Source organism: Mytilus edulis, chromosome 2, assembly GCF_963676685.1.
Source record: "Mytilus edulis chromosome 2, xbMytEdul2.2, whole genome shotgun sequence".
Classification (NCBI taxonomy): Eukaryota; Metazoa; Mollusca; class Bivalvia; order Mytilida; family Mytilidae; genus Mytilus; species Mytilus edulis.
The window spans coordinates 89,047,631-89,182,974 of NC_092345.1; the positions used below are offsets into that span (position 1 = coordinate 89,047,631).

A 135,344-nucleotide genomic window follows, 5' to 3' on the forward strand; every position below is an offset into this window, starting at 1 on the left:
TATTTGGCCTAACCAAGAAGAATATTTGACTTGCTTACAAATACTCTACATTTGAGAATGCCTGTACCAAGTCAGGAATATGACAGTTGTTGTATGTATTGTAGGTGTGTCGTATAGTTTTATATGTTAGTATATCAATGAAAGGTCTTTTATGTCAATGTTGAATGCTTATTTTGTGTATGTTATGCATTTTTAAGAACAGTCGTATGCTTGAATTTAACAGAATGATTATCTTATCCTATCTTTTCTGTTGTCATAAGTATGGATTGTGTATAAAATTCATCTGGTAAACCAGTTAATCAAAATAAAAAAAAACTGTGCGTATTTGACACAATGCTTTGGAATTGTTGGTCCTCAATGCATTTTTGTACTTGTTTTGCTTAATAACTATTTTGATCTGAGCGTCACTGATGAGTCTTAATGTAGACGAAACGGGCGTCTGGTGTATTAAATTAAAATTCTGGTACCTTTGATAACTAATTGACCAAAATAAAAATAAAATGATAATAATTCGTGACATCCAAAGTTAAGTGAGCTTAAACGAAATACAGCTTTGTTTTTTTCTTACATTCTTGAATATGCAAGGATATGTCGGCTTTCAAAACATTCGACTGAATAAACATATTTATGATAGATTTTTTTCATTTGATGCTTTTAAAATTTGACAATACGCCGTTTATAATTTGGTCCACTAGTTTTATAAAAATCCGGTGTATAGCATTCTTGATGACTTTTGTGTAAGAAATATATATTTTAGACGTTTCTAGCTGGTTTGACAAGTGGGTGTTTAGCTAGCTGTAGAACCAGGTTAAGTCCTCTATTATGCCTATACAAATTCAAAAATATAACAGTTGACCGTTTAGTCCACTATTTTTGTCTGAAGATGCTATACAAATTTTGAAATATGGCAGTTGATTTCCATTCATTCCGTTGGTTGATAATGGCTAACGTCTGATTTTTTCTGTTTTTATAGAATTATAAACATCAAAATGTGCCCATTTGAATTGACCTTGAAGTTTGTGTTCTTGTTATTACTTTTTCATTAACTAACTTTCGGCGTAGATGTATGTGTTTTAGTTTACATGTTAACTAAAGCATAAAGTTAATAGTTTCCGTAAAAACGTGTCTAAAATCACTGGCCCTATACATAAACGAAAAAGTAATAATAAGGAACAAAAAAAAGGCCGACTAAAGTAAAATATCATCAACTGTTACATGTAAGTTTGTTAACACAAATCTTCACCATTTATAAAACTAAGTTTGGCCTAAAAACTGTGAAATACAACTGTACAGGAACGATTATGTCATACAAATTTGATATTGCTTTTTCTATGTTTTTGCTGCATAAAGTTTTAGATAAACCTTGATGTTTTATACATTTTTTCTGCTATGTTGTTCCTGTTTAAATTCAATGAGTAATAAACACGTACATTTTATTGTTTCTTGTGAAGATATATTGTAGATTATTGTTAACGGAATCAGTGTGATATATATGTTCCAGACCATATGAGTATTTGGACCGTACGCGTACGGTCCGGACCGTATACGTATACTCATACGGTCCGACCGTACGCGTATGGTCGGACCGTACGAGTATACGCGTACGGTCCAGTACGAGCTGACCATAAATGTTATTTGATCATATGGGTTAAATTGAAACAATCTTTATTTTTAGTTTTACTAATTGTTATTGATAATTTATTATAATTAGATAGATAAAATGAACAAACGAACAATTGAAATTAGATATTTGTTTAATTGTATATCTGAATCCTATTTCGGTACTCTCGCCCAAGGTGACACAATTCAAGTAACGTAATATTTTTAGCATTTTTATTTGTGCAGTTCGTGCATGTTCTTTTGCATTTGATTTTTTTTTGGTAAGGTTGCTTAATATTCTAAAACAATTGAACTCCCACATTATGTTTACTTCCGATATTTTCAATTTCAGTGTTCATAATTCAATTAATGTATTACTGATCAACATGCTTATTACAGATTCAGATTCAATATTTTATTAAATATTTGCTTAATACAAGAGATTAAAATATTTAATTAGCGTGAATTAAAAAAGTTAAAATATAAAGTTTTTGTTTCAATTACAATTGAACTTTTTTATATTAATTTGATAGTTAAGTAATGTTGATCTGCTATATGCATTTGTATCTAATAAACTTTACCATATTTTAAATATTAGTCAGACCAAGGATTTGTATACAAATCCTTGGTCAGACCGTACGCGTACGGTCCGACCGTATGAGTATTTTGAAAAAGTACGCATACGGTCCAGACCGTACGCGTACGGTCCAAATACTCATACGGTCTGGAACATATATAAGGGTGAGATGTGTAATGATAGAAACAACCATACATGTTGTGCATAGACTGTGTCCTAATCTTATAGTTTTATATGTATTTGAATTAAAGGTCTCTTTTTGTCAATGTTACTTGCTTGTAATGTTTATTTTTTGCTTCTTATTAACATTCATATACTTAGATTTCACATTAATAAAATTATTATCCTACCCCAGTTTTTCTTTTGTTAGTCATTTGGTCTAGAGTGTAAAACACAATTTGATAGATTAACAATAAGTATGGATTGTGTAAAACTCAACTGGTAAGTCATATAACACAAGTTAACCAATTAGAAAACTATGATAATTTATGCCATCGAACATTAATTGAGCCTACAAGAAAGACCGCTTACAATCTCAAGTTGGCAAAAAGCTGTCGGATCTTAAAACATTCGACTGAATGAACATGTTTATGATTTATCTTATCATTTGATGCTTTTAAATTTGAGCATACACCGTTTTTAATTTGGTTTGCTAGTTTATAAAAATCCGCTGTATATCATTATGGATGTGTATGAAAGATAAAAAAAACAATTTACAAAAAACAAGAATGTGCCCATAGTACACGGATGCCCCACTGGCACTATAATTTTCTTTGTTCAGTAGACCGTGAAATTGGGATGAAAATTCTTATTTGGCATAAAAATTAGAAGGATAATATCATAGTGAACATGTTTACTAGGTTTCAAGTTGTTCGGACTTCAACTTCATGAAAAACTACCTTCACCTAAAATGTTAACCTGAAACGGGAAAGACGGACGAACGAAAGGAAGCACAGACCAAAAAAAATGCCCCTCTACTATCGTAGGTGGGACATAAAAATATGACAGATATGACCCAACGACAACCACTGAACTTCAGGCTAAGAACAAATTACAAAAGTTAATAAACTCTTTAATTCTGATAAGGGGATAAAGTTTAAAGCATTTAAACACTTACTTAAAGCTGGGGTTAAATTATATTTGATGGTTAATGTAGCAAATTCAAAGAAGGAACATTAAAATGTTCAGAGACGGCATTTTAGCTGAGATGTGGTAGTGACATGATTGTTTACTATTGAGTGCTCAGCACAAGAAAAAAGCCATGTAACCTTCTCTGCTGTCGATGTCCTCTACTGCAACCCAGAGGAGAGTAGAAATTACCAGACATCCCTGTACTATTGAAAGCGCTGTCACACAAACAATTATTGACAGATTTTTATGGAATTGGTATTAAAGTTTATTTGATCATTTTTTGGGACGGGTTTGAAAAAATGTGCCGAAACACTGTCTTTAAAGTAGTAAATTTCATGGAAATATTTTCTAATGAAAATTGAATTGTAAGCTCTAACGAGCATACGTTTTTTGAAGTTTTTATGAAATTCATATTAAAGATATTATCAGCATTATATATCTATAAACATTTACGAAAATCAGTGCCGATCAATTATTTTTACAGGAGATATATATGTCTTTTGGAAAATTGCATTGTGATTCATTTCAAGCCTTACGTTTTGTCAAGTTTTTATCAAATATCAAGGTTTATAATCTCAACTATAATCCCTCAAATTTTCGAAGTCAGTGCTGATTAATATTTTGACAGGAGTTATGTACCTCGGATTTTTTTTTTTGACAAAAAACACAAAAAGCTTTAAAAAATATCAATTAAGGCAATCATTCCTATAAAGAATAAACCAAACACACATATATAAGAGTAATTGTCTTCTGACAGATAAAATATGTTTATTGCCATTGGATATTACAAAGCTTTTCATTATAAAAAATAAAGAATGTGTCCCCCATGAACACAGATGATGCCCCTACTTGCATACATCATTATAAAAGGACATAACTCAAGAAAGATAAAAGTGACGGAACCCAAATGTGTACTTGATTTGAGTTTTGTGGTAATCATCATTGTGTATAGGTTTAATAATGTTTGGCTGAGGCAAACTTAAACTAGAACAGAAACTAAAATTTTGCATTTTTTTCATTTATAACAGGGCAGAACTCCAGAATGGTTAAAGTGACGCCACCAAAATTCAAACTTGATCTGTGTTTTGTGGTAATAAGCATTGTGTATAAGTTTCATAATAATTGGTTGAGGTAAACTCAAGTTGAAGAACTGAAACCATATTTGGGATGTACGGACTAATGGTAAAACTTAATGTCCCCTCTGTTACGGCATAGGCATAAAAAAAAATTGAATGGAAATGGGGAATGTGTCAAAGAGACAAAAACTGACTAAAGATCAGAAAATAGCGGAAGGCCACCAATAGGTCTTCAACATAGTGAGAAATCCCACAGCCGGATGATGGCTTCTCTTTTTATGTTTGTTTGATAGTGTTGGTGCTTTGCTATTCCTGTCCTTATATTTGTCTTGTAAAATTTGAGTATTGAGAGTTATTTCATATTTTTGATTTCTAGTTATTCTAATGTTACTCCTTTTATTGATTTTTTTCTGTTGATGATATATATTTGTACATACAGAAATAAAACTGCTAAAGTAACAAATTTAAATAAGAGTGCATATTCTGAAAAGGTTGGCCAATTTCAATGATCACAATTGATTTTTTGTTGTTTCTTCAAGTATACTTTATACTTAGCATTATCAAAGAACCATGGAATTATATTAATGGTGCCAATTGTACTGACCCAGACGGCATTTCAACAATATATGTCTTTTCTGTTATGCTCAATGAAATCAAAATTGAGAGTCCAAATATAAAAAGAAGGTATGGTATGAATACCAATGAGACAACTCTCCACAAAATATAAAATGACAAAGAAATTAACAACCACAGGTTACTGTACGGCCCTCAAAATGAGAAAACTCTATTACAAATGTTGAAAGGCTGACTAATTAGGTTGTTAGTTTTCTCGTTTGAATTGTTTTACATTTGTCATCTCAGGGCCTTTTATAGCGGACTATGCGGTATGAGCTTTGCTCATTGTTGAAGGCTGTACGGTGACCTATAATTGTTCATTTCTTTGTCATTTTGATCTCTTGTGGAGAGTTGTCTCATTGGCGATCATACCACATCTTCTTTTTTATTTATATAAACCACAATGAACTAAACAATGAAATCCAAACCAGACAATGAATCAGATATGCATTAGGGAGATATATTCCTCATTTTTTAAATATCTTGTAAGTAAGCTATGTCAACATTAGAACTACTCTGCCGAACCGACAACAAATATGTTGTCTTACTGTTTATAGTATATGTGATAGGAAGAAAATAAAGAAATATTCTACATTGGCCAATGAACAATTCAAATGAGGTCAAGGTAAGATGAAATCTGTCAGACAGGCCTAACAATCAATCTATGCACAAAATATAATTGACATAATGCTTACAGTAAACAGACAAAAAAACTTACAAACCAATAAATCATGAACTTGAGGTCCAACACCACTGATCATTGCTTAAAATCAGATCTTTGGCCAAGAATGATGGATTAATAGTGACACACTAGAAATGGATGGAGTAATATTGACACTCTATTAATTCATCACTCTACATTTGGAGAAGGTCTATGAATTATCATCACCAGGTGTTGTTAATCATGTGACATTTCTTACTATTATTTGTCATCCATTTTTTGGCTGATACACATATATTATATGGCTTCCACTAAAAAAAAAAGCTCCATTGAAGCTATTGTACTAAGAGACCTCTTTGTGTTTCAAACTGCAGCTGTTTCAAATATATAAACAAAAGGTTAATGCTTAAATTAATTTATTTTTTTCCATATTTTAGGTCTGTTTGTTTACATCTATAGAACACATAAGTGACCATGCATTCTGGTCATGTAAACAACAATATTACAAAATTCATATGTATAAACTTACACAAAAATATCCTAATAAACAAATATTGCTATCATACAAATAGATAAATTAATTCTGACAACATTGTTTTAAATTAGATGATAGACTATATATAACTTTGGCTTCTGTACATATAAAACAACTTATACATGATTATTAATGATAAATGAATGAAGGTTGAAATACATATAAAAAATCATGAGAGCTTTAAAGCCTTACAACAAATGCATTAAACTGTTAACTAAAACGTTAACCTAAATTATATTGATTAACTGTTTAGCTAGTGGAAAAATTTGTTACTTCACCATTTGTACATTCCCAGCTAAAAATACTAGTTATTCAGAGTCTATACTGTTCACAAGTATAACTGTAGAAATGTCAATCTCATTAAAATCGGCTGTTGTTTTATGCTACAGTACTCTCTACACTAGAAAAAATAATGAATAGCTGTCCTGTTAAAAATAAGACAGCTACAAAGAGTTAACAGCTGGACAAGGAGAGAAGAGAAGTTGCTGAAAAAAAGACAGATGTGGGAGAACGACTGGACATTAAAAGTTTTAAAGTTTACAGGGGTGTTTCAGAGTTAGAAAAAAATATGAGAGAAGGGTAAGAAGGAGTGTAGCATATCAAAACATTAGATTTTAATCAGATTGTAGAAATGAAAACATTAATAAAACTCCAATATCAAGTTACAGATTAAAACATGTTATACTTTGTGTTAGTAGAAATAAATTGGTACATCTTGGAGAACAAGCACTGTTTATATGTCTTTAACTAACAGCCATCTACAGTCTCTCTCAACAAATAGGTATATACAAACACCAGTATATCTTTACTTTATTAGAGATTAATCCACATGTTGGCTAAACAAGTAATACATACAATGATTATGTATAAATATATTTATCAGGCTCCTAACCTCCATTTCAAAAAAAGGTAAATAGATTTACCAGTAAATCTGGAACAAAATGTTCAAACATTAATGTTTGTAAAACAGACAACCTTTTGAGAAATGCCTGTTCTATTACCCAAACTTATGTAGATTTGAGTTAAACGTTAAAAGAAATTGTTCTTTTCTTTGGCTTATAAAAAATTATATAAATACAATAGTTGTAGATACTTCTATAATCCCCAATATACAATTAGATTTGAATCAGATTGCAATGTAAAAAGACATTCTTTCTTTGGCCTATACATAATTTTATTAATTAAGCTTGCATTGTTTTTCATTTCAAAATACACATAGAGCAAAATAAATATCACAACTCATCATATCTAAATAATATCAATGCCCAAAAAAAGTTTCTCAAAAAAATTATGGTATGCATCAATTCAAATATTTCCAATTTATTTTTGCCAAATAGGGACTACAGTTACTGTGTATTCATTATTATTCATTGGATAGCAATTTTGGTGGGTTTCGTGGGTGACAGTTGAACCAACAAATTAGTAATTTCTATAGGCTTTGTATGCAGAAATTGGCAAAACCATGAAATCAAATATCCAGGAAAATGCAAGTTTTCTTCAATCCACGAAAAATTGATACCCACGAAAAGAAATGAATCCACAGTAAAACTCATCATAATTTCAACCAATTTTCAGAGTTATATGTGCGATCTATGTACAATAAATCGATGTTGTTTGTCTAATGCAATCCATTTAACAGTCATGTCATAACAATAAATACAGTCAAATGTCAAAAGTATATAAAAGTCTGAACTTTTGAATCCCTAAATTTGAAAAACAATAAAAAATTCAATGCTCAATTCTTACGAGATTTTGAGTTTACCTACTTGTTTGTAGAAGAGTATTTAGGGCAAAGTTTTTACTCTTAATTTTCCCTAATATCTTATTGTATTAAGATTGTTTTCTAAAATCAGCAAATTAACCTTATTGTGTCTCTATAATAATATCACAAATAAATTGTTTTAACTAGCCTGACTATTATGTTTTCTCATGTAAGCAAAAGTCTTATTTTGGGAAGTCATACCTAAATAGCAGTAATTTTTTTATTTTAAAAAATGAAGTACCAGATAAAAGAGAGAGCATACAGATCAACTTGAGAGAAAAAGAAAGAATAAAAATGCTATAAAAATGTGTCTTATGCCTTTGTGCATTTTGACATTTTACTTACAAATAATTCCTAAATAGATTGTAATCCTATGTTTCATATGTAAATGTATAATATTGTATTTATCTATCTTAGAAAATTTACATATGTGGAAATAATATTTTTAAATGTATTTAAAGTTACATGCATAGAGTATTACTTATAATTCCTTGGGGATTCCTTACTTCCAGTGGTGAATATTCAGACAAAGTCAATTAAAAGTAAAATGACATTCAAATTTTGTAAGTCTCAAATAACTTTGTTAAATTTGTTCATGATTTTTTCAACTAACAAAATTTAAACATGATTTAACTTTAATTGACATGTGTGTAACCCTGGCTATGTTAGGTTAATAATGTGAAGACAGATTTATCTATATCTGATGCCACATATTGCAGAATTTTAAAGACAATTATTTGTGCAGCAATAATCTTGATATGATTACTGAAGTCCACCACTTTCTATATTGCACTAGATGATTAACAGTTTATATTGGTAGATGTCTTCTTCACGCTATCCTGAAGATGCTCGTTTCTTGCTCTAGATGATTAAGTTTACATGCCTTTACTCTATCCCGAAGGTGCTTGTTTCTTCCACTGCGGTCACCAGTTTCTCATATAACATATCAAATGAAGTGTAAGGGGGAAGATCCACTCTATTGAAGCAAGTATGAGCTCTGCAAAAAAAAAATAACAAATGAGGAACTTTAAAATCACAGTTACAGAAGTTCACCTTTTAAATCCAGGCAAATTTTATTGAAGATCTTTAAACTGGTTTAAAATTCTTCTGTGTGTGCATTTAAATAACTGAAAAAATTGGTTTTACAATTGTTTAAGCATTATCATTTACTTATTATGAATAATGCATTCAAAATAAAGATTTGTATCAATAAAAAAGAAAAAAAATGAAATACGTAGATTTAAGTGCCATTTCTGAATAGTGATTAAAGATCTACCACTTATAAACTTCTTTGTCTAGAAAGTACTCTATATATTTTCCTTTATCCAGAATAAAATCTATTTCAAATATTATTCATGGTATTTAATTCTGTGTTTCTTCATATTTGAATTCTTTCAGGTAATTATTCTATTTCAGGTGTCAATTGTGCACTGTGGACAAAAGGTTGCTGTATTATATTTTGTACACTTGAAATTGATGGTTATTTTTTAAATTATGTTGTCTAGTAATCTTACTGAACAAGTACTTATAAAATTGATTTGTCTTAAAGTAAAGGTACACCTAAAATAATAGTAACGATATAACTAACAGTTATGGTTTATATAGTTGTAACACCTTACCTTGGAAGACTTGTGGTACGACCCCATTTCTCTATGCAAAACTTTCTAGGTCCATTACTACCTCTTAAAGCAGAAAATCCCTCATATGGTATGCTAGATGTCCCAGTTACAAACTGCAAAATAAAATAAATAATATTGATTATCTAAAAATATCTGTCAATCTGTAAAATATTCTACCAAATATTTGTATTGTGTGAAGATGTGAATATTTTCAGTAATACATTTTTTTTTATTAAATAAGGCTATGTGAATTCATACAATTTGAAAAAGAAAGGTGATCTACATGACGGCAGTAAGTTCCATATTAACAGTAGTCTTACACTTAATCCATTGGATGTTGGATGTGTACTGATTGATAATTAGTCTTAGACGCACAATTTTTTTTTATTAGTTGTTAGTGGCTTTCAACTAGCTGTCAGTAACGAGTTCTCTCAGATCTGTACTTTTTGTTGTAGGGATGTACAAGTACCCGGCCACGGCCACTTGTATTTGTATTATTTGTATTTTTATTCATCTGATCGATGAGTTAAGCCTTTTTCAACTGATTTTTATAGTTCGTTCTTATGTTGTACTGTTACACCACTGTCCTAGGTTAGGGGAGGGTTGAGATCCTGCTAAGATGTTTCATACCCGACACATTCTCTTTATATATATGTATGTGCCTGTCCCAAGTCAGGAGCATATAATTCAGTGGTTGTCGTTTGTTACATATTTGTGTATCGTTCATTTTTTTGTACATAAATTAGGCCATTAGTTTTCTTGTTTGAATTATTTTAAATTGTATTTTCAGGGCCTTTTATAGCAGACTATGAGGTATGGGCTTTGCTCATTGTTGAAGGCTGTACAGTGAGTACGGTGACCTATAGTTGTTAATTTCTGTGTCATTTGGTCTCTTTTTTATATTGTAATGGTACAGACTCATAGCTAGTAACTCAATATTTCATATTTGTATTTTCTGGCATATGAAACCTATTTTGTTAAGAGTAAGGATTATCATTGTAGCAGAACAAAGTGAATTAATATAAGGATATAAAACTTAACAAACCATGTCAAATCAGCTAATACATTACTGTGTTGAATAGTTCTTAATATTTTTTTTAAATTTCAAATGATCTAAACTTGAATTAGAAAATCTGCCAATATAAAACTCAATGTTTTCTGGACTTTTCTACTCCATACTGTATTTTGACTGGTTTGGCTGATAGTTTCCTTTCACAATAATAGTTTTTCTAGCATTTGATATTTTTTTCGAATTCTATGGTTAATTTCGGATGTCTCTGATTCATGTTTTAGCTTAGTTTACTGTCAATCCAATTCAGATCAAATAAGACAAACCTGTAGTAGACGAAGTCTGCGCTCATTGTCAAACTTTTCTATAGCCTGCCAGAACCACTGTATAACTGGATGTTGGTCATGGTAGCCTACAAGTTGAAAAGTTTTAATTTTACATATTATTCTGTATCTTTTTGCTGCTTTGATTGAAAAAGAATCATAACGAGAATAAATTGTAAATAAGCTTCTACAATATTGACCTGCCAGTTCACAAATGCATGGAATTTTAGATTGAGAATAAGGTATGAGGCAGAATAATGCACACCTCAGGACATACTAATAGATCCTTGATAGATAACAAAATATTTTACAGAATAACTTGAATATTAAAACATATTCAAGTAGTGACTAAGCATACAGTAACTCAGTAAGGAGTGAACAAAAGTAAATTATCAGTGTTCTTCAGCCACCAGTTGAATATCTTTAAATATTTGAAATCTTGAATCAGTTGCTTTTATTTGTTACATTGACTTTCAATATAAATAATGTAAAATTCTGAGGAACTTTTTTCCCCTATGTATTCCTACTTCATTTTGATGCAACTTTGTTGACATTATATCGCCACCACTTATGATGTCAGAGGAGTGAAAATGTAGGATGTGTTTCACATTTGAGAAGAGTGTTTCTGTTTACTAGGAAACCATGTTTTTTTTTTATTAAAATCAATATAATAAAACCCCTGCTCATTTGTTAAACATAATACATAAATCAATTACAAACGAAAGTGAACCAACTCCTGGTGAGTCTGTAGTACGGTAGAGTCCATAAAGTGGATACCCGGGGGTATGCAGGGTTGTTATGTTAAAAAACATAAAATGTAGAGAGTCTTATAACAACAACACTTTAAATTTTAACAACCCGATTTTGTACTTCAGCATGATTTTATGTATTGTTTTTATCCTGATGACGGTGCCCTAGGCACTGAAACATGCCGATCAATAAATTTCTGCAGCAGTCCCTAAAGTGTTGTTGTTATAAGACTCTCTACATAATACATAAATGTTATGTTAACATAATATCGCTGTTTTGGCAAAATCAATAAGACAAAATCTATTACACTGCCTTCCATTATGATGCCTGAATATGGAAGTTGATATAATTTACAAGTTACTTCTTACACTCTACTGGTCAGAAAACAACAATGCAATTAATTTCAATTCATTGGAATATAGGTTACATGATATTCTTTTTTAGAATGAGCATTCTAAATATCAATGTTTTTCATAAATTAACTCATCAGAATCCAATTGAAAGAAATTAAAATTCTAAAATTCCCTGAAGTATGACAAGGGAAAGATCCTTTTATACTGTGAGTTACTTAGATGCAAGAATGCAAATGAAGTGACATGACAAATATCAATGGCATATTATGTGTTGTCACCAGTATTCCATCACAACTGTTTCTGTCATATATATAGATTATCGTTATTCATCTCAACGAGACTGATTTTCTAGCTTGAGCCGGTACAGCGAAAGTGAGAAAAGCAATCAAATTGAAATGACCAATGATAATCTGATTATCGTTTTTTACCTATGAGGACGTTGTTAATTTCATTGACATCATATGTGCACATAATTTAAAGCGATAATTTTTCATATTACTCTACTGTGGTGAGAAAGTAAATTTTCAGTCAGTAAGATCGAAGGACAATTTTGTAAAATAGCAATAATATACTTTCTCCAACTACCACTCCCTAACATTTAACTTAATTGATATATATTGAGCCACCTGTTGTACAATATTTATACCTACCAGATCTATATTCTGTGTTTCTCCGCCAGTCTTTTACATCTATTTCAACAGTTCCAGCTATTACAAGTTCTAGTTCTCTAGCATCATACATAGCTACCATACGACTGTCTAAAACCTGATAAAAGAAGTTTAAAAAATTAGACCTATGAAAGACTTTGTCAATTTAACTAGTTCTTAACTTGCCTAATTAAGTTAGTGTCACAGTTAAAAGTGGATTTGTATTACCAACTTATACTAAACTACAGAGATGAAAAGTTAAAAAAAAACTTCTATTCAACTTGGATAAAAAAATATCATAAATATATTGAAAATCCTGTCTTTTTTCAATTTTGTTGAGTATAAATGTATACTTTATTGTTAGAATTATAAGATTATTATGTGAAAATGTCAATGACAAAAAGTACATTATCATATAATACAAGTGTAGGAGATCTTATAAGTAAAGTTATTCCTAATGTATATGATAACTGATTTATTTAATTTTTAAATTGGTAAAATAACCTTTTATATAGTATTTCTATATATCATTTTCTAGTCTCATTTAATTCTAACATTACCCTGTAACTTTTGAATGTTCTATTGAAGTATTATCTACAAAATGAAGACATTTTATAGCTGAATGTGTGGTATGGGCTTTGCTCATTGTTGAAGGCCATATGGTGACCTATAGCTGTTAATTTCTGGGTCATTTGATCTCTTGTAGAGAGATGTCTCATTGGCAATCATGACACATCTCCTTTTTTCCATTAGACTGACCTCATTGAATCCTCTAACTACACTTTCTGTCTGTTCTGTAACACCTCTTTCTAACCTCCATTTTACCATCTTTTCTATGTATTCCTTTTTATTTCTTTCTGTTACAGCCAATGTTTTTCCATTTGGTTTTAATTCCCTCTCTGTAACCTGTTAATAAAAAATATATAAATTATGTTTATTGAGACTAGAATGGAGGTTAAACAAATAGTTGTGTGAAGTTGTAAATGGAAACTACATATATGCCAAATGTAAACCAATAAAAGAACAAACAAGCTACTGCTCACTGATGATACCCCCGCCGCAAGTGGATAATATTAATAGTGTAAAAATATGCAAGTGTTCGGTAAACAGGAAGTTGTCGAGTGATGAATCTGAAAACGCATCACACGGTATAGCTGACTTATAAAAATCCTGAAACCAAATTTCAGAAATCCTTGTATTGTAGTTCCTGAGAAAAATGTGACGAAAATTTTTAACTTGGTTATCATGTGTAAAATCATACAAGTGTTCGGTAAACAGGAAGAAGTTGAGTGATGAATCTGAAAACGCATCACACGGTATAGCTGACTTATATAAATCCTGAAACCAAATTTCAGAAATCCTTGTATTGTAGTTCCTGAGAAAAATGTGACGAAAATTTTCAACTTGGCTATCATGTGTAAAATCAGACAAGTATACCGTATATCGTCAGATTATCGGAATTCCAATGGGGACTAACTGTGCACCACTTATTGCGGACCTGTTTTTGTATTGTTATGAGTTACAATTTATGACAAAAATAAGCAAAGACCCATCAAAACAACATCTGATAAACAAATTTAATAATACTTTTAGATATTTGGATGATATTTTGGCTCTCAATAATGACGACTTCAGTATGTATATTAATGAAATTTATCCTGTTGAACTTACTTTAAATAAAGCTAATACTAACAATGACCACTGCCCTTTTCTCGATCTTGATATCTATATCACTAATGGAAAGCTGAATACTAAAATTTATGATAAAAGAGATGATTTTTCATTTCCTATCGTTAATTATCCGTTTTTAGATGGTGACGTTCCCTTGTCACCATCTTACGGTGTTTATATATCTCAACTTGTACGATTCGCTCGTGTATGTAACACTGTTTTAGATTTTAACGAGAGAAATTTATGTATTACTGAAAAATTATTACACCAGGGTTTTCGATATCACAAACTAGTCAAAACATTTACTAAATTTTATCATCGGTATAAAGACATCATTCGTAAATATAGCTCAACATGCAGACTTCTAATACGTTCAGGTATTTCACATCCAATTTTTTATGGTAATATTCTTTATAAAGCACAAAGGTGTCAGTATTCACCTCAGAAACTTACAAAACCTTTGAATAGACTTATTAAGAAGGGATATAATTACGATACTGTTGTCAAGTCATTAAAGATTGCATATTTTGGCGTTAATATTGAGTCACTGATAAGGTCTTTGCATCGGAACTAAACACATTTATTCTAAAAACAGTTGTTGGCATGACACGGGTTATGTTCTTTTCATATATGTTATGATGGTATGATACTAAACCCCTAACGGGAAGGATTGTGCCTGATGTTCATATGATGAAATCATAATCTTTCAGTCAGTTTAATTGAAGTCTGGAGCTGGCATGTCAGTTAACTGCTAGTAGTCTGTTGTTATTTATGTATTATTGTCATTTTGTTTATTTTCTTTGGTTACATCTCCTGACATCAGACTCGGATTTCTCTTGAACTGAATTTTAATGTGCGTTTTGTTATGCGTTTACTTTACTACATTGGTTAGAGGTATAGAGGGAGGGCTGAGATCTCACAAACATGTTTAACCCCGCCGCATTTATGCGCCTGTCCCTAGTCAGGACCCTCTGGCCTTTGTTAGTCTTGTATTATTTTAATTTTAGTTTCTTGTGTACAATTTGGAAATTAGTATGGCGTTCATTATCACTGGACTAGTATATATTTGTTTATGGGCCAGCTGAGGGAAGCCTCCGGGTGCGGGAATTTCTCGCTACATTGAAGACCTGTTGGTGACCCTCTGCTGTTGTTTTTTATTTGGTCGGGTTGTTGTCTCTTTGACACATTCCCCATTTCCATTCTCAATTTTAAGTGTTCGGTAAACAGGAAGTTGTCAAGTGATGAATTTGAAAACGCATCACACGGTGTGGCTGACATATATAAATGTTGATACCAAATTACAGAAAGGGTGGATGTGTAGTTCCTGAGAAAAATGTGACGAAAGTTTCATGGGACGGACTGACTGATGGACGGACTGATGGACGGACGGACTGACAGACAGAGGTAAAACAGTATACCCCCCTTTTTTTAAAGCGGGGGTATAATAAATATAGGTAGAGGTCACAAATAAAAATAATTTATTTTATCAATCTTTAAGTCAAATAAATTATTAAAAGCCATATACAGGTATTTTCTTTATTTTTTTTCTTAAATTGTTCTATTTAACAGAAATTGTTAAAACAAAGTTTGGGAAACTTAAACTTTAATGTATTATTTTTGACAGGGATATTTTTTTGGTTTTTTTTAGGTAAAAGAAATATTTGATTCTATTACAGAACTAGATATAATGGCTATTTCCAGGATTGCTGATGGAATCCAAATTTTTTTTTTGCCTACCTACCCACTCCATTTTATTCTTCAGCAGGTGACAGTTTTTATAATGCTTTTCAGGGTCTAAACAAAATATCTATACAAATTGATTATCTATTCATTTAATGAAATGATATACCTGTCCAAAAACTTCTTCATTAACAGAAAATGTCAGATCCATATCCAGGTCAGTAATATCATTCTCTTTAATCCATAGTAAACTCTGGTGAAACTCTGCATCTAACGTTTCAACATCACCCAGTGACCATTGTCTGAAAATTGTCATATCCTTCATACATTGTACATGTGATACCAAAAATAATATACATTTTTGAGATATCAAGAAACAAACTTTACACCAGAAAATAAGAACTCTTTTTTTTTTTTTTTCTTTTTTTTTTTACAACTTCAGATACTTTATTTCACTAAAAGTTGTTAACAAACCCTCCTAATGTTACAACAATGGCACTAAGGTTCTTCCCTGTATTGTTAATTACCAATAAAACCAGGGGATTTCATAATTAAGAACTCAAACAACATGAATTTCTTTTTTCTTTTTGTTTATTATTTTCAGCAAAATTAGTTGTTTAAATGTTATAATAACAGAGGAATTATGTGTCCAAATGTATCCACACTTGGGACTCATGCCTTTTTGATACCTATTGTTTTTGTGTGTGTATTTGTTTATCGTCAGTTTACTTGAATATGCTATGGCTATTGACCTTAAACATAAAGGAAAAACCTGTTTTTGATCTTCTTATCACACATTTGAAAAGGCTTAAAATATCAAGTTACCTTTCAAAATGAAAATTTTGCCTTATTGTTAAAAAACTCATTAAAAGGTGTTATTTCAAACTCTATGTTAACCTAGGGATGTGGAGGCAACCTCTAAATATATGGAGCCTGAGATCTTATACTTATATTGTGTTTATTCTATACTTACATTCTCAATAAAGCTTTGTAGAAAGGTCTGGTAAAGAAAGCATCCAGTAAATATTGATGCACCACAGCTAGTCCAAGTACCCTTCCAGCAAATCGAAACCTAAACAGTAAATAAAAAATGTCTCAGCTTTGCTACCATACTTTGAAGATGCAAACAAATGATTCATAAAATTGAATCTTTATACAGGATGAAGAAATTATTGTTTGTTTACAACAGCCAAGAGGAGGAACGGACTGCTTTTAAAGCAGTATAGAGGACCCATTTCTAGTGTAAATAATTAAGAAAACCTGATATACAAAGAAAACAAGTGAAACTGCAAGCTACTGCTCACTGATGATACCCCCGCCGCAAGTGGATAATATTAATAGTGTAAAAATATGCAAGTGTTCGGTAAACAGGAAGTTGTCGAGTGATGAATCTCCTGAAAACGCATCACACGGTATAGCTGACTTAGATAAACCCTGAAACCAAATTTCAGAAATCCTTGTATTGTAGTTCCTGAGAAAATTGTGACGAAAATTTTCAACTTGGCTATCATGTGTAAAATCATACAAGTGTTCGGTAAACAGGAAGATGTCGAGTGATCAATCTGAAAACGCATCACACGGTATAGCTGACTTAGATAAACCCTGAAACCAAATTTCAGAAATCCTTGTATTGTAGTTCCTGAGAAAAATGCGACGAAAAATATTCATGGGACGGACGGACTGACTGACAGACGGACTGACAGAAGGACAGACAGAGGTAAAACAGTATACCCCCCCTTTTTTTAAAGCAGGGGTATAATAATTAAGAGAACAATATATAACATAACAAATACAGAACTGCTATTATATTAACTGAGCGTATGAGTTGTTAAATTGCAATAATTTAGCAAAATTTTGTTAAAATATTTTTTGAAACAGTATCTTACCAGCTATTATATTTACTTTGTGTGTATGTATTGTTCAATTGCAACAATTAAGCAAAATGCTGTTATAAATTTTCAACCACAGTATCTTACCATTCATGATGGTTTTCTACAATAGTAGACATAGGACTGACTTGTACAGTGTAGGTATCATTAGCTGAGTAAGTATCTTACCATTCATGATGGTTTTCTACAATAGTAGACATAGGACTGACTTGTACAGTGTAGGTATCATTAGCTGAGTAAATATCTTACCATTCATGGTGATTTTCTACAATAGTAGACATAGGACTGACTTGTACAGTGTAGGTATCATTAGCTGAGTAAGTATCTTACCATTCATGATGGTTTTCTACAATAGTAGACATAGGACTGACTTGTACAGTGTAGGTATCATTAGCTGAGTAAGTATCTTACCATTCATGATGGTTTTCTACAATAGTAGACATAGGACTGACTTGTACAGTGTAGGTATCATTAGCTGAGTAAATATCTTACCATTCATGATGGTTTTCTACAATAGTAGACATAGGACTGACTTGTACAGTGTAGGTATCATTAGCTGAGTAAATATCTTACCATTCATGATGGTTTTCTACAATAGTAGACATAGGACTGACTTGTACAGTGTAGGTATCATTAGCTGAGTAAGTATCTTACCATTCATGATGGTTTTCTACAATAGTAGACATAGGACTGACTTGTACAGTGTAGGTATCATTAGCTGAGTAAATATCTTACCATTCATGATGGTTTTCTACAATAGTAGACATAGGACTGACTTGTACAGTGTAGGTATCATTAGCTGAGTATTCAAACAGGCCATAATAGGGATTAAATAATTCTCGAGATAACAGGAAGAAAAATTCTCTAGCAGGACCACCATAATCCAACCTGAAAACATAAAACGATTCACCTCATGAGTAATTAAAATCAACAAAATGTGAACAGAATAGGGTGTAAAATAAATATACTCTTTTTTGGAAGTAGCTCTTACATTTATATATGTGTTTCAAGGTTTTGGAAGAATGTTCTATTGTGTGTATTGTTGTGCGTTTACTTTTCTACATTGGCTAGAAGTATAGGGGGAAGGTTGAGATCTCATAAACATGTTTAACCCAGCCGCATTTTTGTGTCTGTCCTAAGTCAGGAGCCTCTGGCCTTTGTTAGTCTTGTATTATTTTAGTTTTAGTCTTGTGTACAATTTGGAGTTGAGTATGGCGTTCTTCATTATCACTGAACTAGTATATAAATTTGTTTAGGGGCCAGCTGAAGGACGCCTCTGGGTGCGGGAATTTCTCGCTGCATTGAAGACCTGTTGGTGACCTTCTGCTGTTGTCTGTTCTATGGCCGGGTTGTTGTCTCTTTGACACATTCCCCATTTCCATTCTCAATTTTATCTATATATGCATGAAGTCTAAAAGGAATTCCAATAAATTTACACAAGGTATAGCGGATCAAACTTTAGTCAGGTCATGCTTGTACTTCTACTTAAATCAAGTACTCTGTTAAAACAACACATCTTTATGAATCATGTCATCTATGTTTCAAACATTTGCCCCGTCAAAATTGATCTGTTTTATCCCAAAGATGTTATTGTCACAATTAATCATATAAGACAAACATTTTTAGTTTAGAATTATCATTATATCATAAATTTCTTACCCTTCTTCTCCAACAAAAGTAATGTAAAGTTTACTTTTCATCAGATCTTTCTTTGGTGTGGACATTATTTTATTAAAAGCATCCTCTAAAACATGATCTCTTCTCACCATTAATCTAAAACACAAAATCCACAAGATGTATGTAAATTCAGAATTGATAAGGTTGTTGGATAAATATTCATATGTTACAAAATTGCTTTGTCTGTGGAAGTATCTTGTTTGTGTTGATGAATGATATTGTTATTATTTTTTTCAATAGGGACATCATGATAGTCATTCACTTCTTGTATAAATCAGGAAATTCAATGATCTATACATTAGAAAGTAACTCCAATGATAGTTCTACAAGTAATATCTACAAAATGTTACTGATCTAACTTGTTTTTTCCAATCTTTGTTGAATTATTTTACAATCATGATTGCAAGTTTTGTGTTCAAAATATTTGAATTATGAACTATTTTATTATTTATTTTCTCTGGCACAATACTTACTTTAATTTGGATGGGCCTTGTCCATAGCCTTTGGTTTCTAATTGTTTGTAGAATTTGCGTAACTTTGCTTGAAAATCTCTCTTCTGTGGAGCATGTACTCGAACTCTTTGAATATCTAAAAGAACAAATATATACATATATAGGTTTGCAGAAGTAGTAATTTTACTATTCCTGTGTATCAGTTTAAAACAAAAGTCTTATAATTTTTTAACATAAGTAAATGACATCACTATGTGAGTTCAAGCTGCTGGTTGAAAATCTGGAAAATGTGTTTTTTTTTTTATCATATTTATATGCTATTTCTAATCTTAAATGTAGCAGTATAATGATTACTTTTCCCTTTTTGAGGAAACTTGGACACACAACTGTACGTAGTCTTGCCTCATACAGTTAACTGATAAACAAGAATGTGTCCACTACAAAGACTTTTAAACTTATGGTCAGGAACTTAGTACTTTAATCTTAAACAAACAGTCTGGCTTCTTACAAATATTTCAATTATTTTGTACTAAATTCATTTTTCATTAGTGAAATTGCTAATAGGAAATAACTACCAAATAATAGAAATTCTGGATTGTTGTAATTTTCATTAATTTGAATGACATATCCAGGCCTGAAAAACTGAAATAAATTTCCAGGATTTTTTCAGTTTTCAAACTGCTTTAATGTGAAGCAATTTATAAAAAACTTACTTGGGGATCCTTGACTGGCTTCCACTGGAGAATCAGGCCTTGGAGGTTGTAACAGCTGGGAGGGTATGTAAGACATAATATCATTCTCAAAAACACTGAAATATAACGAAATCAATTGTCAGTGGTGATCTCAATGGTTCAAAATATATATATGCAAATATCATTGACTTAATGTTGAATACAAACTCAATAAATTGATGAGATGCATTATTTTTTTTGTCGTGTGGAATATTTTTCAGCCTCGAGCTGATAATTTTGAAATTTAAAATAACTACCCATACATGATTCTGATATAAATTCTGTTCAATACTATTCAATAGCGCTAGTTTCATCTTCTTGTTATTTGTTTGTCGTGATTTGTATATACCACATGAATTGTATATCAACTATTATCATATACTTAGACTAAATATCATATGACTTTTACTGTATGATAATAGAATTAAAATTATCGTAAATTCTATATTTTTCGAATTGGTGCTTAGCGGGCTGATACAAAAAGTTTATCACATGCTTCGACTGTTATCACATGCCATTCTGTAACGTTATCGCATGGCATTCCAGTGATACTCGGCAAATTCCGGAAAATACACCTCAATGCTACGTTTTCAGTGAAAAACATTACAAAGTAGTGTACAAAACAAATTATTTGGATACGGGAAAGTATATTTTGTAAAACAATAAACAAAACAAAAACACAAAAAAACAAACAAATTATTATGCATTTTTTTAAAGTTTCAAACATAATTTAGAAAGTTATTTAAAAAAAAAGTTGACCTTTCCAAACAGTGTTCATTATGTATATTGTTGAATTATCTTTTCTGTTGTACGTCCATATTAAAATGTTTTTCTTCTCTGTTGAGGCATATGATAGAAAGATTTCATATCGAATGTTCTAAATCTGGGGTCCGACTTCCGTGAACTTTTCACTCTTTAAACTTCTATTTGGGAACCACGTAAAAGGATCAATATATGAATCTGTTATTTTTTTTCCATTGTTGAAGCCTATGATAAAAAGATCATAACATGCCATTTTTCATATCGCATGTATTATCAGCCCTTGGTCAATATCAGCCCTCGAGCCATGCGGCTCTTGGGCTGATATTGAACCTAGGGCTGATAATACATGCGATATGAAAAATGCCATGTAATAATCTGATAATATAAAAATGAAAAAACAAATAAGTACAGATATCAACAAACTACAAATTAGTAACTAGCTGAATTGTAATCATGTAAAAGTTTCTACATGTATATATTAAAGCATTGCAATACCTTAACAATAAGATAAGATCCAAGTCATTGCACATTCTCTCCAATGCTTCAGTACCACCAGACTGGATTTTATTCACTTTGTCTCTTAATTTAGAAGTTGATGCATAGGTTGGGTATTTTTCTTTTAAAATGTCACTTGCATTTGGCTGCCTCAGAAAAGATACTACTTTTTCATTGTAAGCTGAAAAAAATATGCAAAATAAATCTTACATACTGATGTTAATTACACATCTGTACTATCAAAAATGTAAACTTCTTTTCTCAATTATAAAGACAGCTATGCTTTTAAGGAAACCTTGTACTTATCCTAAGCTTTTTATTTAAAATTTTACATTAGAACAAAAATGTCAGCTTATCTCTATTTTTTTCCCTTCAGTATCAATACATAATATTTGATCAATTTACCTAACTATATTATCTATCTTTTGTGAACATACAAGTATATAGCTTTAAAACAGATATTCATATATACTTGTCTAGTCTAAAATAGAATTTCAACTTACTTGTAGGAACATCTGGTTCTTGTACAGGAGGTCGGGCTTGTGAAGATCCCTATAATAAAAAAAAAGTTCAAAATTATACTTTATAAAATTTCACCAAATCACGAAAGGGGAGATTTCACTGATTAAAACATCTTATATTCAGTAAAAATATATGTGAAATAATAATATGTTGTAAATAAGTTTCCATGGGGAGATAACCTAAAACATTATTCTATTGAATAAAGACTTTTTCAAAGAAAAATTGATTATCTCCCCATGGAAACTTTCTGAAAATGTATTGTAATTTCACACTTATGTTACTGAATATGAAATGTATTTAAGACTTTTGGAAAGAAAAACTATACGACAGCATAGTTTCAAAATTACTACCGATCACCTTTAGCCTGACATTGACTATAAAATTTCTATACAAACTGTGACTGAATTTTCACTACAACATTAAAGTGTACTAAAATTTTATAGGATTGTAAGTATGTTTTATTTTATCACCTTGCACTTTCACATTTTGACTGAACAGTTAGTTCAAATTTCTGACCAGATGAACAGTTTGGTTTTATAAAAACAAATTGCAATTTGTTCAGAATTTTGAATAAGTTGCAATAGGTGGAGGGCAACACTAACAGTCAAGTGACAGCTACTATTCATTAATTTGTACATGTTGTAAGGTCAGACAAAACAATTCAGTTACTGTAACTTCAGAAATTATTATGTAAATTTTTTATTGCAACTGTGTCAATTTAGACTAAAACAAGTTTAAATTATTGCGGTTAGAACCCATGTCACATTTTTCGCAATAATAAAAACATCACAATATTTTCTGATTGAACAGTACTGTTAGATGAGGTTCAACCAAAAATTACTCCACAAAAGACTTTGATTGTTTTAACCCACTAGTGGACCACGAACTGGTGATTCTTACAGAGCATCAGAATTCATCTGGTTTTTCCTAGGTTCATGAAGCACTATTTCTTATGAGTAATGTCTTATAGCATGCTGTATCTGTTCTTTTCTGGTCATAAAATTTATTCTTTTAAGTGGAAAACTTTTAAAGACTTATAACTTTAAGAGGAATCATTCAAGAATTGTGAATAAATATACATGTAGGTAACTGTAAAACTTACTGAACTATGATTTCTTGGTGAATCATCAACAACCCTTACTCCCCGATTTCTGCCGGTAAAAAGATTTGAATGTAGGAAATCTGTATTTATAGGAGGGACATCTGTAGGTAATCTGGGATCTAGGAATGTTGTTAATCTTTTATTGTGATCTATGAAAAACATCTGAAAAAAAATAATATCAAGAGCTATTACTATGGTGTTTTACTTATAATATCAATGTAAATTATATTTGTCTATTTCATTTGTGCATAAGTACTTTAGACAGAACTACTAAAAGATGACATGTTATTGTGAAGAAAGATGAGATGAAAGTATGTTAAGTCAAATGAACCAAACACATAATCATTTTAACCAACTTCTAACCAATAGAATAAAAGATTATCTTCCTTTTTTAAATCTGAACTTATCATGTAATTATGACACTTGAAATCAGTAAGTAATACTGCATTGAAAGGGGGGATAGAGTTTACTATTGACATTTATAAATCTTTTTTAATTCTTTTGAAACAACTTTGTATACTAAAGCATAAATATCATTTAGTCTAAAAATGATAAGTTTCCAAAGTTAAGGAAGTCATAAAGGCATGATGTCATGTTGCCACATGTGTTTCTTCTCACAAGATCTGTTTCAGCACTTCCTTGACTTATTTAGATCAAACTTCAGAAATTTTACAAATGAAGTAAAAGTATATATCTTATGATATTGACAGTTTCTAGTTCTACACCAGTATTGTAAATTAACTACACCAAACAGTGAAATGAATTAAAAAAAAATGTTCAATATTTCTGTAGACTTCTATGTGAGGAAGTAGTATACATCACATCAATAAGTGGTGAAGAGTAATTTCTAGATTTGACAATTCAGTATTTTACTTCCTGTTTCAATGATGACTACTACCATAACTACAGTCAATACCTTGCCTCCTCTGTCAAACTTCATTTCCCAATTAGGAGGCATTTCTTTACTGCTATCAGAAAACAGGTTAATAAAAGCTACCAAATCACGATTATGTTGATACCTGTAAAGATAAGACATGCTTGATACAAAATATAATAGATTTGTTTGTATTGCTATTCCTTTACTGTTTTGTATACTTGTCTATATTTCATTTTTTATTGTCTGTGCTAATAAGTGTCTCGTCAATTCTTCGTTCTAAAAAAAGTCCATACCAACACTTCACATAATCCAGATTAGCTTATCTATCATCATAAAACCATCTAATCATGATTCAGGCTGAGTGTGCAGTTGCTATAATTATCAGCCGTAAACTTATATTATTCTGGAAATATTTTTGTTAAAGACCCATATTAGTAATATTGAGTCATATAGCATTCATCATTCAAATTTTTTTCTCAAATTTCTTTTGTCATGAAAATTGTCAATAAGCATTGTAAAATATCTTCAAGGTTCAAGAAATAATAAAATAACATATTTACAGTAATAAACCTACCTGTAGAAATTTTTGGAGTCTCTACGAGTTTTATGTATCATGTGCTTCAAAGTGCCATTTCTATTGTATTCAGCCATTGCCCTCTGTAATGTTGTAAAAAGTTGTATTTAGTTTAAACATATTTATTTATAGTGGATTAAGAAACAAGTTTTGCAACTTATATTAATCCCTTTCCACTTTGCGGGTGAGAATGCTGCCTTGTAGCGGCATTAGCCTGCTCTTTTTCGAAATCTACAAGGGAATCTTTAACGTGCAAGAGATATCGCTCTTTTTAACATGGGTCAGCAATTTATTGTCCCCTCCCGACGGACTATCATAAATTTCCTCCAGACCATACTCGCAAATGGTGTCAAGTGAGAGGCGAAAATTCAGTCCCTGAAATTTCCATCCCAGAACGGGAATCGAACCAGGAACCTTTGTGCAAGTAGTCCGATTCACTAACCACTACACCACTGCTCTGTATGTACATGTATTAACTACTCTTAGGTATAACAATATTTAAAAAAATGAAGGTCTAACAATCGAGAACAACAACAATGTGCATACAACTAGTGTATTAAGAAAGTATACATTGTCATTATCAAATTTAGTTTTTAAATTCTACCTTCATATAACATTGTTGGTTGAATAAAATGCTTTGGTAAATACAATGCAACAAACAACACACTTCAATGAAACTGAGATAGATACCACATGAAACCAAATCTCCTAATGAATTTCTGGATTTTTTTTTTAAAGTAAAAATATGCAATACAAAATTTTTGATGAATTCCTATATTTGAGGTTTTCTGGCATTACAAAGAATATGTTAAGACAATCATCTGACCCAAACACTTACATCATTTTGCTGTAAAAGAGGAAAGAAATCTGTCCTGAGTAAAAACTTGATCGCTGGTGGCCGTGCATCATCTGGTTCCGGCACCACAGGTGTGGGGATTGGGGGAACAGGCATGGTGGGTGGAGGAGGTACCCTAGCCTGGGCTGACGTCTGGGGACTCCCATCACTACCACCAGATGATGTGTTCTCAGCACTTGGTGGTTCAGGTTCAGGTCGTTGATTGATTGTCCTTCTTATACTCTGATATCTGTATAACATCAAGTTCAATAGAAATTAATCAAAGATAAAAAAACAACATTAAAAGACTCAATCTAAAAAAAAAAAAAAAAACATACTTAAAGGCCCTATTTCATACAAAGAAAAATTTCTCTTGTTTCTTTATTAGGTATGCATAACCAATTCAGATAGATCACATGTTAAGAATAGTTGTTTCAATTGCTTGAATACTTTCTGTCTTTTAGGACCATTACAAATTTTAATACTTAAAGAATTGTATAAAGGTCGACTATATATTCTACAAATGTTGTAATAATGTATATTTATGTACATTTGTATGTGTATGTACACACACAATAATATTTCTGTTTGTCAAATAAGGATTTGGTTCAAATATTTTTTGACCACATGGAGAACTGTCAGTGGTGGATCCATAACTTTTCATAAGGGGGCCCGCTGACTGACCTAAGGGGGGCTGCTTCAGTCATGCTTCAGTCATGCTTCAGTGATTCCCTATATAATCAACCAAACTTTTCCCACGACTGTGTTATTAAGTTTTTTGGTGTCTACATTATAGTGTTTTACCGTCTGTCAAGTTGTTGTCTTTGTTCTGAGCTGATTGTAGGACGTCTTTGTATTGTGTTCTGCCCACTAGATGGTTTCTGCCATGTAGTTGTTCTGTTGATATGATCTATATAGAATATTCTCCCATGACTATCTACTCTTGCCTCCCAACCTGATATAATACAACAATCATGGTATAAATATAGGCAAGTTTAATCTACTGTTAGGCAGCTGAATATAACTGAAACAAGAACTCTGACATGACCTAGTGTAATCTAAAACTCCTCTAGTTCACTTGGAATATGTAATTAAACAAATTTCTAAACTTTATCTCCCTTATAAATTTCAGGAAGCTCTAATTTGTTGGTTTTTTTTGTTTCTAAGAAAATGTGCCTGAGTGGAGGTATAATGACAATTTTTCATGTAAAATGTTTCTATCTTTGGTTATAATTAGGGTTCAAAATATAAGAAACAGTTAGAAAAATTTGTAAATCAGGTTGTATGATAAACTTTTATTTTATTTTTGGTTGAACCATTAGTCATCAGTGGTATATATCATGTATATGATAATGATTGTACATCATCTCTCACATGCATAAAATTATTTTCGATTTTTTTTTCTGTGACAAACTTCTCTTTGTATTTCTGAATTATTGTTTTTTTTATAAAGGTGTCTAAATCAAATTGCCCAGTATTACCCATTTCTGAGGGTATTTCATAACCTGTGTTATTCCAATATAGTTTTTTCTGCCTAGGTAAGAATTTACCATTATTGCCAAACCTGTACTATTTTCCTAATTGATAACATTGGAGTATGATTACCTGGAGGTAAAGGGTCATCCCCATGTGTAGGGTCTACCTTCTGGAACTTTTTCCTGGCTGGTAATTTAGGAAGAGGTGACTGTGGCTCTGTAATATAATAGTATATATTGTTATTTTCATTCATGCATATATTGCAACTGTTAATAATCATGATAATACACATAGAGTTTCTTATTATGATCACACTAGAGATGAGTTTGAAATCCTTTTTTTCCAATATTGTGAATTCGGTTTTTTAGTTTAGTTTGATTTGTTTTGTTTTGTTTTGTTTTTGTCTTCCATGAAATACTTGTAAGCATTGATCAAATTGATGGATAGGATTTTCTATTAGAACCATCTGTTGTCACAGATTTTAAAACATCTTAAATATCACTATGAAATCAAAGCCTTTGTTTTGAATGTAATTTAAACAATTGTCAATATTCATGATCAATAATTGTTTCCGATTGATATAACATGCCGACTATTTACTGGGTAATTCATATATCTTTTAACACATGATCAAACAACAAATTTTTATTTACAGTTAGAAAATAAACATGTATAGACATGATAGATCACATATTTCTATAACTCTATCATCACAGTCAACATGGTCAACTCTACAACTCCTTTTGCCATTTAACTTGTCATGCTAGTAAAAGAAATAAAATATTATGTAGGAAATAAAAAATTATGCAATGCAAAGACAGCTAATAATAAGATTTCAAGTTACTGTCCAACAACCAGAAAAATGTTTCTTCATTGTTATCGTCAGTCAGGGGTACTACTTGTATAAGCATGACAAGTAATTTTCATTAACCTAAAAAGTAAATATCAATATACTTATCATTTTTGCTTATATAAGTAAATTTGTAAAGATGTACTTGTACAAGTATAGGCGGATCCAGGGGGGGCCCAAGGGGGCCCCGGCCCCCCTTACCTGTGAAAAATTTGGTTGCTTATATAGGGAATCACTGAAGCGTGACTGGAGCGGCCCCCCTTAGGTCAGTCAGCGGGCCCCCCCTTACAAGAAGTTATAGATCCGCCACTGACAAGTGTATTTATTTACATTTTTTGTACTTGTATAGGCAAACTATTTTATTGGCTTAGTTGTGTCCCTTAGACATTCAGATTTTTATTACCAGTAAAAAAGTCATATTATCTTTTTTTTCTTTATTCATGTTAATATCTTAAAACTTCTTTGCTCTAATAGAATTTTTAATTGTATGTCCTTTTACAGATGTCTTTACTAACATGACTAATCATTTAAGTGTAGTTTCATGGACAATAAAAATTCATCTGTCTGTTATCTTCACTGCTCAACTTACAAGCCCCAGAAAACATAATGTCCATAAATGGGGCATAAAAATTGTGACCTAACCTGAGAAAAATTGTTCAAAACTAAATTTTAACATGCTGATGTACTCTCTATGTCATGTATTTACAAATGATGTATAAATTTTACCTGGGATTTGTGCTGAAGTTGATGCTTGTGGCTGAGATTGCGGCTGTCGTAACTGCCACACAACTGAATTAGATTGTGTATCTTCTGAGGTACCATTTACTGGGCTTGCTGTTGCACTTGGACTATCAGTCTGATCATGCAAAGAAGGAGATACTGAGTCTAACGATGACATCCCAGATACATTTTCCAACGTTTCATTACTAACACTAGAATTCTCACAACCTGAAAAACTACTATCCTGCCCACTATTAGATTCTGCTTTTGATTTGTGTTTTTGTTTTTCTGTCCATTGCTGAAGTTGTTGCACAATATGTTGTCTATTTTGTTGCTTTTCCTCCTCACTAAGCATTCGTGTTCTTGGCACTATCCTGGGAGGAGAAGCGGACACTGATGACCTATCACAAGCTGGCCGAATTGGTGTTGCATGTACTGAATCACTTTGTTTATAAGTCCTATCACTATGTTTATGTTTGTGACGTGTTTTATCTGTGACTGAGTCTGAATATGATGTAATGACTGACACAGGACTTGATCGTGGGCTACATTCTACAGAATGACTGTTTCTTTTACACTGACTGACAGAAACAACAGAATCTATAGAAGGCAAGGAAGATAACTGAGCAAATAAATTTCTACTAGAATCTGACAAATTAATATCACTTGTTGATGACGTGTCATTTTTTGTTGGATCACTATGTGTTTTTCTTGTTTTTTGTTTCACAACTAAATCACAGTTAGAATTATCAATGGTTGAAGCTCTGGCTATTTCTACTTTATGAGTAGATCCACCACCCTTTAGTGAACCATGTTTTGTCCGTATAATATTATGTGGAGATTCATTTTTTACCTTGACCGGACCTCCTACAGCCCCTTCTGACCCACAACTGTCATTTGAACCCAAGAATGCCTCAGTACTATCAAAACTGTCTTTTGTTTCCTCCTCTACTGCAGCCTCAGCCAATGCTGGAAGAGATAACTCATCAGAATTAGAGGTCAAACTAATAGGACTATATGTCCTTGGTGGCAAAGGAGGGGGAGGTAACTCTAATGAATGGCCATCAGATATTCCCACTGGACTCACAGAAGATTTGGGAAAGGTTGGTTTCTCTAGTGTCCTTTCTGGGGTCCTTGGGGGTAAAGGTGGGGCATCACTATTCCTACTCCGAGGGGGAAGCGGTGGAGCTTTGTAAGTTCTTGGGGGTAACGTAGGAGGGGGTCCAGGAACAGTCTCATCAGTTCCCCCTTCTACCCCCATTAATGTTAGCTGTACTTCTACATCACACGAACTAGCTGTGCTCATTATGTCATCACGATCCAACACGGATTCTGATGTTTCTATTCTTTCCGCTGAAGAATTTCCACTTGAACTATCAAATGCATGAATTAATGTCAAGCCATTTAAAGCTTCGCTATTTCCTAAAGAAGATCCTATCTCCATTCCTCCTGAATTATCACTATTAGGTGCTGTACTTATCTCATCACTTCGTAAACTTTGTGAATCTATATGACTATTGTAACCACAAACTATGCTAGGCACAGAAGCAAGATTAGGAGGACTACAGCTTAATATTTCTGCTTCATTTTCTGCTAGTTCTATATCCACATCATCAGGAATTCTCTCATGAGGTAAAGATATGCCAGAATCTTCCTGATCATTATCAATATTTATGTCACAGTTGCCATTAGTTACAGATTCAGGATCCGTGTTGTGTCGTTGAATTTGAGGTGATTTTTTAAAACTAAAACTTTCTTCTGGAAGAGACACCTGACGTTTGTTTGGAGCTTTTTGTCTAACTGCTGGAAATGTAAAGTGTTCTGAAAAAAAGAAGAATAGTATTTAATAAATCATGCTAAAACACTAAACAACTATATAATTCTTTCTTAGGTAAACTCAAACAAGAATTTGCGTCCATCAAACATAATGCTAAGCTGTTGCTATGACATATCCATGTTTAGTAAACTGAGATGTTTCAAGGTGATGTGACTATAACTTCACAGTAAACTCTAAATTATTGAAAATCTGTCAATTACTGCTGCCTAAATTTATACCAACAGTTTAACATATCGTATACCTAATTTTCAGCCTGATAAGGGTCTTTTTCAACATGAGCATTATCATACTCTAGGAATAATCTCTTTAACAACAAAGTTTAAAGTTTTATCCCTTGTACAAGATAATGTGTTCAGGAAGAGAAATGTTCCTCTGAGATGAAAACATATATCCATATCCTACATTCACAACTATGCTTCCTTCCTGTACAATATTTTCAATAATTTTTATAAACTTCTTTATCATTTTTATAAGAAATAGTCAACAACTATACCTCCATCATACATCTCCGCTTCAGCCATGAATCTGAGTGAGCCAGACACACTGTCTGATGGGTTACGTCTGGTTAAATCTAAGTCAAATTCAGCAGCCCTGAAATTAAGATTGTAAGGTAATTAGACATATTGAATGTATAGTATTTATATTTAAAGGCGTCTTTAGTACTTTTATTTTGTGTCCGTAGTTGTTGTTTTTCCTTCTGTCCCTTGAAGACATGTATTTATGGGATTAATTTTGCTTTTAAACAAAAAGTTATAAACTGTGCATTGTCATTGGTTCATCTATCTAAACAATTTTCTTTTTAAGAATTGATATACATGTTCCACAATTTTGAAAGCTTCATTTCCCTTAATTCAAGGTTAAACAATGTTCAGCATATATAAATATTACTCAGCACTGACATTATTCAATCATGGTATTAACAATATTTGTAAATTCTCATAATCATATACAAGAATGCACTTCTGTGTTAAATCTTCATTATATTTACATCTGTCATCAGCTAATAACATAACTTATTTTAGCCAAATATGTCAATTATCTAAGTAGTATAAGTGGGATAACACTTGTCTCTATTAATAAATTATCTAAATTTACCATGTAAATATAATACTTTAACTAATCTACATAACATGTTTCAATGTTTCTCACAACATATGTATTTTCATATATATATTTATATCTATGATTATTGCACTAATTGCATGTTGATGTTTTTTCTTCATTTTTTCTCATATTAAAGCGAGGATTATTTGTAAATGACAAAGCAATATGTCACAGCCATTTCAAGGTTACACAGAATCATTTGCTGTTGTTTGCAAATTTTCATTCTTCCATTTACTGAAATTTTTAGCCTAAACAATGATTCAATAAACAAATTTAATAATTTTAATTTACAACAAGCTACATTGATATACGGTATATATGTTACAGTGAATTTGTATAATCAGGGATTATGTAGAATCCCTGATTTTTCAGGGAATATGTAGAATCACTAAAATCATTAGTAATTATATATAATCCCTGAAAATGACCAGTGATTTTACATAATCACTGAACATTTGATTAATTATTCTACAAATTCCCTAATATAATTTCAGGGATTATGAATAATTTAAGGATTCGTTGTTTGATAAAATAAAAAATATATAGACAGAACAAATTAATTCGTTGATAGTGTGTTAATTTTCCATTTATTTTATTGAGTTAAGCCTTCCAATTGATATTTAATCGTGTGTTTTTCTATGTTGTGATGTTATACTATTGTTTCAGAAAAGGGGAGAAGGTTTGGTACCATTAAAACGTTTAATCCCGCTGCAAATGTTTGTACCTGTCCTAAGTCAGGAATCTGATGTACAGTAGTTGTCATTTGTTTATGTAATTTATACATGTTTCTCGTTTTTTTTTAATATAAAATGTAGATTAGACCGTTGGTTTTCCCGTTTGAATGGTTTTACACGTCTAGTAATTTTGGAGCCCTTTATAGCTTGTTGTTCGGTGTGAGCCAAGGCTCCGTTTTGAAGGCCGTACATTGACCTATAATGGTTTACTTTTATAAATTGTTATTTGGATTTAGAGTTGTCTCGTTGGCACTAACTCCACATCTTCCTATATCTATAAAGTATAAAATTATCATTTTTGTCGAGCCTTCGACTTTAGTCGAAAAAGCGAGACTAAGCGATCCTACATTCCGTCGGGGGCGGCGGCGTCCGCAAATATTCACTCTGTGGTTAAAGTTTTTGAAATTTTAATAACTTTCTTAAACTATACTGAATTTCTACCAAACTTGGACAGAAGCTTGTTTATGATCATAAGAAAGTATCCAGAAGTAAATTTTTTAAAAATAAAATTCCATTTTTTCCGTATATTCTTATAAATGGACTTAGTTTTTCTGCGAGGAAACATTACATTCACTCTGTGGTTAAAGTTTTTAAAATTTTAATAACTTTCATAAACTATCCTTGATTTGTACCAAACTTGGACAGAAGCTTGTTTATGATCATAAGAAAGTATCCAGAAGTAAATTTTGTAAAAATAAAATTCCATTTTTTCCGTATTTTACTTATAAATGGACTTAGTTTTTCTGCGAGGAAACATTACATTCACTCTGTGGTTAAAGTTTTTAAAATTTTAATAACTTTCATAAACTATCCTTGATTTGTACCAAACTTGGACAGAAGCTTGTTTATGATCATAAGATAGTATCAAACAGAAAATTTTGTAAAAATAAATTTCCACTTTTCCGTGTTTTACTTTTAAATGGACTTAGTTTTTTTGCCAGAAACAAACATTCACTCTGTGGTTTAAGTTTTTAAAATTTTTATAATGTTTTTAAACTATCCTGGATTTCTACCAAACTTAGACAAAAGCTTGTTTCTGATCATAAGATATTATTCAGAAGTAAATTTTGTAAAAAAAAAATCACTTTTTCTGTATTTTAGTTTTTCTTCCAGTTAACATTACATACAGTCTGCAGTTAAAGTTTATAAAACATTTATTAGATTCTCATAAACTATCCTGGATTTTTTACCAAACTTGGAAGCTTCTTTCAATCAAAAGACAGTATCGAAAGGGAATTTTTATTGATGTTTTTCCTCATTTTTGTTGAGTCTGCAATTAACAGCAAAAGTAGGCGAGACACTGGGTTCCGTGGAACCCTTACGAATTTTTTTTAACTTTCATATTCCTTGCCAGATGAAATAATTTTGCTTTTAAACACAGAGGATGGTCTTAAAGATATAACCATACAGGGTTTCGAGATAAAGTTGAAGACTTCAAAATTAATAATATCAAGATTCCCTTTATAGCAATAACTTAACATATATTGTTTGTTTTTAAAAGCCAGCGTCAAATGGATATTCATGTTCTATTTGTAAATCTACAGAGCATGTTTTTTGTGGTACATGTAAAACAAATGGTGAAGAAGATCATGGAACACCTGTATTTTGGTGTTTTTTTTTGTTTTTTTCTCCTCAAATGAACAAGAAATTCAAACAGAGAGAACTTACGCATCTAAATGTATAGAAAAACTAAGGATTGACAATTAGAACAAAATTGTAGAGGAAGCTGGAATTTGGTGTAATATTCTCATAGCAATTCCACATGGTAAAAAAGGAAACGAAATCCCAAAAAAACATAATTGTTATTGTTCACCAAAAGTCGGAAAAAGGACATTGCCTGGCCAAAAAAACATGGGGTCTTGCAAGAACCAGTTCGAGGTTGCTTATTCTCTTATTTTGGGGTACCTACAGATGTTTTTACTGAACACTTTATTTCTCTTAGGCGGGTCATAAAATCTGATTCGATATGTGAAGGTAAATGTTTTCTAAAATATGGATATTGTGGTAAATACAGATGTAAAGCATATTATTTTAATATATTGTGTTTAACATTTTGATATATATATTGTGCCTAACATTTAAACAATCAATAAAGTTATAATTTTGATATTTTGTGCTTAACATTTTACAATTTATGTTTATACAGTGTAATGCTGTTTTAATAAGATTTTATAGCATACATTATTTGACTTTTATTCATTTTCTTTATAAATAAAACTATTTCTTCATTTCAGTTATTATGTATAATCCCTGACGTTTTTTCTAGTGATTATACATAATCCCTGAAAATTTTAGTGATTATATATAATCCCTAAACTGGCCAGTGATTCTACATAATCCCTGAAATTTTCAGGGATTCTACATAATCACTGATTATACAAATTCACTGTAACATATATACCGGTAAGTGTTGGAGATTAAACTCAAACTACTCTTCTCGGTTTAATATCACATGCTCTTTGTAAATAAAAGGGTAGCATCACTGCATCTTTTTTAAGGACTCTTGGGACATCTTATGGTAACATTTTGGCACATAGACAGGAGCTGGCTTGCATTTGATCTGGACTCTATGAAACTTACTTAGAACTCTCAAGATATTTTAGAGAAAGTTTTGGATCTACCTTCATGACCTTGAAACTTGATTTTTTAAGGACACTCTGTATATATTAAGTTAATATTACTGGTATTCAACCTACCCTGGAACTGATTTATTAAGGACTTTCTGTACAGGAAGAGAAGCTTTCCCTAGAAATCTACTAATAGTTGGTCGACTCTTAGCAAATTTATCTTTGATTTCAAACTCAATAACATCAGCAGGTAGGGTGTCTAGGGTAAAAGTCTGTAAATAGGAAACATAAATTAAGTGTTATCATTTCATCTGAATACAAATTAACTAATAACTAGGATCTAATTTTGTGTTGTAAAGTATTATATTAAAACCAAATTATTGTGTATTGGCTTCTAACATTCTAATTTGATTAATGGGTACTGTTAATTCATTTATTTTAGAGGGCACCAGTTTTTCGTGGTTGGAGCAAATATTGTATATTCGTGGATATTTAATGTCATGGTTTTAGGAAAGGCTGCATACAATACCTTAGAAAATTTGTAATTCCTTGAACATTTCAATTCATGGTTCTCCTGTACCCACGAAATCCACAAAAATTGGTATCCAACGAATACTCATGAATCCACAGTATTAGATACAACTATAGAAAAATATCATACATTGTCATAGCAGAATAGTGAAATAATTTTTCACTGGAAGCAGTCAGTTTGGTTCAATGTTGTCAAAATAAGCACAAAAACATGGCTTCTGTATTATTGACTTGCAAGTCAATAATTCAACCTGAATTGAATCCTTATATATACAACCATCTATTTAACCCTTAGTTGAAGATGGGTGGTATAAGAGTTGAGTATGTTCAGTGATAGAAAAGAAAGTTCGCATAATTAAGTGAAACAAGGGAACCATCAGGACAAACTATATCATTGCCAGATTTGACAGAGTGCAATATGTTGAAAAACAGGTAAAACAATGATTCATTTTAGACATCAATGACTTGATAAATCAAACAGACTGAGAAAAATCATCATTATATGATTGCACATGCTTTTCTGTCTATTCATATCTATGATTCTATTATGTCATACGACTCCTTACATTCTTTGAAGGTCCTAAAAATCTTAAAAGGCGATGGTCTTATACCTGATTTTTCCAGTGTGGATTAGTTGTATTACTGGCTATAGAAGTTCTTCTTTCCTGGTAATGATGTACTTGTGGCGAATACACTTTGCTGGGGATCAATGTCATTTTAACATAAGGGTCAGGATTAAAGAACATTCCCTTCTTTAGGTTACATGCTTCTAGATCTGAAAGAATATAAATAATAGTAATAATCATAGGTAGGTCCCAAACTGATAAAGTCACCCATTTGATAACTTGTACTGTTGTTGATATGGATGATAGTTTAATAGCTTATGTCAGACTTTCAGTAGGTTTATAAGTGGAAAGAAACTGACTGGCTATTGCCATAGGATTGGGGACCACTTAAGGCCCAAACTGGTATAGAGTAGAAACCACGAAGGAAGCCATTTTCATTTCAAAACAGGTTTCATTTATACTGGAAGTAAATAAAAATTAAAGTCAATGTTGAATTCACTAAATCCTAAACATGGTTACATTTTTATAAATAAAACTGAAAATTTCTGCCAGATCTACATTCAGCATTTCTTAGTCAAATTTGATTCATTCTAAATGATTGAAACAATCTAAGCATATCTCAAATAACTATTTATTTATAAAATAGATAAAAAGCTCTTTGAAAAATCTGCTATTCCCTTTCAATCCATTCTTTGTCAAAAACACTGTTATCTGGGTTTCATCAAAGAATAGTGCACTGGTGTTATTTTGTCTTATAAAAACACAATTGAATACATGTGAATAATCACCTTTCTTGGACATATAAATCTATATACATGTTTACCTGACAAAATAATTCGTACTAAGTTCTTCTTGTAATCCACTAATGCATGTGTGTATTCTTCATTTGTATATTTCTGTTAAAAAAAAAAAGAACAATCAACAATTACTACATAATTGCACCTTTTACAAAATTCAATCACTAGTATAATTAGTTTTACAGTCAAGGTGTATAAACCTGTAAAGTACTATGGGTAGTAATATAATTAGTTTTACAATCAAAGTATATACCTATAAAGTACTATGTTCAGGGTGACGGCTGTAAACAAGTCAAAATCAACTGCTGGATAATAATTATGCCATGTATTTGTATGAAAATCAATCTGAAAATAGCTATAAACTTGTTCAACATAACACAAGATGAAACTCCTTTTCAATCAAACAAGGATTACATCATAAATTCTTCATAATAGATAGTACACAAAAAGGTTTTCTCATAGTTTACTTCTTAGTTGAACTTTTACACAACACAAATGTGAATATCATAATTTTAAGTAAGACAATTTTCATTTTCATGGAATTTGATTTGGTACTGAACCTACAGTTGAAAAACACAACACTGTTCTATAGTTTTTCTATAACAGGATTTGATTGAAATCAGTCTCTTTAAGTTATTCTGAACATCAGTTTATGATAGTTTGGAAGGAAATTTGCTGCTTTTCTTCAGGACAATACTTTTCTCACAAAATGTATCAAGGACTTTATTTGAGACAGTACAACGTTAATTCCACAAGGATTGACTAATTTTGTCTACTCATCTGTGACTTTTGTTAATAGTCTATAGCTAATAAATGTATTCTTTGCCATATATTTTTGATCCAGATTCTGATATAAAAGAGTTAAAATAATTTAACTTTACATGATAAATAGTACTTCTATTGTATGACAAATGAACCTCATGATAATGAATCAGTTATGAAATTGTTTAAAATACTGTAAATTAGAGCAAAATATAATAATAATGTATAATTACATGTCAAAAATATAATAAACCAGGTAAACAGAAGATTGTTATCATTTACTAGACAAAACCTGTGTTCATACTACTTCAAATTTACTATAACTGACCCAGTTTAACATGTTTTAAACATTCATACTTTAAAAGTATTTTATCAATATTTAAATGCCCTTATAAGTCATGTAAATGCTATGCCAGTTATGCCAGAGACACAGTATGTTTTGATGTTACAAATCAGGTGTACCCTACGACACTTACCTACACTGATGAGTAAAATACCTGAGTGCATCTGTTGACTATAAACTACAGTGATATGTATCTATTGAAATCTGATCAGATACAGTCATCCAGTTATTTCCTGATCAAATACTTCCCATCTCTTGTAATATATCCTGATATACAGTTTTTAAACGACATTTAAAAACAATGTGACACATCAATTTTCTCTTAAAGTTATTTTTTCATTCATCAAATATAATAGGGCTATTAGGGGAGGGGTACTAAAGAAATTTCAAATCACTTATATAGATCTAAAATAACTTATTTTGAGAATTTAAAGTATAAATTAAATTTCTCAGCTGACAACATACACGATTTTCTAGATATCTTCAAAGATCACCTTTAACTTGAAAATGAAAATTGAAGTTATTTATATCTAAAAATTTGTTTGTCAAATGGACAATAAACACTCTTATCAATTTTCAGATAATGAAGTATAAGGAAATAGTTTAAAACTTAAAAATATTATCACAATCTATTCAACAGATTTTTTTCATTTAAGTTGTCCCCTCTTAATCCAATTAATATTCCATTATCTACATGATCTATACATAGTTATGGATTAAATGATTACAAATCAGCTATAGGATGTGAAGAATTCTCTGTACTAAGCAGGAAGTCATTTCCATATAAGATTAAGCTTCGTACAAATCTCAGATAAATCTATATGCAATAAATGTTTCAGAATACAAACAAGGTTTGTGAAGGATTATATGTAAAAGGGGAAATCTCTTGTCATATCTACAGGCAGTAATAGCCTTTCCCCCTCTTTATCAACAATTTATCAAAAATATATCCACTGGTTCAATTGGGACAATTTAATGCTGTCCATTAGCTATAATTTTCCATTAACTGGACATTACAGTGTTTTGTACAACCTTGACTTTCTCCCTATATTATATGTTCTACTGATGGAATTAGTGTTATACGCTAATGACAACAAACTATTGTGGCATGAAAGTCCATTAATGATTGTAAACAAAACTGGCAATGTCATGTATGTCAAAAGCCAATTAAAGGATTAAAAAAGGCTCTTACTAATTTTATAATATATATATTGTCAGAAAAGAATAATGACTCAAAGACAGGCATATCCTGATTATCTATATATACAGAAATAAGGATTTTGTAACAGTTCAGGAAAAGTTTTCCACAATAACAACAATTATTACATTGGTTGCAATGAATTACATTGATTTCCCAGTTAGATAAAAACCGATAATTTCACATGTGAAATAAACGTGGTTATTTCACTCTCTGACGTCATACAACAATAGGCGTTGTCAAGACGTCGATAACGTCGGATCAAAACAAATTGTCAATGCGTAGGAAAAAGATATAGTTCCTTACATTTTCTACATTAATTTCATAAAAAAAAAAAGCCATTTGCCAATGTAATAAAAAGAATAACTAATCGCCGTATTTGAATATCAAAAATAAGACAACTTGTGACCGAACGCCGCTATGGATTAAACTCGTGCTGCGCACTCGTTTAATCCATGCGTCGTTCGGTCACGCGTTGTCTTATTTTTGATATTCAAATACGGCGATTAGTTATACTATAAGTCATTTAAATGGACCCCATACATTCCCTGTAGTTCACTATATAACTGTTAATATCAGAATACTGTAAATTCAGAAATTATTGCGAGGTTTTTATTATTGCGAATAATGCGACAGAGTTGTAAACGCAATAATTAAAACTCGCATTTTGTAATATCTGAACTGAATTAAGCATGACTTTTCTCAAAATCGTAATAATTAAAATCGCATTTAATTTAAAATTGACAAAATCGCAATAATAAATGAACGCAATAATTTCTGAATTTACAGTAGTATTTCTCTCTTGTTTATAAATGAATTGACACTTAAATTACAAAGTTGTATAAATCAATCCCTTTTTCTTATATCAGCAACATACTGGTTCAATCTGCTGTTATTTTCCTTCCCTGTTTTATACTGGTTTTGTATATTATAGTCTTTTCTTACCTCACATATATATGCATATACTTCAGTTCACCTGGAGTATAATACACTAGATTAAAGTGTATAGTAGGTAATAAACAATCATTTAGCAACATTTAAAAAAAATATCTTCACATTTATAATTCTAAAGAAATTCATTTTAACCTCAAATAATTCTGTGTGAAATACATCAGCATTTTTACAATTTTATTTATTCAGTTCAACATAGTCAAAGCAGCAATATCTTAGAAATTTAAGAGTGAAACTGTCAAACTCAATTACAAAATTTTACATTGTGAATCCCTTGGTCATGATGATTGAAATAAAAAGAATAAGAAAAAGAAAATTCAATTACCAATTGCTCCTAGTCTTCATTAATGTATAAAATGAAAGTAGAGATTTATAAACAAAACAGGAGCCCAACAACACAAAAAAACAAGGTCCTACGACTAGTGTCCATAATAGTTGTTACTGTCGTAACTTCTTATGGACTTGATTCTAGACAACATGGACAAGGTATTAATAAATTTAACAGAGAATACCAAAGATATGTTGATAGCACCAATATCTTTTGAGGACACAAACACCAATATGTAACTCCCAAATGAAGTGGCACATTAACAAAATGTGTGGGGGAGGGGGATATTAAATCCTACTCCCTTTATAAACCGTAATCAGTAGAAAAGTAAATTCACATATGATATTAGACTTACAATATTAGTCAGGTCAGAAAAATATAGTGTATCTAATGGCAATTTAAGTAGACATGTATAGAATAGGATTTTATAAAGAATAAGACAAACTTGCAAGGTCACTTTCTCTTTCAAAATTTCATCAAAACACCATTTGCAAGTGTTTGTTTGTATATATTATGTGAACATCAATTGTCTTACCTGTCACATCAGACACCCACACAATTGTTTCATTCAAATTATTCCAAAAATCTATATATAGAATTCCATTAAATCAAACTCTACATGGACAGACAATAATAAAAATTGTCCTCACTACTTTTGGCCAACATGCACAAGGCCATGGCGTTTTAACGATCAGTCATGTGAAACGTTTTTACACCTCATTGACAAACCGCAATGAAGATCAAACAACATGACAATAAATTACTGTGATCCCCTGAAGCACTAGTACAGCAAATTACATTTAAATTCACACTGTTACAGTTAATGATATCACATAGAGGTAATCTGCACAAATATATGGGATTGATTCTTATCTGTTTAACATTTGTATTGTCAGGATTGATCAGTTTTTCTAGTTAATATTTTATAAATTCAGGCAAATTTCTAGAAAATACAAATGCTTTTTAGTGGCATTGATTTTATTTTCAATACTTTGCATTGTCACATTTCACTGAAATTCATCAAAATTTTATGACGAATCTCTGAAAAAACATAATGAGGGATAAATCAGTCTTAATTTGTAAAAGTGATTGTCATACAACCACACCGGGATATAAAACACATTTTTCTTACAGTATAAAATAAAGGGACTGAAATTTTTCGATCAATAAACTAGAGATTCCCCAGGCCCTTCTTCGCTCTCTTGATTCTACTTTGTTTTTGAAAATCATGTAAAAATAATTTAAAATCATAACAGATACCCTATAATGATTGAGGCCAAATTCAGTATAATACATGTACCATGAATACTGGCCCTGTAATTTAATCAAAAGCAGAAGACCATTGTAATAATTACAGAAATTACCAATAAATTTATTGAAATTGTAGAAAATGACAATCAGTTACAAAATAACAACACTTGGTCAGCACCTCAAAAGAAACACTCATACCATGTTTGTTTTCAATTCATTGTGTTACACAACAAAAAATAGGGGCTAAAATGTTTCATATTCATGATATAATATATTATAATGAATGTCTTTGAGGCTTAAGCTTACATTTGTTTTTATGATAATGAATTCAAACCAAATTCTATTCTCCTAAAACTTTGCCTGAAGTATTGCATGTGAACACTGGAGTTAACTTAATAATTTCATGTTTTAGCCAGCTATCATGTTTCTTCTTTCATAGTCTCTATTTAATTTATCTCTCTATCATTTCAATAAAGTGGATGTTTAAGACCTGAAGGCACGTTTTAACATGCTGTAATAATGTAGACAGTTTATCTGATTTTTACAAGTTCTTTAATTGTAAAATTTGAACAGTTTCTTGCTGTAACATGGAAACTTCAGAATATATTGCATAAAAAATGCCACAATCAATCTTAATGAAATATCTTGTTTATATAAATGCCTCTATGCTCTCATGGTAGTGTTTTCGTCTCGATTGCAGGAGGTCATGGGTTGAAATTACGGCAGGGTCAAACAAGGTTTAAAGGCTTGAAAATTTGCTGCATCTCTGCTAAGCATGCAGATTTAAGGATTAAGAGCAAAGACTAGTCAGCTGAAAGTCAGAATAATGTGCCTGGTAAGGTGATATGTCTTCCTGCAGACTGTTACCTTGTGAACTATCACATTAAAAATCTGGCTCACTGTGGTCTAGTGCACATCAGAGTCGATATTTATATTAAATTAACATGTTCTCATCCTAAATATACATATTAATATGCCGCTGGACGTTAAGCAACCATCCATCATATTCATCTTCATAATAAATTTCTTCAAAATTATGTCGAGAAAGTGCTGTTATCTGTTACTTTCATCATAATAATCAGTTTAAAAAATAACATGATTTTTTTGTGCAGTTCAAATTCCCATTTTTCAATCTTTTATCAATGAATCAATTCAGTCTTTTCTCTTAATTCCATTAAACTAAAACGGGTACACTTATTCCTACTGAATCTCAATTTTGAATAAAAGCCAGGAAGGATGTTAAAAATTTGCTACCTAGTTAATGTGTTGTTTATTTCATCCACATGTAAAAGAATTAAACCTGAGAGGAATCTTCATGTATCTACTGAGAATTAAGGATGTATAAATTTATACCGATGTGAGACTCATCCAGCAGAAAGTCTTATTTCCATTTATGTTTTACATCTCCCAGGGAGACGACAGGTTTAGCCAGCTTATTGACACTGTAGAGAAAATATATATATTTGCTGAAATGTTTAACTCTTGAAACAAGAATGTGTCCATTCCCACTGTCATTTTCTATATTCAGTGGACCATAAAATTAGGTTGAAACTCTAATTTGGCATTAAAGTTAGAAGGATCATAACATAGATAACATGTGTACTAAGTTTCAAGTTGATTGGATTTCAATTTCATAAATCAAAGTGCTTGTAAGCACTGAAGGGTAAAGATTGCATTAATTTATCAGTGCAAAGTAAAATTAAATATTACATTGTCAATAAAGCATTAGTTGCAGTTGATTCAACTAAAATTCTAGACAATGGGAGATAGCTCCAATTTTTAAAGATGACTTTAACAATGGCATCATTTAAATTTTTAGAACAGATATAAGATTCCTGCATCTGGCAAAAGGTGTAACATGGTTTTGTGACTTGAATATCTGAGCATTTATTTACATTGATAAATTTCTGTAACTGTTCATGGATTGGATGTATAGAATGTTATGATCAATGCACTATATTTTGTGTATCAATAGGGTAGTGATAAGCCTTGGAAGATTTAGATATCAAGACAGTAACATAAGAATTTGATTGCATTTTATGCAATCTTTACCCAAAATCTACTTTGACCGTAAAAACTTTAACCTGAAGCAGGACAGATAGACGAACGAACTGACACAGAGACCCAAATAATGCCCCTAGGTGGGGCTTAAAACTTTAACCAGGTGCTCCGCAGGGCGCAGCTTTATACGACCCCAGTGGTTGAACCCTGAACAATTGGGGCAAATTTGGTCACAATATTCAAGCTTGATTCTGTCTGAATTTGGATTGTGATCAAATTTTTGACATAATATAGGTTTTTGTCACAAATTAATGTGGTCAAAGATCTAACAAATCTATTGCACAATACTGTGCAATTGAAGATTTCTTCTTGAAACTTTTCAAAATTCTAAATTTGAAAATTTGAAAAAAAAAGGAAGCCCTTCAAAAAATGGTAAACAAAAAAAATCCCCCCACCCAACTTTTTGAAACCTCCTTGGAGCAATAATCCTTAAACTCAATCCCATGCTTTCCATTGCAGTATTGAACCTTGTAGTACAACCATACACTTAAACACAAGTTATTGTCATGATTGTTTGGAAACTAGAAACATGCTTCTTTTTGGCCCTTTTTTGGCCCCTAATTCCTACATATTTTAAACAATTAACCCAAAACTTAATCCCAGCCTCCCCTTTGTTATATGGTACATTGTGGTACAATTTCAGAGAGATCCATATAATTACACATAAGTTATTGTCTTGAAACTAGAAAAATGCTTGTTTTGACCCCTTTTTGTCCCTTAATTTCTAAACTTTGGCCCCATAACCCCTAAAATGAATCCAAACCTTCTACTTGTGGTTTTACACATTACGGTATGATTTCAGAGCAATTGAAATACTTCTACACAAGTTATTATCCTGAAACTAGAAAAATGCTTGTTTTGGGCCCCTTTTGGGCCCCTAATTCCTAATCAGTTGGGACCATCATCCCCAAAATCAATCCCAACCTTCCTTTTGTGGTATTGAACCTTCTGAAAAAAATTTTATGAAGATCTATTCACTTAAACTGAAGTTATTATCCGGAAACCAATGTGTCTTCGGACGACGCAGAGGACGAAATCATACCATTATACGATCCCAAAATTTTTTTGGGGTCGTATAAAAAAGTAATGTGAATTTACATTACTATAAGACGTGTCATGATACTTTTCTATCCTAAATTCATGTATTTGGTTTTGATGTTATAAGTGTTATTCTCATCGGTTTTTGGCTAAGGGTGCATTCAACAGTTTTTTTCTATGACGTCACATTTTGAGGGACCATGCATAAGTGACCCTTAGTGGTGGACTGATTAATAAAGATACTTGTATAAAACTAGATATCACTGGAATCAGAATGTTCTCTAGTTTATAATGAAATAAAAATAATGTGTACTTTTAATATATTAAAAATATTCCATCCAATGAACATGGGGGAAAAAAGGTCTAATTTGAACATAAAAAACTTGAAACCAGGTCATGTGCACACCCATGAAGACATGATCCATGCACATTTTACATAATCAAAACTGTATGAAATTTGTAGGGATTTACCTGGCCTTTCAAAAAAATCTTGTTTCAGGGTACGGTTTCCTGCTCCGAAAAGAGCTACAGTAGCTGCAAATAAGTTTTCAATTTTCACTGCCAAAAAAAACAGGATGTTTACAGTGTTGTCTCCCCTCAAAACATGTAAAGTTAATATAATTTTTTAAATTATTTCAATCATTCAACCTGTTTTAATTCAAAGCTAATTTTTACAATCATACAAAAAACATAATACTTTTTCACCAATTGAGTAAATAAACAGGGGTTTCCCTCCAAGGTTATTTTTAGTCGGGGAATAACCCCTAGTTTTTTATACGAAACTGTTTATAGCACCCTAATGCTAAGTCCGTTTCTGTGTGTGTTACATTTTAATGTTGTGTTGTTGTTCTCCTCTTATATTTAATGCGTTTCCCTCAGTTTTAGTTTGTTACCCCGATTTTGTTTTTTGTCCATCGATTTACGAGTTTTGAACAGCAGTATACTACTGTTGCCTTTATTCATAACAGATTAGCCCCCTTGGTCTTGTATGGGGTTTATTCCTGAGCAATGGTTTACCTGACAATCCACCAGCCACCATTATTTTTATTGCTTTTATTACATTAATTGGTTTAAATTTGACCATTCAGTTAATAATTTCAGCTTTCATGACATGAGCGTTCTACAGGACTATATATTTTTACTGTAATAAAAATCATTCATCTATACTGTTTTCTGAAATTTTCATGAAATGTACATTTACTGTTGATTAACCTGTGAACTGGCTCACACTTTACCTCTTGCCGTAGTCATGTAAATTACATTGAATTATATAACACAAGGGATTTTTAAAAAAGAAATTTTCAGTTAAAAAGTTTCATGAAGTCTTTTTAAATACTATTAACAATTTTCTGCGTTCCTCAAGGTTGTAAAATCTATCTTAAACCATCCAATGAAAACATGCCAATCAGACATGACACAAAACCAGAGACATGATAACATTTTAAAAGTAAACTAATAGATTATATGAGTTTAATTACAACAATCAGAAACACTCTTTCAGTTAAATGTTATGATTTTTTAAACTGCAGAATTATAATACTACAACATAAAACTTTTTAATACCCAATTGCTATAAAACAATCTTACTTGTTCTACTACTGTGGATTCATTTATATTGGTAGGCTGATAAAAAATTATATATTCATGGATATCTGATTTAATGGTTTTGTACAATGATCACACAAAATTTGTTTTCTTCTTTGAATTTTAACTTAGCGGTTCACTTATGACCAAGAAATAAATGAAAATTGATTTACCATAAATTATAAGGAATCCAGTTTTTGCTTTTCCTTTCAGACTCAAAAAATACTTTAGGTGTGTCTATACAAGAATTGTTTCAACTTTATAATATCCTCCTAATCTGAATACAAGGCTTAATCCCTCTTTTGGTTTTTCTTTTATGAGTGATGCAGACATCCACCATTGATACATATCTTCTTTTCGGGTATTTCAGCAATAGTTTTGCTAGCCACACTTGCTAGCCAACTTTACCTTCAAAATGTACAATCTATAGGAACCCCCATCAAGAGTGATAATAGAATATGCCTACCTTTCCTGTTTTACTATTGATGACTGTCACAGATGGACTAGTGGCTACTATCTGACTTGTATTACCAATATAGTACTTGAAACACACTTTGGTCTTATCTGTAAATATAATGCAGATAGGTTATATAAATAGCAGAATTGTATTAAATAAATTTCTCTAATTTGAGCTTTTAATTTGTTACTGGCTTTGATAAAAAGGTAGATAGGCAGGATTTTTCTTAACTTATACTGAAAACAAGAATGTGTCCATAGTACACGGATGCCCCACTCGCACTATCATTTTCTATGTTCAGTGGACCGTGAAATTGGGGTCAAAATTATAATTTGGAATTATAATTAGAAAGATCATATCATAGGGAACATGTGTACTAAGTTTCAAGTTGATGTAACTTTAACTTCATCAAAAACTACCTTGACCAAAAACTTTAACCTGAACTTCGCACTTTCATTTTCTATGTTCAGTGGACCATGAAATTGGGGTAAAAACTATAATTTGGCATTAAAATTAGAAAGATCATATCATGGGGAACATGTGTACTAAGTTTCAAGTTGATTGGACTTCAACTTCTACAAAAACTACCTTGACCAAAAACTTTAACCTGAAGCGAACGGACGAACGGATGCACAGATGGACGGAGGCACAGACCAGAAAACATAATGCCCCTCTACTTTTGTAGGTGGGGCATAAAAAACACCTTTAAATCTTTTAGAATAATTTGGAAATCATAGCAAAATACAGTGTATTTGTTTGTGAACAGACTCACAAAAGGATACCCCTTACTATTAGTATTGATAAAATGTTGACCAAGATAATAATCCTTTAGTCAGGGGTACTACTTGTACAAGTAATTTTTGTTTACTTGATGAATTAAATATTTATATACTTATATAAGTAAATTTAAAGGATACTTATACAACATGTACAAGTGTATTTTATTTACTTGTATGGGTAAATAATTTTTTGGCTTAGTTATGTCCCTTGGACATCCTATCTTCTTTTCTTAAATTCTTAGGACTTCTTTGCTCGAATAGAATTAATTTATATAAGTATATTATTATTTACTTCTTCAAATAAATAAAGATTACTTTTACAAGAAGTATCCCTGACTCACTTTCAAGTGGTGTTTTACTAACTGACTAGTCAAGTTAGTCTATTATCTCAATTTTCATCAATATCTGTAAGTGTAACATCACTTTGTTCTCATCATAAATATATATGTATTTTAATATGCCACTAGCTGGTAAACACTCATCCATCATATTCTATAGAAATGTTTGACACCCAGGCAGCATTCCTCATATTATAAACCAAGTCAAACTTTATTTTTCCAACTTAGTAAAAAATATCTTTTAAACATTGAATGTAAATTCTCAAGTAAATACTGATCATACACATGCCAAACTATCATTTCTGCATCCTATCTTCAGTATCCTAACCATTCCTCCTATTTATATAAAACAGTAGACCTGCTCACCTTCTGTAAATTTGTACATTACATCATGTAGATCCCAAGGGAGTTCTCCAGTTTGTCCTCCATTTCCTCCTCGACCTTTACTGTCCCAAAACTGAGACTTGTCTGTCTCTCCTAATAATAAAAGATAATGATCACATGTAAGCATAGAACAAGTGTAGAATTCATCTGAGTTTTGTTTATTTGTTACAGCTACAAATGTATTTTATGAAAACAAATCTCATAATTACCTTCCCATCTCCAATATTTTAACAAATTGGTGATGAAAAGGTGAGTACATGTATGTTATGAGGGTAGAATATGTATAATGACTATGATATTTACTGCTGTTCAGTGTTCTTTAGTTTATATTAATTAAATTCAAACTTTTAGATGTTAATAAAAGTGAGTTACTTTGAGGCTTTGTAAAGCCAAATAAAAATATATGTGTGGTTCCAGTTACCCTACCTTCCCTTCTTTTTAGTCTTAATAATGGTCTACCCTTAAGATTTTTTTTGTCACTTTTCATTAAGCACTTTTAAAGTCAGAATGGCTTCCATAGACTCAATGTAAAAAAAACATAAAAGAAAACAAAATCTCTACCTACATGAGTCGACCTACATCATACATGTACCTACCTGATCTTTTTTGTGTGTGTGTAACTGGAACCACAAATACTATTTTATTTGGCCTAATGAAACAAGAGTTATTGTTAATGAATTTGAGGTGATAGAACTTGTAGTTATGTGGTAAAGTATCTTATACATCTACTATATGTAAAGATAGATATTCAAAAGAGTATAACAAAAAAATCAAATGAATCTAAGCTTAAAAGCAAACTGTATGTTTTAACACTGCTATTCTGCATAAGAACAAGTGTATTTTATGGAGAGTTGTCTCATTGGCACTCATACCACTACCACATCTTTTGTGGTAATAAACATTGTTTTTAAGTTTCATAACATTTTGGTGAGGCAAACTAAAGTTATAGAACAGTAACCAACTTAGACAAGGGTAAAGCTACGCTACAACTGCAGGGGCATAGAAATTAAAAGCCAGATATCTACCTGTACATGTTATTGAGACATACCTGAAGAATATAAACCTATCCAATCATCTGCACTCACATCTTCCTTAATATCCCAGGTCACTTTTATTGTTGGGTCCTTCGACAAATCAACTGCTCTTGTACTAACATCTAGGAATGATAGATTTTGTGGTGAACCAGCAGTTAGGTCATTTTCACTGTTGCTTCTCTCCCTTATATGAACTCTCTCTAAATGTGGAGACTGTGGAATAGGCAAAGATAAATCATCTACAGCACCGTAGCTTGAGGAGCTTGATGCTTCTGCCATAGTGGATTCAACTCTACATACTGCCTTCCCTTAAGTTAACAATCAACCCATATTTGCTGAATGTCCTCAACTAGAGGGATGTTTAATCTTACAAGATCCAAACTTATCTGCAAATATATATAATATATACATGATAAATGTAATAAACATGATGAACCTTGATTTTAATTTATATTCCACAAATGCAAGACATAAATACAATGCAGCAAATTTGATTAGCCATTTTAATGTGCATTAAAAAAGTGTATGACTTTGATTATTGTTTCTTACAGACGGCTGTTGATTGGTGTGGGTAGTGTTCTTATGTTGTACTGTTACACCACTGTCCGTGGTTAGGGGAGGATTGAGATCATGCTAACATGTTTAACTGCGCCACATTCTGTATGGTTGTGCCTGTCCATGCTGTCAGGAGCCTGTAATTCAGTGTTTGCCATTTGTTGATGTGATTTGTTTTTTGCTCATTTTTTGTACATAAATTAGGCTGTTGGTTTACTTGTTTGAATTGTTTCACATTTGTCATTTCGGTGCCTTTTACAGCTGACAATGCCGTATGGGCTTTGCTCATTTTTGAAGGCCATATGGTGACCTTTTCATTAGTCACTGGTTCAAGGTTAGGTAGCTTATGTTATTTTTTTCAAAAAGAAAAATTAATAGGGCTTCGTACAGGATTCTGAGTGTGGTTAAAGGGTACACGACAATTCGTACTCAACCAACTCGTACACATGATTTATTTGATATTATTTATATACATATTAGTTGTAACTTTCTTTCTTATATCATAATATAGCAACGTATGAATAAAAACTTGCATTGCTAATATGATGCAGTCACAATTGTTTCAAATACATCAAAGCTAATCATTAATCATTATTCTTTAGACTTTTTGATTATAAGAAATTGTTAGGATAGCAATTTATTTGATAAGAATATTAAATAAGTATGAGCACACAATATACTAATCAGTGGTCATAGACCTACAAAAAAGAATGGATTTGTTTAAATAAGAAATATACATTGTACATAGACAAGTACAAAAAGGTACAAAAATTTGGTATAAATATAATGTGCCACCTTGAACAATGAAGTCCGTTGAGTTATACATTTTTTGTACTTGAACAATCATCATCTATAACATTAAAACTAAGGTGAAATGTATGATCGAATTAAAGAAAAGAATATTTATAAATATATTAGGAAAAATTCATCTGTATAGTACATGTAGTACTAACTTATTCAGATGATATTATCTGTTAGAAATATCAATGAATTAAATATTTAAGGCATATTTTTTAAATCATAAAATCATAAGAAACTTAAACAGTTTATTATAGCCTGTATATAAATGTAATATATGTGTTCTCATGTATTGTCATGATTGTGTGTAAAATATATCAGTCTCAACTCGTATTTCATATTATCATGAATTATATTGTATTCCATGTAAACTTTTGATTTTTATACATTGTGTATCTCAAGAATATTTTGTACACAATCCTATTATTGGGCATAAAAAAGTATGATCAATAGTCTGTACCAAAAACTTTTTCAACTACTATTCCGAAGACCAATATTCCATTTTTCTTATTGGTCCAAAGAAAGTTTTGCAATAAGTTTCTAGTCCATATAAAATTTTATGAGTATCAGGCATCGAATAAGCTGTATTTGCTTTTGGAATTAAGTATTATTACTTTTATTAAATGCAAAAAAGTCTTGTAAAAAAGAAAATTTCAGTCTTTGGATGAATTTCGCAAAACTTTCATTTATTTTTAGCGAATGACAATATTAATGAGATACAAAATGTGCCAAAACTAATTATCTTACACCAAGAGAAGACATTTTTTTATTACAATTTGTTTTGGTAAAAAATATCCTTTTCCAATATATTCTGTCATTCTGTGGATCGTTCAAACTTGATGATTTTTTTTAGATATAAATCCTATCAGTAAATCAACTACAAAATAATTATGACCATTTAATTTTAAATTTAACCTTACAAATGTATAACTGAAGCATTATAATGTTAAAAGACTTTTGGTATGAGTTGGTTGAAGTAAGAGTTGGAAGAAGTACAAGTTGGTAAAAATAGGGTACAAGTTGGTTGAGTACGAGTTGCGGAAGGTACAAGTTGACATCTTGATTTTGATAGGTTAACAGAGATACATCCAAGGCTATTTATACACCGTCCGTGCGTCAAGTAACTACTATACATACATGTATCCGAACTTAATCAGAAATTCTCTCCGACACAAAATCCTTAAAAGCACAAGTAGTAGTTTCTGACAAAAGCTGAAAAGGGTGCTTACTATCCACGAAAAATTAGTTTTCATATGAGTCTGGAAAGTAAATCACCCATTGACAGAAAGCGAGAAACAAGTTCCTGTGCCTAAAACTGCAAAACTCCAATCTATGAGCATATTCATAGAATTTTCTTGTACAGCTTAGATCATGAATAATCCAGAATTAATAACATTTGTCAATGTCCTAATCAAATTTAACTACATATAGCGCGACTAAGGGATTTTTTTGAAGTTTTCATATGAAATTTTTATAAACAAATGCAAAATTTAAAATAAAAAGCCCAAATTTATAGTCAAGTGGACCTCATATTACTAACGTCTTCTGAATAAAATTCACAGGTAAATACATGAATACAAAAACCTTTCATTTAGAACATTAATCTAATGTACCCTTTTCTATTTAACCTCAAAGCTGACATAGAATTATGAAAATATTTTTCTGACATCAACTTTGAGAATCAGACTTCCTGCAGACTCCATTCTGAATGATGATTCATGGGAAAGCACTAACTTCCGGTAATTTATTTTGGCGCGGAAAAACAAAAACAAAGTTGAGAGAATTTTAATCATAATTTAATGTATCATAAACATGACATCAACAGAGTTTCCTGAAACATTTGAAGCATTAAAAGATCTACAGAATCTGTTAAAGTGTAAATCCTGGTAGGAACAATATAAAGAAGCAAGACATTTCGTCGATTTACCAGTTCGGCCACTCCTCCTGTCGTCCAACAAATCATGACGTCTGGCAAGGCTATTTTTAGGCAGTTAAGCTGCTTTATGCGAGCACCCTAGATTTATGTTCTACCCAATAAATGCTGAAATATGTGCCACTTTTATTATCTGGCTGGCTATCATGTTATTTATAACTAATTGGGCACTTTTTTCATACTTTTTATTTTGGAATATAAAAAATATTATCATAAAAACGTTAAATGGTCGTCGATTTTCCCTAAAGTTTTGAAGTTGCACATAGGAGGTAGTGCTAGACAGAAATCCTTCTATTGTTAATTACCGCCTGTGCTGTGGGCAGATGTCAAAGAACAATTGTATGAAATATTTGATCGCTGAAAATTATATAAAGATGAGTCGTTTACATTTCCCAGATGGCAAAAGTCTTAGGAATATTGTGTCATCGATACGTGTTACAAATGTCAGTAGTCTATTAATAAGCTGATATAAGTTGGCGGTAATTTCAAATTGCATAGAAGACGAAATTTACGTACCTTTTAAAATTGGGAGAATTCTGATGATACATCGATACTTTATTATTAATCATTTTATTCGTTTTTTTGTCTGATTGAGATTATTTAAATGATCTTTATTCATTTATCTTTAATGTATGCTCATTTGTTTTTTTGTTAATATTATTCTGATTTCTAGCAAATCACCTTCATGCTTGTCAAATTAAGTTGTTGTTATTGTAGTTTTCTGATTGGTTGATGTCAAGGTCATTTAAGATTGTTTCGCTTTGGTGTTACACAATGTAACATAATGCTACACGTGCTTTGATTAAGCTCGATGTGGTTCAATAAATATTGTGATATAAACTTTAACAACTGTTTTCTAAAGGACAGCATTATTTAACTTCAATGTCGCATATTTTGTAAAATATTAAGTCCGAATCTGTGACGCGTATCACACCGTAATTGTTTTTGATTTACAAGGACTTTTCGATTTACGGTACAGAAAAATACGACTTTTATATGTTTCTTTTTATAATTTTTCACATTTAAACACTCGTTAAGTGTTATTGAATCAATTCTATGCGGTTCCGTCAGCAACTTTATGCTGGTAAACGATTTCCCCATGAAAATAATAAGAAAAGAAATCGCATGATACGATAAAAAGGTAACGAGTTAACTAACGAGACTCGAGAAACGTTTCATATGTTTTCAACAAGTTGAAGTTACAAACAAGTTTTTCTTAATTCTTACTAATACAGTTATTGAAAGTTTAAATAAATGTTTTTTTATTATGATATTAGTAATGGAAGACAGTTAAACCGTAATCAACATATTTTAATTCAGTTATAATTTGAGACGTAAAAAAAATCGAGAGTGAAAATGGGGAATGTGTCATAGAGACAATAACCAGATCTTAGAGCAGACAACAGTCGAAGGTTACCAATGGATCTTTAATGCAGGGAGAAACTCCTACACCCAAAGGATTGCTTTTGCTTGACCCTTAACAATGATAACAAAAATGTAAACTATTTCAACTAGTCACTTGTACAGGTGGAACTTTTAAACCAGAGGAATACATGCTATTTTCTTCTAGATTCTAGTATGGTTCGTTTTAATTCTTCTAGAAAAGTTGTTACTGTTCCAGGCTCTCTTGAGTAGTTGCTTTTGTTAAAGCGTGCTGCACGGCGCTGGACCATCTCAATCTGGTATATATGTTTTTGTAGGTGAGGGTCCCATGCGCTGCAAGCGTATTCAAGGTGAGGGTCCCATGCGCTGCAAGCGTATTCAAGGTGAGGTCAGACAAGGGCAAGATATGCTTATTTTTTTACTTCCTCTGGACAGGATCCAACATTTCTACGTATGAAGCCTAGTACTTTATTTTCTTTGATGACAACTTTGTTAACTTGTTTGTCCCATGACATTGTGTTGGTGAGTTCAGCTCCTAGGTATGGGTTTGATGCAACTGATTCCAGGATATGTCCGTTGATGTTGTAGTTGATGTTGATGGTTTTCCTTTTTTTGGTTATTGTAAAGACAGCATTTTGAAGGATTGAATATCATTTGCCAAATGTTTGTCCATTTTACCATTTTATCGAGGTCTTCTTGTAGATGTTTGCAGTCATCCTTTGATGAGATTGCTAGGTAAAGTAGGCTATCATCTGCAAACAGGCGAATTCTTGATGTAATGTCGTTCCCTATGTCATTTATGTATAGGAAAAACAGCAATGGTCCTAAAACTGTTTCCTGTGGTACGCCAGATGTTACTTTAGCAGTACTTGATCTTTCTCCTTCCAATGTGACTTGTTGTTCTCTTTGTGTCAGCCACGCTTCTAACCAGGCAAGTACAAAATGTATGTTTCCATCGATACCATATGATTCAAGTTTCTTTAACAATCCCTGGTGTGGTACTGTGTTGAATGCTTTACTATTTTAATCTAATATAAGCATATCTACCTGTTGGTTATTATCCAGATTTCTAGTTATGTCCTCTGCTGTTGTGAATAGTTAAGACTCACAAGATCTTTTGCTTCTGAAGCCATGCTGGAAGCATTGGAAGTCCACAAGTATATTATGCTTGTCAAGATGGTTCATTATGTGTTTGAATATAAGTTCCATTATTTTACATGGAACTGATGTCAAGGATACTAGGCGATAGTTGACTGGTTGACTCTTATCCCCTTTCTTGAAAAGTGCGAAGACATTTGCAATTAGCCAGTCTTGTGGTACACTTTGATCTTTTAGGGTTTTGGTGAAGATTAACTGTAAATATGGTGATATTGGCTCTGCATACTCCAGTCAGAGCTCAGACATAAATAAGTCTGAATCTGCTTTTGACTCATAGAGGTCTAAATTTGTAGGTTTTAAGATTTGTCTCCCACTAGTGCAAGACAAAATACGACTTTAATAAGTAAGATATTGTTCATGTTGTTAAGCAAGAAATAATTGACCAGAATCAAAAAGTTGCAAATATCAAAAGTCGATAAGTTATCAAAATTGGTTAACTTTTAGACCCACACTTATTTATAAAAAGGTCATGCATCTAAATCAAATAATGACAACATTGAAAGACAATGCTTTGTCTTCCTAAGAAAAATATGAATGAGAGTCTAAAAAATCGGAGATAATGTTAATTAACCTTACAATGCAACTACCTGGAACCACACTTAATGAGGTAAAACATCTGTGTTTAGTAAATATAAATAGACCTAAACAAGTCTGTCATTTTCTGACTTAGATAAGTCCAAAATTGAAAACACATTTTTATAATAAATACATGTTTTGACTTCTTTAAGTCAAAAACAAAAATAAACTTGTTTATGTCTGAGCTCTGACTGCACTCTTTCAATATTAGAAATACCGTAACGTTTCTGATTTTGGTTCTGTTGTTAGGGATTTTACTTGTGACATTATTTAAGTTGTGACGTCATGTTCAATGTAAACAAAGAAACGTTATGTATCGGGTAACATTAATTCATATCAAAGACAAAGAATTATTAAAAATGAAATATTGGTATTGAATTTCAGTCCAATTGTGTTCCTTGAGTTCCTATATTTTACTAGACTACTCAAAGTCTCACGACAATGAGACTGGAAGAAGGAAGTAGACTTCTGTGTTCTGCGCAAATGCGGGAATTAAAAAAAGTGACCCATAAAATTTGAACGATTTTGAATTCATTAGTACAATGAAAATTTCTGGGATTTTTCCGAAATTTTTTTTTTATTATATTTTTTATTGATTTTCTACTGTAATAGGAGCTCGATAAAGAAGTTAGAAAAAGAAGTTTGAGTCATCTGAAATCCCAAAACTCCTGGCTGATAAAACTACATGTAGGAGGGTTAATTTCCATATCATTTTGTGTGCTTTACAATTTGAAAACATCCATGCCTCATCCATGCCATCTTGACACCTATTTGTAAACCTGATCAGTAACAAGGTTGTGAAATATCTTTTGCATCATTTTATGAAGGAAAGACGGAGAAACAAATGAAATAGAGAATGGAAATGGGGAATGTTTGACCAAAAAGCAGAAAACTGTTTTAAACCATCAATAGGTCTTCAACATTTAAAGAAATCCTGTACCTTGAGAGCTTCAGCTTACCAGTAGAATTGCTAAAAAGTGTACTACATTTATGTCAGAGAAAATGGATGCATTACGCCATTGTTTTCTGATTGTGTGCTTGTATATGTATATAATCATCTTTTTTTTTCCAGAGTTCTCGAAACTTTTGTTAACCTGACGGTCAAGCAACATTATATATGTACAAAATAGAAAAGAATGTTATCTAAATATGATCAATCAAATTCTGACCTCTCAATGTTTGACAAATTTTTATTTGAGTTGATATTTAATAGAAAATTGTATTATCAATCTTTTGTAGTGGAAAGTTAGCTGAGAGTCCATGTACTCTAGGTGGCTGTGAACATATTTTTTGCAAGTAAGTAGATACTGATTACAGTAAACATGGTAAAGGTATGGACTATTTAAAATAGCTCCTTCTTATATCTGTTTAAATTTGTATCTGAGAAGATTCAATATGGACATTAATAAATACCTTATACAATTAAAAAAGACATCTGAATCTAGGATGTCATTTGAATGTTCACTGTACATTGATGTAGATCCTGAGGAAGAATCAGTTCTCAATACAACTTGCATGACTTGTTTGTTTGAATCAATTTTTGAAAGCCACTTAGCTACTGTCGTCATGTCATGCATGTATAAGATACAAATAATTTTGGAAATTTCAACCAAAATGAATATCTTTTTATCAGGATTCAATCGGTTTATTGCTTCTGATAGTAATAGGTTAATCCTAAATTATTGATTCAAAGTATGATAACTTGTGTTTAAATGTTGACTCTATCCTTTGGTTAACTTGTGAAATACTGTTTTTGAAGTTTTTCCTATAGAGCTGAATTTGTTTTGGTATTTGATAATTGACATAACAAGACATGTTTGAAATATGGACCATAATTTGCTATTGGGCTCCGTTTCCTATAACTATAGAAAAGTGATAAAATTTGAATTACTGTAAGAAAAGTTGTAACTACATCTAAAGATGCCATTATTTTTATTAACATACAAGTGTATGCTACTCTTCCCTAGAAAAAAAATTGAAATATACGAATTTCAAAGATTCTACAACCGTATTTTTGTGTCGTTTCTCGCGTTACTTTTTGCTTCCGAAGAGCATAACGCTGACTGATTTATAGATAATCGTCACCGGCAAATTCGTTACTTTTGCTTTCAAATAACAAAGAACATCGACCAATAAGAATAGTGAGAAGAAAATGCCGAGAACTATAAGTATTTATGTAGCAGATGTAAGAACAGTGGCGTGATTTTTGTGTCCGATTTCGTAACGCAAATTTTAGATGATGTAATCTGCTTTGTTGTAAATAGAATTCTTAAAAACAATATGCAAATATGAACTCTCGCGAGATGTTCAAACAGGTAAATCAGAGATGATTTACATTCTTGTTTTGATCTTCGTAATAATTAAGTAAGAAAATGACGTTATCGTTATGCGTTACATTTCACACGAAACAGAAGTCCAGTTATTTATTAAAATTGTTTTTGTCCTTAAGTTCTAATCATTTCCGGTCATACGTGAAACATGTGACTAACATGTGATCACGCCCTTACAGCCGGACATACGATATACTAGTTCTAAACATTGTTTTTGTTTCCAACGGGATGTTAGCAAACATAATCTGTAGACTTGTTTCGACTTGTTTAAAAAAGGAAAATACAATTTTCAAAGAGATTGCGGCGGGGGTCTATTATTATTCCTATGTGCATAATGTTACATACGATCTTGTGTGAAAATAAATGCCCAATGACTTGACAAAATCGATTTCAAATTTGACCAACGTTTAAACACACTACGTTTCCCAATAACGATGTAAAGGGTCCTTGGAAAATTCAATCGAAATTACGTCTCTTATCATGGTGCCGATGTTCGTTGGATTGATTTTGCTTCAGCAGTAAATATTACTGGATATTTTAGGTGAATAAAGATAATTAAATGAAAAATGCATGTTAATATACCGTTACACTAGGAATGTACAAAGTTGGTAACTTTGTCACAATTTTTAATTATTTTTTTTTATTCATGTTCTGCAAACACTTTTCAGAAACGCAATAAACTTGTCAAAGGAAAAGTAAACTTTTACCAGGCATGACTTGAAAGGAAGTACTTTATTGATTTTAGCCCACTAAAGTAGGTTAAAATGTGGAAACCATGTAAATGGTGTACAGGTATCAAATATCACATGGTGCCTATTTTAAAGATTTTAATTCCAAGTTAAAAGTTTTTTTCTTTACTGGATTTAAAGAATTTTACATTGCCAATGATTTGGAATAAATTTTATATAACTGGAATTTCAAAACCAAATATAAATATATTTTTTTGGCCAAAACATCAAGATACAACGATTATGGTATCCTGTATCAATGAAGAAAATATGGAAAATTCTGAATAAATTGTACTAATTGTTTTCAAAACAAGCACATATTTAGGAGTTTTATAATACTGTTACATTTAAGATGGATTTTAAGAAAAAGTATACTGTTCAGATTATTTTAAGCAGATTTTGCAATAAAATAAAACTAAAAAAATGCTTTCGGTTTCTTATGGTTTCCTGTCACTTAAAGACTCACTTTTAAAAAAAACTTTAATATAACATTGAAAATAGATTTTAAATATTAACATGAAGCAAGTAACACTAGTAATGGTGTCTATTTATGCCTTTTGAATTATATTGTGCAAAATAAAGAAAATAAAGATTGGTTTCCTGTTTGGTTTCCTGTCACGTAAACGGTGAATCAAAATGTATTAATTTTTTCTCGAAAAACTCAATTGTTCCATTCATACTATTCTAACACCAACACAACCCACAAAATAAAAGTTAAAATTTTAGAACTTATAAAAAAGGATACAAAAAGAAACCAAAGGCCGAATACCAAATTATGGTCCATATATCTAATTATTTAGTATGCAGTGACTGTGTTATACCATGTTTGTAAGTTTAAATGGAGCAGTCATAAAGTGTTATTGTATTTTTCAGTACATGTTGTGATATTAACCTAGAGAAGAATGAATGTCCGTTGTGTAATGTTCATGTCAATGTAAAAGCAGCGCAGGTTAACCGACAGATTTATAATGTAGTAAGACTTTGTCAGAGGTTGGAGGCTGTTCTGACTGACACAGATAACAACAGCCATGTACAGACACAAAAACCAGGTATGCTTAGTATATGATACGATTGTCTATAATTGCTTACAACATCATTTGAACTTTGATGGATAGTTGTCTTATTCATGTTATTAGCATTCATACCACATCTCCTTATCAGGGATCTCGCTAAGGATTTTTGAAGGCGAGTCCAGGGACTCGTCATTTTTGGCCATGGTGAGTCCAACAGCAAGACGAATATATTTTATTGCAATATAATGTTATATTTTATCCTCCATGGCCTAACAGAGCAATGAAATGACATTTAATTAAGATTACTTTTTAAACTTTTGCTATAAAATGAGGATATTTGTGTTACACTGTGTTCAGTTTATACAAAATATTTCAATATTCATGCATCTGTGGACTCACCAGTATTGAAAATGGTGAGTCCAGACAGATTTTGATGAGTCTAGGACTCATGAACTCGCCTTAGCGAGAACCCTGTCCTTATCTTTATATTATATTTATATTACACTGTTTACATGATATAACTGAAAAAAGTAACAGATATGTGCATATATATCAAATTTGAAAACCTGGTATGGTTATGAATAATATTAGGGGTTTAAAGTATAGAAACACAAGATATGAGGTTTGAAGTAACAAGTTAGCCATCACAATGAGCAGTTTACAAAATATACACAGGAACACATGGCATAAGACCTTTTGTAAGTTAGAATAGTTTTTAAAAATTGTATTGAAATAATAAGAATGTCAGAAAATGTTCCTACATATATATGCATAAATGACTACTCTTTCAAAAGAATGCCTTTTTTGCAAACATTTACAATAAAGAGGTAATTATGTAAATAAATTTTATTGCTGTAATCCTTTTTTGATTGCATGAGCTATCCATTTTAGGGAAATTAACACATATCATAACCTGAGACTGAAATATGTTTGATTGTCCCAACATACCTGAAAAGTAATTTGGTTACTAACATACAACAAATAGGAGTCAGAAATTTATGTTATATCTTATGTTTTACCATCTAGAACGTAGAAAGTAGAACATACAACAAATAGAAATAAAAATGTTAGGGACTATCCTGTTTTCCACCTTTATCAAAGGTTTATTTACAATTTTTTTTATGCAGAGTCACATTCAGATCTGATATGTGAAACAGAAACTATAGCAGGAAACATTGGTTCATACAGATCCCCAAGAAACAGGATAAATTCTAAAAAGGTTGCTAAAGGTGTAGACCATACTTCAATGAAAAATAAAAAGGAGCAGTTAGATGTCTCCTCCAATGATCATGAAAGAGAAACACAATCATCAAAAGATAGAAGAAAAAGGAGAAGTGTTCCAGCAGACCAGAGAACAATGACTCAAATGTTGCTTGAATCAGACCAAGAACATGAAGATGAAGAAATGTCTCTAAGTGAAGAGGAAGAACAAACGCCCCAAAAAAATAAAAAGAAACGCAAGATAAAAGTGAATAAAATTCTGAAAAGTGGTACATTTTGTACTAAGTATCCTATTGACCAGACTACAATGAGTCAGTACTTTGATTATACTGATGTTGATGATGAGAGTAATGATAACGATCATGACGGGAAAATGGAAACAATAATAAAAAATGAAACTACCAAAACATCTGATAAAAAGAAGAAACTACACAAGAATCAAACTCGAAATTTAAGAACACGGTCAAAAGATATCAAGGTCAATAATTCAGACACAGAGACTACGTCTTCTATTGGGAAGACAAGTAGGAGACATTCGCTTGGTGCAGTAACAAATAGAGTTCAAGAATTGATAGATGAACATGCAATGACTCCAGCTGACAAGAAGGCACGAAGAAGTTCATCTCCAAATAAACCAAGTAACATAAAATCTAGAAGTTATTCTACTACACAGCAGAGCACTGATACATCTATCAATCTATCCCCACAGCAGCAAGGCAAGAGGAAGTCCAAGGACAAGCTGAATACAAGTGTAACAGGAAGTGGAAAGAAAAATGTTGATCCTTTACTGAAAAAGAATGCTAAAGGGGAAACCCCATTACAAGTAGCTGCTATAAAGGTAAAGTGTCTGTTGGCAACCTGCAAGTTACCAGTCTACACAGGCAAAATTGCAACGCATGTTTACCAGGTGTTCTTGAAAACGTATTGTAAACATGCGTTTCACCATATGTTTACCATGTGTTTTGAGTAACAGGTGGTAAACATGTGTTTGAAACCATGCGTTTCCCATATGTTTGAAAAACATGTGGTAAACATGCGTTGATGAACGCATGTGAAACACATGTTTACAAAACACATGAGAAACATACGTTTGACCATATGTTTACCATATGTTTTAAGAAACACCTGGTAAACATGCGTTTGAAAACATGTGGTTTACATATGTTTGTAAAAACACCTGGTAAACGCATGTTTTGAGTAACACCTGGTAAACATATGTTTAAAAACAGGTTGTTAACGTATGTTTTGAGTAATACCCTATAAACATATTGATGTTTAAAAACATATGTTTTCAGATTTTATATGATTACTTAAATTAAGGGGGAAAGCATTAAACTTCAAAAAGAGAGGGTATGATTATTTTTTTCTGACTCAGAAGTTTTTTTTTTGCACACAGTGTGTACAAATTTAATTAGTTTTTCGACGCTATCAATCAAATTATTTTGTCAAAATTAAACACTATTATGTATGTGGGAAATCCACATTCAGAATAATATTTTTGTCATCTGCTTGACTGACCAGAATATATTTTTTTTCATCAAATTGGGGGTCAGATTTTTTTTTTAAACACTCCCCCCCTTTTTTTTTAAAGTTAAATGGTCTCCCCTTAGTAAGTGTCAGATTGTCTGAGGTAGTTTCTGTCTTGTTCAATGAGGCTCTTTAGAATTAGTGGAAAGAAGCATTTTATCATGTTAAAATCAAGACAAACAATAGTCACTAAATTATGTTCCTCTAATCTGCCAAAGCATGCTACTAGAACAGTTGTAACTCTTGAGAATAAACGTCCTTCTCAATTTCTCTTTTCTATACAACATGACCAACTCAAACACTGTCACTATAAAAAAAAATATGACAACTAATATCAAACTACTACCACATAAAAGAAAAAAGAAATGTCAGGCGCAGATTTAGGCGGGGGCGTGGCGGGCGTGCGCCCCCCCCCCCCCCCCCTTCCCTAAAATTTGCAAAGCATGGGTTGACTTCAACATATTTAAGTATCAGAAGAGACCATTCCATGTTTTTTAACATTCAAAGTATATAAAACAGTCAGTTTAACAGAGTCAACATGATTACTAATCAACTGACCTACGCTTTATTAAAGTTATTATTTCAAACGGGAAGGTGTCACACGCGTAGCTGCATTTGATGACAAATATAATAGGTTTTAGCAGTTAAAGTAAATACAAATGTTATATTGTATTTCCGGTTTTTATAATCAATTTCTTTGATAAATCGTAGTTCCAAAACATCCCTTACTCACTTTCAAAATTTCATCATGATGCGATCAAGAAAACAGTCGGCAGGTGAGATTCTTTCATAATATCCGTAATGAAAGATAGTGTTTCAAGCGGAAGCTTAGTTTATTAATTTGTATCTCTGTGTCTATATTTGTTTCTCACCTGCAAACCTAAAAATTTAGTCGAATTCTGTACCGTATTACATGCTTGGCATCCCAAGAAAATAAAGATATCTGCGTAAATGCATCTCATTCTGATTTTAATTGTTTTTAGCAAACACAGTAAAGTCTGGCACAACCTGCGAAAATCAAAAGAGTAAAAAAACCCAGATATTATGGAAGGACAATTAAAAAATAAAAAATCTCTGGTAAAAGTAGAAATTTTCGTTTGCAAAATATATTGGTCAGGTGAGCAATTGTGAACTGTCTCGTCTCACTTTGCGTCCGTCTATCTGTAGATTGTTGTCAGACCTGTGTGGATTATGGCCGTTTCATTTTGAAACTTTAATTTCTTGCTCATTTTAATGCACAATAGTTCGAAATATCTACATTTCACCCCTTTGGAAGAATATTTTAATAATTTTACCTAAAAAAAACTCCAAATAGAAAACTTTGCCCCCCCCCCCCCCCCCCTAACTGAAAATCCTGGATCCGCCCCTGAATGTAACAAACTAATTGAATAATAATAAATACAAGGTTCTGGATGAGGGTCCTTTATATCTTTAATTTTCAGACCATTAACATTTTCTCTGTTTCTTCATTTATAATGTGTCCTTTACTTTCAATAATTTTCAATATTCAGTCTAATTATAATTTAGAAGTTGAACCCCATGATTCTCAAATGTTCTTTGTTCTATTTTTTGCATTTTTACTCTCCTCTTTCCTTTCTTTATTTTTTCTCATTATTCTGCACTTTAATTCGTCCATCATTCTTTATTCTTTCCTCCCGAAACGGTTTCCAGACCCTCACTTTAGCAAATGTACGTGAGTACGCAAACACGGAATTCTCACCGTTACCATTTTGTATACTATGACGCAATACTATGGACGCTCACGAGCTGCGGATGGAGGTTTCAATTTTTTTAAACTAACTGCAAGAATGGACAGAGTCAGAGATATATGGTATAAACAACTCTGGTTGTTCAAACTGATGGCCAAACCGATTAACACATAAATGGAAATAGATAACTTGTAGATTCACTGGAAAAAAACAGGGAACGATTGAAATGAAAGTCAACGCAAAGGAAAGTGTTTTTGTTTTGATTGGTGACTTGCCACTTGGAAAGCACAAAGAAAGGTAAAAATAAATTTATCATTCACATTTTTTTAAATGGATTTTTAAAGCAGAAAGATGTAAGCATTAAATTCTCTCTGTGTCGACCATGTACCGCCACACCGTGCACATCGTCCATAGTCCATACTCTGTAAATAATTTAAGACATCTTCCATACTTCATGTACTTCAACTTTCAGTTCCATTGAGCATGATGAGTTTATATCATAAAACATAATAATACAACACTATCCGACATATGAATGGTATCTGGGAAAAAGGGGGGGGATACTTCCTATATTACTTTTATATTACAAATATGCCAAAAATTAGGGTTGCTGTTTCATGCCCTGCTGGGAATCTGGGTCCGTCCGCCCTGATTCCGGTTCGCCCTAGTTTCTGTTCGCCCTAATACCTGTTCGCCCAGAGTCCGTTCGCCCTGATTTCAATTTTTAGTAAATAGTGTTACGTTGTGTGTACATGTATATAATTGAATGTGTTGAAGTCAGTCTACAATTTGGCCGAATATTTGCGATTTATCATGTTGTTTATAGCTAGCTGCTACTAGGACTAGGTTATAAGTTTCTGTACATTCACTATCAAATTGAATTACTCTTAGTAAAACAAATACCAAAAACACAGTCACACTGCTGTACATTGATCACTTGTCATCGGTGTTTTTATCTATCCAAGCTGACTTTTTTTTTTGAGAAAAATGTTATTTTCATTATAATTAATCCATCAAAGAAAATTCATATAACAATCAGAGATATCAAAGATTTCAAATGATACCTTATCAGCAATCAAAATTCAATCAATAGTAATAAAAAGTAATTATAAAATAAAGTGTAACAATGCAGCCAAAAATTTTATTTAATTAATATAAATTTGCCAAATATTCTGTATTTAACTTTTAATAGATATACATGAACATAAATTGAAATATATATTTATATATTTCGTTTATTAATGTAACATATACATATCATAAATGAATATAGGGCGAACAAACCCAGGGCGAATGGACTATCAGGGCGAACAAACTCAGTGCGAACGAACCTAGGGCGAACATGTAATCAGGGCGAACGATCCCGATACCCCCTGCTGGTTAGAATAGGGTACCGGTCCCTTATTTATGACCTTCTTGTGAGAACAGGGTATTTTGTAAACAAAGTATTTGTGTTTTAGGGGGGTTGGAGGGGTCCTGATTGCAAAATCTGGGGCATAAAAACATGAAATCCAGAGGGGTGGGTCTTTTCGTTACCCAAAACACCACCAAACACCCTGAAAACCATTGACCACCTTTTGTCAATCATACATGCACAGAGTTTGGGATACACAGTCACTGTTTGATTTTATATGATTTTAGTTTATGTAAAAACTTGATCATTCCAAGTAAATAAGTAATAGGTCATCTGTTTTGTGTGTAGTGAATGCCAAGCTTCACATAACCTTTATCTCATTTTCACAGCTGGTTAAATTGGTCAACAGTGGCAGATCCAGAAATGTTAATAAAAGTGGGGGGTTGCACTGACTGCCAAACTGGGGCCTCTCCAGTCATGCGTGATGATGCTTCAATAATTCCTTTAAAGGTAATTTAAATAAAAAAATAAGATTACATGTGTCTTACGCTGTTACGGACCACTCTAAAGTGGGTATTCTTTTCTGAAATGTTTTCTAATTTTAATACCCATATACATGTACTATCTGCTTGTTTGAAACATGAATTAAAACTCACTCATAATTTTATATAAGACATACCAATCAATATCCAGTACCAAATTGAAAAGAAATATCACTAAATGCATGAAGCCAGACACAAAAGATTGTTTAACAGTGTACAAAATAAATACAAGTCACTTTATAAACATGATAAAAGGGGGATGCTGTTATTATACTATTTTTTTTCATGTCATTTTCATTGTGAAAAGGCAGATAATTAATCATGTGGTTGTAATTCTATAGAAATTAAAAAAATTGGGCATTAGATGGTTTGATAGACATTTAATGTATAGATATTCCCCATTTCCATTCTCAATTTTATTATCTACATAGGTGTATTAAAGTCAGAACTGACACAAATACAGCACAAAATTGTGATACATACATGTATATACTTGCTGTTCGGTGTGAGCCAAGGCTCTATGTTAAAGGCCGTACCTTGACCTATAATTTACATTTATAAATTGTTATTTTGATGGAGAGTTGTCTCATTGGCACTCATACCACATCTTCATATACACATGTAACTTAAAATTTCAAATTCCTTAATCATGTTAATACATGTAAATGTATTATGTTTATTGCCCAAAGATTGACATTAATTGACAAAATCAGAGATGCAATATAACCAGTTCATTCATTAAAATGTCGTATTGATCATATTGATTTGAATTGATGCAGAAGAACATTAAAATAATTGATGAAATGCTTTTTATAAAGTCATATTTTTTAGGGCAAATCTGTTAGTCTTATTTTGAAATGTCAAAGTGAGGCAATTTTGCCAGTTACATGTATCATAAATTCCTTTTATCATGTTTATGCATTTAAACATTTTTCTTTTAGCATTTTTAAAGAAAGTACAAGCACTTAAAGAAGTAGGGGAAAATAATCAACAAAACAGAAGTCATTAGAGGCGATGATTTCTATATTTATACATGTATCTAGACTAGTAGTGGATTTGAAAAGTGCTGTATTGATTCATGTGCAAATAAGGAGCAGCAGCCAACATGGCCAATGAAACATTGCAAATGTATGATTAGAGGTATGTCATGAAAGTTATGTTTAAGTTGTTTAAATATTTTTTTGTTTTCAGACTTAGGGACGACATCAAAAGTTCAATGTACAATGTAGGATAAAAAACTTACTTCACATAGTTTTTTCACTGACCCCCACACCCCCGTCTTAACTTAATTTGGGAAAAATTGATTTACCAATAGGGATATATATATATGTCAATATCGATTTTAGATATACAAAACTTGCAGAATTTTAAACCCCCCACCCCCAAACTATTTGATTTAAATTTTTTATCCTACATCAATCTTTTGATGTCGTCCCTTACATGTACAATGTACGTACATGTACAAGTAAATGTTGAGGACATAGAGGTGACATTTTTTATTCTTGGGTTAGTTTGAAAATTAACCATGTTAGCAGTAACATACTATTTATTTTAATTGGAAGCTCTCTTTACAATCAAGTATAGAAATCTATGAAATTTAAACACAAGGTTAATGACCATAAAAGGAAGGTTGGGATTGATTTTGGGAGTTTTGGTCCCAACAGTTTAGGAATTAGGGGCCAAAAAGGGCCCAAATAAGCATTTTTCTTTTTTTTCGCACAATAACTTTAGTATAAGTCAACAGAAATCTATGAAATTTCTATGACCATAAGGTTTAGGACCACAAAAGGAAGGTTAGGATTGATTTTGGGAGTTTTGGTCCAAACAGTTTTGAAATAAGGGGCCAAAAAAAAGGTCCCAAATAAGCATTTTTAGCTCACTGGGCCCAAAGGGCCGAGTGAGCTTTTCCCATCACTTGGTGTCCGTCGTCGTCGTCCTGCGTCTGTCGTTGTTAACATTTACAAAAGTCTTCTCCTCTGAAACTACAGAACCAATTCAAACCAAACTTCATCTGATTGATTCCTAGGGTATCTAGAATAAAGTTTGTGTTTTAATTCCCATTTCATCAAAAAACATGGCTGCCATGGCTAAAAATAGAACATAGGGGTAAAATGCAGTTTTTGGCTTATAACTCAAAAACCAAAGCATTTAGAGCAAATCTGACATGGGGTAAAATTGTTTATCAGGTCAAGATCTATCTGCCCTGAAATTTTCAGATGAATCGGACAACCCCTTGATGGGTCGCTACCCCTAAATTGGTAGTTTTAAGGAAATTTTACTGTTTTTGGTTATTATCTTGAATATTATAATTATAGATGGAGATAAACTGTAATCAGCAATAATGTTCAGCAAAGTAAGATTTACAAATAAGTCAACATGACCAAAATGGTCAGTTGACCCCTTTAGGAGTTATTGCCCTTTATAGTAAATTTTTAATCATTTTTCATTAATTTCCATGATCTTTTACAAAAATCTTCTCCTCTGAAACTACCAGGCCAAATTAATCCAAACTTAGACACAATCATCTTTAGGGTATCTAGTTTGAAAAATGCGTCCGCTGACCCAGCATCAAACCAAGATTCCCATTTCATCAAAAAACATGGCCGCCACGGCTAAAAATAGAACATGGAGGTTAAATGCAGTTTTTGGTTATAACTCAAAAACCAATGCATTTAGAGCAAATCTGACATGGGGTAAAATTGTTTATCTGGTCAAGATCTATCTGCCCTGAAATTTTAAGATGAATGGGACAACCCGTTGTTGGGTTGCTGCACCTGAATTGGTAATTTTAAAGAAATTTTGCTGTTTTGGGAAATTATCTTTAATATTATTATGGATAGAGATAAACTGTAAACAGCAAAAATCTTCAGCAAAGTAAGATTTACAAATAAGTCAACAGGACCAAAATGGTCAGTTGACCCCTGAAGTAGTTATTGCCCTGTATAGTCAATTTTTAACCATTTTTCCAATTTAAAATTTTTAAGTTTTTAAGTTCTTAGACCACATATTTATTCTGTGTCAGAAACCTATGTTGTGTCATCTATTTAATCACAATCCAAATTCAGAGCTGTATCAAGCTTAAATGTTGTGTCATACTTGCTCCACATGTTCAGGGTTTGACCTCTGCAATCTTATAAAGCTGTGCCCTGCAGAGCATCTGGTTTACTAAACATAGGTACATAAGATAATCCTTAAATCAGTAAATTGTAATAAAATCAATATTTTAATTGTTTTAATTTCAGAGGTCATTTTTCCACAAAAACAAGCTAATATATGTCAACATGGTCAATGGGCCTGATGAAGTTGAGTTTTTTTTTACTTTTGGGAGAAATGGAACATATATAAGTGAAGAAAAGTAAAGAAAAGGGGAAAATATTAGACACAGTACATGGACACCAGCATGAGCAAGTTAAGACAAGGTATTATGTTATATAGAATATATATATATATGAATGTTTTATCAACTTGTGACCTCAACCAATCAAATTATATCACCACTAAATGAAGTGGGTGGTAAACAGGATTTTCCTTGACCAAATTCACATGTAAACATTAAAAAATAACATAGAAAATATGATAAACAAATTCAAATTACCACCTTAGCAATTCAGCAATTTTATCGATAAAAAAGTGTCACAATGCCATCATCGCACTTCAGCTTAATCAAAATTTGCGCTACTGTGTTAATCCATTGCACATCAGCCAATATTCATGGTGCAGAATTAATGCTACATGTGGGATTACAATGTTACTTTTGAATTTCTTTGCCCTCAACAACAAAAAAGTAGTAAAATTTAAAACATAATTATTTTGCAATTTGGATTATTAGGAAGTTTATATTAGTTAGACAAAACACATTAAACATGTACCTTTATGCTTTAAAAATGACATGTAAAGTATATCAAACAATTTTAACTAGAGAAAGGTGACAGTTGAGGATGCAAACAGAAATTGTAGTATTTGAGAAGAAAAAAAAATCACTGTTTAAATAGGTATTCTGATATATGTGATTTTCAATGGTTTTAACTTTTTAGTTCCCTTTGAAGGCTTTCTGTGGTCTGTCCATCCAGTTTTCCTCACTTTTTTATGCCCCTTTTATATGTATGGGCATTTTGTTTCTCGGTTTGTGCATTGGTTTCTCTGTCTGTCTTTCTTCAGGTTAAAATTTTTGGTCAAAGTAGTTTTTGATGAAGTTGAAGTCCAATGATATGATCTGTCTAAATTTAATGCCAAATAAGAGCTTTGTTCCCAATTTCATAGTCACTGAACAAAGAAAATGATAGTGCAAGTGGGGCATTCATGAACTAGTCTATGGACACATTCTTGCAGGAATTGTTTCTTCATGCTTGAAGATATTGATATGATATTGTTTTATCATGACAAGTAACAGATCCAGTTTAATTTTTAGCTTACCTGGCCCGAAGGGCTAAGTGAGCTTTTCTCATCACTTGGCGTCCGTTGTTGTCCGTCGTCATCGTTAACATTTTACATTTTGAACTTCTTCTAGAGAACCACTGAATGGAATGAAACCAAACATGGCATGAATGTTTCTTATGAGGTGCTGACCAAGTGTTGTTACTTTGTAGCCGATCCATCATTCAAGATGGCCGCCAGTGGGGGACTTAGTTTAACATAGGACCCTATGGGAAATGCATACAAATGACTTCTTTTAGAGAACCACTGAATGGAATGAAACCAAACATAGCATAAATGTTCCTTTCTTAATGAGGTGCTGGCCAACAAGTGTTGTTACTTTGTAGCCAAATTTTATCTTTTTTTTTTATATGATTTCAAAAACCCAGGTAGAATCAGGTGAGCGATACAGGCTCTTGAGAGCCTCTAGTTTTTTCTGGTGTAATGATTTTGAGCATAATAATGGTCCTTGGTCTTACAAAATTCACTTAAATAATTAGTTTTCAACACTTTGATTTGATATTTGTTATATAGTTTACACATGTTACACCATGACAAGTTATACTGTGGATTCATTTATTTTTGTGGGTACCAATTTTCGTGGATTGAGCAGTGTTCTAGGATTTTTTTGGCACCTTGACTTACCACGGGTAAGATCAATAAAAAAATTACTTACCCACATCTAAAAGTTAAATCCGCCAACCAATGCGGACGGCGCAAAGTATACCCCCTGGTCCTTTTTTCAACATCATACAGTTTGTCTCTCTGCTTTTTGTCAGGTTTGGGCTTTTTTGGTGGGGGTGATGCTTGATTTATATCGTTTAGCCTTTTTGAAGTAAATCCAAACTTATGCAAACTCATGAAACTTTGAATATTGTAATTTACTGAACAAAGCTGGATTCGGATACGATTGAATTTTGTACAAAATTAAAAAAAAACGATTTCTTACTAAATTTGACAAATATGTTATAGTTATTACTATGTCATTTATTAAGAGCTATAATAAATGCAACTGTAAGTTTATTTTCCTTCGATGACAAGGAAAAAAATCGTTTATGTCCCGATTTAAGCACCAGTTATCAATCCGGATTTTCCGATTTTACCGACACCGTGACCGACTTTTAGAATGATAGAAGAATGTGGTCTCTTTTGCGCTTGATTACACCTAGTAAACGAGTGCTTGAATAAAAGCGCCGATAGACATCGACAAAATCTTCGATCTTTTATCAAAGTTTTTTCTCGTGATTTAATAAAAATAAAAAGCAGATATGGGAAAATTGAAGAGGACCGGGAAATTTCAAGAGTTTTTCGGCTTCCCCGAACTTGAAAATTGACTTACCACCGGGTGACAAAGGCTAAAAAATGACTTACCCGTTGTCCTAATCCACTTACCCCGGGTAACGGGTAATGGGAATCCTAGAACACTGAATTTGAGGAAAACTTACAGGTTTGTGGATACATGTATTTAATTTCGTGGTTTTGCTGAAGTCTGCATACAAGCCATAGGAAAAATTGTCATTCGTTGAACTTTTAATTTCGTGGTTCAACTGTTCACACGAAATCCACGAAAATTGGTATCCAACGAATAATAATGAATCCACAGTAGATAAAGTTAGAAATATGTTCCAATACAATGAAATTTAACTGGTAGGGGACTATATTATAAGTAATATGGTTAGCTACTGACCCCTACAGATCCATAGAGGGTTAGTGAAATCCATAGGGGGTGCGGCCAGAGGCCAAATCCCCTATTAATTTTATTCACCCTCTATGGATCTGTAGGGGGTCAGTAGTTAACCGTATAACAAATTTATCGGACACGAGACTTTTGTTCTGCGTTCTGTTGAAAAAATTAACAATGAAATACAACAACATTAATAGATGACGTCACCATTAACGTGTCATGGACCTCTTATGAAACTGACTAACCCCAAACTGTCTCATAGGGGTCACCACGTGACGGTGTTTAACCAATCACAACGTGATAATTCAGCTGTGGTCCGATAAATTGTAATGCAATACTGACAGAATGCTTGTAAATATACAGATGTTCATGTATCACTGTCATGACTGTAAGTAATAATAATATTAACCTTAATTTGATTATTTTGCTTGTTTTAAAATCAAAATATATTGATAGTTAGTTGCTGTTATTATAAAATTTGCATCTTGCATTTATTTCAGAATCAGCCATGGAAAGAAACTGTTAAAAGAAGAAAAAAAAGATGAAGAAATAGACTTTAACTTTTGTTACATATATGTACATTTGATTATACTGTTAACAAATTTTTAAAATATATTCTGTTACCAAAGATGAGAATTTATTATCAATCATGCCATTTTAAGAAAACATAGGTATAGGAAGATGTGGTGTGAGTGCCAATGAGACAACTCTCCATCCAAATAACAATTTAAAAAGTAAACCATTATAGGTTAAAGTACGGCCTTCAACACGGATGTATAGAAATGGGTTTAATTTTAAGCTGATGGGATGGTTAAGGGGTTCTCATCTTAATGATATAATTTGTAAGCGCTCTTAAAAATCCTTAAAAAACTCATGTCAAAGTGCAAACTGTAAAGCTGTAGATTCTTTATTGATTAAAACATCTGCATTCAGACGAAATGCGCATATGATGCAATAGAATTGATACCATGAAAGTTTTATTTCAAAAGAATAATTCACATCATGACATGTTTTGTTCATATATCCTACATGTTATTAGAACACCTCAGTTAGTCTGAAAGTGCTTGCCTTGAGTGCAGGAGGTTATTAAAGGTTCAAACAGGGACCGAGTCAATGCAAAGACTTGAAAACTGGTATAAGCTGCTTTGCTAGGCAAAAAGCATTAAGAAGTAAGAGCAGACTGAATCAATACATAGTCAGAATTTTGTGTCCAGGTAGGGAGACATATCTTCCTGCAATCTATTACTTTGTGAGTTAGGGTGTCAGTCTTATACAAATTAGGGTTGGAGCTCAATTCTGATTATCATGATCTCATAGCCTGAATATGCATCTGACCTGCAACTGGAAGTAAAGCAACCATCATCCAAACATATGTTTACCATACGGTTTATGATCATCTGTTAGCCATATGTTCTCAAACATATGGTTACCATGAACATGCGTTTATCATGTGTTTTCAAACGCATGTTTCACATAAACATCCGTTTACCACGTGTTTTCAAACGCATGTTTTCCATAAACGCATGTAAACAATACGTTCTCCAAACATGCGTTTAACGTACGGTGCTCCAAACATGCGTTTCTGACATGTTTAGAAACGTACAGTAAATTCCTGGTAAACATGCGTTTACATGCGTTGCAATTTTGCCTGTGTATATTTTGCATGATTCACCAGTTGCTGTTTCTCTTCGAACAATTTTAGTTGAATGCACCATATTAAATTGATGCAGGCTTTAAAAATTCTAATGGCGACTTTTGCCACAATGATATTAGACGTTTTAAGATAGTCAGTTACAAATTATATACATGATATATTTAAATTGACAAAAACAGGTTTGTAGTATTATACTCATTTGAAATTAGAATTTGTTACAAAACTTGAAATTTAGTAAATGATATAGAAATAAAAGGATGCGATATATGGTATGATGCCAATGAGACAACTTTCCACAAGAGACCAAATGACACAGAAATTACAACTAAAGCTATAGGTCACAGTACTAGTATGGCCATCAACATTGAGTAAAACCCATACTGCATAGTCAGCTTATGCAGGTCCCAATTTGAAAAATGTAAAAAAAAATTGAAAGTGAAAATGGACGGCCGGATTTATGTACAAATATAAAATGAAGAACAAGTATTAGACACAGCAACAAACAACAACCACTTAATTACAGGCTCCTGACTTGGCACAGGCACTTAATAAGCTTCTTCGTACTGTGTAGTTCATTTAATCCCCATTAAAGTTGTGTAAATGTTTTATTCTTTTAAACATCTTGAATTTCTGAACTGTAAAACAAAAGAGTCACAGATGGAATTGATTTGAACGCTTGTTTTGGTTATATGTAGCTTTACTTAATATTTCAGGGAGATATTAAAAGAATTGAAGAATTACTTAAAGCTGGAGCCTTACCCAATGCCAGAGATAATGCAGGATGGACACCCTTGGTAAGGAAACACTTACCAGTCATGTCGTCAGTTGGTAACATAACCAATTCTTAGACCTACCATGAAAAGGAATTGTAAAGCACAACTGAAATACTTTAAATATTTTTGTCACGTTAAAAAAAAAATGAAATGTTCCTCTCTTATTACATGTATTATTTGCAGAAACATAAAAATATATTTCTTCATTTCAGCTTTTTGAATATCACTATAAAAACTTATTTCATTGGTAGATCCAGGGGGCCGTGGCCTGTGCCCCCACATTTGTGGAAAAAAATTTGGTCCATTATATAGGGAACCATTGAAGCATGACAGGAGCAGGTCCCCACTTAGGGCAGTCAGAGGGGCCCCATTAAAAAAATTTCTGGATCTGCCACTGTATTTGAAACAAAATAATTTATGATAAGTGTCCAAGAAATATTTAAATCAATCATTTTGTTCTTAAACACCAGAGATGAATATTGTATTTGAATGAAGTGCCTTGAATATTAAAATATACTGTCCTTGGATCAAGATGTTAGGATATATTAACACATGAGGGGAAAATTATCACTTAAGACGAAGTGGTGGGTGTTAATCACCTAACACCTTCATCCAAGGGCAGTATATTTATTATTATACTGATTACCTTATAACTCATGTGTGCACTATGTTATTAGTTCTAAGGACAATTGTAAAAAAGTAAAGTCATAATTTAAGATACTTTCAACTGTAATATCTTAAATTGCACGTACCGTAACATTATACTTGAGTGTTCTGTATACATGTAACGTCACATCCTTGGTTAAAAACCATAATTTGAAGAAAAACAGACACCATTTTGGCCAAAAAAAAAAGGAAAAGAAAAGTCCACAAACTCTGCACAGAAAACTAAAGATTTTGGAACACCAACACCATAAAAAAACAACAACATATGAACTGAACATGTAGGTTTTCATGTAGGCAATTCACAACACCCTATTCTAAAAAAAGATATATACTACTAATTATTTTATTTTCAGCATGAAGCAGTACATTACGGTCATACAGAAATAGCCAAGAAGCTGTTAGATCATGGGGCTATGATAAATGTTCCAGGGACAGAAAACGATACACCCCTACACGATGCTTTACGCCAAGGCCAGTTAGATTGTGTTAAATTACTTGTGTCTTATGGAGCATGTCTGACCAGTAGGTTAGTGATAATATTCAAGAACAGCATCAGTTTTGTGCAGTTAGCTTTATATACATTTTTGTTAAATTACTACAATTTTATAGCTGTATATTAAAGTCCATTCTTACAAAGTAGCTACATTCAATAGTAAAAAGAAAATAAATATCCAGTGTTTTTTTACAGGAATGATGAAAATCTGTAATGGCAAACAAATATATATATGCAGTTACTGACCCTTGATTAACAACTGATAAAAAAAAATAAGGTTGGAATGTAGGCAGCAGTCCTTTTGCGCCAATTACTGTTTTTCAGGTGTATCATTTGTGCCAAATTTTGTTTTCCATATGAATCAATTGCGCCAATATTCGGAACTCATTTGCACTAATTTACCTGTACACATATCTATCTTAAATATTAATTATTTGTATATATTTATTCTTATTTTTGGCTTTAAAAAATCATATGTTCAGAGATATTTCACCATGAAGATGGGCATCTGGAGAGAAATGACTTAAAATGCATGTACAGAGAGAGAAAAAAACTTATTGCTTTGCTGAATATTTAATACAAGATATGCCAAAAGAAAAGAAAATAGAATCTTTTGCTGATTATGTGTTAGCCACATATGTTGATGACACAGTACTATGTTTCCACCATGCGTATGGGCTGAAACTATCTACCACAAGTTGTACCAGTAATGGAGCGGAAGCATTCCACACTAATTACAATGAACTTTTTTATACATTTCATTCCTTCAATGTTTGTGTTTTTGGAAGTACCCATGCAGCAGTAGTAAGAAGAAGATACGTTTCAGAAAAGGAAACATTTGACGTGTAAACTGCCGGTTCCAAGTCTGAATAAAGGAGGAGGGAAGTCACTTTCTTCTTATTGGCGCAATAGTATGTTTTATTTTTGGCGCAAATGATACCATGTAATTTTAAAACAGGTGGCGCAAACGTAGCATTGGAGAAAAAAAGTTGTGGCGCAAAAGGACGCATTTTTGCCGCAAACAGATCTCTCCCTGAATGGAAGGGAATTTTTTTAACTCACATCGGTTTACCTAGAATATTTTTTTGGGGGAAACATTGTAATTTTGAAGTACTCTATCATGTTGATGGAAAATAAGGTAAAGGATCAAACATAGGGTAAGTTAGGTAAACGCACAATTAACTTTTGGCTTATTACATTTAAAGATTTTCTTATTTGACAGATTTTCAGATTTCCAACATTATATTCATTCTTTGTAGAAATATCCATGGTTTAACTCCTGAAGATTTTGCTGTTACAGAAGACATGAAAGCTGCATTGACCACAGATATCACAACTCCAGCAAGCAAAACTACAGAGGTGAAATATCTTATAGACCAAAAATAGAAATATAGATTCTTACACTGCAACAAGTGTATTACGATATTTCTCCACTCGAGACAGTTAAATTTTATTATTTAAAGCGCGAGGCTTGCCGAGCCCTTTAAATAATAAAATTTAACTGTCGAGAGTGGAGAAATATCGTAATACACGAGTTATAGTGTCGGAATCTGTTTCTCTAATGCTTTTTATCGTTCTTTTTCAAAGATTTTCAGAAAATTGTGCTCTTTATATGCGACGTCATCAGGCAAGGTCGCCTTTTTTCATGACGTCACAATAGGAAAATTGAGAAGAAAACAAAACATGTTGACGTCATAATCAAATTTCGACTAATCATTTGCCGAGAACAGATTTTTCACTAGTGAGGAGAAATATTTTTCTCACACCGGTCAGGAAATGTGAAAATAGCACAAAAATTAGAGAAATGATTATTTAAGTCCTAATATGAGAGATTAATATTTACCTATTTACCTATATTTTGCCTAAATATTTTTCTGTGGCCATTGGTAAACAGTTGAGGTATTTTAAAAAGACTTATAAGGTGTCATGAGTTATCTCCCATCATTTTTTACCATAACTGATTTAAAGCAGTTTTTTTTTAACATAAATAAAAATTAACTTTAAAGTCTTTGAATCTATGTTCAAAGTTGTATGTCTTGTCTACATGAACTTGTTCAAACACATGTATATCAATATAATACATAAACAGAGCCTTAACCAACAGTCATGTTAAATTTCTATGAAATTATCTATTTGTAATGATTTGTGAAAGATCCCTATGTGTGATATATAAATTTCTTTGAAAAGCAGAATGTAATTTTAGATTAGGAGATTGTAAACTGTCATACAATATGCATAGTTATTTTTTTAGTAGGATTGCAATAAACCTTGTAATACAAGTACAATAGAATAGAAATTGACTTGAAAAATTCTATAATATTCCTACTTGAGAAAGTCCCCCAAGTAACTGACTTTAGAAAATCTCAGATATTAGTGGCAAGTGAGGGCATTGAAACATTTATACTTCATGTGTCAGATTTGGGTAGTGTTCATTGCAGTGCTCTCTCTTGTATTTCTATTAGAACCTCAGCTCTGAATTAGCATTGTTTCTTAAAAATCATAGACCTTCTTTTATAAAGCATACTCATATAGCACCATGGATCTATTTTTTGGGAGGGGTATGTAGAAAGAAACAATTCAGAACTGGAATAGATGCTTTACATTAAAACATCAAAAAATGACATGCAACAGAATCAAATCTATTTCCCTTTTGAAATTGTATAACAAATATTATTTGAAATTAACGTTGTATAAATCTATGAACATATAGCATAGACTACAAAAAAGATAGACAATTCAGTCTTTGTATTTGATATACTCATTATCCAGATCTTAAGACTGCTGAAAAATAAAGTTTATACAAATCATGTAAGATGTAACATGAGTGTTCCCATGTCTTATACTTCAGGGCTGCAATACAAAATGGAGATTGAATTTCATTCATGTCTGTAACCAGAGATATTAATATTTTTTTAGGTTGTAGATGTACTAGAATACCAGCAGCCATGTTTACTGCACACAGCTTTATCAAGAGAGCAGAAAATACTACTGCAGAAATGTGCAACTGTTATACAGGGCAGAGTGGTAGAGGATTTCTGTCCTGAAGGTAAAACAGGTTTATGTGTCTTGGACAGTATTTATTTTACATGTGTATTAAACTGTTCAAAGCCAGGGTATTTTTTAATAGTATAAAATCTTTTCTGTAGCATAGACTCTACAAAAGTTACACATACATATATGGGCAGCACAGCATATTTTCAAACAGAAACATTATTTCTCTTTTTATTTCTAATTTCTAACATTTGGTAAAAGCAATTTTTTGTAGAATTTGTTATAAAAGGGCAGTAGCTGTCAATCAAATTCCCATGATTTACCTTTGCTTCACTTTCAATGTTGACATTCTTTTTCTTTAAATAACTCTACACATACTTAGATAACTTTACACATACAAATCACTTGATATTCATCTCAAGCTTAGGGGTTAAATAGAAGTTCACATGAATACAGATTCAATGAGGTCAAATTATTCACTTGCAAAATTATTCACTTGCAAGTGAATAATTCATAATCACTGTTTTTTAGCCTATTTTGACAAAATTTAACAATAATGCTGCTAAAAGAGAATTATTATTTCATTATTTGCATTTCATTAAGAATTGAGCAAAACATATAATATATTTGATTTTTAGCTCACCTGGCCCAAGTGAGCTTTTCTCATCACTTGGCGTCCGGCGTCGTCATCGTCCTTCGTAGTTAACTTTTACAAAAATCTTCTCCTCTGAAACTACTAGGCCAAATTTACCAAACTTGGCCACAATCATCATTGGGGTATCTAGTTTAAAAAATATGTCCTGTGACCCAGCCAACCAACCAAGATGGCCGCCATGGCTAAAAATAGAACATAGGGGTAAAATGTAGATTTTTGCTTTAACTCTGAAACCAAAGCATTTCAGGCTAATCTGACACGGGAGTTAAATTGCTTATCAAGTGAAGATCTATCTGCTCTGAAATTTTCAGATGAATTGGACAACTGGTTGTTGGGTTGCTGCCCTTGAATTGGTAATTTTTAAGAAATTTTGTGGTTTTTGGTTATTATCTTGAATACTATTATAGATAGAGATAAACTGTAAACAGCAATAATGTTCAGCAAAGTAAGATCTACAAATAAGTCAACTTGACCAAAATGGTCAGTTGACCCTTTAAGGAGTTATTGCCCCTTGATAGTCATTTTTTACGAATTTTTCATAAATTTTTGTAATCTTTTACAAAAATCTGCTCCTCTGAAACTACAGGGCCAAATTTAACCAAACTTGGCCACCATCATCATTGGTGTATCTAGTTTTAAAAATTTGTGCCGTGACCCAGCTAACCAACCAAGATGGCCACCATGGCTAAAAATAGAACATAGGGGTACATGGCCAGTAAAATGTAGATTTTTGCTTATAACTCTGAAACCAAAGTATTTAGAGCAAATCTGACATAGGTTATATTGTTTATCTAGTCAATTCATATCTGCCCTGAAATTTTCAGATGAATTGGACAACGGGTTGTTGGGTTCAGGAGTTATTTCCCTTTATAGTCAATTTTTAACAATTTTCATTAATTTGGTAAATTTTTGTTAATTTTTACAAAATAATTTCATCTGTTACTAATTGAGCAAAGTTCATTATAGATTGAGATAATTGTAAGTAGCATTCAGTAAAGTAAGAACTTCAAACACATCACCATCACCAAAACACAATTTTGTCATGAATCCATCTGTGTCCTTTGTTTAATATGCACATAGACCAAGGTGAGCGACACAGGCTCTTAACATGCTTAAGAGTCTCTAGTTTATATATCTCATAGCTAGTGCACCTTTAAACAGGAATGAAATTGTACTCATTTATAGTATGGATATTTCATGAGGAAAAAAATCTATTTTGGGGGAAACTTTTTATTATTATCCAAACTTGTGATTAGAAGCTTTTGTAGAGAAAAAATATTCTGCAGTATTATTGAAAAGTTTGATGGTTGTTTAGCTTTTTATAGAGTTATCTAGAAGGGAGATAATTTGAAATTGATGTCTATGATAGCACTTTTTTTATTTGTAATCAGATGATATAGAAATAAGACAATTTTAGACCAATGTTTTTGTGAAACACCCTTTTATTCTGGAGAAGTTAGATAATTTTAGATCTATGTCGGTGATAACACCCTACTGTTCTAAAGAAGTTAGATAATGTCCTTTTTGAAAATTAAGAAATAATTCCTTCATGTCATGCTCAATGCTTGTTCTAACATGGGTAGGCATTATATTTGTGGATATTTTACTCTGAATGTTAGTGAGGTTTCAAATATGGTCAAATATAATGCCTACCCATGTTATAATGGGCATAGAGTATGACATGATAGAATTATTAAGATTCTGATGGGACAAATACAGTACCGGGTATTTTGGAAGGTCAAGCATACAAAAATACCTTGCAATGTTTGGCAATTTTCGTTTCCTCCCAGTGGAGTCTGTACATTACATTTTCATATCTAACAAAATTAAAAACTAAAAACAGGGTAACTATTAAATGTTGTTTGATAAACAGTATATAAAAAAAAGTTTGTTTAAGCTGCTCAAATTTATAAATTTTATTAAAATAACAATGAATTCTAACATCTAACAGTAAATTTGTGCGCATGTGTCAAACATATTTTGTGCTAATTAGAACATGGCTTTGTTTACACAGCGTAAGAAGGAAGTCAACATAGAACACACTTTTGTTAGCTAAAGCAGTAGGATAATTTGAGACAAATGCAGGGGTCGAAATTAGCGCTGGTCTGGTGGTCCGCGACCAGTAGATTTTGTCAGCTTGTGGTCCTGCGTACCAGTAGAAATTTGCCGATCAAATCACTGATTGCATTGTTTTTTTTACCCCAAAAAATCAAATTACACGGTACTGGGGGATATTAAGTATTACAATTGATCAAGTTAATTAATATCTCGGGTGAGTGTACTTCACATCAACACAAAATGTGGAAAATTTAGTGACATCCAAAAGGAAGATCGGAATAAGGTTATGAAATTGACAAAAGGAAATGTAAATATAAAAAATCCTGGGAAAAAGATTGTGAATGGTTAAATTATATATATGATCTCAATGTAATGAATTGTATAAAATGTGAAAAATTTACATTGAAAGATCTAGATAAGAAATGTATTTTTGTAAATCAAAAGGATCTTCAAATTTTAAGTTAGATTCTCAGTACTTGCTTATGAACAATCAGAACAGCACAAATAAAACTACAGGATTAAAGGTGAGGAAATCACTTTCCTGTCTAACATGTGTAAAAGAAAGCATGAAAATAAAAGTATTCTATCAATTATATAACATTTTTGCAGGACCAGTAGTTTAAGAGCCAGACCAGTAGATTTTTCAGTCCCCTGGTGCAGCTAGCCAGTACACAAAAAAGCTTAAATTCAACCCCTGGACAAATGTCTATGTTATAACATGCTTTTGGTCTATTGATGTTAGACAATTGATACAGAGTTCACTTTGAAAACACTCTTTTGTTGTATTTCAGTAACACATATAGTAACATCCTGTAATAAAGATGGAATGTGTGCCAGAACATTTAAATACATGCATGGTGTTGTAAATGGAAAGTGGATTGTCAATTTTGAATGTATGTATATTTATATGAATCATATCTCTGCTCTAAAACTAGGGGGGATACTGTTATACCCCCATCTTTAATTCATCCCCTCCTTTTAGACATGTGTCCTTCTGTCTAAGCCTATGTCTGTCCATCTCATTCATCTCAGGAAATACAAATTTGATATTCCTGAAATTTAAACCAAGTTGTGTGTTAACTAACGACTAATCACAAAGTACAAATTTATCTAAAATAAAACCTTTATAATTAAACATATTCATAATAAATAATCGTCTATAATTGATTAAAACAAGCCAAAATCGACTTTTTTTCTATTAAACTGAAAATTTTCACCACAACATTCACAAAAACTGTCTAATGTTTCTAATGAACTTTTCTAACAACACACCAAATACCTCTGTAATTAGCAGGACGATTATGGTGTTTTGTGTAAGGGCTTTGAACTTTGTCAAACAAAGCAACATGTTTGATAAAACCCATCATTTTAAATCAAATTTATAGACTGTCAATTCAATTTCTTCTTTCAATTCAAACTGGAAAAGTTCTTGTTGAACTAATATCTTGAAATGTGCAGAGCAAATATAAACTTATGAGTGAAATTTAAAAAGAAATTGAAACACAAAAGAAAATATGAAAATCTCATTTTAAGAGTTAATAGTTATCAAAGGTACCAAGATTATAATTTTGTACGCCAGACGCGCGTTTCGTCTACATAAGACTCATCAGTGACGCTCATATCCAAATATTTATAAAGCCAAACAAGTACAAAGTTGAAGAGCATTGAGGATCCAAAATTCCTAAAAGTGGTGCCAAATACGGCTAAGGTAATCTATGCCTGGGATAAGAAAATCCTTAGTTTTTGGTAAAATTCAAAGTTTTGTAAACAGGAAATTTTTTTAAATGACCACATTATTGATATTCATGTCAACACCGAAATGTTGACTACTGGGCTGGTGATACCCTGAGGGACGAAACGTCCACCACCAGTGGCATCGACCCAGTGGTGTAAATAGTTATCAAAGGTACCAGGATTATAATTTTGTACGCCAGACGCGCGTTTCGTCTACATAAAACTCATCAGTGACGCTCATATCCAAATATTTATAAAGCCAAATATAAGACTATATTGCATTCATCCTGTCTGTAAGTCCATATTATGTTTTATCACGCTTTTTATACTCCGGCTTTAAAATAGTGCGGGTATACTGTTTTACCTCTGTCTCTCAAGACATTCGTCCCATAATTATTTTTCATTGTATCTTTCTCTGGAACTACATTACAAGGATTTCTGAAATTTGGTTTCAAGGTTTATATAAGTCAGCTATACCATGTGATGTGTTTTCAAAATTCCTCACTCAACAATTTCCTGTTTACAAATCACTTTGATCATTTATTGTTTTAAGAAAAAACTGAATGTTCCTGATTTTAGAAGAGAAGATGTCAGTTTATATCATTCTGCTTTTTTTTTTTTTTTTAGGGGTGAATATGTGTTTGGAATTTGGCGATAAAGTCTGTGAAGAAGCATTTGAGATTCCTGGTTCAAGTCAGAACATTGAATCTCATGCAGCAGAAAAAGGCAGGATCAACAGAAAAAATCAGGTAAATTATATATCAGACTTTTTATAGTAAACCTGTTATAAAGCTACTGTACATGTGTATTCTTTGTACAAAAAAAAAAGAATGTCTTTTTATCCCCCCAGTCTATCCCATGAATATTTTTGTTTCATTCAAACTTGGATCAAATAGTCACTACATCTTACAGAAGCTAAAACCTATTCTTCCTTAAAAGAGATTAATAATTTTTGTGTCACCTGCAATTGAAGTCACAAAATGAAAGACAGGGATTGCTATTTGGTGATGTTGATATTTTGTGTATGAAGTGATTGTAAGATGTTCATGCCAGTCTTGCACCATTTATTTGACCTTTAAATGGATTATTGGTCAATGTTTAGTTTTTGTGTTGGGTTTTTTTCTTGGATACTATAAGCAGAAGGTCAAAATGTTGTGTATGGAATAATTGTAAGGTGAAGTTTCTTTGGCAGGGAATTATCTGACCTTGACCTCATTTTCATGTTTCATTGGTCAAAGTTTAGTTTTCATGGTTAGGTTTGTTTCTCAGATACTATAATGAGCAATAGGTAACTGTCTTAGGTGTGTGGAATGTTTGTAAGGGATGTCTGTCCAACAAAGTTCATCTGACCTGTATTTTCATTTAATACATGAATCATTGATAATATTGATTTCATGTAATACTTGTTGTATAACCTTCTGAAACATAAATGCAACCATGATCAGTAATGTTAGTGGAAGATATCAGCCTTAAACAAGAAAGATCTAGAAAAAAAGTAATTTTCCAGAGAGAAAAAAATCCATTTTGCTAAGGTAGTTTCTTTAAGGGGATGTCATTCATATCATTATCGAAATGTAATAATATGCATTCATGTCTTAGATGAAATCTTTAATGGAAACACAAATATATTATGTTAATTTTTTGCAACTGCTTAACATATATGTGTAATTTCTTTAAGGGGAAATAACAATGTTTGTCAGAGTTCAACAGAAATTGATACATTAATGTTGTTTCACCATCCAAATATGTTGGATGTTGTTTGATTGTCATATATAAGGGTTAAATGTTAAGTATGCAAATATCTTTTTCTTATTACGAAGCATTTTTGGACTCAATGGGTTTATAATTATTTAATAGAGTAGTCATGAAATTTAACAGGTTATTTTCCTTGCTTTTCAGCAACCGAAGTTATTTGATGGTTACCAGTTTTACTTCTGTGGAAATTTTGAATATCCAACTCCTCAAAAGGAAGACTTAATAGAACTAGTTAAATCAGGTGGCGGTCAGATTCTAACGAGAGAACCAAAGCTTGACCACATACCTAAAATACCAACAGTGCCTTATCATGCACCAAATAGTGGACCTTTATCAAAGTGCTACATTGTTGTTGTCCATGACAACAACTCACATAATGAGCCAATCAGAAAGGAGAAGATATGTTCTGTATCTGTGGCCTGGATATTGGACTGTATTGGATTGTTTCAGATAAAACAAAATGTAGAAATTTAAATCATATTCAACACAATGGTAGATTTTTGTTTTGCTTCAATGACATATTCCATCAACTGGCATGTTTAAAATGACTGAAAATTATGTTATCTGATTGAACCAACTTTAATATATATAATATTTAAGAAATAATTCATGGAAGCCATAGATTGTTGGAAATTTACACATGGCCTGGGCCATGATACTAGAATTTTATCCTGAGCGTTAGCCAGTGATAAAATTAATGAATATCACAGCCCAGGCCATGTGTAAATTTCAGACAATCTATGGCTTCCATGAATTATTTCGATTCTAATAGGACAAATACAGTCATTAAAAAACAGAAGCGATGGTGGGTACGCTTGTGTGGCTGTTCTTTTTTACTCCCTGATAGATAAAGCTCAAACCTTCTAATAAATCTGTAGCTTGCATGGATTATTTCGTGAATAACCGCTAGAAAAAAATCTGTTTAATTCTTTTAATTCTCAAACCCAACATTTGCCATTTCTAATTTTCATGTTTTTCTCGTTATCTACCGTCAAATCCAAAGTTGACATTTCGTAATTTAGGAGCCGCCATGTTGACTTGCTGAAATCAGTGAATATGCGAATAATGCAATAGAATAGAAAAAATAAAACAAAACCTACCTCAAAAATCAATTTTAATACAATATTATACCAATGTCGATGGTTCACGTAAATTCTGAGTTAATTCTTGATGTCAAATTTATTCATCAACAATATTTTCAAGTTGGCCGTCTTAATGTAGAAAAATTTTAAGTGCTAGGCTTCCAATCTAATTTAAAACCTAAGTAAAAGTTGACTTGAATTGATTTTTATGCCCCACCTACAATAGTAGAGGGGCATTATGTTTTCTGGTCTGTACGTCCGCTCGTCCATCCGTTCGTCCGTCTGTCTGTCCCGCTTCAGGTTAAAGTTTTTGGTCAAGGTAGTTTTTGATGAAGTTGAAGTCCAATCAACTGTAAACTTAGTACACATGTTGCTTATGATATGATCTTTCTAATTTTATAGCTGAATTAGTCTTTTGACCCCAATTTCACGGTCCACTGAACATAGAAAATGAAAGTGTGAGTTTCAGGTTAAAGTTTTTGGTCAAAGTAGTTTTTGGTGAAGCTGAAGCCCAATCAACTTAAATCTTAGTAAACATGTTGCTTATGAATATGATCTTTCTAATTTTAAATCCAAATTAGACTTTTGACCCCAATTTCACGGTCCACTGAACATAGAAAATGAAAGTGGGAGTTTCAGGTTATGGTTTTTGGTCAAGGTAGTTTTTGATGAAGTTGAAGTCCAATCAACTTGAAACATTGTACACATGTTCCCTATGGTATGATCTTTCTAATTCAATGCCAAATTAGATTTTTTTACCCAATTTCCCAGTCCATTGAACATGGAAAATGATAGTGCGAGTGGGGCATCCGTGTACTTTGGACACATTCTTGTTATTGTCAAAAATTATTTGCCACTATAAGTTTTAAAATATGTGTTGGTTCTTATTTCGAAAATTGAATTTTAAGATAAATGCATAAGAATTCAATAGAAAATATATGTAAATGTTTAAGGTACTTTAGAACTTGGCACAGGCTCATACTCTATTAAATTTCCTTAGTCACCTCAAAATGATGCACACAACTATTATATGCCTATAACAGAGGAACATAAAATAAAGGTGTAAAAACTGAGAAGCTAATTTTTGGTGGAAGAAGACTTTGGGGCTGACTTTAAAATCATTGAGCCTCCGTATGCCGCATTCGTTTCTGTGTATTACAATTTCATAACAACTTCTGATTCCTGACACCGATTTTTACACATGATTAAGCATCTGAATCATTTAATTTATAAATAAGGATTGAAAAACAATCACTATTTTAAATATGTACCCTTTTATTTATTTAAGTTATTAGATTTCATCTCATCTACATGAACGTTACTTGTTTACTTGTAACCGGATGTTTTTACTGTAGATATTTGTAGTACGCATGCTAGAATTTGGTATCGGGACAACTCGCCCTGTTTACATGTTCGCCCTTGAAGTTACGAATTTGCAAACATGCAGACAAGAAGATTTTGTTTTTAATAAATAAAAAGGATCTATTTCTTATTAAATTGTTGTCTTTATTCATTGTTTTCCTTTGTCATGTGAATTAGATGCCCTTCTACTTCAAATTGTTTGAATCTATTTATAAAATTATTCAAGACTCAGTTGACAAGAGCAGTACGTTGATGTTGGGAGAATTTTGATTAAACTCTAAATGCTCACAGAATAAGAAATATAATCTAAACTGAATGTACCTCCTTCTGAATAATTTATTGCAATATAACTATAAATCCCTTTTGACAAGAGAAATCTGACTTTTGTCAGAAATATTTTTTTCACATGTGCAGAGGTAATCACGTGTGGTGGCCATATTGGTTTGTTTACAAATATGTGAAGAAGGCTCTAGAACCATGGACCTAAACATAAATAGTTTTCCGAAAACGTAAACTTAATGCAATACTATTTTATCAATCATGATTATTTTCACAAATTCAATTTTGATTATTTAAAGAAATAAAATTATAACAACTACGATTTTAGATTAGAGATTCTACACAGACATGCTTTGATCTATTTAAAGCCAAATTAGTTTACCTGTGTGAAAATGTAAAAAATGGTCTAAATGGATATTAATTTGTTTACTAAACAAGTAAACACAAACTATGGATGGAAGATAATAATTCACATAAATATTTCAGACATTTGATTTATTTTAATAAATATAGGATTTAAAAACTGCAAGTGCAAACAAATTTAATCATTACATAATCAGCTGATAATTTTTTACGCAAACATCGTGGTGATGTAACTGATAAAAATCACTCCATCAATCCTCCAACCCTTCCACATATTAAACAATAGATCTACTTATTATTGTAGAATATTCAATGAATATACATTCATCGTCTAATTGAATATATCGGGTAATCAGATATTTTTAGCTGACATTTTGGGTTTCCGATTAGCCGGAGTTTACTGTAATAAATAGGTTTTTTTCCACTAACTTATTGACATAATACTTGTTGTAACATATATTAGTTTTGTATTCAATTGAATCATTTAAAGGACAATGTACTATTCTTTTTTCACAAAGACCAAAAAACAGGTTGGGGCGACCAGAGACAGTATATATGTCTCTGGGGCGACCAAATTCTTTTGACATGTTTTGACCATTTAATACATAATAATAGATGCATTATATAGTTCTTGGGGAAAAGTTTCATCAATGAATATAAAGATGTTCACTTTTTACAGTGGGTTGTAATGTTCTTTAAATGAGGGTTACTCCTCATTTGGAGTGTTGTTCCCAACCTGTTTAAGGTCCAGCTTTGTGCATAATTTAAAATTGGAAATTTCAACAAGCATCTAATATTCTTACACAAGAAAATAAATCCTGGTCTGCTAGCTACATGTTCATCTTTTCTACCGATTTAATAACTAGAATCATGCAAACAGACTTAAGAAAAAGGCATGTAAGTTCATCATACAAATATGACACTTTTTCTAGACAATCCAGATCGTGCAAAATACTTCGCTATAAAACTGTAACCTTTAAAATTGTTGTTGTGCACTAAAAACCCTCATGGGAACTTTCAAAAGTTGGTCGGTATGTAACAAGTCTTACTATTTTTATGCCCCATTTATGGGCATTATGTTTTCTGGTCTGTCCGTCCGTCCTGCTTCAGGTTAAAGTTTATGGTTGAGGTAGTTTTTGATAAAATTGAAATCCAATCAACTTGAAACTAGTACACATGTGTTCCTTATGATATGATCTTCTTAATTTTACTGCCAAATTAAAGATTTTACCTAATTTTCAGTCCACTGAACATAGAAAATGATTGTACGGATGGGAAATCCATGTACTTATGACATTTTCTTGTTTGAAGATTTTTTTTTACATCATAACGATAATGGAACAAAGCAGCCTGGGTTAGTGAGGCTGCTTTTATGGTAATTCAAGTTACCTTTTATTCACCTTCTTCCACCTCAGAGCTATCAGCTCTTTGATTAGAAAAGCACTGATTTCCTAGGAATGTTGTTGTGTCTGAATAGTTTTTATGCCCCACCTACGATAGTAGAGGGGCATTATGTTTTCTGGTCTGTGGCTCGTTCGTCTGTGCGTCCGTCCCGTTCAGTTTAAAGTTTTTGGTCAAGGTAGTTTTTGATGAAGCTGAAGTCCAATCAACTTGAAACTTAGTAGACTTGTTGCTTATGATATGATCTTTCTAATTTTAAAGCCAAATTAGACTTTTGACCCCAATTTCACGGTCCACTGAACATAGAAAATGAAAGTGGGAGTTTCAGGTTAAAGTTTTTGGTCAAGGTAGTTTTTGGTAAAGCTGAAGTCCAATCAACTTGTTTTTTTCTCAAATGGGTTTGCTGATTTACAGAAAATTGAATAGCAAATGATAGCCTTTTAAATTTACAACAAATGAAACTGTTTGTGCTTTGAATACCATGAAAAATGGATATATTAAAACAACATCAACTCTGCTAATGAATGATAAATTCTGAGAAAATCTGAAAGGATGTTTGCTAGTTTTATTAGGAAAACAATAATGGCAATGTCCATGTATTTTGGTAGAAAGAAAATTAACAAAATGGGTACATAGCAAAACATATCAGTGGTTCAAAATCTACAAATATGCCTGTATGACTGAAATCATTTATTGACTATAGAATTATACTTTTTGTCCTAATATATGATGAATTTTGTAAGCATTATCCAGAAAACAGTAATAAACAAAAACTGCAAACAGCACATATGAATTACAAAAATATTTATATTACTTTAACCATTTATTGTTGCCTTCTGCCAAAAAAAATCAATAGAAACTGTAAATATCAAAAATATGACCATTAAACGATTTATACAAATGCTAAATGACTGACATACTGCACATTAATAACCCCTTTGTTGGGGAGGTCTATAACGGACCAGTTTAAGCTTTTTTTGCCCAATTATTATAATTGCCTGGTCTGTCTGAACCTTTAAAATATATATACTGTAACTATAACAGCTGAAATGATCAAGAATTGGAGACCATGGGTTCATCAAATGTATTTACATGTATCATTAACTTACCTTGAATTTTCTGGTTACATTATGACCACATGCATTTATATTTACATGTAGTTTATACCAATGCATCAAGTAAACATATCTTATGATTGATTGATTCTTGGACATTTATACCGAAAAATTTAATCCCTCTTTTTCAATGATCTGCTAAAGATGTGTTCTTTCTCTAATAAGATGGTTATTTTTGTTCTCAAGGTCATAATTATATTTTGACCAAAAAAGAACAGAGATCAAACAACCACACATTTAGATAGATATAATCAACAGGTGAGGAAGATGATAAACGAGCTAAGAATTAGAGAACTATATATATATATTGTGAGTTTAAACAGCTGATTTTATTTTTTTTGGACAATAATCAGTATTTACATCTGATGTTAAAGATGAATAATTGAAGGTTAGAACAGTTTTATAATGATTCTTAAAATCTAGTTACATTATACATGTTTGGATAAAAATAGGTTAGTGATCCTTATCCAGCACTGTCAGCTTCAAATTTTTGTATAAAAATAAATGTTTAAAAGACAGAAGACCTGGATACTTCAAACCTTGTATACAGGTACCAAATTCCCAAGTTTTGATCTGTCTTAAAACACCATTTCATGGTTCTGTGTCTGATATGTCCATCCAACACTGGCCTTATTTTCATGGTTTGTGGGTAAATGTCAAGTTTGTGGTTGGGTCCTTTTCTCGTAATGTTAGCAATAGGACAACTACATTTGGGGTATGAAATGATTGTTTGATGCACTTGTCAGTTTTTTCCTGACCTCATTTTCATGGTACATTGTTCACTTAGGGTATTTTTTTTCATTATAGATATAAGAAGATGTGGTATGAGTGCCAATGAGACAATTCTCATTCCAAGTCATAATTTGTGAAAGTAAACCCATTATAGATCAAAGTACGGCGTTCAACACATACTTGGCTCACTACGAACGCCAAGCTATAAAGGCCCGCACAAAATGTCTTGGTGGTATAATCTTTTATAAAACGTTTGTTTCATTCAACTTTAAAACATAGTTGAGCTATATTTGATGTATGTGTGATTATTAGTTGAACAAGTCCACTTGGTGCAAGGCATGATTGTACGTTGTTGACCTCATTTTCATGGTTCATTGGAAATCGTAAAGTTTTCATGGTTAGGTACATTCTCCAACACAAGTCATAAGAAACCTCAAATTAAAAACAAATATGCATTTTTTATGATTAAATGGATAGTTTTCAATATACAACTTTATATGTACATATACTTTTTTCTGAGGAAATTCTTTAATTTGTCCACATTTAGAAGAAGTTAACTTATTTTTAATTGCTTGATTCCAGGAAACAATTCGCCAACATATTTTCCGTATGCATAGTGACCGAGCGTAACCCTCCTCGTAAAAATCCGGTGATCGCAATACGCATGGATCTGTCATCGAAATAAACAAATATCTGATTATACTTGTTAAACACGTGCTCAATACCCATGCTTTTTGTGATTTGTTTACAATAAGGTGACAATCGGTAAAACTCGGCTTCAAAACACGGCATTTAACCAGCAGCCATATTTGTTAAGGTTTATGTACCCTTCTGTAGCCATTTTTGTACGAATTTTTCAAACCTCAATTGTATCAAAACTAAAGATATAATAAATAATAGAGATAGGCCATTTAGTACATGTTCCAAGGGGAAACTTGATGCAAAGCATTATTTTTTACTGTTTCATTGCATTTGATAGAAAAAGAGGACTTTGTGGCAAATAAATCAAGATTTTTATAGAAAATCCACTGCCTTTAATACAGAGATTTTTGTTATAAAATTTGAAACATAAATTACTCACTTGATTTTCTATGATGTGCTAGTGTTTATTTTTTACAAAAAGTTCCAAGTAACCTGTAAATTCCAAAACACCTCGTGTTGAGTCACTAAAGTCGAGCGCACCCTAAAAGGTGTACTTGATTTTGGCCATATTTATACTTGTCTTAACCAATAACTACATTTATATATAATTATAAACTTGTTTTAAGGAAATCAATGCTAGCACTGCATGCAATAATCCTATATCGATCAGTTATCAAATTGCCAAATATGAGAGTACAAGGATAAAGGCTGTGGATTTTCTATAAAAATCTTGATTTATTTGCCACAAAGTCCTCTTTTTCTATTAAATGCAATGGAACAGTAAAAAATAATGCTTTGCATCAAGTTTCCCCTTGGAATGTGTACAAAATGGCCTATCTCTATTATTCATTATATCTGTAGTTTTGATACAATTGAAGTTCGAAAAGTTCGTACAAAAATGGCTACAGAAGGGTACATAAACCTTAAATCATAACAAACAGAGAGAAAAGAAATTGACGATTTGATGATATATTTGCGAAAATAATGATAAAATCGTGTACAGAGGACTAAGTTTATGATAAATATATGTTGTGTACAAGATGTAAGTTTGTACAAATTATAATTTGTACAGGGTTTTTGTACAAGTTATAAGTTTTTTGACACCTACCTTCTTGCAACAGGGGATACAGGTTTAACTTATAAAATGTACCAGTGTAATGTTTTAAATTCAAAAAAATATACGTCAACCTAACATTTAGTGCTATTCTCCGTGCCTTCACACTGGAAATGAGGATACCTGAATGGTTTAAATTCTAATTTTATTTTTTTCCATATACCATATTCATACACTACCAACAATTTGACTAGCGTTTACATGTACATTAAATGCCGCTATATAAACAGCACTTTTAGGAAACATTACTAAACAGTACATTTAATGCCGCTAAATAAACAGTACTTTTAGGAAACATCACTATTCAGTACATTAACTTTAATATCATTTTCAGTAATGTTGGGAAAAAGTTGATTACAGTACTGAAAATTACAGTCATTTTTCAGTACTGAAAATTTCAGCCATTTTTCAGTACTGAAAATTTCAGCCATTTTTCAGTACTGAAAATTTCAGCCATTCTTCAGTACTGAAAATTTCAGTCATTTTTCAGTACTGAAAATTTCAGTCATTTTTCAGTACTGAAAGTTTCAGTCATTTTTCAGTACTGAAAATTTCATTCATTTTCAGTACTGAAAATTTCAGTCATTTTCAGTACTGAAAATTTCAGTCATTTTTCAGTACTGAAAATTTCAGTCATTTTTAAAATTTAATTTTTTTACAGTACTGAAATTTCAATCATTTTTAAGTACATAAAGTTGTAGTCAAATTCAAGACCTAATAAAAAAAACTCGGTTATGCTATCACAAGGGGCCCTATCACAAATATCATAAGCCCCAAGGGTGAGTTGGGAATAGAAATATGCTCACTTGGTCCTGTTCCGATCGGCAGTAAAAAGCTTGTTAAAGTGGGGCGTCCGTCTGGCTGTGAAAGATGTATCAAGTTTGCAGCTACGTCCTGTAAGAATGCATATATCGCGGTTTAATCCAATGCATCTAGTAAAGAGAGTGACAAGATCTCTGCACGCTAAGAACCCTTGCAACAACTCTTCTTGTTGCATGGCAAATTTTTTGTCCCTTACTTATATACCTTTATTTTCCAGTGGAAGTCGAAATTCCCCCTGATCATCATCGGGATGGGCCTCTATTATCAAAAGACCTACTAGTACCTGTTGTATTTATTGTTAACTTGTTCTCGTCCAGAACCATCGTGAAATATTTGCCACTGGACATAAAGCAATCAACAATCAATAAAAAATAATCATCAACAAATATCATGTTGGTTTGGGATAAAAACAAGAATTTTATTTTAAAACTCCATGGCTATATTTATTCTTTCATTTCAACACATTAATACATTAAAGAGGATTCTTTTGATGAACTTTATGACCACATTCGTTATGTGCCTGTTTCAAGCCACGACTTCTCATTTTTTATTGTTGTTATTTGTTGTATGTCATAACTGGTGTTATTCAATGTTTTTGGCGTAAACCAGTGCGGTTTTTTCCTGACGATTAGTTTCGCTAGTTATCAAGATGACTTTTACAGCTTTCCATGCGCAATGATGATTTCTTTGAGGATTTACGTGAAAGGCGAAAAAGGAGCTGTCATAAAAACAGTCAAATTCAATCACATTAGCAACAAATACAAAACTATCAGACAGGGGTCACCAATACAGTTTTTCAATATTAAGCAGTCGGCACCATACAAGAAGTTCTGAATAGTTCCGAGAGAAAAAAATAGATGTCATCTAGATGTAAAGCACAATGTCAGAATATCGTTCATCAAACTAAATGTATAACTACACAAAGACATATCTATAACATGACTTTGTCCGACTTGGGACAGAGGTGCATATAAAAATGGCGGGTTAAACCGATTTTGTCGACGTCTGACGTTGAACATTATGGTTATTTATATAGTATCCTTGTTCTGTTGTTGTTAGTTGGGAGGCATACCACATCTCCTTGTTTTATTAATAGAACTAAATATGTAGATTATATATATGTAGTCGTCTATATTAAAACTGTTGCTCTTTCATACTTTCTTGTAGCACTTGAAATGCAATGACGTCTTTAATATAGTTCACGTTTCTCTTATAGATAGAAAAGATTCTTTGATACCATGACAGTTTGTTATCAGTAATAATTTAAAAGTAATTTAAAAGAATAAGCACACGTATCAAGATATTTTTATAACATTAACCTTGGATCAAGTCAGGAACCTGTAGTCTAGTGGTTGTGGTTGGTTCATTTCGGTAATATTTGTTGTTTGTAAATTGTTTTGTTATACATGTAGATTAGGCAGTTAATATTCTGATATGAATTGTTTCATATTCATATTTCACATGTTTTAACCTTTTATAGCGACTTTTACTCACTCTATGAAGGTCGTACAGTCGACTACAATTGCGTATATCTACCTAAAACTTTGGTGAATTATTATAGTTGTATCATTGAAAATTATAACAACATTCCTTATTTTTACCAACACTGATATTTTCTATTCAACGGCAAGAAAATAGAACTTTGCTTCGTATTGTTCTTTGTGTGGTTTTAATATAGCATAAGAATTTTGACAGCAGTAGATTTTAAATGAAAAGCTGGACTAATTTTTAGGGTAGTAAGGCAGAATCCAATTAAAATACATAATTCTAAATATGAAAAGAAATGTTAGTTAAATCTCCACAAAACAGTAACACTTCTACAAAAGATATTTCAGTCTATTACTAATTGGAGTCTTATTTGGTTTTCTTCATCTTTTACGTTACAAGTAAAAGAGTGTTCAATTGCAAAAAAAATATTTTTTTTGTCCTTGACCTTAAGCACTTTCAAAATCACGGTTAGTGTAAAAGATCTAAACTACAGACACATGTTCTACCTATGAACCCAAAGTGAATCGATCTATCACATGATTTTTTTTTTAATTGGAATTGAACACGAATCGAGTCTTCACAAGAATTTAACAGTAACTGAATATATTGTAGATAATATTATAGAAAGTAAATATTTTTTGGTCGTGAGCATGTTTTATACAACCTATCTTTATTTCTTTCTTGTTGTTCAAATTTCTTGGTCCTCAACAATTAAAGTGAGTCCTGTAAGGTCTAACCAATAATGTCTCAGACAAATACAACTTATAAGATGCAACGAGAATGCTCAAGCTGAAACGTTTCGCCTGCTTTTATATTCACGAATTATTTTATGCTGATAGACCAAGGTTAGAGTTTTAGTACAGGTGTCACATACATCACACATTGTCAAAGATCCATGAAAATGAAGTCAATGTGAGATAAACCAATGTAAGTCCGAAAGACATGTAAAGCTGACAATCATTATACACGCGTAATATAGTTTTTCTATTGCTGATCTCATACAAGAAACAGCCAAAACAATGAAAATTACATATTGACCAATGAACCATGAAAAAATAAAGTCAAGGTGACTCGTCAGATGACCCCTGCTAGACAAGACATTTAAATCATAAAATCATTTCATACACTATATCTAGTTTTATATACTAGTATTGCTAAAAGAAATAGACAAAAAAAACTAAATTTAACATTGACTAATGACCTGTGCAAATTAGACAAATAATAGTTCACAAGACACATAGAAAACTAATGACTAAGCAACACGAATCCCACCATGGGTTTGATCTCGGGTGCTCCTGAAGGGTATGCTGATCTTGTTCCACATATAAATGTAGCACCCATCCTGTTGCTCATCTTATTACAAACCCGTTAAATAGTCCAGTTCGGTAGTTCATTAATAGTTAAGTGAGAAAATAACATGATAAAAATAGAAATTTGTTTTCAAGCAGTTGCTTGACAATAAAAATGAGGTCAAGGCCAACAGATATAATACAGACTTACGTTATACATGTATAAGCCACAAGGTATGAAGCCTCCAGTTAAAGTCAATTACCATATAAAATATCAAGCTCAATACAAATAGCTAACGCCGTAGGATTGTTATCTGTATCTTTCGCATGTCACAGGCACGACAATAAAGCAAGAAGACAAGCAAAGTCATGTACATCGCTGACTCGCATCCTGGATTTTAGTTGTATTTGTTGATCAACTTTGAAACAAATTACTCAGGGAAAAGGGTCTTACTTACAAAATACAGAACGAAAGATTTTTTTCTAATCCATTTATCAACTTAATATTCTAAAAATAATTTATTCAAACGCCTGTACCAAGGTTCTCATGCTTGTCTCATGTCAAAAAAACATAAAAAAAAAATCTTTGTTGATTTAGTTTTCATTCACAATGCAGAGCATGCTACATGTATCAAGTGTCGATGGTATGTTTCCCTTTTGATTTTTGTTTGGTGTTTTTTATCGATTGATTGCTGTCGGATACGAATGCGTTTTTTTTGGGGGGGAGGGGGACAGGGACCCATTCCTCTATATGGAGCTACATGAATGGTGAAAGCATAACATTTCTACATGTCACACAACATGGAAAGGACTATTTCAATGTTTTGTACTTAAATGTTTCATTTAAAACTAAATTTTCTCTTTTGAGACTTTATCTGTAATGTTCATACAATACTTTTAATTTAAATTGTATATTATTATGAACGAGCTTCTGGTTTGGAAAATATACACTCATGGCAAGTTATTATACTAGGTTCTTTCGGTCTCTTTAAAAATACACCACCACTGTATGTCTCTTACAGTTTTGTTTAAATGTTCTTCCCTGCACATAATTACTTATTTGTATGTTATATTCTTGTAGGATGTTGATTCAATGATAAAATCCTGTTTAATAAACCGTATTAGACTCTTGGAATTCTTCATTCTGTTGCTGAAATCTAAAAATAAAATTCAGTGTACAATTTTCTTAAATAATCATCAAATACTACGGTAACCTTACCAATCAGGGTTATTATTAAGGAATTTTAAGATGAGTCCATATATTTAGCATTTCTGACACGTGCAATGGTGAGATTAAGGATTTTTTTGCAGTCTCCATGATAAACTAGAACAAGATAAACAAGAGTGCACACGCTGAAATGTCTCGCCTTCTTTACTTATCATTGATATTATGTTGATAGTCCTAAGTATAAAGCTTTATTAAAGACTGTCACATAAACTTAACATTTACCAAGATAACTAAAAAAGACCAATGAACCATGAAAATGAGGTCAAGGTCAGATGAACCATGCCAGGCAGACATGTACAGCTATGCTTCCATACAACAAATATAGTTGACCTATTACTTATAGTTTAAGAAAAACAGACCAAAACACAAAAACTTAACACTGAGCAATGAACCATGAAAATGAGATCAATGTCAAATTAAACCTGCATGACTGACATATAGATCATAAAATATTTCCATACACTAAATATTGTTGACCTATGGCATATAGTATTAGATAAAAAGACCAAAACTCAAAAACTTAACTTTGACCACTGAACCATGAAAATGAGGTCAAGGTCAGATGACATCTGCTCGCTAGACATGTTCACCTTACAATCATTCCATACAACAAATATAGAAGATCTATTGCATTAATTATGAGAAAAACAGACCAAAACACAAAAATCTAACTATAAACACTGAACCATGAAAATGAGGTCAAGGTCAGATGACATCGGCCAGTTGGACATGTACACCTTACAGTCCTTCCATACACCGAATATACTAGCCCTATTGATTATAGTATCTGAGATATGGACTTGACCACCAAAACTTAACCTTGTTCCCTGATCCATGAAATGAGGTCGAGGTCAAGTGAAAACTGTCTGACGGGCATGAAGACCTTGCAAGGTATGCACATACCAAATATAGTTATCCAATTAGTTATAATAAAAGAGAATTTAACATTACAAAAAATATTAACTTTTTTTTCAAGTGGTCACTGAACCATGAAAATGAGGCCAAGGACATTGGACATGTTACTGACCGAAAGTTCGTGACATGAGGCATCTATATACAAATTGTGAAGCATCCAGGTCTTCTACCTTCTAAAATATAAAGCTTTTAAGAAGTTAGCTAACGCCGCCGCCGCCGGATCACTATCCCTATGTCGAGCTTTCTGCAACAAAAGTTGCAGGCTCGACAAAAATTTAATAATAACATTAACGGTACCAATTTTTCTGCACCAGATGCGCATTTCGACAACACTTGTCTCTTCAGTGATGCTCGTGGCCAAAATATTTAAAATCCAAAGCGTATATAAAAGATGTAGAGCTATAATAAGTTAACCCTTAAAATTAGATCTATGATTATTTTTTAGTCATTGCTATAACATTGTTTTTATTATCCATAGTTCATGGATGGAGTATGATGCATGCACATATATTATTTTTTAAATTCTGTATTTTACTGATAAATATACTCACTTTTATAGTCAACATCACACTTTTACACTAACAGCAGCAACTGCAGGTGAGACACGGAGTTTGGATCCATTTAGAAAATGTTCAATCTATGTATCCCTATGAAGATTTCTTGTTCCCTAGTTTGGTAAAATAATTAAGCTCATTAGTATGCAGAGGAAACCAGTTTTTACAATTCTAGATAAGTTAACGGACAATGATAACGGATAAAAATTTATGAATATAGCAAAGTGGGCTAAAACAAATATGACAACCAATTCTTTTAAATGGATTTTTTAAAACTTTACTATAGGCTGATAAGACTTGACAGAAATTATGGTTCCCAACATGCCCAGAGCATGAAGAAAATTAACTCTCTGCAACTTAAAATGCAGGAACTAAATTGTGTACAAATTAAAATAAACAGCTGCGCCATGAGCGCATGATACGCTTGTCGTCTTGTGTGATAGTTTAATGCAATAATCATAAATATTTTTTGAGAAAGTTTTAAGCAATAACCATATATTGTTTTTGAGATACAGAGGGACATATGAACCCAAAAAAACTAAATATCACTAAAATAAAATTTTGAATTAAAACCAAAAAGTATACAGATCTTAAGAGAAGTATGTAAAGTTTTGAGCAATAATCATAAATTGATTTTGAGATACGGCGTGACATGCATGTAAAAATACCCTCCCTATTTTTTAACAAAATACTAAATAACTGAAAAATGAAATTTTAAATCATCACCCAAAAGTATACAGATCTTAAGATCAATATATCAAAGAAGTGTGTAAAGTTTTAAGCAACAATCATAAATTGATTTTTGAGATACGGCGTGACATGTAAAAATACCCTCCCCCTTTTTTACAAAATACTAAATAACTGAAAAACGAAATTTTAAATCATCACCAAAAAGTATACAGATCTTAAGATTAATATAACAAAAAAGTGTGTCAAGTTTTAAGCAATAATCATAAATCGTTTTTGAGATACGGCGCGACATGTAAAAATCCCCTCCCCTTTTTTACAAAATACTAAATAACTCAAAAATGAAATTTTGAATCATCACCAAAAAGTATACAGATCTTAAAATTAATATAACTAAGAAGTGTGTAAAGTTTTAAGCAATAATCAAAAATTGTTTTTGATATACAGTGCGACATGTGAATAAAACACCCCCCTGTTTTAGTTACAAAGTGCCATAACTCAAAAAGTTTGAATCTTATTTTGACCGAAAAGTATACAGATCATTTGACTATCATAAGAAACAACTACAATAAGTTTCGTGAAATTTGGATAAGTCGTTCTCAAGTTACGGCGCGACATGTTTACGCCGGACAGACGAACAGACGGACGGACACCGGACATTTGTATAAAATAATACGTCCCGTCAAAATTTTGACGGGCGTATAAAAAAGTAAAAATGAAGCTTTGCTGTAGTAAAATATAAACTTGCGTAGCAACAGATCAAAATGATTAGATCTATTCGTCAACTCCCCCCCCCCCCAAAAAAAAAAAACCCATCAAATTATTGTCCCCTTAAAACAAAACAACCCTTACCATGGCAACCATAAAAGAACCATTGTAGTAAAGTTACAGATTGCATAACAATATACCCGGAGACAAATTATTTTAAGTGACACAGTTTTGATGGCAACATCCAGGTGGCGGATCCAGTAATTTTCATAAGTGGGGGCCCGGTGACTGCCTAAAAAAAGTCGAGTTGCGAGTATTGAGTTGTGAGTAACGAAAGTCGAGTTGCAAGTTACAAAAGTCGAGTTGCGAGTTACAAAAGTCGAGTTGCGAGTTTTAAAAGTTGAGTTGCGAGTTATAATAATAATATAATAAAAACTCATTAGGATTAAACCAAATTTCAATAAGGCTCTCTACATACAATATCAACTGCATAAATGAATAATTTACTAATATACAAATGTGAACAATAGATCTAAATAAACAAACTATAATTACAACAACAACCAGGTGCTCCGCAGGGCACATCTTTATACGACCGCAGTGGTGCAACCCTGAACGGTTTGAGCAAATTTGGTCACAATATTGAAGATTTCATACTGTCTGAATTTGGATTGTGATCGAATTTTTGTCATAATTAAGGTTTTTGTCACAAAATAAATGTTACCAGAGATCTAACAAATCTACTATACAATACTGTGCAATTGAAGGCTTCTTAAAATTTTTCAAAATTCGAATTTCGAATTTTTTTGAAAAAAAGGAATGATCCCTTAAAATTTTTAACCCCCCTAAATAGTGAATTCCACGCTTTTGGGCCACTAAAAGAACCAGATGCTCCGCAGGGCGCAGCTTTATACGAAAACAAAAACTCCCAAAATCAATCCCAACCTTCCTTTTGTCGTCATAAACCTTGTATGAAAATTTCATAGATTTCTATTTTCCTATACTAAAGATATTGTGCAAAAACTAAGAAAAATGCTTGTTTTGGACCGTTTTTGGCCCCTTATTCCTAAACTGTTGGGACCAAAACTCTCAAAATCAATCCCATTGGGCAACCTTCTTTTTGTGGTCATAAACCTATGTTAAAAGACGTAGGTCCGGTAAGGGCCGATTTTGGCCTCAATTTTCAAGTTCATCTGACGAAATATTTTAGACACTTTTTAAACGCTTTTAAAAGTGTCTATTTCAATTGATTCAATTAGTTTTTGTGAAAGATTTCAACTGATTAAGTCATTAAAAACGCTCTGGTTCAAGCTTTATATGAAAAATCTATCAAATTCGCCAAAAATCGTCACTTTTCAGATGGTTTTGGTCAAAAATGAAAGTGGCCGCATCCGTGTTCATCCTCAACCTTTATATATATTATGTATTATCATCAAATACAACTTACATTTCAATATTATGGATGAACACGAATGCGGCCACTTTCATTTTAGACCATCTTCGCTAGCCTAGGGTTACGATCCACTCCCGCTCTCTCGTAACCCTTGGCTATAATAGCGAAGATGATTTTAGACAGAAACCGTCTAAAATTTGTCTAAAATGCTGAAATTGTGAAGATTTCAGTAATTTAGCGTGACTTTATGATGCTAGTACCCGATATATGTGCATTGTATTGTCAAAAACAGCCCATATTTATGTACCAGAATCATTCTACTTTCCAATAAATGGCTTAACGATTACATTATCACAATTTTGTAAAACTGCTATATTCTGGGGCCAAAAGGGAGTCTTACCGTACCTACTCCTTTAATAGAATTCTGTTTACTGAAAGTTCTTGTGCGAAAACCAAGTAAAATGCTATTTTGGGCCCTTTTTGTCCCTAATTCCTAAACTGTTGGGACCAGAACTCCCAAAATCAATCCCAACCTTCCTTTTGTGGTCATAAACCTTGTGTTTAAATTGCACATGTTTCTATTTACTTATACTTAAGTTAAAGTGCGAAAACACCAAATGTTTTCGGACGACGACGACGACGACGACGACGCCAACGTCATACCAATATACGACCGAGACCACAATTGTCTGTTCTTCTTCGCTTCGTTGTTCACGAATATAGTCCCTAGTGTTTACTCGTTTAAACTAATATGATATGTTACTTGTAACTTTTCTTTTCATTTAAAGTACCTAATACAATACCAAAGAGCTTCCAAAACTTAATATCTGGAATTTATTACAGTTTTGTGTTTATTAAATTAATTCTCTAGTTGATGAGCTCTTTTGTGGCCGGTAACAGAGTAGAGAGTAAAGATCTTAATGCGCTTTCACTACGCTTCTACCACGACCTAATTTCATCACGACCGCACCACGATTGTTTTGAACATGTTTAAAGTTGGCCACGCTCTTCACGATCTTGAAGATCTCACCACAACCGTGGTACGACCTTACTGCGACCTACACGATCATCAAAATTTGCATTTTTCCCACAGATCGGAGTGCGATCGTGGCTTAGTGGGACTGGGGTATAATAGAAAACTCAATTCGGAACATCCATAATCACATGGCTAAATCAAATAACAAAACGCATCAAAAAAGGGATAGACAAGAATTATCAATTTCCTATTTGGTGTCTGTATGATCTATAAAATATATAACTTTCTCACTGAATGTACACAAAGAGGGTAACCAAAGATTTTGCGACGATGCAAATATTAAACTTTACAATATAAATAAATATCTTTAACCAACGAATTCAAATAGCAAAAGCTATGCAATTAACAAATATATACTTATATGCTTCATGTAAATTATTTAACAATGAAATACATTAATTATGAAATTTGAAGTTTTACCAAGGGCGCTAATAATTAATTAATAACACTGTCTACCACACAGCATTTCGGGGACACTACCTCTGGTATCTTTCCCCCTCTTTTATAGCTGACTATGCGGGGGCCTTTTCTAATTATTGGGGGCATTATGATGACCTATAGTTGCTAATGTTTGTGTCATATAGTCACAGAGTCATCCTCATTGCTTCCCTCAATCTTTATTCTATCACCAATAGTTTCAACACCTAGTCTGATCAAGTCTTGATCAGTAAGGTGCTGAAAAGTGTCATCTTCTATCCTATCATCTTTAAAATTTTTAATTTGAAAGATTTGCAGATTAAGTTCTACAAGAGCACGTTGTATAGCAGACGACATGTTGCCAGTATGAAAATAAACCCGAAAAAAATATACATGTTTTCGGTTATTTTCGGAAGTCTACCACCACCACATAATGAAAAAAAGCACTGAAAGTAATTGATTAACCACCTAGTATAATATGTTTTGAACCAAACATAAAACATTTTGACCACTGATCATAAAGTTGTTTGAACTGAACATAATATTTATTTTACTGAACATAATGATCAGTCTACAGAACATAATATTTATTTCACTCAACATATAAATGATAACAGTACTGATAATAAAGTGCTGCGCTTTAGCGCATGATACGGCCGTTGCCCTTTTCACTTGTTTTTAAAAGTATTAGTTATTGTCCCAAAATTGGAAAATCCCCCCCTTTTTAGCTCACCTGGCCTAAAAGGCCATGTGAGCTTTTCTCATCACTTGGCGTCCGTCGTCGTCGACGTCGTCGTCGTCGTCGTCGTCGTCTGTCGTCGTTAACAATTTTTCAAACATCTTCTCCTCTGAAACTACTGAATGGATTTGAATGAAACTTAATATGATTGTTCCTTAGTATATCCTGCACAAAATGTGCGCTTCGATTTTTGATCCGTCAAAAAACATGGCCGCCGTTACTTAAAATAGAACATAGGGGTCAAATGCAGTTTTTGGCTTATATCTCAAAAACGAAAGCATTTACAGCAAATCTGAAAGGGGGTAAAAATGTTCATTAGGTCAAGATCTATCAGCCCTGAAATTTTCAGATGAATCAAACAAACCATTGTTGGGTTGCTGCCACTTAATTGGTAATTTTAAGGAAATTTTGCAGTTTTTTATCATTATCTTGAATATTATTATAGATAAAGATAAACTGTAAACAGCAAAAAAGATCAGCGAAGTAAAATCTACAAATAAGTTAATTTGACCAAAATTGTCAATTGACCCCTTAAGGGGTTATTGTCCTTTAATGACAATTTTTCACAATTTGTTCATCATATTTGCTAACTTTAAAAAATCTTCTCCTCTGAAACTACTGAATGGATTTGGTTAAAACTTAGCATGATTGTTCCTTAGATTATCCTGCACAAAGTGTGTGCTTTGATTTTTGATCCGTCAAAAAACATGGCCGCCGTTACTTAAAATAGAACATAGGGGTCAAATGCAGTTTTTGGCTTATATCTCAAAAACGAAAGCATTTAGAGCAAATCTGACATGGAGTAAAAATGTTCGTTAGGTCAAGATCTATCAGCCCTGAAATTTTCAGATGAATCAAACATCCAATTGTTGGGTTGCTGCCACTTAATTGGTAATTTTAAGGAAATTTTGCAGTTTTTGGTCATTATCTTGAATATTATTATAGATAAAGATAAACTTTAAACAGCAAATATGATCAGCAAAGTAAGATCTACAAATAAGTCAATTTGACCAAAATTGTCAATTGACCTCTTTAGGAGTTATTGCCCTTTAAAGACTTTTTTCACAATTTGTTCATCATGTTGACTTACTTTAAAAAATCTTCTCTTATGAAACTGCTGTATCAATTTCAGCCAAACTTAGGCTAAATGAGTTTCAGAGTTTCAGAGTATCTAGTATAAATTTTATATTTCATTTCCTTGTATGTCAAGAAACATAGCTCCTATGGCTAAAATAGAACATAGGAGAAAATGATTTTTTTTTGCTTTTGAAGAAAATAGGACGATTCAAAGAACATTTAAATAAATTGAAAAGCCAAAATAATCATTGATGAGAGATTAAACCAAAAAAATTCAGGTGAGCGATTCAGGCTCTTGTTTAAGCATAAAAATTCATAACACGGAAATGTAAAATCTTAAATTTATAAAAATTGAAAGGGAGCTTACATCAATAGATATAAACAATTCACCAAAGTTTCATGGACATTGGTGAAAGCCTTTTTGAGTTATTGTCCGAAGTGTTAAAAATCCCCCTTTTTTATGAATAAAGCCCTCTAAATCCAAAACTTAAAATCTGAAATTTATAAAAATTGAAAGGGAGCTTGCTTACATCAATAGATATAAACAATTCACCAAAGTTTCATGGACATTGGTGAAAGCGTTTTTGAGTTATTGTCCGAAGTGTGGACAACGGACCCCCTTTTTTTTTTTTTTTATAAATAAAGCCCCATAAATCCAAAACTTAAAATTAAAAAAAAAACAAAAGGGAGCTTACATCAATAGATATAAACAATTCACTTAAGTTTCATGGAAATTGGTGAAAGCGTTTTTGAGTTATTGTCCGAAGTGTGGACGACGGACGGACAACGGTATACCATAATACGTCCCGTCTAAAGACGACGGGCGTATAAAAAGTGTGTTTGACCACTGAATATTTCGGTTACTGTAATCAACATAATGAGAAATCTACATAATATAATAATATGTTGACAGAAGATATTTTCAAAAGTACTGAATATAAAGACAAAAGTATATTGATTAAAGTGCTGAATATAATACCAGATCTGCACAATATAATGACATTATGATGTTATTGCTCAACATAATTGTTATACTACTGAACCATGTGAACATAATAAAAAGGGCACTCATAATCGAGAAAAAAACTCTGAAAATAATTAAATTTTCACAGCTAATACTAAATATGAACAACGAAAGACAGCTATCACAAATACATTCTGGGTGTATCTGTGACTGGGAAATGTGTTGGTCTGGAACCACACACACACAATAAACAGTACGGACTCTGACTCTGGGACTAGCTCTTGTAACAAAAGACGACTCTGGTTAGCGCAATGTATAATTTAATAAGTTCAGCATGGAATACAATTGTACAGAGTTGGGACTGCTCAGTGTAATATTAAATCCAATGTGCCACATCAAAATAACAACATAGTTAATATAACAAACCAAAACTACTTGTACTTGACAAATATTTCTCTAAATGAGTGAGAAAATTCAAATAAGGGATAGCAGAAAAATTAACACATACATGTAGATAATAATTAACAATTATAGAACATACAGACTTATTTATGGGATTAAAGCCTTGGCTTGTCAAGTACGAATAATTTGAGACTACTATAACATGTGTTATAGTAGTCTCAGGAATAATAGATCATTTTGAAGTAAAATGTCGCCATTTAAAAAAAAAAATTAAAACATGAAATTATATTAGCTTAATCTTCTAAACTTAACTTATATCTTGCACAATAAAAATATCAAAATTCCTAGTGAAATATTGCAAATATAACAAAATCACTGGTTTTACAAAATCTTTAACAAAATGTCCAAAAAGTATCAAAATAAATTTTTGTCCATTTTTCCACTGTGACACAGCTATGGCGTTCCATATTCCTTGTCTGTCCTATTATATTCATATATGGTATTTGAAATGAAAATAAGCATAAAACCAGTCATTTTAACAATTAAGATCCTATCAAGGAACCCTTTTAAGGTGACTATATCAGAGACAAAAACAAAATGTATACAATAGATATAAAAAAAAGAAGATGTGGTATGATTGCCAAATAGACAACTCTCCACAAGAGACCAAAATGACAGAAATTATCAACAATAGGTCATTGCACGGCCGTCAACAATGAGCAAAATCCAATCTAAAATAAAAATGAAAATAATCCTCTTACAAAATAAATATTTATATATAAAAAAGGTGACTAGATGCTCTGGAAGGGTAATGAGCATATTTCGAATTTTACTTAATATGTTTTTGACCAGCAATTTAAAAAAAATAATAAATACATATTTGAACAATAAAACAAAGAATTTTTCATCAGAGGATCGGGATATTGTAACTTGATAAAGGAATTCGAATGTGAAATAGTGGTAGCTAACCACGGATCCAAGAAAAGACACGTATTATATATGTCAATAAACTCGATATTAAAATAAGAAGATGTGGTATAATTTCCAATGAGATTTCTGTTTACTACAAGCTATAACTACTGGAAGAAAAAGCTCAAGTAAAATTAAATGTTATCAAGGATTGGAGAGGCCTTGTTATCAGAGAGACAGAGAAAACAACATGATTTTTTTTTATATCGGGAACTTTTCAATATTCCCAACTATAGAATCCGACAAATTAACGAAAAAGTTTTTTTTTAGTGAGAACAACATTTTATCAAACCATAATTATTTATATCTTCAATATAAAAAGAAGGAGATGTGATAGGATTTTCAAAGTTAAAAAAATAAATGGATTTAAGCAATTATAGTCGGCAATAACAGGTTCCGACATGAAAAATAAGAATTAATACACAATATGATGGCCTAATTCATAATAAAACAATATATGACATACACGAAATAACGACAAACACTGAACTACGGGCTTATGACTTAAAACAGGTACATACAGAATTTGGTGGGGTTAAAAATGTCTGTGTGCGTTCATTTATAAAAAAAAAAACCCAATCACAACACAAGACCAAACTATAAAAAAAAAAATCAGTTGAATGATCGGATCATCATTTAAGTACAGCTCTTTATAAGAACCAGGCAGAGTGCCATATACATGTGATATATGGGGGGTTCCAGATTTTATCTATAATTGGACTAATAGAAGCAATAAATGAATACTGCTCAAAAAATAATTTTGAGTGTGAAAATATGAGTGGTTGCCATGGTAACGGACACACTATTTTTGGGTTGTTAAGCATTGTAAAATCATTCAAAAATCAGCTAAATCACCACATTTCAGAGCCTGATTATGAATAGAATCATGCATTTTTCATTAATGTTCATATGTAACATTTATACAACTTGGTTTAAGCTTCATTTTAGTGAAGATTGCATGTCAACCAAGTTTGTATATTTTTTGAAAAATTTTGCGAAAAAATGCATATTTTCAATATTTCTGAAATTGGGATTTTTTCGAAACTATCAAATTTTCTCAGGTGTTTTAAAAAAAAGTGCAAATGTGTACAGAATAGTTAGCACTGTAGTAATGAAGTTTGGATACTACTTTACCAAATTAAATAGCAAAATGCGTGGGATTTTTTTTAGTTTTATCACCATAGCAACCGATTTTTTCCTTGGAAACAGAGTTTTTATTTGCAGAATATTGCAGTTTTAGAGCTTAAATGTCCTGAATTGTTTTATAACCAATAAGAAAAGACATAAAAGCCAACGCAAACTTTAAATTACTATCGTCAAGTGTTGTCGACTTCAATTGTTACCACGGAAACACATATTATCCATAGCAACATCCACTTAAAAACTGCAAAAATAGAAATTTATGTAAAAAAATACATAAATAGAGGGTGTTTATATAATTTTCAAATTGGAATATGGCTTCATTCTTTGCTTCACTCACAGTCTTGTCTTGGTTTTCTTCCTTCAGACTGTTCAATAAATGTAATATATAATGTAACATTGGGGTTGGAGGGGGGGGAGGGGGGGTATGTTGATTTTTTAAAATGTTGCATACAAGTAGATACTTAAAAAGATAATTGCATTTGGTCGGACTTTGTTCCGAGTTCATCATCTGATTATCAATTTTTGGAAGTTAGCAGATGATGAACTTCATGGGTTTACAATAACTGGGCCAAACTGGCTTATGGCAAGGCAAGATAGATATGGCCCTAACAATTGTAAGAAAATTCTTAATTTCTTATGGCACACACCCGTCTAAGATGTTATTCCAGCATAAATCACAAAATTGACCTGTAACATAATATTAACAAACCAATAATAGAATCATTTGGTCAAAGCATTTCTAAACTGAAACTTAAGTGTGATGGACGGACGGACGGATAGACGGACAGGCAAATTGAACACATTTTAAGTTGGTGGTGACTTAAAAAAAATAATAATAGTCAATTGTTGATCGCTAATATCAGAAGTCCAGTATAATGGAATCCTTTTTAAATATACATGTAGTTATTAACATATCATTAATAACTCCTTTGTTGTACTACTATCCCGCAATTAAAATTCAGTATCTCCGAGATAGAAAAATAGAATACATCTGCTAAGTTGGAATTGTGCTAATCCCGGTAAAATAATTATGCTATTACCGGCAAGATTATCAAATCAAAATTATCAAGCAAAATAATTGTATCAATTATGAATTATTCCTTACTATGCGTCGTTCTACATATATCTCATAAGTTCAAGATTCCGATAACATTATATCTTGTTTTGTGTGTGTGTGTGTGTGTGTGTGTCAAAAGGAAGGTTGGGATAGATTTTTGGAGTGTTGGTCACAACAGTTTAGGAATTAGGGGCCAAAAAGGGCCAAAATGAGCATTTTCTTGGTTTTCGCACTATAACTTTAGTTTAAGTAAATAGAAATCTATGAAATTTTTACACAAGGTTTAATTTGTGACCACAAAAGAAAAGTTGAGATTGATTTTGAGAGTTTAGGTCCTAACAGTTCAGGAATTATGGGCCAAAAAAGGGGCCCAAATAAGCATTTTTCTTTGTTTTCGCACCATAACTTTAGTCTAGGTAAATAAAAATCTATGATACACAAGGTTTATGATCACAAAAGGAAGGTTGGGATTGATTTAGGGAGTTTTGGTTCAAACAGTTTAGGAATTAGGGTCCAAAAAGGGCCCAAATAAGCATTATTCTTGGTTTTCGCACAATAACATTAGTATAAGTGAATAGAAATCAATGAAACTTAAACACAAGGTTCATGACCACAAAAGGAAGGTTGGGATTGATTTTTGGAGTTGAGGTCCCAACAGTTTAGGAATAAGGGGCCAAAGAGGGCCCAAATAGGCATGTTTCTTGGTTTTCGCACCCTAACTTCATTATAAGTAATTAGAAATCTATGAAATTTAAACACAAGGTTTATGACCATAAAAGGAAGGTTGGGATTGATTTTGGGAGTTTCGGTCCCAACAGTTTAGGAATAAGGGGCCCAAAGGGTCCAAAATTAAACTTTGTTTGATTTCATCAAAAATTGAATAATTGGGGTTCTTTGATATGCCGAATCTAACTGTGTATGTAGATTCTCAATTTTTGGTCCCGTTTTCAAATTGATCTACATTAAGGTCCAAAGGGTCCAAAATTAAACTAAGTTTGATTTTAACAAAAATTGAATCCTTGGGGTTCTTTGATAATTATGCTGAATCTAAACATGTACTTAGATTTTTCATTATGGGCCCAGTTTTCAAGTTTGTCCAAATTGTGGTCCAAAATTTAACTTTGTTTGATATCAACAAAAATTGAATCCTTGTGGTTCTTTGATATGCTGAATCTAAACATGTACTTAGATTTTTGATTATAGGCCCAATGTTCAGGTGGGTCCAAATTGGGGTTCAAAATTAAAGGAGTAGGTTCAGTAAGACCCCTTTTTGGCCCAAAAATATAGCAGTTTTACAAAATTGTTAAAATGTAAACCTTTAGTTATTTATTGGACAGTAGAATGCTTCTGCTACATAAATATGGGCTGTTTTTGACAATACAATGCACATATATCCGGTACTAGCACCATTAAGTCATGCTAAATTACTGAAATCTTCATAATTCTAGCATTTTAGTTAAATTTTAGACGGTTTTCGTGTAAAACGAAAGTGGCCGCATTCGTGTTCATACTTAATATTGAAATGTAAGTTGTATTTTATGATAATACATAACATATATAAAGGTTGAGGATGAACATGGATGCGGCCACTTTCATTTTTATCAAAAACCATCTGAAAAGTGACATTTTTCAGCATATTAGGTAGATTTTTCATATTTGAGCTTGAATTGGATCGTTTTTAATGACTAAATCTGTTAAAATCTTTCACATAAACTAATTAATTCAAATAAAATAGACACTTCAGTGTTTAAAAAGTGGTCAAAATCTTTCGTCAGATGAACCTGAAATTTCAGGCCAAAACCGGTCCTTACCGGACCTACTCCTTTTGTTTGATTTCATCAAAATTGTATATTTGGGGTTCTTTGATTTAATCTAACCATGTATTTAGATTTTTGATGTTTGGGACTGGTTATCAGATTGGTCCACATTGAGGTCTAAAGGGTCCAAAATTGAACTTTATTTGATATAAAAAAATGAATTCTTGGGGTTCTTTGATATGTTGAATCTAACCATGTATTTTGATTTTGGATATTGGACCATAATAGGTAATGTCCAATTTAAAATTTAAAGCTTTTAAGTTTAAGTTCTGAGACCACATTCATTATGTGTCAGAAACCTTTGTTGTGTCAACTATTTAATCACAATTCAAATTCAGAGCTGTATCAAGCTTGAATGTTGTGTCCATACTTGCCCCAATGTTCAGGGTTCGAACTCTGCGGTCGTATAAAGCTGCTCCCTGCGGAGCATCTTGTTTTAGGTTCAAATTTCAATGCTATTCTCAACGTTTTTTAATCTTTACATGAATTACGCCCCTATTTTCTGTATCTGTCTCTGTAACCTTTATAAAAGACTGCATTAATCCCGAGATTTGGAATGAAACCACTAAGCTGAGAATATTTGCATAAATACAAGATTAATAACAGTAATAATTTGAAGACAAATTCCACACATGGTCTTATTTAATTAAATGCAACACTAGAAACAGCGCAGTACATACCAATGTTATTTTTCTTTGTAATTATCAATGTTTTCTAGTCCCAACAAGTTGTAATCATTCATGAATACAAGACTTTATTGTCCCATGTGTAAAAAAAGAATAAATTTCCGATGTCCCACGCGTTGTGCACACATTTGATCGATTCAAGGTACAATGGCAAAAACTAAAATAAACACTTTTATGGCCGCGCCGCAATTTGGGAGGGGGAGGGGGCGTTGTAGTAGGTTTAATCCATGTCCGTCAGTACATTAGTCGTCACAAAGTTGGTTTCTATTTTGCAATTATAGTTTGCCACAATCAATCTTATGAAACATGTATACACAATGCTTGTGTTTTTTGAAAGATTTTACCAAGCTTAACGACAAAAAAATAGAGTGTCCGTTACCATGGCAACCACTCATATTTTCCCACTTAAATTGTTTTTTTGAGCAATATTCATTTACTGCTTCTACTAGGCCAATTATAGATAAAATCTGAAAACATCATGTATCGCACTCTGCCTGGTTCTTACAAAGAGCTGTACTTAATACTATCAATAACGATATCAGATCAGGTGCGGGATCCAAACCACGGAACACCCTGAAATTCCACAAAATAAAAAAAAAATCGAAAAACTTGAATGGGGTTTTAATCACCAACACTCCCTCTCCCCTCGTGCCGGATCCGCTCAGTCAGACTCAACTTTTGAGTGTGTAATTTAGGTATAAAAAATTGATAACAATACAAAATAACTAACTGATATTAAATTGTAACAGAAAAAGGAGAGAAAATCATTCCAGACATGTGTTGCAGCATTGGATTACAGTAGTTTTAATAAATATTTATATGACAGAAGTATCATGGAAAACATAAACTAATCATGAATGTGGCAGAAGAGATAGTACACGGTTTATGTTCTTCTCATTGATATTGTTCAGGAAGGCTCAGAGTGATTTTACAGTAAACTTGCAAGCGATTGTACAGTCAATAAAAATATCCGACATGGAGAAAATGAATATATTTGGATTTCTATTGGAACAATGACTTCAAAACTTTCAGACAGGTACGACTTTATATCAGAAAAGGTACATGTGGAAATTCAGGTAGCAAACATTGATTTTTCGATGTTTTTTTGACATTTTTCGTCGTTTTTTTTTATACATTTTTGATCCCTGTTGTGTGGCAAATTTGATCGTTTCACACATCATGGACCTCCATCATTCTAAGGAAAACGTTTGGATGCACATAGCTTTCTTATTATTTTATTGGTTCTTTATGAGAATATTTAAGCTACCAAAACCTGAAGCAGAAACGTTACATAGCTATATATAGTAACATAAGAGTTCATCAAATTTTCTTCAAGCAACTTGTTATTTTGCAAATGTCGGGGCCCCTTTTGACAGTCTCCCGAATGACCAAATTATTAGAAAACCGTACAGTTCCGTTTCCACACTATGGTACTGGTTTCTCCGAATAGAATCACGCTTTCACTACGCTCTCGCTATAATGATACAGCGACCTTTGCGATCTTACCACGACCTTAGTGCGAACTCACTAATACCTGATTCCACCACGATTGCTTTGAACATGTTCAAAGTTGTATACGCTCATCACTAGTCCTATAACATATGACTTCGCATTCTTATTCAATTTTTAACGTTTTTATACTGATATTTTCATTTTTTTTTTTGGGTGGCACATTGATAGTAAAAAGAAAATATCAGAACAGCAAATAGAAATAGTGAATAATGCCCCCGAGGTCATATGTTATAGGACTAGCTCATCACGAACTTGAAGACCTCACCACGACCGTGATACGACCTTACTGTGATCTTCAAGATCGCGCTACGATCGTCAACATTTGCATTTTTTCATAGATCGTAGTGCGATCGTTGCCTAGTGTGACCGCAGAATTAAACTTTATTAGTTGAATAGAGCCACATGAGCTTAACAAAAAAATATTACTTCCCTTAGCCCCATATGTTTACCCTTTCCTGGTAACAGGACTCAATTTGGCAAAAAAGAGGGAAAGTGCAGAGTTTATAAATTAGCCAAATTATGTTTAATAAAAAGAAATAATATAGATATTCAGACATTTAAAACTTTTTTCAGTTTAAAAAAACAAATAAAAATAGTGTTCAAAAGTAAACTTTCGTTGAAAAAATATGGATTATTTGAAGAAAAAAAACAACAAATTGCACACATTTAAAGAACATTTTATATATAAAACAGAATTTTCAAATAATTTAACATAAAACAGATAATGTTTATCTGTTTATCTTTTAATACAAAAAAGTTATATATTCCTGTCGACAGGAAAAATATGTCCACAAATCCGAATTTTGAGCGTCCGTCGTCAATAACTTATAAACAAAATTTCTCCTCTGAAACTACTGAGCCAAATTTTACCAGACTTAGCCACAACCATCATTGGGGTATCTAGTTAAAAAATTGTGTCCGATGACCCGCCAAACTAACCAAACTAACCAAGATGGCCTCCATGGCTAAACATAGAACATAGGGGTTAAATGTATATTTTGGCTTATCACTCTGAAACCAAAGCATTGAGCAAATCTGACAAGGGATAAAATTGTTAACTAGGTCAAGATCTATCTGCCCTGAAATTTTCAAATGAATCGGACAATGGGTTGTTGGGTTACTGTCCCTGAATTGGTAATTTTAAGGAAATTTTGTCCGTTTTCTGTTATTATCTTGAAAATTATTATAGATAGAGATCAACAGTAAACAGCCATTATGTCACCAAAGTAAGATCTAAAAAAAAATCAACATGATTGAAATGGTAAGTTGATCCCTTAAGGAGTTATTGCACTTAATAGTCATTTTTTTAACAATTTTTCGTAAACTTTTTACAAAAATCTTCTCCTCTGAAACTATTGAACCAAATTCAACCAAACTGAGCCAAAATCATTATTAACGTATATTTTTATATATCTGCTTTAAAAGTTCATATGAATTGTACAACTGGTTGGTTTGTTGCTGTCCCCCAATTGGTAATTTTTAAAGAAATTTAGCCGTTTTTGGTTATTTTCTTGAATGCTATCATATATAGAGATAAACTGCAAATAGCATTAATGTTCAGCAAATTAAGATCTACATATAAGTCAACATGACCGAAATGGTCAATTGACCCCTTTAGGAGTTATTGCCCTTTATAGTCAATTTTTAACAATTTTCATTAATTTGGTAAATTTGGGTAAGTTTTTACAAAATGTGTTCCTCTATAACTAAAGGGCCAAGTTCCTTACAGATAGAGAAAATTGTAAGTAGCAAGAATGATGAGTAAAGTATGATCTACGAACAGATCACAATCACCAAAAAACAATTTTGTCATGAATCCATCGTTTTCCTTTGTTTAATACACTCATAAACCAAGGTGCGCAACACAGGCTCTTAAAAGCCTCTAGTTATACTTCATTGAACTTTTGATGTCGTCCCTTAGGCCGTTAGTTTATTTCGTCTTAATTGTTTCACATTTTTTTTGTCGTGGCCTTTTATAACTGATTTATACAGTATGGGTATTTGTCATTTTTTGTCAAAGGCCGCACGGATGGTTATAATTGATAATACTACTTCATTGATCTCCAGTTGATAGTTGCCAAATTGGCAGTCATACCACATCTCCTTACTTGTTATGATATTGTATACATTTTTCGTACATGACTTTAAATTTCGCGTCCTGTCTAAACTATATATGAAATATATATATGACATTAAAAGTCCATATAGTGTCCTTCTAAGGAGCCAACTGTTTAATATTCGGGGGGGGGGGGGGGGGGGGGCCTTGATAATCACAAAAAAAAAATGGTTTGTTCTGTGGTAGTTTCAAAATACATAACCTGACTTACAATGCATTGAAAATAAACTCTGCAGGTCTATTGGAAAGTATATGATGGCAACAGATTCTTCATAAAATTCATTTTTTCCACAAAAAAAGTCGTGAAACACTTCCGAAAAGTTCATATAATAAAATTATTAATATTATTTAAAATATACTTGAAATGTCTGAAAAAGGGTTTCATTTAACTTGAGCTATATTGTGTCAGATACACATACCTCACTTTTATTACAGGGCAGTATCTACATTGAGGCAAATTTTATGCTTACGTTATAATTTTATATATACTCAAAATTGGAATAAAAAAGAAGTATCAATTTAGATATTTCTCATCTAACTCGTATTTTTTCTATAAATCTTTTATTTATTTATTTATTTCAAAGTCTAATTTTCTGTCAACCAATGTATTCGCTGATACTGTTTTTCTCTTTAGCCCTTTCTAGCCTATTTTGCTGCAATATACTTGATACATAATTTTCTAAAGTTGTTATTTTACAATTTTTTATGCCTCAATTATCGGCATTATGTTTTCTGGTCTGTGCGTGCACTCCTCCATCTGTCTGTCCCACTTCAGGTAAACGTTTGTGGTCGAGGTAGTTTTTAATGAAGTTGAAGTCCAATCAACTTGAAACTTAGTAAACATGTTCCTTTTGTCTTTGTCTGAGTTGTCATTATAGATGGTCCTAGCTGTCTTTTTTAGACGGTCCGAGTTGTCCCAGGACGGACACGTTCTGCAACTAACTAAAATGCCCCAAGTTTGAACACGTTATTTGATTTCGTGATCACCATACTAACCAAATGAAATGTGAACTACATTGATATATTTCGTAACTTTTTACCTTAAAAAATCCTGGTCCTATGTAGATTTGGAAGTTGTCGTCAGCAAAAGATTAAAACACCGTTCATTGCGGGCTTCCGTTGTCGTTGATTTCTATATTTTATGCAATGTCAATTTCATCATGCAATACTTTCTCCGCAATCAGGGGTTCATTAAGGGATACACACAGTTTGATATTCATGCTAATAATATATAACAGTTACGATTTAAAAATCAATTTTAGTTTAGGTTGCAGTAAAAAAAAAAACAATATAAGGTCAATGTCATAAAGATATAAACTTTTTAGTATTCTGAATAAAACTGGGGAAAGGAAGGGCGCATTTAAATCTTGCCCTATCCCAGTTTCGCAGTCTCATACATATTTTTTGTATGAGGCTAAGAAACTGGGGAAGGGCGAGGTTCTACCGAGCCCTTCCCCAGTTTTGCGCCAAGCACAAAAAAAGTTTATATTTTTCTGACATTGACCTAATATTGCTTTTATACTGCAACATAAATTAATAAATTGATAGCTATTCAAATCGTAACAAAAACGAAAGACTTATTTTCATCCCTTCATGGACCCCTGATTGTGGAGAAAGTGTGCCATGATAAAATTGACATCGTACACAATAGAGCTTTGTTACAATATTTTACATAAAATAAACACAACTAGTTGCAGTATAAAAACATTTTATATTTTTCTGACATTGACCTTATATTGTATGTGTAGAAGTACTTAAAGATGACAAAAAAATTCAGTACTGAAAAATGACTGAAATTTTCAGTACTGAAAAATGACTGAAATTTTCAGTACTGAAAAATGGCTGAAATTTTCAGTACTGAAAAATGGCTGAAATTTTCAGTACTGATAAATGACTGAAATTTTCAGTACTGTAAACAACTTTTTCTCAACATTACTGAAAATGATATAAAAATCTATGTACTGAATAGTGATGTTTCCTAAAAGTACTGTTTATATAGCGGCATTTGATGTACTGTTTAGTAATGTTTCCTAAAAGTACTGTTTATATAGCGGCATTTAATGTACTGTTTAGTGATGTTTCCTAAAAGTACTGTTTATATAGCGGCATTTAATGTACTGTTTAGTGATGTTTCCTAAAAGTACTGTTTATATAGCGGCATTTAATGTACTGTTTAGTAATGTTTCCTCAAAGTACTGTTTTTATAGCGGCATTTAATGTACATGTTAACGCTAGTCAAATTGTTGGTAGTGTATCTATACAAAATCTTTTTGAGGTCTTAAAATGTTTTTGTATCAATGCTCAGTATTAGACTGTATCATGAAGTTGTGAAAAATTGACAGAAATATGCGGAGCAAAAGACTGTGTGCTTGCATCATCCATTTTTGTTCAGCAGGTCATAAAACACTGATAACTTGTACAAAAATTCTGTACAAATTATAATTTGTACAACATTACAACTTGTACACAACATATACATGCATTGGGGGAGGGTCTAAAACGCGGAAATGAAAAATGAGTGTATTATAACTAATATCTTTGGAACTGCTAAAGCTAAATTAATAAATAAAACTGATTTTGAAAGCTAATATAAATAGTCTATAAGATAAAATTAAAAACATATATATTTGATTATGCTTTTTTATCGAAAAGTTGACCGGAAGCCTTTCTTAGTGCAACTATGGCAACGCATTTTTGAACATTAAAACTTAAATTCACGAAAAAGCATATATCCCGGTCAAAATCTGTAAATTGACTCTTAAAGACATTTAAATGACAAATAATATGATATAAAAATATATATATATTACTATAAAAGGACAAAAAGTTGACCGGAAGAACCCCTTGTACACAAATATGGAAATGAAATTTTCAACTTTGAATTAAAATTCACAAAAATATGAAAGCCCGGTCAAAGTCTGTAACTTGATTCTTAAAGACATTTAAATGACAAATAGTATGATATACAAAAAAATAAATATATTACTATAAAAGGACAAAAAGTTGACCGGAAGTCACCCTTGTATACAAATATTGAAGTGAAATTTTCAACTTTGAATTAAAATTCACAAAAATATAAATTGCCCGGTAAAAATCGAGAACAAGTTTCGAAAAGACAATTTAATGAAAAATGATATGATATAAATAAAAATATATGAAACTAAAATTGCAAAAACTTGACCTGTGGCCTAGCTTGTGTTTTAATCTTGACCCCATTTTATGGAAAAAAATAATGACTAAAACTAGATATAAAAAAAGAATCTAAATCTTCGTGCAAAGCAAAGAACTTGCTATTTTTATTTCATTTAATTTAATTTCAATAGTATCAACATACTTATCATTTCTGATATTTCATGTATTTAGATATTAACAACCCTCCTCCTTTTTCCCCCGGGCTTGGGACCGGCGTTGGCAGAGTTATTGTTGATTTTTTTTGGTTTTTTTTTCTTTTCTTCTTATTTTGCTTAAATATTTATTGATACACTACACTCAGTGGTATTTATTTATCTATTTCTTAACTATTTTATGTCGGAAAAATAATGTTCAAATTTATTTCAAGAACAGGTATATTGTTAACATTTTTAAAATTTATTTCAAATTTATCAAGGCTGTAAATCGGGACGTGTAAATTGCTATAAAATTTCAGTTAAACTATCTATGTACTTCACAGAACCAGCTGTTTCCTCTCATCATATTTTTTTTAGCACAAGACCGATGTGTCCAGACATCACACATTTTACGCCCTGTTTTTCCTTCACAGCCTACCATATCCTCTATTGTATCCGGTTTTCCGCAGTCACAGTTTATTGAGATAATGTGGGTTTTAGTTTTCAGATTTTTTGGAGCTTTTGGAGCTTTACCGAAATAATTTTTTTGAACATGTGTGAATTTACCATTTTCAAGACAATGAATTAAATGTTCTCTCATATATTTTTGCTCGTATGTGATATGAGTACCTCCTTTAAACCCAGATTGACAAAATTCAAGAGCATTTGCAATTGCAAAAAGTCCACAATATATGCTGTTTTGTTGTTTTTGGACATCGGGTATTCTTATTATTAATTTTTTCTTGTCTTTACCGTAGACTTGCGTTAACTGATATTCTAATGAAGTTGTTAAATTTAATTGTTAAACTGATGGAATAGACTGAACACTAGAAAGAGGGACTGATGGAATAGACTGAACACTAGAAATAGGGACTGATCTTGATAAAAAAAAAACATGTAAATATTACCAACACAACAGGTGCCACTTGTGGGGCAGGCTCTGATTACTATTCTTGAGCACCTAAGTTCACCCCAAGTTTAGGTTGTGTTGTGTTTTGTGTACTTTTTGTCTGTTTATTTGGTACTTTTTAACCGTAGTTTGTCACATTATTTTAAACTTACGAGTTTGCATGTGACTTTGGTCTCTCTCGCCTCTCGAAATTAATTTACTTTCAACCCTAAAATTTCTCTAGCTTAACCATTGATTTCGAATTATTTACATGGTACAACGAGAGTATTTTACATGTAAACGTCACTCCTTAAAGGCGGATAAGGGGGGGGGGGAGGGAGGGCGGGCCCCCCTTTTTTGGAAAAAAAAAATGGTTGCTTATATAGGGAATCACTGAAGCGTGACTGGAGCGGGCCCTCTCTTAGGCAGTTAGTGGGCCCCCACTTGTGAACATTTCTGGATCCGCCACTGCTCCTTATTCTGAAAAATGTTATTTCTGCATGTTGATGTGGGAAAAAAAGTTGATCATCCTTTTCTGTCGATATACTTTTTCAAGTTACTTCTTATCGGATTTTAAATCTTACATTATGAGATCCATAGTTCAAGACAGGCAAGATAAAATAGTATTGGGAAATCAACACATGCTTATCAAAGGTATTCCATAGAACTTCAAAGCGTTTAATTTATGACTACAAAATGACATTGAAATTTGTTTTCGTATTTGTTTCAGTTCTAGCGTGCTCATATGCGCTATTGTTGAACAATTTAACACCGCCAGAACTCGAACAGTTAAAAGCCGAAATCAAAGCTGATATAATGAAGGAAATAACTTCTGAATTACCAATTCAAATATCGAATGGATTAAAATCTAACACAACACGACATATTATCGCTGAAATTGTGAAACAAATGTCTTCAGGTAAACTTTAATGTTTTGATAAGTATAAGGTTTTCAGCCCTATACACATGTATTCTAGAACACAGTGTCTCAACCATAATATACTGATTATATCCCGACTGATCATTTCAACACAACAACAAAAAAACATTCCGTATCATATGTGACTAGCATATTTACCTGAAAAAACTTTATTCTTCTGAGCAATGAGGGATGATATTCAACAAGTGATGGTATAAGTTGGGTGATGTTTTTTTGCTCATTGCGTTGTCACTTGTTTTTTTTTTTACCTATGAGTCAGTATATCCCTTTGGTATCTTCCGTCTATATTTTATGACTTTCATCGTCAACTAATTCTTTTAACCGATTATAATACGAATGAACAAGATGACGGATTCCACTACGTGAACATAAAATGTTTACCCTTCCGCTGTATCTGTTTGTCTATTTGTCTGTTATTTCCTGACCTTTTTCCAGTTATGATTTTTATAACCCTTTTGGTATCTTTTTACCTTTTCGCATTAAGGAGAATGGTCAACTTGAATGGACACTGACTCTACAACACCAAAAGAAAGTTTGAAGTTTGCTCACCGAAAAAATGTATTCGTTCTCATCTCATCTGCTTTCGGTGGATTTAATTCTTCTTTTTTTTTATATATAAATTTGATTATTATCCCTTTGTTTCAATCATGTGATGTCAATTATGAATCCATTTACACACCGAGTATCAAGATTCAAAACCACGGAGGGTTCCATAACCTTGAGGAGTAGTTAATGAAAAGTTTTTAAGGGAGGGTAATTTAAACGCTGACTCGATGATCCAATTTCCACGGTTGAATTATCCACACGCGGTTTCGGATCGTGATACCCGGTGCGTTTTTATGTTTCTTTAATGCTTATATTTATATACAATCTTTTTCTGTAGACACACATATTGCTTTCATGGCTAGTTTATCTAACTCAATTACCAATCCTTCTAATGGACAACACATTATATTTGATAAATTACAAGTGAATGATGGTGGCTGTTATAATTCTCGACATGGAATATTTGTGGCATCAGTATCTGGACTGTATACTTTCACACTAAACATCGCCTCGCAACATCAATCAACTAGCCACACGCTTCATCTAAACATGATGGTCCGAGATAAACCATTGGGATATATATTTTTAGACGGCAATACCCAGTTTTGGTTTCGTAGATCGGATACTATAGTGGTACATTTGAACCAAGGAGATGATGTTTGGGTTAAAGCTTTCGATGTGGCCGGTACAGTCGTTATCAACGGAGATAATGGAAGATATTTACATAGCCATCTTTCTGGATTCCTAATAAGGAAAGATTGATATTAATAAATTAATTATGAACTAAACGATGATAGTTTTTAATGGAATGTAAACTACATAAATCTATATACATATCTATCTAGAACCGATGTGTTAAATTTACAGTTTTAATCATGCATTTATACAAGATTTTCTCTCTTATAATGAGCAAAAGGATAACTATATTTGGTATGTTCATACCTTGCAAGGTCCTCGCGCCTGTCATACAGTTTTCATTTAATCTTTGTTTCATTTCATGGATAAGTGAACAAGGTAAAGTCCATATCTCTGATACCATAAGCAATAGGTCAACTATATTTGGTGTATTTAGATATTTTACGCTGTACATGCCAGTCTTGTAGTTCATTTTTGACCTTGACCACATTATCATGGTTCATTGCTAAATGTTAAGGTTGTGTGTTTTTGTCTGTTTTTCTTAAACTATAAGCAATGCTTCAATTATATTTGATGTATGCAATGATTGTAAAGTGCATATGTCTGTCTGTCAGGTGACATCTGACCTCCGCCTCATTTTCATGGTTCAATCATCGGTCAATGTTGAGTTTTCTTAATTAAGTTTGATTCTTAGATACTATAAGCAATAGGTCAACTAAATTTGACGCATGGCATGATTTTAAGGTGTTACATGTCTGGCCTGGTTCATTCAAACTTGACCTCATTTAAATGGTTCATTTGTCAATCTAACGTGTTCGTGGTTTGGTCTGTTTCTTGTATACCATAAGCAATGGGTTAACTATATTCGGTGTATGGAATGATAACAAGATGAACATGCATGCATATCAGGCTTTTTTTTTATGACCCTGACCTCATTCACCTAGAGCATGTTTATGCCGGTTCATGTGATACTTGTAGTAAAACTTTGTATTTTGAATTATCAATATAAAACAATAGCCAGAAAAGTAATCGAGATATTTCAGCGTGTATACTTTTAATTTTATTTCAAAAAGGAATAACAAAGTTGTACTGAAATGATGAGCTATCTGTGTCATTCTCTTTTTTTGTACGAAGACATTAAATATCATGAAGGTAGACCTTTTCATTTTCTTGTTTTGATTTTATCAATGATGGTTACCAGTAACTAAGGGCATACGAACTATAGTTGTAGTCTGAGTATATTACCGCTTTGTACGACGATACATAAACAGTTAGACCTTTTGTTTTACTAATAAGTTTTCGTCGCCTCAACCCGTTTAAGACATTATTAGATTATGAATCAAATTTAACACGAGAAATTCTTCCAGTTGCTAGAAACATGAAAAAAACTCAAAAAGTCATATTTCCAGAGGGCAACATTTTCTCTTCAATAGTTTCGGTTCTTATAAATCCGTGTCTTTAAAGTATTTGACTTTGAGCGTTCTTCGTGAAGGTAAATCCATTAAAGCACTTCGGACGCATGAAATTTATATAACGTGTTGTTTTCATTTATTTCTTGTAAACATATTTTTAATATATATTTCCATGACACCAGGGAAATACATATGTGCCATTGACCACTGAGGGGCTCTGATCAACATGGCTAATGGGCATGGTGTTTCAACGCTTTGTCGCACAGCAAAATAATTTCCATGCGTAAATATTAAGAATGAACATGAATGCGGCCAGTTCTGTTTTAGACTAAAATCGTAAAAAAAACCGGAACAAATGCTAAAATGTGAAGAATTGAGTAATTTTATATGAATTATTAAGTTGTCAAGACAAGATGATGTTCTCGTAAGATACATACATAGTGGACCAACAGACTTTCATATCTCATATAGACAAGGAAAGTAGATGTATGATATTTACTGCAGATTGGATACAAGAAATTTTGACCGGACGTATTATGGTATTCAAATGTCCGGCGTCCGTCCGTCCGTCCGTTCGTCCGTCTGTCTGTCGAACCGTCGTACCGTCCGTCCGTCTATCTGTCTGTCTGTCTGTTCGGCGTCCACATGTCGCACCGTAACTTGAGAATCATCTAAATTTCATGAAACTTAACATAGTTGTTTCTTATGATAGTAAAACGATCTGTATACATTTTTGTGAGAATAAGATTTAAACTTTTTGAGCTACGGATCTTTATAAATAAAAAAGGGGGAGGAAGTAACATGTCGCGCCGTATCTCAAAAACGATTGATAATTATTGCTTAAACTTAAGATCTGTTTACTTTTTTGTGATGATTCAAAATTTTATTTTAGAGTTATTGAGTTTTTTTATAAATATAAAAATAAAAGGGGGAAGGGGTTCACAAGAAACTATTTATGTTTATTGCATATAACTTCACACATAAGACGAAGGGCGTATCATGCGCTCGTGGAGCCGCTGTTTTTTTTTATTAAGTCATACTTAAAATAGTCAAAATCATGGCATTTAATATTCGGTTTAGTGATAACGTTGTTTAAAAAAAAGCATAAATATATAGTGAAACTTTAATGATGTCATATAAAATAATGCTGGATAAAGATTTAACTCACACAAATGCTATTTGTAAAAAGAAAAAAAGTTTTGTTAAAGTAAACACTCCGACAAGAAGAATAATTGAACGACAGAGGATTGCCTCTCTTTGTACACGACCCTATAGGTGCTAGAAAAAACTGTGGAACTATTGTTTATAATTTTTTCTTCGCGCAAGATGTTTGAATGAAATAATTTTAAATATTTATCGAACATGGATGAATATAACAACTCATCAGAAATACCAGGCTTATAATTTTGTACGTTAGACTCATCCGTGACGCTCGATTTTTTAAAATATTAAGGATGCTCTAACCCAGTAATAGAATACCGTATCTGTATTTGGTAAACCTTTCAGACTTTTAGGTTCGCAATGCTCTATGACAATGTTCTTTTTGTTATTGTATTTTTTTTAATTCAAAATTTGAACACCATGTCAAAGATAATTGAGGGGGGGGCAAGGGGTTTAACTGTTATGCTGTTATGGGGCAATTTAATTCTTTGTTATCTGTTATTCTGAAAATATATTTGCTGTTAGCTGTTATTGTCTTATTCTTTGTTAGCTGTTATTGGGCTTTTAGTTTTTTTGTTATCTGTTATTGTGAAAATGTATTTGCTGTTAGCTGTTATTGAAAATTGGAATGTTAGCATTTTTTTTTGACAGTCAATATTCGGTATAAATTGAAGATCATTGGACATTGGGGTCTACCACTACTAATATGTTTGTCCCGTATTCAGAGAAGGATTCCATTAACATATACCCATCACAGAAGTGAGGTCCAGAACAATTCAAGTATATCTTATGATTATCCTTTGTAATAAATTCCATTTTTTATGAATGTGTATTTAGAATTATCTTAATTTTTTGTATGAGAATAATGTTCCTTGTTTCCCCTACGAACATATTAAATTAAAACAATTCTTAATATGACATAAAGGAAAACATATGGCCAGGAATATCTGACAAGGATCTCAATTAAGGACTAGGTCCTAACAACCACTTAACCTTTTATATAATATGGTACATATGTACTAGTAAATAGAATACATAGTTTAGTACGGAAACAATGGGTTGAAACGAAATAAATCTTTGTTTGTAATGAGTTATGTGCAGCTTCGGACCCAAGTACATGGTTGAAACTTTCATTGTACAATGCATTTGGTTCTGCTTTGAAAAGAATCACAGAGCTTTGTTAAAATAGTGGAATAAATTGGTTTTGGAGTGTCAAAATTCGTTCGAAGTACTTGATAAATTGCATGCTTATAATTGGTGCTTTTGATTTTTCTACCCTATATACAACATAATAATAACATTAACGGTACCAATTTTTCTGCTCGACAATACATGTCTCTTCAGTGATGCTCATGGCCAAAATATGTAAAATCCAAAGCTTATATAAAAGATGAAGAGCTATAATCCAAAAGTTCCAAAAAGTATAGACAAAGCCGTGAAAGGAATCCGAGCTTTGCATGAGGGAGATACAACTTTGCCTCATAGACTTATTAAGAAAAATTCACAAACCTCATTAGATGGTCATTTAGAAAAAGTCAGAATATTCACTCTTTTAGGTCATTTTTTTTATTAGCAACAAAGGGAGCATCAGTCAATATATATAAACAATACACCAACGTTTCATGAGAACTGCTGAAAGCATTTTTGAGTTATTTTTGAAAACTAGAAAATACCACCTTTTTCTAATGAATAAAATTCCTTAACTCAATAACATGAAATCTAAAATTAATGAAAATCGAAAGGGAGTTTACAACAATAGATATAAACATTTCAGCAAAGTTTCATGAGAACTGCTGAAAACATTTTTGTGTTAATGTCCGAAAACTGGAAAATCCACCCCTTTTTAATTAATAAAACCCGTTAACTCGGAAACGTAAAATCTAAAATTTATAAAAATTGAAAGTGACCTCATGTTAATAGATATAAACAATTCACCAAAATTCATTGCTTTGTGAAAGCATTTTTGAGATATTATCAGAAAACTGAAAAAAAAACCACCAATTTTATTGAATAAAAACCCATTACCCAGAAACTTAAAATCTAAAATTTATAAAAAAAAAAAAAAAAAAAAGGGAGCTCACGTCAATAGATATAAACAATTTCCCAAAGTTTAATGCAAATTGGTGAAAGAGTTTTTGAGTTAATGTCCGACATGTTGACAACAGACGGACAACAGTATACCATAATACGTTCCGTTAACAGGCGTATACAAATATTATAATATATTGAGTAGTAATTTAAACACATTCTAGATACATAAATTAATACTAAAAACATAGTCATAGAAAATGGAATGCATTACAAAGAATTATATCCTTAATAAGAAATACTGATTTGTCAAAGACCATATTATTTTAATATTTCATTTACTGTTATCTGTTTTTGTCCATTTTAATTCCTTGTTATCTGTTATGAGCCAAATCAATTTGCTGTTTTGCTGTTATTGGGACCCCCCTTGCCCCCCCTCATAATTTATGTCAACACAAAGAAGTCCTGTCTATAGATGAACAAAGTGCGCTCAATTATAAACAGCATATTTTTATAAACGTTTACTTTATGTTTCGTTTTGGATGTGTTTATCTATGGAGACATTACGTGAAACCTCCTTAATAAATATCTGGATGCCGGCATATAATTTGTTGTATAACTTGGTAACTCAACATATACCCTCACGACACTTACCAAAGAGGAAATCCTGGATAATCATAGGTCTGTTCTATGTTCCTTTGGAATTTCAACCAAAGATGAAGAACTGGATCTTCCATCACTGTATTGGATACCTAAACTACATAAGTGTCCTTACAAACAACGGTATATTGCTGGGTCTTCCAAGTGCTCCACGAAACCTCTTTCTAAATTATTAACATCTATTTTATCAGCAATCAAAGACGGGCTTCAAAGTTATTGTGAAACTGCCTATTCTAGAGGTGGCGTGAATCAGATGTGGATACTTAAAAATTCAAAAGATCTTTTAGAGTACATACAATCTAACTCTCTTTCATCTTGTAACAGTATTAAAACATTTGACTTTTCTACCCTGTACACAAGTATTCCACATTCCAAACTAAAAGACAAATTGAAAGAGTTGATATTACTTTGCTTCATAAAAAAGAATGGCCAACGTAGATACAAGTATCTTGTCTTAGGGAGGGATAAATCCTACTTTGTAAAGAATCACTCTGATTCAAACAAAAAATTCTCTGAAACTGATATTATCAAGATGCTTGATTTCTTGATTGACAACATATTTGTTACGTTCGGAGGACGTGTTTTTCAACAGACTGTCGGCATTCCAATGGGAACAAACTGTGCCCCTCTACTCGCCGACTTGTTTCTTTATTATTATGAGGCTGACTTCATGCAGGAACTTCTTAAGAAGAAAGATAAGAAGTTAGCAATATCCTTTAACTCTACTTTCCGCTATATAGATGATGTTCTTTCACTAAACAATTCAAAATTTGGTGACTATGTGGAACGCATCTATCCAATCGAACTAGAGATAAAGGATACTACAGATACAGTTAAGTCGGCTTCATATCTTGACTTACATCTAGAAATTGACAATGAGGGTCGGTTGAAAACAAAACTTTACGACAAAAGAGATGATTTCAGCTTTCCAATTGTGAACTTTCCATTTCTAAGTAGCAACATTCCAGCAGCACCTGCATACGGGGTATATATCTCCCAATTGATACGATATTCCCGTGCTTGCATTTCCTATCATGATTTTCTTGATAGAGGTTTGCTGCTCACAAGGAAGCTATTAAACCAAGAGTTCCAAATGGTAAAGTTGAAATCATCCCTTCGTAAATTTTACGGACGCCATCACGAGTTGGTTGACCGTTATGGAATAACCGTTTCACAAATGATATCGGATATGTTCCTTACGTCGTAACTACAATCCCCTTCCCTTTCATGAATATGACCTACCGAATTAGACTATTTACCGGATTTGTAATCACTTAAGCAACACGACGGGTGCCACATGTGGAGCAGGATCTGCTTACCCTTCCGGAGCACCTGAGATCACCCCTAGTTTTTGGTGGGGTTCGTGTTGTTTATTCTTTAGTTTTCTATGTTGTGTCGTGTGTACTATTGTTTTTCTGTTTGTCTTTTTTATTTTTGGCCATGGCGTTGTCAGTTTGTTTTAGATTTATGAGTTTGACTGTCCCTTTGGTATCTTTCGTCCCTCTTTTGTAACATATTTGTTTTGTCCAAGTCTTGTATGATAATCAATCTTAAACGGAAATTAAAAGCTTAAAGGGATCAGACAGATGCAAGAAAATTCTGTGTACATAGGTTAAAGTTTTATCAAAATACAAGAATTTTTTTTTTAATGATTTTATTGACATGAGAGATTTGTCCAATCTGTCCAGCCTATCCGTTTGAGAATAAAAGCAAACTAGTGACATTTTCATTTACTTGTCGAATATAAACATTGTATATGCATAGATATGTTCTAATAGTGAAAATATCTCTGTTTTGGATTTCTTTTTTCACAATATGTTGTTTCAAATACATTTATTGCTTCCTGTAGTATTATTTACTGGAATAGACTGTTTAGCTTATGGTAAGTAAACATTTTTTTCCATACAGTTTCTTATACTGAATTCAAGATTTGCAAGACATTGCAACAAAGACATATGTCTGTATAAACTTGGACCTCAAACGTTGCAACAGACTGCAAAGATCTGTATTTTAAAACAGACCAATACTTACATCAAGGAATTACTAGTATATATCGCATAGTTAATCAATTCTCTGCTTGGCTGACATTTTCATTTAAATCAGAAAATTGCAAGATTTCAAAGATATAGCGGTATAACGGAAAAGTAATGAAAGTATGTTATTTCTTTATGCTAGAATTAATTTTAATTTCCACGGTTGAATTATCCACACGAGGTTTCGGATCGTGATACCCGGTGCGTTTTTATGTTTCTTTAATGCTTATATTTATATACAATCTTTTTCTGTAGACACACATATCGCTTTCATGGCTAGTTTATCTAAATCAGTAACCAATCCATCTAATGGACAACACATTATATTTGATAAAGTACAAGTGAATGATGGTGGTTGTTATAATTCTCGACATGGAATATTTGTGGCATCAGTATCTGGACTGTATACTTTCACACTAAACATCGCCTCACAACATCAATCAACTAGCCACTCGCTTCATCTCAACATTATGGTCCGAGATAAACCATTGGGATTTATATTTTTAGACGGCAATACCCGTTTCTGTTTTCGTAGATCAGATACTATAGTGGTATATTTGAACCAAGGAGATGATGTTTGGTTTAAAGCTTTCGATGTGGCCGGTACAGTCGTTATCAACGGAGATAATGGAAGCTATTTACATAGCCATCTTTCTGGATTCCTAATAAGGAAAGATTGATATTGATAAATTAATTATGAACTAAACGATGATAGTTTTTAATGGAATAGTAACTTACATAAACTACATAAATCTATACATAACTATCTAGAACCGATGTGTTAAATTTACAGTTTTAATCATGCATTTAAACAAGATTATCTCTTATAATGAGCAAAAGGATAACTATATTTGATATGTTCATACCTTGCAAGGTCCTCGAGCCTGTCATACAGTTTTCATTTAATCTTTGTTTCATTTCATGGATAAGTGAACAAGATAAAGTCCATATCTCTGATACCATAAGCAATAGGTCAACTATATTTGGTGTATTTAGATATTTTACGCTGTACATGCCAGTCTTGTAGTTCATTTTTGACCCTGACCACATTATCATGGTTCATAGCTAAATGTGAAGGTTTTGTGTTTTTGTCTGTTTTTCTTAAACTATAAGCAATATTTCAATTATATTTGATGTGTGAAATGATTGTAAGGTGCATATGTCTGTCTGTCAGGTGACATCTGACATCCGCCTCATTTTCATGGTTCAATCATGGGTCAATGTTAAGTTTTCTTAATTAAGTTTGATTCTTAGATACTATGTCAACTAAATTTGACGCATGGCATGATTTTAAGGTGTTACATGTCTGTCTCGGCTGGTTCATTCAAACTTGACCTCATTTAAATGGTTCATTTGTCAATCTAACGTGTTCGTGGTTTGGTCTGTTTCTTGTAAACCATAAGCAATGGGTCAGCTATATTCAGTATATGGAATGATTGCAAGATGAACATGTATGTATATCAGGCTTTTTTATGACCCTGACCTCATTCACTTAGAGCATGTTTATGCCGGTTCATGTGATACTTGTAGTAAAACTTTATATTTTGAATTATCAATATAAAACAATAGCCAGAAAAGTAACCGAGATATTTCAGCGTGTGTACTTTTAATTTGATTTCAAAAAGGAATAACAAAGTTGTACTGAAATGATAAGCTATCTGTGTCATTCTCTTTTTTTTACGAAGACCTTAAATATCATGAAGGTAGACCTTTTCATTTTCTTGTTTTGATTTTACAATATTGGTTACCAGTAACTAAGGGCATAAGAACTATAGTTGTAGTCTGAGTATATAACCGCTTTGTACGACGATACATAAACAGTTAGACTTTTTTTTTACTAATAAGTTTTCGTCGCCTCAACCCGTTTAAAACATTATTAGATTATGAATCAAATTTAACACGAGAAATTCTTCTAGTTGCTAGAAACATGAAAAAACCTCAAAAAGTCATATTTCTAGAGGGCAACATTTTCTCTTCAATAGTTTCGGTTCTTATAAATCCGTGTCTTTAAAGTATTTGGCTTTGAGCGTTCTTCGTGAAGGTAAATCCATTAAAGCACTTCGGACGCATGAAATTTATATAACGTGTTGTTTTCATTTATTTCTTGTAAACATATTTTTAATATATATTTCCATGACACCAGGGAAATACATATGTGCCATTGACCACTGAGGGGCTCTGATCAACATGGCTAATGGGCATGGTGTTTCAACGCTTTGTCGCACAGCAAAATAATTTCCAAGCGTAAAGATTAAGAATGAACATGAATGCGGCAGTTCTGTTTTAAAATCGTCAAAAAAACGGAACAAATGCTAAAATGTGAAGAATTGAGTAATTTTGTATGAATTATTAAGTTGTCAAGACATGATGATGTTCTCGTAAGATACATACATCGTGGACCAACAGACTTTCATATCTAATATAGACAAGGAAAGTAGATGTATGATATTTACTGCAGATTGAATACAAGAAATTTTGACCGGACGTATTATGGTATTCAAAAGTCCGGCGTCCGTCCATCCGTTTATCCGTCTGTCTGTCGTACCGTTCGTCCGTCCGTCCTGTCTGTCTGTCTGTCGGTTGGTCGGTCGGTCTGTCTGTCTGTCTGTCTGTCTGTCTGTCTGGCTGTCTGTCTGGCTGTTTGTCTGTCTGTCTGGCTGGCTGGCTGGCTGTTTGGCTGGTTGGCTGTCTGTCTGTCTGTCTGTCTGTCTGTCTGTCTGTCTGTCTGTCTGTCTGTCTGTCTGTCTGTCTGTCTGTGTCTGTCTGTCTGTCTGTCTGTCTGTCCGGTGTCCACATGTCGCACCGTAACTTGAGAACCATCCAAATTTCCTGAAACTTAACATAGTTGTTTCTTATGACAGTAATGCGATCTGTTTACATTTTTGTGAAAATAAGATTTAAACTTTTTGAGCTACGGATCTTTATAACTAAAACAGGGGGGGGTTCACATGTCGCGCCGTATCTCAAAAACGATTGATAATTATTGCTTAAAACTTTCCACACTTCTTGGTTTTATTAATCTAAAGATCTGTTTACTTTTTTGTGATGATTCAAAATTTTATTTAAGAGTTATTGAGTTTTTTTTATAAAAATAAAAATAAAAGGGGGGAGGGATTCACATGTCGCACCGTTTCTCAGAAACTATTTATGTTTATTGCATAGAACTTCACACATAAGACGAAGGGCGTATCATGCGCTCGTGGCGCCGCTGTTTTTTTTTTATCCAGTCATACTTAAAATAGTCAAAATCATGGCATTTAATATTCGGTTTAGTAATTACGTTGTTTAACAACAAAAAAAGCATAAATATAGTGAAACTTTAATGATGTCATATAAAATAATGCTGGATAAAGATTTAACTCACACGAATGCTATTTGTAAAAAGAAAAAAAGTTTGGTTAAAGTAAACACTCCGACAAGAAGAATAATTGAACGACAGAGGATTGCCTCTCTTTGTAAAAAAGCTGTGGAACTATAATAATAATTGTTTATAATTTTTTCTCCAATCTTCGCGCAAGATGTTTGAATGAAATAATTTTAAATATTTATCGAACATGAATGAATATGACAACTCATCAGAGATACAAGGCTTATAATTTTGTACGTTAGACCAAGGAGGTTATATTAGAAGGAGAGAGGACGAAAGACGATAATTACACATAAAATGTTACCGCTTTTCTGTAAGTGGGTGTTAACAGGTCAGGAATAACCACCAATTGGTGGATTATACCTCAATTGACGTATAATCCACCAATTGAGGTATATTGGTATAGACCAATTGATGTATAATGCAAGTTTTTTGTAATTAAATGCTTGTGTGAGATAGGAGCATGATTTTGCAACTTGCAACCTATTTCATGACCCTTATTGAGTCCTCCGAAAGTTTCAGTTTTGTCAAAGCCTGCTGCATCTCTTGAGAATGCATGTGTACAACAATTCTTTTGTTGAAACATTTGTACTATTGACCATGATTGACTTTTGATAATGAAAGTCAAGTATTAACAAAGAGCTCCATTCACCTGTGGAGTTGTACTCATGATCACATGACTGCAGACAGTAATAATTTCCATTTCAAGAATTGACAAGATAACAATAGAAGAAACTTCAAATACATTTATTGACTAAATGCAATATGTTATGTCACTATACTAAACTAGGAATGTTTGACAAGTTTTTATACCATAATATGGTTTTAAGAAAACAATGCTCCATTTTGGTGGAATAATTTGTTTTGAAAAACAAAGAATTATACACCAATTGGTCTATACCATTATATGTCAATTGGTGGATTATACGTCAATTGAGGTATAATCCACCAATTGGTGGTTATTCCTGACCTGGTTAATTAGTTGAGATCGACTCTGTCACAGAGGGTGATTTTGTCCTAAGTACATACCCGAGTAAGAACGGAAACACCCGAGGTGTCATAAACTGACCGGATATACAATTATTGAAATGTTAATCCGATTTTTTGTGATATTTTTTATTAAGTAATTAAAAATTAAAATTTAATGTTAAAAGTATTACCAATAGAAATAAAACGAATGTCCGTCTCATTGCCGTCAATGTTAATATCAACAGTCATAACAGAAATAAAGTCAATTTTACGATGTTCCCGATAAATTTCTCTATGTTCAATTGCAAATATTCCTCCGGTCGTTACCGGTCACCGTAGCTAAAGTACTTTGCATATTCGTATATTTTCTATGATTATTACCTGCCAATACTCATAAGCAGAAATTGACAGGTGAAGCGAAAATCTTTGTTTAAAGCAATGTGGTGTTGAATAAAAATCGCTCACTAACTTTCCTTTAAACCCTCATAACTTTGTCATTTCTTTATCTTTTTCACCGTAGACGGACGGTTGATTTTGAAATTGCGCGTCAAATCTTTTTCCAAATCATAAACACCTATGCACTGCACTGTAACTACAAATACACCTGAACTTTAATGAACCAGTCACTGATAACAATCACGTGACATATGCGATTTATCTAATAGCCCGAACTACTCGCGGTAACAGCCCGGTACATCAGAGGGCCATGTCAAGTGGGTGATAAACATGTCGGTTTCTTTATAATTTTATCAGTTTTCTCTGATCGAACTGCTATCCTGGGGATGCTAATTTTGTATCAAGCAGAGTGTTCACTCTCCTTCTAATATAACCTCCTTGGTTAGACTCATCCGTGACGCTCGAATAATAAAAAAAAATAACAATAACAAAAAGAACATTGTAATAGAGCATTGCGAACCTAAAAGTCTGAAAGGTTTACCAAATACAGGTACG

General features: G+C 32.2%; 3 protein-coding genes and 3 long non-coding RNA genes across 8 annotated transcripts; 4 read left to right on the forward strand and 2 right to left on the reverse strand.

Moving 5' to 3' along the window:
- Positions 1–6,058: 6,058 nt before the first annotated feature.
- On the reverse strand, positions 6,059–52,713 carry LOC139513334 (E3 ubiquitin-protein ligase HECW2-like). Of its 3 annotated transcripts, XM_071301730.1 has the most exons (28): positions 52,581–52,713; positions 49,629–50,000; positions 48,563–48,673; positions 47,089–47,186; positions 37,133–37,205; positions 36,355–36,518; positions 35,342–35,484; positions 31,301–31,398; positions 28,977–30,791; positions 27,530–27,616; positions 26,729–26,879; positions 25,928–26,174; positions 25,090–25,172; positions 24,555–24,657; positions 23,639–23,800; positions 22,518–22,566; positions 22,015–22,195; positions 20,740–20,834; positions 20,048–20,162; positions 19,557–19,670; positions 18,633–18,785; positions 16,982–17,080; positions 16,178–16,310; positions 13,417–13,563; positions 12,661–12,775; positions 10,911–10,996; positions 9,576–9,688; positions 6,059–8,953 (listed from the first exon to the last, which is right to left on the reverse strand). In XM_071301730.1, exons 2-28 carry the CDS (start codon positions 49,891–49,893, stop codon positions 8,842–8,844), a joined length of 5,112 nt encoding a protein of 1,703 aa, XP_071157831.1. In that variant the 5' UTR covers positions 49,894–50,000; positions 52,581–52,713; the 3' UTR covers positions 6,059–8,841. The 3 variants fall into 3 exon arrangements, with proteins under 3 accessions (XP_071157831.1, XP_071157832.1, XP_071157833.1); XM_071301731.1 differs by lacking the exons at positions 47,089–47,186; positions 48,563–48,673; positions 49,629–50,000; positions 52,581–52,713 and adding an exon at positions 41,224–41,544; XM_071301732.1 differs by lacking the exons at positions 47,089–47,186; positions 48,563–48,673; positions 49,629–50,000; positions 52,581–52,713 and adding an exon at positions 38,345–38,431.
- A 2-nt stretch (positions 52,714–52,715) lies between these two features.
- LOC139513335 (BRCA1-associated RING domain protein 1-like) lies at positions 52,716–85,807 on the forward strand. The gene is made up of 11 exons (XM_071301733.1): positions 52,716–52,853; positions 57,257–57,313; positions 59,949–60,124; positions 61,216–62,147; positions 74,906–74,986; positions 75,985–76,157; positions 77,384–77,483; positions 79,041–79,170; positions 82,620–82,721; positions 84,190–84,311; positions 85,462–85,807. Exons 1-11 carry the CDS (start codon positions 52,780–52,782, stop codon positions 85,789–85,791), a joined length of 2,277 nt encoding a protein of 758 aa, XP_071157834.1. The 5' UTR covers positions 52,716–52,779; the 3' UTR covers positions 85,792–85,807.
- LOC139513336 (uncharacterized) lies at positions 64,702–73,166 on the forward strand. The gene is made up of 5 exons (XR_011662429.1): positions 64,702–64,842; positions 66,289–66,409; positions 67,383–67,581; positions 69,684–69,860; positions 73,039–73,166. It is a non-coding gene; the product is annotated as an uncharacterized lncRNA (long non-coding RNA).
- Positions 85,808–97,608: 11,801 nt separating the features above from the next.
- LOC139510702 (uncharacterized) lies at positions 97,609–117,645 on the reverse strand. Its single transcript, XR_011661963.1, has 3 exons — positions 117,467–117,645; positions 99,701–99,816; positions 97,609–98,163 (listed from the first exon to the last, which is right to left on the reverse strand). It is a non-coding gene; the product is annotated as an uncharacterized lncRNA (long non-coding RNA).
- Positions 117,646–121,244: 3,599 nt separating this feature from the next.
- On the forward strand, positions 121,245–122,915 carry LOC139513321 (uncharacterized). Its single transcript, XR_011662428.1, has 2 exons — positions 121,245–121,560; positions 122,465–122,915. It is a non-coding gene; the product is annotated as an uncharacterized lncRNA (long non-coding RNA).
- Positions 122,916–130,329: 7,414 nt separating this feature from the next.
- Positions 130,330–130,737, forward strand: LOC139511072 (complement C1q subcomponent subunit A-like). The gene has a single exon (XM_071297643.1). It carries the CDS (start codon positions 130,330–130,332, stop codon positions 130,735–130,737), a length of 408 nt encoding a protein of 135 aa, XP_071153744.1.
- Positions 130,738–135,344: the final 4,607 nt, after the last annotated feature.

What these genes read in the sequence shown, in the direction of transcription:
- LOC139513334 (XM_071301730.1), bottom strand. Translation starts at nt 49,893, where the DNA reads ATGGCAGAAGCATCAAGCTCCTCAAGCTACGGTGCTGTAGATGATTTA. An exon ending in AGTACGAATTATTTTGTCAG is followed by an intron (nt 36,519 to 37,132) that starts GTAAACATGTAT and finishes ATATTCTTTCAG; the next exon opens with ATCTAGAAGCATGTAACCTA. An exon ending in AGAACCAGATGTTCCTACAA is followed by an intron (nt 22,196 to 22,517) that starts GTAAGTTGAAAT and finishes TATTTTTTTCAG; the next exon opens with CTTACAATGAAAAAGTAGTA.
- LOC139513335 (XM_071301733.1), top strand. Translation starts at nt 52,780, where the DNA reads ATGACATCAACAGAGTTTCCTGAAACATTTGAAGCATTAAAAGATCTA. An exon ending in CTGTTAAAGTGTAAATCCTG is followed by an intron (nt 52,854 to 57,256) that starts GTAGGAACAATA and finishes AATCTTTTGTAG; the next exon opens with TGGAAAGTTAGCTGAGAGTC. An exon ending in CAGCAAGCAAAACTACAGAG is followed by an intron (nt 77,484 to 79,040) that starts GTGAAATATCTT and finishes ATATTTTTTTAG; the next exon opens with GTTGTAGATGTACTAGAATA.
- LOC139511072 (XM_071297643.1), top strand. Translation starts at nt 130,330, where the DNA reads ATGGCTAGTTTATCTAAATCAGTAACCAATCCATCTAATGGACAACAC.